Genomic DNA, 126,066 nt, shown 5'->3' with positions numbered 1-126,066 from the left:
GGGGACACCCCGAGTGCCCCCGTCACCCATCTGTATGTGAGAGGCTGCCCCCCCTTTGCTGAGCCCTTGCCTAGACATCCCTCACCCCAGAGGGCAGCGCCCCATGGCCTGTAACTCTGGGGCCTGGCTTCTGCTGGGGGCGGAGGCCTGTTCTGCTCCTTCCCATTCTTCCTGGACAGGGGAGATGTCTCCGGGCAGCGGCTCCCAGCACCCTGTCTGGCCCCAGAAGCCAAGGTGTGGCTCTGGGGCCCTTTGCTGTCCTACCTGTGTCCAGCCCTCCTCCTGCACCCTCTGGGCAGGTGTAAGCGCCTCCGGCCTGGGAGGGCACTGTCCCATGAAGGGGGCATGGAAAAGGCTGGAGAGCTTGGGGACGCCCCCGCCCCCATTGTGCTGGCCCCGGGGGCTGAGGATCTGCTTGAAACCACAACAGGGCACCCCAAGTGTGGAGAGGAGCTGACCCGGAGCTGACCCCAGGCTGGCACCCTGGGCAGGCGGGTCCCTGGGGCGGCCCCAGTGCAGACACAGCTGCTCTGGCTGCCGGCCCGTCTCTTGCACCCTTGTCTGACCCGAGTGCTCGGTGAAGTGGGCTCAGGCCCGAGGCAGGAACGAACTTGGGAAACATCTGATGGAGCTTCAGCACCAGAGGATGGGACCCACAGGCAGACAGCACCCAAGACCATGGGCCCCACCCTCCTGCTCACCACCCCCCACCCCCGCCCAGGCGCCAGAGCCCACGACCCAGCCTCCCTCCCTCCGGGCCGGCACCTCACCGCTGCTCCCACCAGGCCCAGAGCACGCGTGGGCACCGCGGGGCTCTGGACACCACGCCTCACTCTGCCCTGTCAGTGCGACAGAGCTGATGGGGATGGCGCCCACCCGGCAGCGTTCACCTGTGGGCCTGGCCTGGGGAGCGCTCAGCAGCAGGCTGGCGTGTTTCGGGGTGGCCAGGAAGTCCAGGACTAGTCCTCCTGCTGCCCCTGCTCTGGCCCCCCCTACTGAGTAGAGCTGCAGGAGGTCCCTGGGCCCCTAGGTCAGCCAGATGGCGTGAGTCAGGAGAGGACATGCCGCGGGAGGTCAGGTTGCACGGCCAGGCACTGCCCCCCCAGGCCAGGCCGGGGAGTGAGCACCACAACCTGCTTTATTATCACCCACGGGACAGGTGCGGACGGCCGTACTCAGTGACTCTCCCCAGAGCGGCAAAGAGGCCCCATGTGGCCCAGTAGGCACCGCAGTGGCCCTCTCTCCAGGGCCGCCCCAGGACAGGCCCACCCACCAGGTGACACAACTGGTGTGCTGAACGTGCCATCCCAGTGCCAAGGGGATGCAGGTGATCGGAAGTGGATGGCAAATCCAACCACATGACTTCATGGGGAAGAAGCATGGTGCTGACGGGCCCCTGTCCCTTGGGGCTCCTGTCTTGTCTCTGAGGGCTGGGGGCTACAGACTCCCCCAATGTCCACAAAGAACCGGCCCTCGAGACCCCTCGCAGGCCCCCTGTCCCCTGTAGGCTTGGGTGGTTGGGACACTCCAGCCTGAGCCCAGAGAGGCTGCAGGGGCTCCCCCACCTCTGGTCTCCACAGCCTGCATGGCCCACTGAGAGCCAGAGGCCCGAAAGTCCACCTGCGGTACAATCTGAGGGGATCTGACCCAGTGCAGGCACCTCCTTCACCCCCTCGCTCAGCCCAGGTTGGAAGGAGGCACTTGGGTGCAAAGAACCTGGACCAGCACAGCCAGACTTTTGTTGAATCAATGAGTGAACAAGGGGCTACTGGGGAGCCGGCCGCGGCCCTCCAGCAAGGAGGGAGGGGCTCCAGAGGAGGGGTGTCTTGCTGGGGAGCCCGCACACCAGGAGGCTCTCATTCTCACCTGCCCAGGGCAGGGGTGCGGGTTGAGGGGTGCCGGTTGCGGGGTGAGGAGAGACGTGTGGGTCTGGGGACACGGGTGTGTGGGTGTGGCACGTGGGATGCAGGGCAAGGGGCCCGGGATGTGGGTGGGCATGGGATGCAGGCACCGGGAGAGGGTGGGGACTGAGGCTCCACAAGAAATACCATGGTGAAGATTGCACAACTTTGCTAAAATAGCTCTGTGTACAAGGTCCCTCATCTATGTCTAGGTTTCCAAAGAAACCCGCCACACACTGGAGGCCGCGGGGCCTGGGCGCGTCTCTCTGGTCCTGGACCTTGGTGTCACGGGGTGCACAGGCTGCCGCCCGGCCCATTGCCGAGGGGCACGACGGAGGCACCCTGCAGGACAGCGGCGCTTGCAGGGACCAGTGGGCGGCAGCGAGCCACGGCACACTAGGCACGGTGCTGGGAGGGCCCTTGGCAGCCCTGGGGGACAGGGAGAGAGAGAAGGGCCCTGAGACGGTGCCCACCCGCCCGGAAACCGCGTCCATGGCCCCAGACCATGCCCACCTGCCCCAGACCACGCCCACTGCCCAGACCGTGCCCACCTGCCCCAGACCATGCCCACTGAGGCCACCCACCAGCCCACAGACTGCATCCATCAGGGCATGACATCATGTCCACCACCCCAGACCAGGCCCACTGGCACCAAAAGCCGTGCCTGCTGCCCCAAGACCTCGTTCTGGCCACGTTCACTGGTCCCTGAGACTGTGCTCCCTCCAGCACGCCCACCTCGGGCTCGCCCACCCCGCGGTGGCCCTCCCCCGCTGCAAGGCGTGCATCTGGCTGGCAGTCCCGTCCCAGCTGGCTTCCAAGCCCACCTGCTCCCACACAGAACCCACCCGGCTTTCCCCAGCTCTCAGAAAAGCCCAGACCTCCACTCAAAGCCGAGCGTTGAGGTCCCCTTGGTCCTGCTTATCTTTCTCCACCCCCAAGGGGGCGCAATCCCAGTCAGGGGGAATGAGCAAGCCCTGGGCAGTGCCCCTGGGCCCAGGGCAGTGCCCAGCCAGCAACAATGGCCCAGCCCAGGAATGCCACGGGCTGAGACACCATGCCTGCCAGAGCCATCCGCTGCCAATGCCCTGGGCTGAGTCACTCCTGCCCGGGGGTCCAGGTGGGTCTGGGTGGGGTGGGCAGGAGTGGGGGCCACCCGGCACCTATGCAAAGCAGCCCACAGCTTCCTGGACCCTTGAGCGGAGGCTGAGCCAGAGCCCAGGAGTAGGGCCTTCCCCAGGGCCTGGGGCCAGCCTGACCCGCAGGACATGCCAGGGCCTGCGTGGCATATGAGGGTGTGGGAGACCGGAGGCCTGGGCACAGGATGGGGAGGCCAAATCTTCCGGGGTGAGCAGGCACAGCGGCCAAGGGGGCAGCTCTGCCGGCAGTGCTTTGCCCACCAATGCACCCCAGGCCTAAACAGGCCTAGTGTAGGGCGGGACGGGACAGAGCCCTGGGCCCGCTCCAAGCTGAGGAAGGGCCAGGCCCCTGCGGCAGAGGGGCGGCATGAGGCAGGCAGGAGGGGCTGAGCCATCCATTTAGGGGTTGGAATGAGGAGCTGAGAAGCAGGAGAGCCATGCATCGTGCATCCTGGGGGTGAAGGAGGAGGGGGTGAGGCCTAAGGTGCACCGGGGACGAGGGACATCACCAGAGCGGACAGGGTGTCCGCTCAGGAATTGGTGCTCTGGGATCCAGACCAGCCCTTCTGGGGAAAAACACCAACCTGAGCATAAAACATGAAAAACATCTTAGAAGCAACACAAAGCTGGCAAAAAGCAAGGAATGATGAGGTTGAGGCTGCGGGGAAGCCCTTCCTTCAGAGGCTTTGCAGACCAGTATCCCTCGAGGCTCGAGTTGCCAAGGCTTTAGGGGTGCGGGGGCAGAAGACCTTCCCCAAGAGGGGTGAGAGACACCCCACCACTCAAAGAAGCAGCAAGCCCAAAAGGTTACACCCCGGGTGCACGGGTGAGCCCAAAACACACCTTCCCTGCCCCAGGGAGTGCGAGGCGTGTTCCTGGTGCTAAGCAATGTGGGTGGAAACCCAGAGAAACTGGAGTCCCGAGCTAGTGCCAAACAGGTCTGAGTGATGACTTCTTATCTCTGGGCTGCATGCAGGGCAGGGAGGGCACAAAGCATCAACCTATGAATTTAGAGCGATGAGGGCAGCTTTCCTCAGGAGGCAGGAGATGAGGGGCCTGGGGCAAACACCACCCTCTGAGGGGCTCACCCGCGTCCTGGAAGGAGTGCAAAGAATCCCCACAACTAAGGTTTTCTTTTTTTTTTTTTTAATTATTATTTATTTATTTGGTTGCACCGGGTGTTAGTTGCGGCAGGCGGGCTCCCTAGTTGTGGCATGCGAACTCTTAGTTGCCACATGCATATGGGATCCAGTTCCCCGACCAGGGATCGAACCCGGGCCCCCCGCGCATTGGGAGCGTGGAGTCCTATCCACTGTGCCACCAGGGAAGTCCCCCGCAACTAATGTTTTAAAGAAAATGATCCGTCTCTAATAAAATGTGAGAGTGCCGGCCGAAACAGCAGCACAGACACGACCAAAGACTTCAGCTGTTAGAATTATCAGACATTATCAGACACAGAATATAAGCTAACTGTGTAATTTCATACAATTTAGAGGTTTTAGGCAAAGGAGAGGAACTATAAAGAATAACCAACTTTATTTAAAAGTAGAGTTTCTAAAAAATGAAACTATAATAACTAAAGTTAAAATTTCAATGGATGGGATTCATAGGGTTCTAGACAAATGGGAAGACCGTGCAGATGGCAGCACAGGAAACCAAACACTGAACGGGAGTGACACGGGCTGAGGGGCAGCGAAGGTGTGAGCAACGTCACACCTGAGCTCCAGAGGCGAAAGGAGAGAGAGGATGGGGTGGAGGCAATATATAAAGTGATAGAGGCTGAAAGTTTCTCATAAACGATTAGTGACACGAGTGTGAGAGTGAAGATGTCCAAAGATTCCCAGTGGTGACCACAGTTGATAACCATGCATTGTATCACTGAAATTTGCTAAGAGTGGATATTAAATGTCCTCACCAGAAAAAGAGAAAAAGATTAAACCCCACCATTTACTAAAGTATCAAAGTTTATTGATAAAAATATATGTATAGGGCTTCCCTGGTGGCGCAGTGGTTGAGAGTCCACCTGCCGATGAAGGGAACACGGGTTCGTGCCCCGGTCTGGGAAGATCCCATATGCCGCGGAGCGGCTGGACCCGTGAGCCATGGTCGCTGAGCCTGTGCGTCCGGAGCCTGTGCTCCGCAATGGGAGAGGCCACAACAGTGAGAGGCCCGCGTAGCACAAAAAAAAAAAAAAAAAAAAGGAAAAAAAAATATGTATAAAAGTACCAAAAATACATCAAATACATAGGAATACATTTGATGAAAAAACCCATGCTAAAAGTATTGCTTAGAAAAACTAAAGGATACCTAAATAAATGTCAAGATACATCATGCACGTAGATTGGGAGTCTCAGTGTGGTAAGGGCATCAATTCTCCCTGAAATGATCGATAGCTTTGACCTAATCCCCATCAAAATCCCACCAGGCTACCTCTAGAAATCCACAGGCTGATTCTAAAATTTAAATAGAGGACTTCCCTGGCGGTCCAGTAGTTAAGACTCCATGCTTCCAGGGCAGGGGGCATGGGTTCGATCCCTGGTCAGGGAACTAAGATGCCACGTGGCGCGGCCAGAACAATAAAATAAAATTAAATAAATAAAATTTAAATGGAAATTCAAAAGACAGAACAGTCCAGGAGATCCTGGGCAGGAAACAGTGTTGGAGAACTTACCTATCGCTTTTCAAAACTTATTTCAAAACTGCACTAATCAAGACTTAATTGTGGTATTGGTATAAGGATAAGCAAACAATCGATGGAACAGAACAGAGAACCAGAATTCATTCTGGAGAGTCTATTTTGACAAAGATGCCAAAGCAACTCAACGGGAGAAGGCAAGTGTTTTCGCTAATGGTGGGGGGCGGTCAGCTGGACGTCCAGATGAAAGCAAACAGACTTGACACCACGTGCAAAACCTAACTCAGGGTGGATCAGAGACCACATGTGAACGTCAAAACCGTAAAGCTTCTAGGAGGAAATATACGGGAACATCTTCATGACCGTTGGGGAAGCAAAGTTATTTTAGGCCGGATGCCCAAAGCGCTAGCCACAAAAGGAAAACTGATCAATTGCCCTTTATAAAATATTTCTACTCTTCAAAAGGCATCGCTAAGAAAGTGAAAAGGTAAACCACAGACGGGGAGAAAATATTACCTGTACACATATCTGAGAAACAAATATACAGATTATCTAAAAACCACTACAAATAAATAACAAAAGGACAAACGACCTAATTTTAAAATGGGTAAAAGATTTCAACAGGCACTTCACAGCGAAAGGCATCTGAACGGCCAGTAAACATGAAGCAGGACTAGTCACCAGGGAAACACAAAGTAGAACACACCTACCAGAACGGCTAAAAATACGAAGTTTAGGTTGCCGAGGGGTGGGGGGGATGTGGCTCAGTCAGGACTCCCATGATCTGCTGGGGTGGAGACACCGCAAACACTGTAGAAGGCTGCTGGCAGTTTCTTCTAAAGCAAAATCTAAGCATCCCCCGCGACCTGCAATCCACTCCCCAGTACAAACCCGGGAGAAACGATGCACAGGTCTGCGTGGAGGCTTGCTCTGGAGTGATCGAGCACCTCCATTTGTGACAGTCCCCAGTGGGAAGCAACCCCCCCTCCCATCAGCACACTCAAGCCTGGATGCTGCTCGGCAAGGAAAACGTGCACGCAGGTGCCCTCAGCATGGCTGCCCAAGGCCAAAGAGGCCAGACACAGGCGAGCATGTGCCGTGTGGGTCCACGTGTGGCCCGGCAGCCTGGGCTGATTGAAGACAGAGAGTGGTCATCGCATGGCCGGAGGACAGGGTGGGAAGGGGCACGGGAAACTTTCTGTAGAGAAATGTCCCCTCTCTCCATCTGGGTGGTGGTCATGAAGGCAAACACATCGCACCGTGTCTGCTGGAGACCTGTCCTTACCATTTGTAAGTTGCGTCTTAAGAACATTGTGTCAAAAGAGATATTATTTACTGTGGCATTAAAAACCACCAAATAGCCAGAAAAAAATCTAATGAAAGATGTGCCAGACCTCTACCCAGAAAAGCCACAAGACACAACCCAGAGAAAATCAAAGACGCCCTAATCAAGTAGAGTAGATCACGATTTTGATTTGAAAGACAATATAAAGAGATGTCAATTCTCCCCTCTGCAGATTCAAGGTGATCCCAATCAAAATCCTGGCAGTTTTTCCTCCCCTCCCTTCTCCCCTCCCTCCCTTCTGTCTGTCTGTCTGTCTGTCTCTTTTTTTCTTTCTCTTGAGGTGAACAGGCTGATCCTGACATATGTATGGAAATGCAAAGGGCTGAGAACAGCCTCTGGTGCAGAGTGTACTTCCTGTGCTGCTGGCTGGGCCGGGCCAGGCAACCTGCTCTCACCTGCACATGGTGTGGTGAAGGCTGCAAGCCCTGGCATGCTGCCCAGCTGTCAAGAGACAAACTCGCCCTGGGCAGCTGCTGGCTCGCGGCTGAGGATCCTGTGGTTCTGGCCTGAACACAGCCGGTAGCCTGGAAGCAAGCGCAGCTAATCCCGCGGGACCCTCAGGGCCACAGCCGCGTGAGCATCACGCATTGCTTCACTCCGAGATGAGCGCCACGTGGTCATCTGTGCGTGGTCACCGCAGCACAGACCCACTCAGGCACGCATCGGGATCCCTGAAACTGAGAGAGACCCTAATAGGCAGCGTTGGCTTGGGAAGCAGTTGGTGGGGGACGAAGAGCGGCCACAGGAGGTTGACCCTCTCGCCCTCTCCCACGGGCACCAAGACCGAGGCAAACATCAACCACAGCGACACCGCACACGGCAGGGAGACTGGCCGGAGGGTCACACATGCCCAGTGTGGCACAGCCAGGTGCCTTCCTGGAGGGACCCTCGAAAGCCGGCGTGTGCCCTGAGCGGACCCGGACGTCATCTGGAGTGGCTTTGGGAGTAACCTTGGCTCCTATGAGCAGGAAGCACCTAAGCCCGGCCTAGTCACCTCCCTGGACCCGCGTGGGCCCCAGGAGAGGACAGCCCCGGACCAGCGGTGTTCCTGTCCCTCCCTGTGACTGGCCGGGTGTGGGGACATTAGGATCTGAGTGTGGGAAGGTGGCCCTCCAGGAGGAGATGGAGAAACACTGAGCCCGCAGAGCCTCAGCGTGGACCAGGTTCTCATCTCAATCCAGCAACAGACAAAATCGAGACGCTTACAGGAAGAAAGGCCTCCAGGGGCTCAGCCTCTGACCAGGCGGCCGGCGGCTGCCTTGCCCTCTGCCAGGCGCTCGGAAGGGGCTGACAGTTGCCCTCGGCTGGACAGGAGGCTTCTGGGGAGGCTGTGGGTCTGGTCCCAGAGTCCCAGCACTGGTTGAGAGGAGGACATAACTTGAAGACAAACGTGGGAGTGGATTTTGATGCACAGAGTTGGCGGGACGGAAACACAGTTTTGGGCAGAAGGGTTATGTTAGCAGAAGGACCGCCAGCCTGGGCCAAGAGAGGCAGCGCCCGTGTGTGCTGTGAGGACCTGAGAGCCCCGCTTCCTAAGGCCACAAGCCGCGGAGGAAATGGCCAGCCTCCAAGGGGAACGTTCGCCTTCGTATACGGCCGAGGAGGACGACGAGAAAAGGGCCTCTCGGGGCAGAGCCAAGACTCGCTGAAAATGGATTAAGGAGCATAGTCATGGCACAGAGCTTCCCCCCTGGGAAGGGGGCACAGTGTTTGCTGGGGGGATCCAGGGTGCTGTGGACCAGCTACCCTGTGCTGTGTCCATGTGGTGTGCATGCATGTGTGCGTGTGTGTGTGTGTTCATGCATGCGTGCGCATGTGTGTGTGTCTGTGCGTGCGTGCTCAAGAACACGCGTGCACACAGGTACTTCGTGTTGGGAGAGACAGCCCTTGGTCTCTTGTGCCCTCCTACGTGTCCTTCGAGGTGCGCTCTGTCCATGCAAGGCCCTGACCACCCTTCACTTGGGCCACGTCTCAGGGTGAGGTAATGTCTCCCTCCAGGACAAAGAGCTTCCTCAAAAAGCAGCAAGTGCCCCAAGCTCACTGTTCCCCCACCGTGACATGGGCCCACTGTGTGTGCGTCATCCATCTAGGCCACAGTGCGTACCAGATCAGCTGGTGCTCACGGTCACCATGAGTGATGAAGTCCTTCATCTCTGACCCAGGAGTCGCGTGTCTTCTGGCAGCATCCATGCAACAGCCTCAGCTAAGCTCACAGCCAACAGCTTGTAAGAAGGGCAAAGCAAACCCAGTCCTGGCAGTTTGGCAGTAAGGATGCCTCTGGGACTTACAGTGCTGAGTCCAGGGCCCCAGAGAACGTGGCTGAGGTCTGTGCCGCTGGTGGACCTGATGACGGTTGTCTTAAACAAACGCATGTGAGACAAATCAAATGGGTTTGGTGCCTATCTCTACTGGACAGGTCAGAGTGGCATGTGAAAACCGGCCAGAGGCTCAGATGATGCAGGACGGATATGCATCACTGGGAGAGAAGGTCTTCCTTGGGTCTCCCGAGCACCCTACATATTTTGTGGGGTGTGCCAAGAATGCAAGACCCTGATCACCCATTTACCTTTCTCAGCATCGTGCTTGCAGTGAGCAGTTCTGGGGGATGAGGTGCTATTTCCCTCCAGGACAAGAGCAGGCTTGCTTACTGCTTGCTACAAAAGTGGTAGACGCCTGAGGTTCAGCGTTCCTTATCTGTGATGCAAACTCAGCATGTGTAGCAGGCATCTGGGCCACAGTGCGTCACCCCACGTGGCTTCACAGATGTTCAGAGGCTCTCGCTGCTTCCTGAGATGAGAACGATAAAGTCTTTCGTCTCCAACCCAGGAGTCGCGTGTCTTCTGCCAGCCTCCACGCAACAGCCACAGCTAAGCTCACAGCTCGTAAGGAAGGGAAAGCAAATCCCAGACTTGGCAACTGGTTTTTCTGGTTCACAGTTATCCAGGTGAAGAAGAATGATGGAGAATCTCAAGATCCCAGACTCAGAGTCTGGTTCTATGACTGAGGAGACTTTTGGCGGGGTGGGGGTGGGGGAGGGCGGCGGTGAGCGTAGTTTGTTTGCAGAAGGTAGGTGAATGCCAGTGACCCGGAGATTAGACTGTTGTATATTTGATTATCGTTCAGAACATACTCACTCCGCTCCTCCTACCCCACTGAGGAGTATCTGTCATCGCCCACCAACTTGAATTTGGGCAGATGTGATGGGAGTAGAAGCTTTCAGATGCCTGCACCGTTTACTTGCCCTCTCATGCTGATACCACCTGCCTCGTGAAGATGATGCCTGGGGAACCACTGGCCCCAGAAGGGGAGACACGTGAGGTGGATCTCAGCCCAACCTGCAGCCTGGAGCCTGGCTCAGCCTTCCTGGTAGAACCCAACATTGCTACAGCCGACCTGAAGATGTGTGAGAAACAGAGGCTTGATGAATAAGTACCTCTGAGGTTGGGGAGGGGTTGTCTTGGTTATGCAGCATTACTGCTGCAAAAACCTGACTTAATAAAGACAGGAACATAGAAAATTGGGAGTGTAGAGTCCAAAACCAGAAAAACATACCTAGTCACCTGTCTTGCAACAATGGTACAACGCAGCGAAGAGGATGTAGTGTCTTCAATGCATTACGCTGCATCAGCTGAATGTCTGTACAAAAATTGTGCATCTTAACTCCTACATCACACCACACCCAGAAACAGTTCCAGATGGAACATAGCTCTAAATGTGAAAGGTGAAACCATAAAACTTTAAGAAGAAAAGAGAAGTCACTATTTTTATGACTCTGGGGTAGGCAAAGATTTCACAAACAGAAAACATAAATGCTAATCATAAGAGAGAAATTGATATTGGCATATACTGAAATAAATAATGTATGTGCACCAAAAGATACTATTCAGAGAGTAAAAAGCAAATCATAGAATGAGAGAAGTTATCTTTAATATATATACCCACCAAAGGACTTGTATCCAGAATATATAAGGAATTCCTACAAGTTGACAGGAATAGGAAACAGAAAAACGTGCCCAAATACAAAAAAAAAAGGTACCTTGCAAGAGTATGTTGAAATGGACTGTTGATATGAAAAGGTGCTGAATTTCTTCAGTCATCAGATAAATGCAAATTGAAACTGTCATATGAACCCACTGCACATCTACTAGAATGGCTAAAATAAAAGGACAGAGAATATCTAGTGTTGGTAAGAGTGTGCAGTAACTGGAAGACTCATACACTGTGGTGAAATTTACACTGGCACAGTCACTCTGGGAAATTCCCTGGGAGTGTCTACCAAAGCTGAATGCATGACCCAGCAACTCTATTCCTACAGAAAGATGTATACATGTTCACCAAATTCAGGAGTGCTCACAACAGCACTATTTGTAATAGTCTGAACTAGAAACAATGTAAATGTCTATCCAGAGTAGTATGTAAATAAACTGTGCTTGAGAACCAATTTTAACTACATGCAAGAAACCACATCCAGACATATATCAAACTCAACATCAAACCAACTTAGGTTCATTCCTGGAATGCAAGGTTGGTTTAACATTCAAAAATTGATTGATGTTAAGTGCTACAGGCAACTTCTTAGAAAAAGAAAAACCTATTGATGTTAGTTATCACTTTAATAGTATAAAGAAGAAAAAACTTAAGATAGTCTCATAGATGCAAAAAAATTGTTGAGAAAATTCACTACACGTTTGTAATAAAAATTCTTGGTAAGGATTAGAAAGAAACTACTTTAACATGCTAGAGTATCTATACATTTATATGTATATATCATATTTATAGCTTTATTAAGACCTACAGAAAATGTCATTATAAATGAGAAAATGTTAGAAACATTCTCTTTAAAATCAGGAATTCAACAGTGGTGCCCAAAATTGTGTAGGAGGTTCTAGCCAGTACAATAAGACAAGACAATAGGGGCAAGAAGGTTGGAGTGGAACATATAAAGCAATTTACACAGGATATAATTATTTACATAGAAACTCAAAAGAAGATACATACACATTTTTAGGAATAATGGGAGAGTTTAGAAATGTGGCAGATAGAAAATTAATATATAGAAGTCAGTTTCATTCTATATGCCAGCAGCAAACAATGAGAAAATTTATATAGAGAGGTGACAACATGTGCAGTAGTATCTGAATATCAAGTAAGAAAAATAAATATAATAAAAGATGTCTATGATCTCTGATGGGAAAATTCTAAAATTTAAAGTAGATCTAAGTAAATGGAGAGATGTCATGTTCATGGGTAGAAAGATATGATTTCATTAATTTATCCATTTCCCCCAAATTGATCCATGGAGTCAATGCAAATCCAAACAAAATATCAATAGGATTTTTTTTGTTGAACTTGATAAAACAATTATGACATTTATATAGAAAAGAATGAGGTCAGGAAGGACCAAGACCCTTATGAAGATGAGCAGAGAGAGGCAACTTGCCCTACCAGATACAATAGGCAGTGTGGCACTGGTGCAGGGGGGCAAACTCACCAGTGGAACAGAATAGAGACTCCAGAAATAGACCCACACATACACACAGGTGGGATACCAGTTCACAGGGGGATAGAAATAAATTTTTCAAAAAATAACTGAAAAAATTTTCTACATGAACAAAAATAAAATTCAATTCTTAACTCACACCATATACAAAAGTCAACTCCAAATGGATTAGGACTTTTATGTCAAAAACAAAATTTTAAACTCTTTTTAAAAAAAATAAATTTATTTATTTTATTTATTTATTTTTGGCTGCGTTGGGTCTTCGTTGCTGTGTGCGGGCTTTCTCTAGTTGCGGCGAGCAGGGGCTACTCTTTGTTGCGGTGCGTGGGCTTCTCATTGTGGTGGCTTCTCTTGTTGCAGAGCACAGGCTCTAGGCATGTGGGCTTCAGGAGTTGTGGCACGTGGGCTCAGTAGTTGTAGCTCGCAGGCTCTAGAGCACAGGCTCAGTCGCTGTGGCGCACGGGGCCATGTGGGATCTTCCTGGACCAGGGCTCGAACCCATGTCCCATGCATTGCCAGGCGGATTCTTAACCACTGTGCCACCAAGGAAGCCCCAAAATGTAAAACTCTTAGTAGTAAATGTAGGTAGACAATCTTTTAAACCTCATGGTAAAGAAAAATTTCTTAAGACAAAATAGCACTGACTAAAAGAAAAAGATTGATAACTTTAGCCACATTAAAAATCAAATTAAAACCTGTGTGCAAGTTCTAATTACACTAATAAAATGATCCAAATAAAAGTAGGCCATGCAAGGACAAACAATGAAACTATGTCATGAACCAAGAATTATGATTAATCAGAATGTATGCACCTGAGATCCAATGGGATGAGAAAAATGAATGAGTAAACAAGGTCCTAGACAGTCAAAAAAGTAAGAAAAAGATATGAAAGTTATAATGATTGCAAGGAAAGGAAAACAAATTAGTTGATATAACTGTATGTGAAAAACTAAAAGAATCTTCAAATACATTAATGAATTGATAGAAATGATAGCCAGATGGATTTTTTAAAGAATCCATTCATAGGGCTTCCCTGGTGGCACAGTGGTTAAGAATCCACCTGCCAATGCAGGGGACAGAGGTTCGAGCCTTGGCCCGGGAAGATCCCACATGCCACGAAGCAACTAAGCCCTTGCGCCACAACTATTGAGCCTGCGCTCTGGAGCCCGTGAGCCACAACTACTGAGTCCATGTGCCACAACTACTGAAGCCCGTGTGCCTAGAGCCCGTGCTCTGCAACAAGAGAAGCCACGACAATGAGAAGTCTGCACACCACAACAAAGAGTAGCCCCTGCTCGCCACAACTAGAGAAAGCCCGTGCACAGCAACGAAGACCCAACGCAGCCAAAAATAAAATAATTAATTAATTAATTAAAAAAAAATATCCATTCATAAGCATCAATTCCGTTTCTATGAACCAGCCACAATTTGTAGGAAAAAAATGTTTAATTCGATACTATTTACAATAGAATAAAAAATAAAAAATATATGTCTAAATCCAACAAAAAAAGTGCAAGACCATTACAAAGAAAATTCTAGGAGTTTATTGAAAGATCTTAAAGGATTTATTTATGGAGAGATATACCATGTTCACATATTCTAAGGCTCAATAATGTAAAGAAGTCAGTTCTCCCCAAACTGATGAATTTAATAGCAATAAAAAATTTTAATTTTAATAAAAAATTATGTTGGTGAATCTTGACAACCTAATTCTGTAACCTGTATGGAGGTGTAGGGGGGTCAAGAACAGCTGAGTCATTTTCAAGGAAGAAAAACAAGCTTATAGGACTTGTCTGACTAGCATAAAGACATACTACAAAGCTGTAGTAATGAAGACCTTGTGGCACTGGCCCAGGGCAGACAAACAAAACGGTGGAGCTCACCAGAAGGTCCAGAGGTGCCAACATGCAACAGTGCCAGCCTGCAGGTGAGCAGGGGAGGGGCTGTTGGGCTCCCATGTCTCACACCACGTGCCAAGTCAGCTCCAGGAACATTCAAGGCTGGAATGTATGAGCCACAGCAATGCTCCTAGAAGAAGAGGGCTTCACGACCTCAGGGTAAGGCCACAAGCCATAAAAATCACCAACTGTCAAGGGAAAGCTTGACCTGTTGGAGTTTATTAAAATTAAGGTGGCTTTACATCCAAAGACACCATATAGGTGTGAAAAGACAGATCACAAAGTGGGAGACAGTGTTTGCCACACAAATCAACTGATAAAGGAGGAGAATCCAGAAGAGATGGCTGTCACCCCTACAAATCAGCAAAAAAGATGTGCAATTCTAAGGACGATCAGACAAAAGATGCACTTTTCAGGACAGGAGACCTAATTGGCCAACGCATGTCTGAAAATAGGACATTTTATTAGTAAATAGGAAAATGCAAACGAGTCCCATCACTCCCTCCAGAGGCAAACAAGATGCCCTGTCAACACCAAGTACTGGCACAATGGGAGCAATGGCCAGTGTGGCCACGGTGTGACCATGGTCAAAGTGCAGTCCCTCTGGCCACGTCTGCAGTGCCCCGTGCACCAGGTTTAATACCCGCCCCCCGCCCCCGTCACCGCCAAGTTCATGTCCACTTGGAATCTGTGAATGTGACCTTATTTGCAGATGTAATCAAGGTAAGGTGAGGTCATACTAGAGGAGGGTGGGACCCAATCCAACAACGGGTGTCCTTTTAAGAGGGAAATTTGGACACAGTGACACACTGAAGGAACACCGTGTGAAGCAGGGCAGAGGTTGGAGTAACTCATCTGTAAGCCAAGGAACACCGAGGACTGCCAGAGGCTGCCAGAAGCTGGAAGAGACAGGACGTTTCTTGCCTACAGGCTCTGAGAGCTCGGCCCTGCCAACACCTTGGTTTTGGACTTCTGGCCTTCAGAAAAAATGTCTGTGGTTTAAGCCACCAAGTTTGCAGCACTTTGTTACAGTAGCTAATACACCTACTTAGGTAGAAGCTGTGTGTGCCCTGTTGACACTCACTCCTAGGAAGATGCCTGGGGAAAGCTGCACAGTGCATTACAGAAAAAACCTGGAAATTGCCCCCATGGAGAGGCAAGTTGCTAAGCAGTAGGGCTGACAGACCTTGGTGCCAGATTGGACATGGGGTGAGGATGGAGGGCCGGACTGGAGGTGGTCTCCAAGGGCCCTGCCAGCTCTGAAAGCACACGTTCATCGTGCCCAGAGCTGGCAACTCTGGGGGGCGGTCCACACATGTGCTGATGCAACAGACATGTACTGAGCAACTGCTATGTGCCAGGCATGGCCCCAGGTGCAGGGGTGCACCAAGAGCCCTGCCCCTGAGAGCTTACAGTCCATGGGGACACAGACAGACAGGCAAAGAGGCTGTTAGTGCCAGGGAGAAAGAGAGACAGACAGACACACACACTGAGAACGGGGGTGGGGGGTGCGGTGGGCACAGCAGGTGCAGGTGTTCTGGTGAGTTCAGGGAGACAGGTGGGGGCGTGGCCCTGGCTGGTGTCACTCTCTTGCCCACTGCTGGGTGCCAGACTGTTGGAAACGGCACTGGGGTGCAGACACAGCCGGGCTACCCCTAGAGACGCGGGGCTGCTCCATACCTGTCTACCTGTGCTCGGAGGCCAAGCCCAGGCCAGGCTCCCGGGCCACGTGTGGCGCACTCCATCAGAAGCTTCAGAAAACAGCACGAGGGCCCAGTGACTGTGGGCCCCCTCCTGTCTGCGGCACTTGGCGCCTATGCAAATCTCAAACTCAATGCCCCATTGGCGCCACACCCCACAGGGGAGAGAGACGAAGGCTGTTACCCACCTGGTCCTGTGCAGGGGACCCGGTGCTCAGCAGGTCCCGGAACCGCTGCTGCAGGACCCCCATTATCCCGACAACTGGCCGGGACCAGGATGGGGCCAGGGCGCCCTGAACCCTGCTCTGAGCTCAGGCAGGTGCCTGGACCAGAGGCCCCGCCCTGCCCTAGAGGATGCAGAGCAGGTAGCCCCAGGCAGACCCAGGGCTCAGATGGACACAAGCACGGCGCTGTTACCTGATGGTCTGGGCGGCTGAAACTGAGCACTCGACACTGTCTTCACACTCGGAAGAAGGGACGCAGTGGGTGCACATTTAATAAGTTTGGATCCAAGTGTTTGTCTGATTCGGCCTTGGCGAGAGCAGAGCTCAGGGCCTTATTGTCTAGGTGCTGAAAGGTACGGGTGGGGGGCTCTATCTTCCCACCAGACTCCCTGTGGCCACACTTTACTTTAGCACTTCTCTCCTCCAGCCTCTTCAAGGGCACAGGCAAGGTGCAAGGAAGTATCTTTTCGCCTTTCAGTTTCAAGTCTTGCTGGAGAGCCATTCGTGGTGGTCCCGGAGCCAGGTCTGGCATGGCCCAGGGGCGCCTCTCTCTTCGTGGTTGAATGTCCAAGAGTGGAGATGCAAAGTCAAAGTTGGAGATGGGCGGCATCTGCTTCTTGGCTTTCCCCACCCCCACCCCTTCCACGAAGAGGTCGGACCCCGGGAAGCGGGGCAGCTCCACTGCAGGCTGGGGAGGGAAGGATGAGGTGAGGGGTGCTGGCTGGCCCTTTCCTGGCCTGCCGGTCAGGTGTAAGGCCTCAGGGAGAAGCCCCAGCCACACTTCCCGATGGCTGGGCTGCCCACTGGGTCCCCCCTCCAGGGGGGCCAGGCTGCAGGGTTTTGCAGCCTGGCCTGCAGGAGGGCTCCTTGGGGGAGCAGGCCCCTGGAAAGACCCCTGAAGGAAGGCTGGATCTTCACCCCAGGAGGACGGAGGACACTGCAGGTCAGAAAAGGAACAGCCTAGAGGGGCCTGGAGGCCACGGACATCCCGCCAGCCCAGCCAGAGGGCCCCCTGCCAGGTGGCCACAGAGTTGGGGTTGGCTGGAGAGGAGAGATTGGAAAGCTGGATGGCAAAGGCCAGCTGGGTGAGACCCCCGGGGCGTGGGGAGGGGCCACCCCGAGGTGGCTGGCAGGAGAGGGACACCCCGCCCCCCTCACCTGTCTCCACAGCAGCTCGAAGTTGCCGACGTCGCAGTTTCGGTCGACCTTGCGGTCCACCACCACCTTGATGGTGTCCTCCTGCACCTGCGCGCAGAGCTGAGCCGTGACCGGCGTGGACGCGTGCGTGGTGGGGCTAGAGTTGATCTCGATCAGCCAGGGCTTGAAGTCGCACCCGAGGATGAAGTCGGCACCGTACAGCTCAAAGCTGTTCTTCCGCGGGTCTACGTGGTCCTGGGCCACCTTCATGGTGTTGGTGATGGCCCTCTTCATGGACGGGTAGATGACGCTGCCCCACACGGCCCCGCGGCCCCTCTTCTGCAGGTACTCCTGGAACTGGGTGCTGGTCCACATGTTGTGACCCGGCAGCAGGGGGCTCCGGTCCTTGTCGTTCTTCAGGTGCTTCTGGATGGAGTTGTTGCACAGGTGGATGGCGCTGCGAGGCAAGGCCGCCGTCAGGGTCAGGGGCGGGTGCGCAGGCTTCTCTCCTCCCAGTGGGCGCCCCAGGACCCCACACTGAGGCCCCGCCCAAACCCCGCCCCAAGGCTCCGCCCCCAAGCCCCTGCCCCCATGGGCCCTGACCCAGGCGCACCGCCGCTGCAGGAGGGGTTCTGACGGGTTCCCTATCCTCCTAGGCAACCTCAGGACAGCCCTCCCATCGGGCCTGGGACCACCACGGGGTGTGGAGGGGCGGGCAGGGCAGAAGCCAGCCAGCCCGGGGCCACCAACTAGGGGCCTCCAGCAAGTACCACCCTCTGAGCCTGTTTCCCCACTTGTCCCTGGAGGAGAGCAAGAGCCCCCCAAGGCTGGAAGGATTTGCTAACTGAAATTTTCAATTAATTCGTTTATACTCCGGCATTGTTCTAAACAGGATTTAAATTGAATAGCATCTACTAGGAGATTATAAAATACATGGGTCCTGTTCAAAGTCATTTTCATTTAAACGTGTCCTTGGGCCTGGGGATTTGCCATCTTGTTCTGGGTGGTGAGACCGCCCCTGTGACCAAGAGGGAGTTGTACTCCCGTAAGACAGTTACAAGAAACAAGACACAGGCGTACAGAAGGGTTTTGGGAGCTGAAAACAGTGCTGTTTGGCAGCTGACACAGTTCAGAAACAATTTCAGAGAATCTCCTGTCAGCCTGGGGAGAGGGTTATGGTCCCGGATGGAGAAATGGCTCAGAGAGGGTAAGAGACCTGCCAGGCACACAGCTCACAGCTTGGCAGGGCCGGGCAGGCTGAAAGGGGCTCCAGGGGCTTCTCACTGCCCAGTCAGCCCAGGACCCCTCCTCCAGGCCCTCCCGGCCTGGTGGGAACAAAGCTCCTTGAGCTGCCGGCCAGGACCACTTGTCCCAGCTGCCTGCTCCTGCCAGGTGTGACCCCAGGTGTGGTCACAGCCCCCAGCTTGAGCACAGTGAACCCCCTCAAGGTCTCTGTTAAGCAAACTTCAGTCCTCGTGATACAGACGGGCTCCCCTGTAGCCCCCGCCAAGATGCCTAGGCACCCAGCTGGGCACCCCGCGTGTGGTCACAAAGCAGAGCCACGGAGGCCCTCCATTTGGAAAGAGAGGTGACAGCTATTCTCTCAGGAGAATGGCACGTTCCCAAGACTTCGCTAGTGGGCTCCTGTCCTGACACCCACCCGGCCTGCCCGCTCTGGGACCCTAGTGGGGCTGGGTTCACCCACCCCAGGGCACCCACTCCTGCAGGTCTGAGCTGCTGCCCGGCACCCCCTGCACCCTGTATCGGGTACTGCTCGCATCGTCTTCACCCCTCCTAACCTCGGATGGCTGGGGTCATCCTCAGAGGACCCCTCAGGCCACCCTCACGTCCCACACGCTGCCTCGTCGGGGAGCCGCCCCCCACCTCCCCAGACACTCCAGCAGCTTCCCCACCTGCAGGATCCCCACCCAGGGCTCTGGGGGCTCACAAAGCAAAGGCCCTGCAGGGTCTACTGCAGGATTTGAGGGGCTGGTCCCCAGGAGCCACCCAAAGGAGCCCTACCTGTCCCCTCCCTCCACAGGCTGAGGGGACCGAGAGAGCAAGCAGAGCTGCACCCCAAGCCCGGCCCATGTGGTCAGCAGAGGGACACGGCTGGCCACTCAGCCTTCCCAGCGGAGGGGCAGCGGCACCCACTGCAGAGGGTGCCTGCTGCCCACGAGCACATGGAAGACGGTGCTTTTAGGATTTTCTGGAGAAGGTGCACACCTCATGGGGGCGCAAGGCACTGGCTCTGATGGGCAGGGGGCCTGGGCCCGCCCCTTGCAGAGGGAGGTTGAGTAGCCTCCCCAGGCCCGAGCACGGCACAGTACCCCACCGGGCACACGAGACCTGCCTCACACTCCAGGTGCTGGTGGGAGCCCACCCTCGGTGGCACCTCGCTGACCCCCACTGACCTGTCCAGATTGTCCAGGGAGAAACGCTGCGTCGAAAAGCGCAGGTAGCTCTCCTTGTAGAACCAGATGGTCAGCGGGTTCCAGTCGGTGACCAGGAACCACTGCCGGATGTCAAACTTGGTGTCGTAGATGAGCAGGGGCGTCTCGATGTACTTCTGCACCACCCACATGTTGCCCTTGGCAGGGGGCGGGTCTGTGGCCGCCAGCTCCAGGATCTCCTCCACATGGTTCAGGCACACTATGTCTGCAAGAGGCCACCGCTCAGCCCCCAGCCCCAGAACAACGCCTGCGGTCCTGCGCTGGGGGCTGCGCGGGAAAAGCTCTGCCCTCGGGGTAGAGGCCACAGCCAGGGCAGCCCTCCAGGCTCGCCCACCACAAGGCCAACCCCGGGGCTTCAGAGAGGACTGAGAACAGGGAAGGTCAGGGATGGGGACAGAGGCCCCGTGAAGAGGCAGCCAGCGAGCTGAGCCCTGGCCCGGGTGTGGGGGGAGCAGGGAAGCAGGGCGGGTTCTGCAGCTTCAGAAAACCAGCAGGCGGGGTGATGCGCTGCTCCATGGGCTCCAAGGGCCGGCGAGGCCTCACACCCAGGGCGACTGGACAAGTGGGGGTGAACAGGGCGGGGTTGGGGTGCACGACTCTTCCCCCACGTCTGCACCCCTCCACTTTGCAGGAGGGTTTGTATGACCCAAAGTTAAGCCGTGTGACTGGTGGTGACCAGTGACATCTGAGCCAAAGTGATGTGCATTTCCCTGGGCTGCAGCATTTAATGTCACCGACAGACCCCCTCCCCAGCCCTCTCTTTCTCTGCCATGACACCCCGGAAGCCTGAACTATGTCACAAGATGGTGGGGGGACTCGCCATCCTCCCTGCCAACCTCCTATGGACAAGCGTGAGGAGAGGCCGAGACGCGGGGCGGTCTGGCTCTCCTGGCCGGCACGGGGGGGCGGGGTGCCACTTGCGAGGCCCAGGGCCAGTGACAGCACGGGGCACGAGGGAGCTTTCCTCACAAAACACAGGACTCTGCTCTTCAGTTACAGCAAGTGGAGACCTTGCCGTCTTGAGACCAAAGCCCAGAACGAAGCTGCACACCCCTGGGCCAAGAGTAGACGGGGGCACTGGGTTGGGGGTCAGGCGGTGGGAGCATAGCCAGTGACCAGGCACAATGGCGTGCACTCGGTTTTGAACAGGTGGGTTTGAGGTGTCTGTGGAGCGTCCCCGGGGATGCAGTGTCGGCAGTGGGTGGAAGGTCTGGGCTCACAAAAGAGCCCAGAGGGGGAAACTGGCCCGGCCCAGGAGTGTGCTTGCTGAGAGCAGGCAGAAGCTCAGGAAAGAGAATGTTTCAGGACATCCTGAATGCAGGATATTCAGGAATGCAGGAATGTCACAAATTAATAAAGCTTTTTTAAAAATCACATAAAAAGTAACCACTTATGAATTTACCGCAACAATAAAACCCCTCAAATAACTCAAGGGGCAAATAGAATATGCAAAGGGTAAGGTCTATTTAGATACTCAGGAAAAAGAGAACATCATATAACATAAACAAGAGGATGCAGGGAAGGCTGTATTCGGAGGACATTTCCATAGCCTGAAAGCTTCTACTGCTGCACAAGGATGTTTGGGAAGAAATAAGCTTAGCATTTAAGTCAGCACCAAGAGGGAACGATCCCTCACATGAAAAGTGAAAAAATGCAACCAAAAGTTGGTTCTTCGGAAACACTCATAAGATTGGAAGATCACCTTGAAATCCTGTTTTTAAATGAAGAACCCACAGTATTCACCATTAGAAATAAATGAGAGGGCACGGTCATAGCCGTGACGCAAGGAGAAGTAGAAAACCTGAGCGGGGGTCACCAGGGACAGAGCTCACAGGGCACTCAGGATGTGCCTGCAAGAGGCCAGTGCCTCCGGGGGTTTTATAACCACCCTGGGCCCAGGCCCCCACTGCTGCTGGATGCGGAGTCCTCACTCCATTGCAGCAGCTGGTGAGCGAGCAAATACGAAAAAGAAAACTACAGACAGTCTAACTGAGGACCAGAGATGGAACTTCCTAATTAATCCTAATTACTTAGCAAAACTTGGAACAGCAGCCATGAAGACCAGTGTCACTGGGACGCCCGCTCCCTGGGACCCGCGAGTCCTGAGCCCCGCAGGGAGCCTGGCGCCCAGGCCCCCCGCCGCCACGGCTGGCTGTCCCCGCAGGGCGCCCAGCTCGGGACTCACCTCGGCCCCGGGACTTGGCCGCGGGCTTTACGATCCAGATGTTCCGAAGCCCGTCAATCTCCGTCTGAGGGTTCACAGAGGTGATTTTTTTCAGCAGAGCTTGGCACTGCGAAAAGTAATTTCTTGGATTGGAGATGAACGCCTCGCCGCTACAAAGCAAGATCCAGAAAGCCCGTGAGACTCTGAGGACGGTGCCCAGGTGCCAGCAAGTGGCCGCCCGAGGAAAGGGCGAGGGGCAGGCTCAGAACATCCTCCTGCCGCCCGACGGGCTCCCCGGGAACGTGGCCTGTAGGGTCGTGGGGACCCCCAATTTGAGGACACCCCGGGGCGCTGTGCCTGGGCCCAGAAAAGGTGCCGGGAGATGAAGGCCAGGGTCCTTGTGCCGGACCCACGTCAAGGTGGCCCTTGCAGGCCCGTGTGGGAAAGCCGAGCTGCCCACGCCGGCAGCACCCAGGGTCCTGCAGCTGACGCAGGCTGGATGCCAGCTTAGTGTCCCGTGGGCTTGACTGCCAGATTGGCTGGTGGCCACATGTTCGCGGCAGCCATGGGGCTGCCCCAGGAACCCACCATAACTTAAGGGAATAAGGCAGGCAGACGGCATAGCTGTCTGCGTGGGTTCAAAGCTCGGTTGCTGGTGCGTCCCTGAAGCCTGGGACCAGGAGACCCACCCCGGCCCGGGCCGCATCGCAACCCCACGCGAGGGTGGACTGCAGCAGAGGACACTGCGCTGGGCTCCGAGGCCACCTGCCGCCACCTGCAGGGATGGCCCTGGCATGGGGAAAAAGCTTTCTGGGACACGGACGTCTGTGCACAATGTTGTGCCCACCCTGCTGGGAAGGGGGGGCAACAGGGAGGGAGAAGCGATGAGTGGGGTCCCCGATGGTGGGGGAGAGGCCCCCACACCGAGGAACAGAGTTTGGGCCGTGAGAAAGCAGGAGCCCCCTTTGGTGCAGGGAACGTGGGCAACGGGTCAGACGGGGCCTCGCCCCCTCGTTCTTACAGGACACACAGAAGGGGAGCCCCAGGAGCCCCCTGGCCCACCTTGGTGGTGCACACGCTCTACCTGACCCCAGGGAGAAGACAGGACCTGGCGGAAGCAGGTGTGAGTCCCGAGCTGTCTGTAACCCTCCCGTCCAGCAGCAGAGACCGGTCCAGATGCCGTGAGAAATGAGGCAGGTCCCCGAGAGCCCAGCCTGATGGCCAGGGGCAGAGCTGCCCAGGAGACCAGCAAACGCAATGTCCACTTGGGCTCAGGAAGAAGACAGGGGTTGATCTTCCCTCAGGGAAGGGTCCCCACTCTCTCCCCAGGGCATCCAAGCCCTGGGGCTAGGAACGAGGCCTCAGCCCCTTGCAGCGGCATCCAGGCAGGATGGAGTCCCCTGTGAGTTTGTGCATCACAATAGGAAAACTGTCACTTCCCCCTGGGGGCAGAGGACTGACGGGAGGAGGCGGGACCCCAGCCTAAGGTGAAGGCCTGGCCAAGCTCCCCATCCCAGACACCCCCATAATCGCCAGAGAACAAGCACTGTCCCCCCAGATGCTGGTGATAAGAAAGAAAGGGACACAGCACCTGCCCTTCTGGTCCTGACGACACGCACACCACACGTGGGGACCCCGGGAGCCTCAACAAGGAAGGAATGGGGACAGACAGAGCTAACCGCCCTCTGGTTCCCTAACGAGCTCCCTAGCTCGGAAGGTGCCACCGCGGCCCTTGCGGGGTCTGCTGCTGCCACCCACTGGTTACACCTGGGACTTCGAGCCAAGGGCACAGCCCTGCTGGGAGAGCTGACCATTCTCGCATGGGGCTCTCGTGCAGGTGCCACCTGGGTCCAGATGCAAACACTTCCAACCCCTCAAAATGTTGCCCTGGAGACCACGTGGGCCAGACCCCTCTGCCTCTGACCTGTTCTCCCCACCCCTGTGTGGACGACTCCTGTGGCACTGAACTTCGCACCAGGGGCTCGTTCAGTCAACAGAACGACGTTGAGAGCCACGTGTGGTGTTGCAGGCATCAGCAGCAAGTTCTTCACACCGTTGGTGGTTTCCAGATTATGAATGAAGACCCTCTGCAGATGTGTTTTCATTTCTCTTGGACAAACGCCCCAAGCACGGCAGAGCTGGGTTGTAGGTTATGTAGATGCCTCAATTTATACGAAACGCCTGAGGCTTTTCTAGACAGGCTACACCGATTTCCAGACACCCCCCTCACCCCCTTCCCCCGCGCCCCCCGCAGCAGATTTAGGCTCCGGTGCTCCACATCTCGGCTGACCTTTCCGCCGTTCTTGTGGGTGTGCAGTGGCATCTCTGTGGTTTTAATTCACCTTTGAATTATGAATTCAGTGATGCTAAGTGTCTCTTCATGTGCTGATTGGCCATTTGCTGTCTTCTTATGTGACATTTCCAATGGGATTGTTTCTCTTACTGATTTATGGGCGTTCTTTAAAGATCCTAGATCCGAGACCTCTGTTGGATATACGTGTTGTAAATATGTTCCTCCAGTTTGTGGCTTGTCTTTTCATTCTCTTTGTTGTGTTTTTTGATAAACAGAGTGCTTAATGTCAATAAAGTACAATTTATCAACTTTTAAATTATGATTAGTGGTCTTAGAGAACTACTTAAGAATTTTTTTTTTTTTCGGTACGCGGGCCTCTCACTGTTGTGGCCTCTCCCGTTGCGGAGCACAGGCTCCAGACGCGCAGACTCAGCGGCCATGGCTCACGGGTCCAGCCGCTCCGCAGCATGTGGGATCCTCCCCGACCGGGGCACGAACCCCCCTTGCATGGATTTTGATGAATCTATAGATTAGTTTGGGAAAAACAAACATCTCTATACCACTGAGTCTTCTAATTCATGAATGTGGTTTTATACACACACACATACACACAACACACACACATACTTATTGGGTCTTTAATTTCTCTGTATAATTTTATAATTTTCAGTTTAGGGTTTTCCTTGTATTTTGTTATATTTTTTCTGGATATTTGTAGGTTTTTGATGTTATTGTAAATTTCATTTTTAAAATTTCATTTTGTGATTGTTATAGTACACAGAAATACAGTGGGCTTTTGTATATTGACCTGGTACCTAGTGACCTTGCTAAACTGACTTAATTATGATACTTTCTTTATGATTGTTAAAATTTTTTATGTGCACAATTAGGTCATCAGTAAGTAAAGAGTTTTATGTCTTCCTTTCTGATTTTATGCCTTTTCTTTCTTTTTCTTGTACTATGAAACTCAACAGATTGTTCAGGCAATACTGACTAGACGTCATGATAGTGGGAATTTTTGTTTCATTCTGATTTCTAGGAGAACACTTTCAGTTCATAACCATTAAGAAATCTATTAGCTTTAGGATTTTTATAGATAAACTTTATCAAATTAAGGAGGTTTCTGGGGCTTCCCTGGTGGCGCAGTGGTTGAGAGTCCGCCTGCCGATTCAGGGGACGCGGGTTCGTGCCCCGGTCCTGGAGGATCCCACGTGCTGCGGAGCGGCTGGGCCCGTGAGCCATGGCCGCTGAGCCTGCGTGTCCGGACCCTGTGTTCCACAGCAGGAGAGCCCACAACAGTGGGAGGCCCGTGTACCGCAAAAAAAAAAAAAAAAAAATTAAGGAGGTTTCTTTCTTTTCCTAGTTTGCTAAAAACAACAACAAAACTTAACATGGACACATTGAATTCCATCAGTGTTTTGCATCTACTGAGATGCTCATACAGTTTTTCTTCTTTATTCTGTAAACATGATGAAATTTACCGATTTATTTTTTCTTCCAAAAATTTTACTGTGGTAAAATACATATAACATTAAATTTACTACCTTAAATATTTTTAAGTGTACAGTTTAGTGGCATTAAGTACACTCACTTTGTGCAAACATCACCACCATCATCTTGTAAACTGAAACTGTGTACCCATTAACTCCTAGCCCCTGGGAACCACCATTCTACTTTCTGTCTCTGTAATTTTGATGGCTCTGAGTACCTCATATGAGTGGAATCATACATTATTTATCTTTTTGTGTCTTGCTTATTTCACGCATTATAACGTTCTCAAGGTCCATCCACGTTGTAGCATTTGACAGAACTTCCTTCCTTTTAAGGTTGAAGAATATGCAACTGATCAACTTTTGAATGTTAGACCAATCTTGAGTTCCTGGAACTCAAGACTGGAAATGAAGAAATAAAATTGTTTTCTACAATGACATATACTGCATGTAGAAAATTCTAAGGAACACACACACACACACACACACTGCAAACTATTAGAACTAATAAATGAGTTCAGCAAAAGTCACAGTTACAAGATCAATATACAAAAATCAATTGCATTCCTATATGCTACCAACAAAAATTCTGAAATTAAAATTAAGAAATTAATTCCATTCATAATAGTATTAAAAATAATAAAACATACAGGAATAAATTTAGCAAGAGAAGTATAAATTTTGAACTCTGAAAACTATAAAACATTGTTGATACACACTTTAAAAGTCCTAAACAAGTGGAGAAACATTCTATATCTATGGATTGGAAGACTCAGTATTATTAAAAACCAGAAAATACAACCCATAGAGACAGAAAAAGATTAGTGGCTGGAAAGGACTGGGGTTGTGAACAAAGAGTGACTGCTTTGGAACTCTGGAGTCTACTAAAGGTGTGCAACCTCTGAGGGAAGCCTTAGACAGTAAATTGAAGTTAATTTTGGTCAATACCAGTTCTTAGCACTGTAGCAGCTCCCCATGTCCCACCCCTGTGGCAGGCAGCTGTGCATGGGTCCTGGAGCAGCTTGCACACAGCTTGCAGGAGCCAGGGCGGGGAAAAAAGAACCCTGTCCTCCAGATATTGGGGGTCTGTGCTCTCTCTGATCACTGGTTGCTCCTCCTGATGATAGAGGTACAGACAAATAAGACAGGCAGCCATTATTGCTGGACCTCACCCCCAGTGTTATAAGCCCCACCCCCTCCAGCTGAAGTGCCTTCCAGGGGATTTAAAGGGCCAGCACCCTTCCCTCCCCTTCATTTTATTATTCTTCCCTTTTGGAGAGCCAGACATTAAAAGACTAGGACATTTAAAAACAACTGCATATAAAGGGAAAATTAGAAAGTGACTGTGCATGCCCAGAGAAAGGCATAGAAAAGATCTAAGAAGACCTTAAATTTACACCTCAGGCACAGAGACAGACTGCAGAAATCAAAAAACCAAAAACAATAAATAGAAACAATAACATGAAACAGCAAACCCTGGAGAAGGAGGAGAATCTGATTTCCAGAGTTTCCAGCTTGCCACAACTAGAGAAAACCCACGCAGCAACGAAGACCCAACACAGCCAAAATAAAATAAATTTATTTAAAAAAAATTTAGCTGTAAAAAAAAAGAAGTCCCTTCTTATCAGTTATTATTTTTAATGTAAGTGGATTAAAATCTACAATCGAAAGACATAGATCTGCAGAATGAATTAAAAACACATGATCCAACCATATGCTGTCTAGAAGAGACTCACTTTAGATCTAAAGACACAAATAGACTGAAAGTAAAAGGATGGAAAAGATATTCCATGCAAACAGTAACTAAAGAGAGGAGATGTGGCTATACTAATATCAGACAAAATAGACTTGCAGTCAAACAGGTTACCAGAGATAAAGAATGACATAATATATTAATAAGGTTATATCTTCCTCAGCAAGAAGACATAACAATTATAAAAATTTATGTATCTAATGACAGACCATCAAAATACATGAAGTAGAAACTGACAGAATTGAAGGGAGAAATAGACAGTTCTACAATAACTGGAGACTTCAATACCCCACACTCTCAATAATGAATAAAAGAGCAAGACGGAAGATAAGGAAATAGATGACTTAACACAGTAAATCACCTAGATCTAACAGAAACATACAGAACACTCCACCCAACAACAACATACACATCGTTCTTAAGTGCACATGAGACATTCTCCAAGATAGACCATAAGTTAGGCCACAAATTAACTCTTAATCAGTTCTAAAAGATAGATATCATAGAAAGTATCCTCTCTGATCACGAGATGAAGTTAGAAATCAATGACAGAAGTACAACTGGAAAATTCACAAATCTGTGGAAATTCAACAACACTTTCTTAAACAACCAATGGATAAAAGTAGACACCACAAGGGAAATTAGAAAATACTTAGAGATAGGAACTTCCCTGGTGGCGCAGTTGTTAAGAATCCACCTGCCATTGCAGGGGACAGGGGTTCAAGCCCTGGTCTGGGAAGATCCTGCATGCTGCGAAGCAACTAAGCCCGTGCGCCACAACTACTGAGCCTGTGTTCTGGAGCCTGAGAGCCACAACTACTGAGCCCATGTCCACAACTACTGAAGCCCATGCACCAAGAGCCCCGGCTACATGACAAGACAGGCCACTGCAATGAGAAGCCTGTGCACCGCAATGAAGACCCAGTGCAGCCAAAACTAACTAAATAAATAAATAAATTTTAAAGAAAAAAGAAAATACTTAGAGTTAAATGAAAATTAAAATGCAACATGTCAAAACTTATGGGATGTAGTGAAAACAGTACCAAGGGGAAAATATAGAGCTATAAAGGCTTACATTAAAAAATGAGAAAAATCTCAAACAAATAACCTAACTTTACAGCTTAAGAAACTAGAAAAAGAAGAAGAACAAACTAAACCCAAAGCTAGCAGGAGGAAGGAAATAATAAAGATTAGAGCAGAATTAATCAAAATAGAAAAACAATAGAGAAAATGAATAAAACCAAAAGTTGGTTCATTGGAAAGATCAACAAAGTAGATGAACTTTTAGCTAGATGGACTAAGGAAAAAACAGAGAAAACTCAAATTACTAAAATAAAAAATGATATTAGGGACATTACTACTGATTTTACAAAAATAAAAAAGATTATAAGAGAGTACTATGGACAGCTGTACACCAACAAACTGGAAAACTTAGAGGAAATACACAAATTTCCAGAAACACAAAACCTACTGAGACTAAATCATGAGGACACAGAAAATATGAATAGACCTATAACAACTAAGGGGCTTGAATCAGTAATCAAAACTCTCCCAACAAAGAAATGCCCTAGACGTGATGGCTTTACTGGTGAAATCTACCAAACATTTAAAGAAGAACTAATACAAGTCCTTCTCAAACTTTTCCCAAAAATTGAACAGCTAGGGGGCTTCCCTGGTGGCGCAGTGGTTGAGAGTCCGCCTGCCGATGCAGGGGACACAGGTTCGTGCCCCATTCCGAGAGGATCCCACATGCCGCAGAGCAGTTGGGCCCGTGAGCTATGGCCGCTGAGCCTGCACGTCCGGAGCCTGTGCTCCGCAGCAGGAGAGGCCACAACAGTGAGAGGCCCGCGTACCGCCAAAAAAAAAAAAAAAAAAAAATTGAACAGCTAATAAATGAATTCAGCAAAGTAGCAGAATACAAAGTCACAACACAAAAATCTGTTGCATTTCTATTTCTTTTTTTAATTCTGTGATTGTTTTATATATTCTGATGTGGTATTCACGACATCCAAGTCCAGATTGTTTTGATTCCTTTGATTGGATTCTTTTATTATGAAATACCCTCTTTATGTCTATTAATACCTCAAATACAGTTGGAGATTTTAACTGGGCTCTCTCAGTATCTCAGAGAACAAGCAGGCAAAATAATCAGTAAGAATATAGATTTGAATAACTAACTTGACTTAATTGACACTTTTAATAACACACCACCTAGCAATGCAGATACACATTGTATTCAAGTGTACATGAAACAGTTACCAAAATAGATCAGTGCTGATCAGGGCTGAAAGCAAGTTCCGCCAAAATTCATGTTTATTTTTTATTCACAGTGAATATCTCTATACAAAAAAGGAACCTTGACTCTTATCTCTTATCTTACATAAAAGTTAAGATTAATTAATCATGAAAAGCTAAAAGTGAACAGAAAAACAGTAAAACATGTAAAATAAATCATAGGGGAACATCTTCATGACCTTGAATAATCAAAGATTTCTTAACCAGCACTTGACCTACCATAATAGGGAAAAAATGAAAACAGTGGACCTCATCAAGAAATTTCATTGAAAGGTAAAAAGGCAAGTCATGCACTGGGAGGAGGTATGCTTAATGTACATCTCTAACAAAGGACTTGGTGACGACTATGTAGAGAACTCTTAGAAATCAACTTTATAAACAGAGAACCAACCTCTTTCTCTTTCATGATCAAAAGATTTGAATAAGCACTTCACAAGAGAACATAGCTAAATGGCCAGTAAGCATATGAAACTATGTTCATCACCATCAGTCATCAGAGAAACGCAAACTAAGACCATGATGAGACGACGAAGAAGGGAAAATGAAAAAGTGTGACAGTGCCAAGGGCCGTCCACGGCGCGGGGAGTGGGGTGCGTGGACACGTATCACGGCTGGCTTATGAAGCTGCATAGCCACTTTGGGAAATGTTTAAAACTGGTGGTATCCCACCTGCCCATCCACAGCAGAAGGAGTAAGGGTTCTGTGGTCCATTGAAAGGATGGGATTCCACACAGCAACAGAAAAGAATGAGCTTCTGCACCAACTTGGATAAATCTCACAGGTCTTGTGTTGAGCAGAAGTCACAAATAAGACAACCCCTGTATGATTCCATGAATATGAAATTCCACAAATTGGTGGAGGTGGTGGGAATCAGAGGAGGTGTGACCTCGGTGGGGTCCTGCCTGGGAAGGGTTACTAGGGGGGCTGGGGGGCTAGGAATGTCCTTTATCTTGATCTGGGTGGTGGCTACACAGTGAGCACATATGCAGACTTTCATCCACCTGGACAAATACCATCAGCACATGGCGTGCCCTTTACTGTATTTACATCCAATAAAAAAGAAAATACTTAATCCAAAGAAGGAAAGGAGTAAAACAACAGAAACGACCCTGGGATGGTGCGTGTGGGCTGCAGGCAGACCCTCCAAAGCAAGGGCTCCTTTGCTGCCTTGTTCCCTCGGCGGACAGCGTCTCCCGCCGCGGGTGCTGGCCCGCCTCTGCCCCAGCTTCTCGCTGTCGGCCACTGTGAGAGGTCGCAGCCCTCCGCAGAGGGCCCCCGGGTAGTGAGAGGCAATTGACGGTCGTGGAGTCAGGAGGCCTGGGCCGAGCAACGGCCCTGCCAGTCCCGACCACCCAGAGCCAGCCAGGCAGCCTGGCCATGAAGGGGATGCCCACGGCAGCTGTGGCCCCAAATGACGCAAAGGACACGCAGGGTGCGCAAGGTGCCACAGCCTCGCCTGGCCGTGTCATCCTCTTATCAGCCAACAGGGGCCTGGGCAGGCACCCAAAAAGGCACCCCAACTCCCAGACAGGCACCCCAGACGTCCCAGGGGCCAACGTCCCCAGACAACCCCTAAAGTCCACCCAGCGTCCTCTGGATAACGCGAGCATCGGGCAGGCCCCAGAGGGTGCCGACCAGGCGTCTTACTGAATGAGCGTGTAGTACTGCTGGGTCACGTCCTTCCACTCGTCCTCCGTGAGGTCCTTGGCGGCGTCTTCAGAGAGGTCGATGTCCTCGTGCTCCAGCCGCCCCAGGTAGGCCTCGCACACCCTGCACGCGACGTCCACCAGCTGCCCTGAGAGGCCTGTAAGCATCAATCCCGTGCTCTCAGGAACTGAAACCCAAGGACAAGCACGTGGAGCCTGGGCCACCACCCGTCCCCAAGCAGTGGCACCACTGGGGGCGCAGGCAAAGGCCACCCCACCTGTCTGTGCCTCAGGGCCTCACGGTGAAGGCTCTCGCTTCTCTGGGCAGCCACCCTGGATGCCACACCTGGGCCTGGGCAGGTAACCTTTCCCCTCCCGAAGCTGCCCCCCACTGCACCGAGCCCCCTCTCCCTGCCCCCTCACACCCTCCGACTAGACTCTCAGCCCCTCGGGTGGGAATGAAACCATTTCTGATGAGCTCTCCACAAAACCTCTGCTTCTGAGCACATACTTGGTCCTCAGTGAGAAAAGAACAGGTATTCGTGGACAGCCCTGCAGTGATGCCTGCCAGCCCTGCGGGAAGCTGGGAGGAGCACCTCCCTGTACGTCTGGCACTTCTCAGAGCTCCAGCACGTGTGGGCTTTGTGACTCTGCGCATCCAGCCTCTCACACAGCACCCTCTCCCTCTGGAGCCCATGAGCCAAGATCACTGTTGGTCTGGGGAGCACTGAACACAGGGAGGCCCCCGCCCAGGTGAAGCCAGACCTCACGCACCTGGCTCCCACCTCACGTGGCGGCCTGCCCCCCACACAAAGCCAGCGGTCCCCAGGCTGGATGCGGAGACGGGGTGAGAGCTGAACCCTGTCGTGGGGCTATGGGGCAGGAGCCTGCAGAACAAGGCTGCTTGGAAGGTGTATGGAGACATCTGCACAAGCCCCAGGCACAGCCACTGAGATGGCAGCCCTGATGGACCCAGCGGCCGCCAGCGAGCACGGACCCGGGAGAAAGCGCTCGAGCTTTGCAGTTGCTGCGGAGATTACAACATGCATTTCTTAAATGTGCTGAGGTGAAATTCACAAAATATAAAAATAACCATTTTAAAGTGAAAGTTCATTTCTGGTGCCCAGCACGTAAGAGGCCTGGAAGTTGCCACTCCACCCTAACAGCAGGTGAAAACCTGAACAGACTGGGAAATTGCCGGCTGTTCTTAGATCTGTCAGAGAACTGAGGTCACAGGGCAAAAGCCTGCCCAAAACTGGTGAGACAGATGGGCAGGTACAGAGAGCCACCAGAGCAGAAACCTCTGTGGGAGCCAGCACCAGGGAAGGAAACCCACCTGCTGCAATGGACGAACTGCTGGAGGTTCAGCGTGGACAATCCTGAGAGTTAGAAACCCCAGGGGTCATTTTTAGGGGGCCCCATACTTCTGTCAGTTTTACCTCCAAGAGCTTGACCTGGGGGTGACAGTGAGTATTGGAGGAAAATCCCCTTGTGTTTCTGGCAGGGAGAGGAGGAGAGGAACACTCTGTTCTTAACGAGGCTGCCCTCAGGAGAAATAGTCACCAGAGTGTGACCTGCTGGGGTTTTATCAGGGCCTAATCAACGCTGGGGCAGGAAAATACCCAGCTCCACCGCCTCTAGTCATCCAGTCCCACCAAAGGGGGGAAGAAAGGAGAAGCAGTGGTGAAGTTCACAGTCCAAGGGCACAGGCTCACCAAAGACTGAGACATGATGACAGGACTACAGAGCACTGTATCAAACAAAAAAAAAGGGGGGATTTTTTTGCCAGTAGACTTGGCTTGCAAGAAATGTTAAAAGAAAGAAGTCCTTAGGAGAGAAAAAAAATGGCATAAATCAGAAACTCAGATCCACATAAAGAAAGGAAGAGCATTAGAGAAGGAATAAATAAAGGGAAAATTAAAACTTTACGTTTTTAATCCTTAATTGATCTGACAGAACATAATAATTTAATGATTATTATTAAAAATAAAAATAGCAAAAATGTATTCAGATTATAGCTTATGGATAAGTGAAATAAATGACAGCAAAGATACAGGGCACAGGAGGAAGGAATTAGGAACATTTTGTTATAAAATATTCCCATTACTGTAAAGTGGTCAATGTTACTTGAAAATGCAGTTCCATTCATTGTAGATGCATATTGCAAATTATAGGACAACCACTAAAAAAATTTATATGTATCTATATATATCTGCTATGCTAGGAAAAGAAAGAAAATGAAATCATACAAAATGCTCAATTAAAACCACAAGAGGCAGAAAAAGAGCAGAAAAAAAAATAGGAACAAAGGACAAGGGCAACGAATAGAAAACAGTAACAAATATGGTAGCTGTTACTCCAACCATATCAATAATCACTTTACGTGTCAATGATTAAATGTATCAATTAAAAGAGATTATACAGTGATCAAACAATAAGACCCAACTGTATGTTTTCAACAAGAATTCCACTGTAAATAAAGACATATAGATTAAAAGCAAAGGGATGGAGAGAAGTATACCATGCTAACACTAATAAAGGAAAGCAGGAGTATCTATATTAATTTCAGACAGAACAGACTTCAGAGCAAGGAAAACTATCAGGGATAAAAAGAATGTTACATAATGATGAAGGGGTCAATACACCAAGAAGACATAGCAATACTTAACATGTATGTGCCTAACAACAGAGCATCAAAATACATGAGGCACGGGCTTCCCTGGTGGTGCAGTGGTTGAGAGTCCGCCTGCCGATGCAGGGGACACGGGTTCGTGCCCCGGGCTGGGAAGATCCCACATGACGCGGAGCGGCTGGGCCCATGAGCCATGGCCACTGAGCCTGCGCGTACAGAGCCTGTGCTCCACAACGGGAGAGGCCACAACAGTGAGAGGACCGTGTACCTCAAAAAAAAAAAAAAATACATGAGGCACAAACTGATAGAACTTCAGGGAGAAATAGATGAGCTCTATTAGAGTTGGAGACTTCAACACCCCTCTCTCAGAAATGGACAGATCCAGCAGGCAGAAAATCCATAAGGACATAGGTGAACTCAATAGCACCGTCAATCAACTGGATATAATGGACATCTATACACTACTTCATCCAACAACAGAAGAATACACATTCTTCTCAAGCTCATTTGGAATAGCTCCCAAAATAGGACACTTTGGGGCCATAAAACACACCTTAACAAGTGTAAAAGAATAGAAATCATAAAATACATGCTCTCAGACCACAATGGATTAAACTAGAAATCAAAAGATACAGATAGCTGGAAAACTCCTCAAGTATGTGGAGATTAAACAACGTACATCTAATAACACATGAGTCAATGAAAAGAATCCCAAGAAAAATTTTAAATATTTAGAACTCAATGAAAATAAAAGTACAATTCATCAAAATTTGTGAGATGCAATGAAAGCAGTGCTTAGAGGGGAATTTATAACACTGAATGCATATATTAGAAATGAAGAAAGATCTGAAACTAATTATCTAAGCTTTTATCTTAGGAAGCCAGAAAAAGAAGAACAAATCGAACTCAAAATAAGAAAATAAATAATAAAACTTAGACCAGGGACTTCCCCGGTGGCACAGTGGTTGAGAATCCACCTGCCAATGCAGGGGACATGGGTTCAATCCCTGGTCCGGGAAGATCCCACATGCCGCGGAGCAACTAAGTCCGTGTGCCGCAACTACTGAACCTGTGCTCTAGAGCCCGCGAGCCACAACTACTGAGCCCACGTGCCACAACTACTGAAGCTTGAATGCTTAGAGCCCCTGCTCCACAACAAGAGAAGCCACTGCAGTGAGAAGCCTGTGCACCGCAACGAAGAGTAGCCCCCACTCGCCGCAACTAGAGAAAGCCCATGCGCAGCAACGAAGACCCAACACAGCCAAAAATAAATAAATTAGGAAAAAAAACAAAATTAGACCAGAAATCAATGAAATTGAAAATGGGAGATCAATAGAGAAAATAAGTGAAACCAAAAGCTGGTTCTTTGAACACATCAATAAAATTAATAAGCCTTTAGTCAGGTTAACTAAAAACAAAAAAGGATAGATGACATAAATTACTAATATCATAAAACTAAGAGGAGACATCACTACAGATCTCATGGACATTAAAAGGATAATAAAGGAATACTATGAACAACTTTATGCCGACGAATTTTATAATCTAGGTGAAATGGACTGATTCTTTGAAATATACAATCTGCCAAAGCTCAAAGAAAAAGAAATAGACAATCTGAATAGTCCTATATCTATTAAAGAAATTGAATCAATAGTTAATAACTTTCCAGAACAGAAGGCACCAGTCTTAGATGGATTCACAGGTGAATTCTACCAAACATTTAAGGAAAAATGTATACCAATTCTCTACAATATCTTTCAGATGATAGAAGCAGAGGGAATACTTTGTAACTCATTCTCTGTGGCCAGCATTACCCTAATACCAAAACCAGACAATGGTATCACAAGAAAAGAAAACTATTGACCAAAATCTCTCATGAACATATTTGCAAAAATCCTCAGCAAAATATTTGCAAATTAAATCTAACAATTTATAAAAAGAATTATACACCATGACCAAGTCACATTTATCCCAGGTATGCAAAACTCGTTCAGCATTCAAGAATCAATTAATGTAATCCATCATACCAACAAGCTAAAGAAGAAATATTACATGATCATATCAATAGATGCAGAAAAAGCATTTGACAAAATTCAACACCCACTTATGATAAAAACTCTCAACAAACTAGGAATAGAGAGGCATTTCCTCAACTTGATAAAGAATATCTACAAAAAACCTACAGCTAACATTATACTTAATGGTGAGAAACTAGAATCTTTCCTACTAAAATCAGGAGCAAAACAAGGATGTCCTTTCTCACCACTCCTTTTCAGCATCATACTGGAAATCCTAGCTAATGCAACAAGACAAGAAAATTAAAAGTATACAAATTGGGAAAGAAGAAATAAAACTGTTTTTATTCAGAGATGACATGATTGTCTAGGTAGAAAATCTAAAAGAATTAACAACAAAACAACTTCTGGAACTAGTAAGTGGTTATGGTCAATCACTTTCCTATACACCAGCAATTAATAATTGGAATTTGAAATTAAAAACAAAACACCATTACATTTGCATTCCAAATATGAAATAAATGCATAATTAAATAAATCTAACAAAATATATACAAGATCTATATGAGGCAAAGTACAAAACTCTGATTAATTAAATCAAAGAAGAACAAATTAATGGAGAGATATTCTATGGTCATGAATAGAAAAAGTTCATTGTCAAGATGTCAGTTCTTCCCAACTTGATCTATAGATCCAAAGCAATCCCAATCAAAATCCCAGCAAGTTATTTTGTGGATATTGACCAACTGATTCTAGAGTTTATATGGAGAGGCAAAAAATCCAGAATAGCCAATGCAATGTTGAAGGAGAAGAACAAAGTTGGAAGATTGACACCATCTAAATTTGAGCTTTACAATAAATCTACAATAATCAAGATAGTGTGGTATTGGTGAAAAAGAGACAAATAGATCAGTGGAGTAGAGAGCCCAGAAATAGACCCACACAAATATCATCAACTGATCTTTGACAAAGGCACAAAGGCAATACAATGGAGCAAAGATAGTCTTTTCAAACAAATGGTACTGGAAAAAATGGATATCTGCATGCAAAAAAAAAACAAAAACAAAAAAGAATCTAGATACAGACCTTACACCCTTCATAGAAATTAAATGAAAATGGATCATAGACCTAAGTTGAAACACAAAGCTATAAAACCCCTAGAAGATAACACAGGAGAAAACCAAGATGAACTTGGGTATGATGACGACTTTTTAGATACAACACCAAAGGCACAATCCATGAAAAAAATAATTGATAAGTTGGACTTCACTGAAATTTAAAACTTCTGCTCTGTGGAAGACATCATCAACATAATTAGAAAACAAGCTGTAAAGTTGGAGAAAATATTTGCAAAAGACACATACAATAAAGTACTGGTATCCAAAATATGCAAAGAACCCTTAAAACTCAACAATAAAACAAACACCCCGATTTAAAACTGGAGGGAAGCTGAACAGACTTCTCACCAAAGAATATATACAGATGGCAAATAAGTATATTAAAAGATGTTTAACATCATACATTGTCAGGGGAATGCAAATTAAGACTACAATGAGATACCACTACACACCTATTAGAACAGCCAAGATCCGGAGCACTGACATCACCAAATGCTCACCAGGATGTGGAGCAACAGGAACTCTCATCATTGCTGGTGGGAACACAAAATGGTGTAGCAACCACTTTGGAACACAGTTTGGCAGTTTCTTACCAAACTAAACATACTCTTGCCATATTATCTAGCAGTCGTGATCCTCAGTATTTACCAAGTGAGTTGAAAACTTACAGCTGCACAAAAGCCTGTATGCAACTCTAATAATAACTGCCAAGACTTGAAAACACCCAAGATGTCCTTCAACAGGTGACAGGATGAACAAACTCTGTTCCATCCAGACAGTGGAATGTTAGTCAGTGCTAAAGAGAAACGAGCTATCAAGTCATGAAAAGACATGGAGGGACCTTAAATGCACATTAGTAAGTGAAAGAAGCCTGTCTGAGTCATATATACTGTATGATTCCAACAGTATGACACTTTGGAAAAGGCAAAGCTGTGGAAACAATAAAAAATAAGATGTTGGGGGGAAGGAGGAATGAACAGGCTGAGCACAGAGGATTTTTAGGGCAGTGAAACTACTCTGAAAGATACTATATCAGTGGATACATGTCATTATACATTTGTCCAAACCAAGAGGGAACCCTGATGTAAACTGTGGGGTCTGGGTGATGATGATGTGTCAGTGTAGGTTCATCACTTATAACAAATGTACCATCTGGAGGAGGATGTTGATACAGGGGAGGAACGGGCAGAGGGTACGTGGGACAACTCTGTTCCTCCTGCTCAACTTCGCTGTGAACCTAAAACTGTTCTGTGAAAGTGAATAACAACAAAAAGGACTTATTTGGGTCTTGTAGGCCTAAACCCACTGTGGCCCACGACTCCCTACATGACCCAGGAGCGCCATTCCCATGGCATTCTGCTGGAAGAGACTGGGGGTCGGGGCAGAGCTGCAGCCCACCCTGGATGCACAGCTCCATGGCCCCTCCTGCCACTGTCCTCCCGGGGTGGCACGGCCTTGGCCATGCCAAGGTGGCACACACCTTGCTTGTTGCTGGGGTCACTGTCACCGGTCTCCTCCCTCCAGCCCTTGGGTGTGATCCTGCTGCAGTTCTGGTGGCTGACCACCCACTTGAGGATGCTGGAGGCCACCGTGCACCGGAAGTCATCTGAAAGGATACCAAGGCCTCGTCACCCTGCCTGCGCTGGGGACGGGAACTCAGCCAGCACCAGCTATTCCCAGCCCGGGCATCCCACTGTGTGCGGGGGGCTCACTCCTGCCTCAGAGCCCTCCGGGGGCCGGGCGCTCCCCCACTGCCCCGCCGTGCCCACACCCTCCACCTCTACACTCATCCTCCCTCTTCTGCGGAGGGGAGTCTCATCCATCCCAGGACCTCCACCCCAGCTGTGCATCCACTCTGCCTACAGACCCAGAGGCAGAATCCACGCACCCCGTTTCCTGCCCATCTCCTGCACCCCCAGGGCCACGGTCTGTGGGCACCGTCACCACCTCTCCCTGCCCCCATGTCCTCAGCCCTGCACAGAGGGATCCTTCTAGAAGAGCCCCCTGCTGATAGCACCGGGACCCTCCCCACGAGCCCCTCCAGACCTTCCTGGACATGTTGGCTCCCACCGCTCTAACTGTGGGTGGCTAGGGGCCCTGCTGTATCCACCAGCGCAGAGGCAGCTCAGGGTCTCCCAGACCCAGGCATGGGGCCAGGCTGCCTCTGAGCGCCTGTCACATGCCAGGGGCAGCGGCCAGAGGAGCCTCACCTCCGTGAGGGGCCTGGGAAGGAAGGCTGCTCCCCACCCCAAGTAGCTGGATATTCCAGCAACTTCTTTCACAAACCTGCTCCTTCCCCACCTCATCTGAGGCCACCCTACCCGGCATCCACCTGCCTGGCAGCTACTGCTGCCCTGGAAACATCCAGAACCTGAGCCCCCCACGCAGCCCCTCACCCACCCTCCTCCGTCCATCAGAACAAATGCTCCTGAGATCACCAGCCCCTATGCCCGAGGACGTGCGGGCACACTGCCTGCTCCAGGGCTGGCCTGGAGCTCCCCAGCCAGCTGCCCTCAGCCTCCTTCTCCTCTGGGTCTCCACCCAGTCCCCCATCTTGTGAGGCCCCTGCTCACGGTCCTGCCCGCACTGCACTTGTCACCTCTGACCCTGCCCCGACCCTGCCTTGTCCTGCATCCGGCCATTGGCTCCTGGGAGCCCCGGCCTGCGGTCAGGGCATAAGCAGGAGTGCTGGGCAGATGTCGCTCTCTACAGCCCCCCAGATGGGTGCTTAGGAAACACGGGTCCCCCCTGAACAACCCCCTCCCTGCCTGCCCTGACCTTCTCCTCTCTCCTGTGCCTCCAGGCAGATCGAACCAGGGACCAGCCTTTGTCCCCAGCCCAGAGCCCGTCGTCCCCGTGTGCCCCAGGCACCCAGACCCGGGCCCAGCACCATCCCCATGCCAGCCTCTCCCAGAAGCCCCATCAGAACCAAGCTGCTGACACTTGGCCTCCTGTCTTGCAGACGCTGCCCATGGAAGTTACTAGACTGGCTCTTACCACGTGAAACAGAGCTGAGGTCCCAGGTGCTGGGATGGCACCGGGCCCTCCCCCATCACCCCACCCCCACCCCCCGCCCTGGGGCCCCTCCTGCAGGAAGGTGGGCCAGAAAGAGGCCCCGCAGGGTTTCCGGGCCCAACGCTCAACGCCAGGCACCTCGGCCGGGCCGCCAGCCACTCACCCAGGAACTCTTGCTTCCCGCTCTCGGTGCAGAGGTCATGGCAGCGTGGGAAGAAGGAGTCAGGGTTGGCCTGGACGTACCACGGCAGGCTCCGCAGGCTCACACACAGCCCGATCTCCAGAGACAGAGGCTCGTCAGGCCCACCGGCCACACGTCGGGCCAGCTCGGACCGGTCTTAGTGCCCGCAGGCTGGCTGGGCAGCACCGGCTCCAGTGGGCTCCTGGGAGGGCACCTCCTGGAGCGGCCCCTCCCCAGCCGCCCGGCCCCACTGGGCCGTCCGCAGGCATCGCCCACCCCCGGAAGGACACCAGCGGCCCAAAGCCTGGCAAGGATGCGTTGCAGGGGGCCAGAGCCCTACCGGGAGCCCCGGGGGCAGCCGTGCACTTGGTCCCTGCCCCTCTGTCACCCTTGAGGGTTTAGGGGATGGTGCCCTTGTTGCCAGGGAAGCCCTTTTACCCAATCTCTCCCAGGGGTACACACAGGCCTGTCCGTCCCAGGAGGGCCCCGCCCCTAACCTCAGCCTTCAGGGTAAATGGGGAACAGCTGCCTGGAGGGGCTGGCGGCTGAAAGGAGGTGAGGGCAGGAAGTGCCCGAGTGGCAGTGGCCCTCTGCAGTTGGAAGTCACAGCACAGGTAAGGGTGGCCCGGCCCCCCTGGGATCCAGAGCCCCTCCAGGGCCCAGAGCCTGGCTCGGGCTGCGGTGGCAGCCGTCACCTGCCCTGTCTTGGGCTTGGCCTGTGTGCCCAGAGGACAGTGCTTCTGTGGCCTTGGGGCCACCCAGGGACACAGGGCGAGGGGCACAGGGGCTCTGGGGGGGCAGTTTGAGAGCAGCAGCACTGAGGGCCTCTGGACAATGATGCCGGGCTGCGCCAGCAGGAGGCTCCAGTCCTGGAGAGGATCCCCCAGGGAACCAGTCCACGGATGGCTCTCCCAGCTCCGGAGGTGCTGGCATTTCAGGAGGCAGGGTGCTGCCCCGCCTGTGCCCCCAGCCCTCCCACTCACCTTGGTGGTGAAGGACGCTGTCTTCCCGTAGTGATTCAGCAACTGTTCGCAGCTCAGACTGTGATAATCAATGATGTCCCTTTTGACTGTCCAGAGGAAGTATGGTGTTTCATTTATTACCAACCTGGACTGGCAAGAAAAAACCTTTATCCACACCCAGCACCCAAGGCTCACGTCTCTGACAATGGGACACGCCAAGACTAAAGGAACCGGGGTTTAGGTGAGAAGCGGTGTGTGATTTCTGTGACTCTCCCATCCTGACTGCGGCCACGCACGTTCCTCGAGGGTCTCCTGCGGGCTCACGTGGGAGCAGCTACACACAGGGCTTCTGATGGCACGGGGGTGGGGGGCTTCAGGCTCTGGGCTGCAGGGGCCCCGAGTGGGGTCTGAGCTGCGCCTCCCGTGGGTGCCCACACCGGCCGCAGGGACACACCACGTGTGGACCTGGGAGAGTCCCCCTCCCTGGCACCTGGGACACAGGCTCCTCCGCTGCCCCCACACCTTCAGAATGCAGGAGCCCAGGAGAGTAGCTGTCATTTGTCACAGTGTGTGATGAACCGTCGTACACGGAAGTTTAGACAGCGGCGTGGTGGCCACCCGGGCGCCCGGGGCGAGAAACGGGTGGGTGACAGGGGTGTCCTTGGTGTCTGCGCTTTTGTGTTTACAAAAATGGCATGTTTTTGGTAAAAATTTCTAACCATACAAAGAGATACCAGGAAAGGGAAAGATTCTCCAAAATCCTACCCATAGAGATGACCCGGACACCCTTTGTGGTCACTGTCCGCAGACAGCATATAAGGACCACCTAAGCCCCCCGTGACTCAGGGCAATCCACCTTGACCCCTGTGTTCCGGCAGGACTGGCTCCCCCCACTCGACAGCAGCACTGCTGCTGGGGGGTGCAGGGAGGGGGCTCCTGGGGCCCAGGCCGCCAATGCCACTTCCAAAACGCACCCACCCAGCTCCCTGAACGCTGGGCTCGAGCCCTTGGTCCTCGTTCCCGCTCTCAGAATGACATGTACAGCTCCTGCTGCCACCTTCGCGTGTAAGTGTCATTTGTCACACTGTGTGATGAACCGTCGTACACGGAAGCATAGACAGCAGCTTGGTGGCCTCCCGGTCGCCCGGGGTGAGAAACGGCCTTCGGTCCAGAGCTGACGCTCCTGCGCAGGCCCGGCCCCCTGGACCCAGCCCCACCGACTCCCCACGCCCTGTACCCGCGGACGGCCCCCCAGCCTCATGGTCGACTTTCACAAAAAGGAATCTGCTCTGGGAACTTGCAGTGATGGGCTCCCCAGCCTGTCGGGTCTTTGCCCGTTTCTATTGGATCGTCATCTGCCCCTGACGTGTGAGCGCGTCACATGTTCTGAGTATCAGATCTTTTAACTCATAAGCCCTGCAAGTACCTCCCTGAGTGGCTCGTCTTTTCGTTCTGTTCACGGGGTCACAGGAGGGACAGGAGCTCTTCAGGGTGGTCAACGCGTCACACTTGCTCGCGGTGGATGCTGTTTGGTCTTGTTTTAACTTTCTTCCCTCCCCTTGAGCCCCAGTGACCCTCTGTTACCGGCTGGCAGAGCCCTCCCGGGGCAGCACAGCTCTACAAAGCCCATCCCTGATGGCTGATCTGCTACCAGGGAGCATCGAGGCCTGGGAGCTGGGCCCTGTGGCAGCTGCCCTGCCCCGCAGGCAGGCGCTGCGTCCAGCAGACTCCACCGCCACTGTCGCCGCCTGGGGGCTGTGCTGATCCTGTCCCACAGGGTTTCCACAGATGACAGGCCCAGCTTGCCTGCTCACACGTAGAGGCACACACAGGGACACTCAGAAACACGGGGCACACGGATGCACACACGTGCACACGCATGAACACGCACGCATGTCCTCGAGGCCGGGCGTGACCGTGGCTCTGCCACATCCCCTCCCCCAGGACACGGCACAAAGGCAGGTAAATGTCACCCGAGGCCCCTCCGGAGCCCATGGGGACCTACCATCACATCGTGGATGTCATCTGTTTTCTCCAAAGCCACTTCTTGATTTTCTTTGCCTTCAGCATGTTTGTTTTCTGCAAACACAACACACAGGAGATGTCAGTGCATCATGGCCGGAAGGCGTGACCACAGCCAGGCCCACGACAGGGCCCAGTGTGGAGCAGGTGCCCCCGTGGGTCCCGAAAGGAGCAGGGTCGAGTCAGGCTCGGGTGTCCACTGCATGGCACCCCCGCCAGGGGCCATGCCAGGGTCGGGGACCCGGGACGTGGGCGGGGCCGTGAGGTGGGTCTCAAGCACCGTGTGGGACGGGGCCCAGCACAGACCCTGGAGCCAAGAGGATGAAGACTCTGGGCAGAGCAGGGGGTAGGCGCAGGTGGGGTCAGGGAGGACCAGTGACCAGGGGCTGGGTGCAGTGGGCACTGCAGGGGGCCAAGCACGGGGCCAGAGGAGGGACAGCTAGGGCCAGGCCGCTAAAGGACGATGAACACCATCCAGACACAGGAGGAGGTCTGGGCATGGATGGTGGGACACCAAGAAGTGATCAGTACCAGGGTGTGAAAGGGTTCATCAGTGCCTGGACGCGTGAGGCTGGGGCCAGGAGGTGACTCCTTCCCCAAGGGTGAGGCCACAGCACAGGACCTGCAGAATCGAGTCACGTCTGGGTCCTCGTGACACACACACAAACATCTCACACGAAACACAAGACGCCTCCGATACTCTACCCGGCGCTCCTTCCCCTTCGTCTTCGACACTTGGAATGACCTTGGACAGAAAGTGAACCCTCTTCTCCACCCAGCCCTTCCTCTGCAGGGCGGCCCGGATCACCGGGTAGTGTCCGTAGATGGAGAAGATCTTCTTTTCCTTGAATTGCAAGAGCGTATTTGAAATTAAAGAATTGAAAACGAGCTAATTTTGTCTCAGCAAGAGGAGTCTACTATCAGGATGACACAGGCTGCACGAGCGGGAAGACACCTGTGTTCTGCTCTGAGAAAATCACCCAGGGGCGCTGGGACGGCTGACGGGCTGGGGCCGGGCAGCCCCCAGGCAGGCCCACTCCACCGTGTGTGTGCCTGCTGCCCCAAACGTGGAGGCCAGGAGGCACAGCATAGCCAGGACCTCAGTGCTTCCTGAGGCTCAGACCCCAGCTCAGGGCAGCTCCAGGTCTGAAAGGTGGGATGCAGGACAGGGCCTGAGGGCCTGTGCTCTGAGGCTTTCTTTTCTCTGCAAAGGTGACCATTCCTCATGCCTGGGGTGGGGGAGCTGCCCGAGGTTTGAGAGGAGAGGGGGGAACAAGTGCCCACCAATGGCTGGAGGGGCAGTGCAAACTGCCCAGGGCCAGCACCAGGGGAGCTGGGGACTCTGCCCATCACTGTGGGAATGAGCCCAGCTGCCAGGGGCCAGGCAGGGAGTTGGTAGCTGGCGTCCTCTGCCTTCCCAGATGAGGGACAGGGGGCAGGAGAGTGATGGTCATGCTGGAGCCCCAGGGCCCATGCTGCTGAGGACACAGCCTGGACACATCCGTTGGACAGAGTCAGAGGGCAGCAGCTGCAGGGCAGGGTCAGGGAACAGGGGTATGGTCAGCAGTGAGCTTAGGGCCTCATTAGCTTGTGAGAGCAGGAGAGGAGGCCAGAGCAGCAGGGGGAGGTGGCTCAAACGCACTAGGGTCCTAATTAGACTCTGAATTTGAAAGACTGATTATCCTGGGTGGGCCTGACCTAATCAGGTATGCCGCTTAAAAGAGGGTCCAGGATTCTCTCAAGTCAGAGATTGAAAACAGCAGAGACTGTCTCTCTCCACTGCTGGCTTTGAAGAAGGTGCCACAAGGAAATTAATTCTGCCAATAAGCTGAGGAAGCTTGGAAGCACCTCCTTCCCCTGTTGAGCCTTCAGATGAGACCCCATCTGGCTGATGCTTCATTTCACCCTTGACAGACACTGAGCAGAGGACCCAGCCTGGACCCCTGACCCACAGGAGATAATACGTGGTGTGTTTAAGCAGCTAAATTCATGGTGATTTGTCAAGCAGCATTGGTAGCTAACACGGGTCTCAGTGGGAGGACTGAGAACACATGCCAAGAACGTGTGGGCTTGTGGCCAGACAGTGAGAGCTCAAGTCCCAGTGCCCACATGAAAGACCTCCAAGCCCCCTTCTAATAAGAACCTCAGTCCAAAGCCTGGCCTCACCCTTGACAAGGCTGTGCACCACGACAGGGGCCACTGTGAGGAGAGGTGGGCAGGGAGTATGACAACAGCAGGAATGTCAGTGCCCTGCAGCTCCAGCAAGACCACCCAGCCGCCTCCAATCCTCTCCTTAACTGGAGTCGATTTGAATGACTTCAGAAAATCCGATTAACTTTAGTAAGTCAACACAGTACAATACATAAGGGAACTACAAAAGGACAAAAAAGAGTACAAGATTTCTAACATAAGAGAGGGAAAACAGGGCTTTCCTGGTGGCGCAGTGGTTGAGAGTCCGCCTGCCGATGCAGGGGACACAGGTTCGTGCCCCGGTCCGGGAAGATCCCACATGCCACAGAGAGGCTGGGCCCGTGAGCCATGGCCGCTGAGCCTGCGCGTCCGGAGCCTGTGCTCCGCAACGGGAGAGGCCACAACAGTGAGAGGCCCACGTACCGCAAAAAAAAAAAAAAAAAAGAGAGAGGGAAAATGGAATAATAAAAAGTAATCAGTCCACAAGGAATCATGAAAGGAGAGAAAAACTGAGCAGAGAGTGCAAACCAAATGAATGAAACACGATGGGAATATACCAGTGTTTAATTATAGATAAATACACAAAATGCTCCAGTTAAAAGGTAAAGAGTGCCAGACTATATATTTTTTTAATCTAAATCTATGTTGTTTACAGGAGAAAATCAAAAGCACAACCCTACAGATAGATAAAAAATAAAAGGATCTATATATGAGACAGAATAGCCTTTGAGACAAATAAACATCATTAAAGAAAATCATCCCATAATTTAAAGAAAACATTCAATTCACCAGAAAGATACATTTGCACCCATTGAGATGGCTATAAATTATATAGAGCAAAAACTGGCAGAAACACAAAGTAGACAAATCCACAATTACAATAGGATATTTAACATGCTTCTCTCAGTAAATTAGAGAACACAGAGACAAAAAATTTCAATAAGGCTAGAAGACTTCAACAACGCAAATAACAAGCTCTACCCTTATGGCTGTGAATATAGCACTCTACATCAACTTTTATATAAATTAACAAAATGCTAGGTATAAAGCAGGTCTGAACACATTTCAATGGAATAACATTGTACCCATTACATTCTCAACCACAGGCAATCAAACTAGAAATCAATAACAAAATAACTAGAAAAATAGCCACCAGTTTAGAAATTAAGAAGTATAGTTTTAAGTAACACACAATCAATGAAAAACAATAATATGAATTATAAAATACTTTGAACTGAATCTCATCAAAAACACTACAAAATGAAATCTTTTGAAATGCAGCTAAAGCAGTACTTAGTGGGATGTTTGTAGCCCTGAATATTTATATGTTTTAAGGTCTCAGAAGAAAATCTGAAAATTAAATTCTACTTATATGAAGTCCCAGAAAGGACAGTGGTAGGAAGCACGAAAAAAGCACATCAGTGGCTGCCAGGATTTGGGAATAACTAGGGCGGGAGGCAGCTTCCAACGGGGCAGAGGTGCTCTGTCATGTCTGTAGGAGTTGATGCTGATTACATATGTCACCTGGGCTGTGCTTCTCTCTCCAGGTACATCCAGCCCATCACAGCCTGAGCTGTGCATTTACGATCTGTACACTCGCATGTGTGTGCTGTGCTTCAGAAGAAAATTAAGGGAATGAGCACATTTCCACGTGTTACTGTGTGTTGGATTTGTCAGTGCTTCCCCACTGTCCCAGCCTGAGCAATGCGAATGCGTGATAAGGACAGAGGATCATGTTCTCAAAGTGGTAGTGTGGAGCCATCTGCCCCCATCTGAAGAACGCTTGTCCTTCTTTATTTCCCCCAAATTCTCCCATTCTGGTGAAAGGTAGGCCTCCCCCTTGGGGAAGTGGGTGGGTATGCCAGCTGCCCCACCCGAGCCCCAGAGTTCCTCTCCTGGGCACAAACCCCTCTCACATGCAACTGTCCTCACCGTGTCACCCTGGGGTCTGGGGCAGGGAGAGCAGATGGGAGGGGGTCTGTGAGTCACTAGGAGTCTGTCCCTTGTCTGGGATGTGTGTCCACAGCTGTAGTCACACGACTGCATGGCTGCAGGAGAGATTTTTACCATGTATGTGTCTGCGTTTTTTGAATTTTGAAAGCATTACCTATTTCAAAAGTACAGCTGAAACATAAAGTAACTGGCAGAAGCCTCCACGCGGGGGCCAGGACTGCGGGGGGTGCCTCACCTCGGCAGGGGGGCATCAGAGGCAACGAACTCACTCTCCACATTCCAAAACGAATTTCTGTTCTTAAAAGTACCCCTCCCACTGAGCCCCAAAGAGCATTTACCTTGATTGCCTTGTCCGTTAATTGTCTTGCTATTTTGTATTTGTCTAATGTGGGGGAAGAAATCAAGTCTTGGGAAATTCCTCGTTTTAATTCTACAAGAGAGAAACAGACATCAAGGCAAAGGAAAGAGCAAACAAGTGACGCTCGGACTCAGGAGACACCAGCCTAATCCCCATGTCCAGCCCCCCATGGCACTCCGTCAGCCCTCGCCTCTGCCTGGGCCAGCCTTCCGGCCACCAGCCCCTCTGGGCTCCTCTCTGGACCCTGGCCACCAGACTCCCATCAGTGTAGCAGCGTCCATATAAACATTACAATGAAAACCCTCATCCCTGCACCCAGCCCACTCCCTCCTCCACCTCTCATCTCTCCTCTCTCCACAGCCCGTCTGCTGGCTCCACCACAGACAAGCTCAGGCCAAGGTCACACATGCACAGGCCAATCCCGTGGTCACTCTCTGCATCCTGGCCTCTGCCAGCACTGGACACTCAGCCGGCAGTCCCTGCTCCCCTGAACCCCGCTCTCCCTCCCTCACTGCCGCCCCTTCTCTCTCCCCATGCCCTAACTGTGGCCAAGCCCAGGCCTGGACCTCAGACATCTGTGCTTCACCTCCCTGTCCACCCTGGGCCATCTCATCCCAGATGGTGGCTTGAATTCCACGGGGCAGATGATCCTGCAACATACACACCCCGGCAGACCATCCGACCTCCCGACGCCTCCTTGACCCATGGTCCCTGGACGTCCAAAGAGCATCCCAGGTGGGCAGGCAGGGAGTGGACACCCCGGCCACCCACCCACCTGCTCCACCTGCAGCTCCCTCCAACCCGTGGACCCCAGAGACCCACAGCCTCGGAGCCAACTGATGCAGGCAAGGGAGAGCACCGAGGCCCTGAGCGGGGGTGGGGTTGCAGCAGCGGCCTGTCCACACGGAGAGGGGAGCCCTAGCCCCAACTGGGGACACACGGTAAGTGGACGTGGGTCACAGGCGCAAGTGTGAAAGTGTGCACAGGAGCCGGGGGGGCTCTCAGAGCCTCGGGCAAGGCAGCAAGTCCGAGATGCTCCACAAAAGCACTGACCATCGGGCTTCCCTGATGGTGCAGTGGTTGAGAGTCCGCCTGCCGATGCAGGGGATGTGGGTTCATGCCCCGGTCCGGGAAGATCCCACGTGCCGCAGAGCGGCTGGGCCCGTGAGCCATGGCCGCTGAGCCTGCACGTCAGGCTCTGCAACGGGAGAGGCCACAACAGTGAGAGGCCCATGTACCGCAAAAAAAAAAAAAAAAAAAAAAAGCACTGACCATCGAAGCTAAAATGGGCAAATCAGACTTTATCAAAATTGAAATGTTCTCCTTGGCTAAGAAAACGAGAAGACAAACCCTAGACTGGGGGAAAAAAATACAATACATTCAACTGACAAAGCAGACACCAAGGTGCATCTGAGAGCTTCTACACGTGGGGAGTTCTGGACAAAGTCAGTTACAAACCAGAGCAGGGCTGGCAGGACCACCAGGAGGACAAAGTAGCCTCAGCTGCAGATAGTGACAGGCACTGCCCTCAGTCACTGACACAACCACAAAGGTCAGTGAGGATGAGGATTGAATGTGACTGTCCAACCCTCACCTCACGAGCACACAGAACACCTCGCTCAGTGGCCGCCATCCTGCTCATTCCAGGACACAGGGAACATTTATTAAAATTGACCACAAAGAAGTTCTTAACCAATTTCAAGGGGACAGTAGCCACATAGATCATGTCCCCTGATCACAGAGCCGTGAAGTCAGGGAGTTTAATCAGAAGACAAAGTAACAACAGGAGACTAACACACATTTCACAAATGTGCTTCTGAATAACCCACGTCAAAGAGGAGATCAGGATAAAAAGTAATGTATGTTTCTTAACTAAATGAGAGTTAAAATACCAAGTATCGAATCTTGTAGCTAGGTTCTGTTTATAAAGCGATTTTTAGCTGTAGATGCAAATAGTGGAAAATAATAAAGGCTAAGGACAGTCATGAAGCATCCATCTCAGATATTAGAAAGATCACCTCAAAGTCAAACCCAAAGAAATCACCAGAAAACTACCAGCAAATTCAAACCCAAACAAATTATCAATACCAGATATTACCAGAGGAGACATTAACAAAATGTTTTTTGGGGGGACTTCCCTGGTGGCACAGTGGTTAAGAATCTGCCTGCCAATGCAGGGGACACGGGTTCGATCCCTGGTCTGGGAAGATCCCACATGCTGTGGAGCAACTAAGCCTGTGCGCCACAACTACTGAGCCCGTGTGCCACAACTACTGAGCCTGCGCCTAGAGCTTGTGCTCCACAACAAGAGAAGCCACTGCAATGAGAAGCCCGTGCACCACAACGAAGAGTAGCCCCTGCTCTCCGCAACTAGAGAAAGCCTGCGTGCAGCAATGAAGACCCAACACAGCCAAAATTAAAAATAAATAATTTTTTTAAAAAAAACCCCACAAATGTACTATAGAGAAAATTAGCAAAACCAAAAGTTGGATCTTTGAAACTTTTTTTTTTCAAATTGATAAACCTCTAAATAGACTGACCACAACACAATGAGACTAGAAATCAACTACAAGGAAAAAAACTGCAAAAAACACAAACACGTGGAGGGTAAACAATATGCTACTAAACAACCAATGAGTGACTGAAGAAATCAAAGAGGAAATTAAAAAATATCTGGAGACAAATAAAAATGGAAACACAACAATCCAAACTCTGTCAGACATAGCAAAAGCAGTTCTAAGAGGGAAGTTGTAGCGATACAAGCCTACCTCAGGACACGAGAAAAATCTCAAATAAACAACCTAATCTTACACCTAAAGCAACTACAAAAAGAAGAACAAAGGAAACCCAAAGTTAGTGGAAGGAAAGAAATCATAAAGATCAGAGCAGAAATAAATGAAATAGAGACTAAAAAAAACAATGGAAAAGATCAATGAAACTAAAAGCTGGTTCTTTGAAAAGGTAAACAAAATTGATAAATCTTTAGCTACACTCATCAAGAAGAAAAGGAAGAGGGCCCAAATCAATAAAATCAGAAATGAAAAAGGAGAAGTTACAACCCACACCACAGAAATATAAAGGATCATAAGAGACTACTGCAAGCAATTCTATGCCAATACAGTGGACAACCTAGAAGAAATGGACAAATTCTTAGAAAGGTACACTCTCCCAAGACTGAACCAGGAAGAAACAGAAAATATGAACAGACCAATTACCAGTATTGAAATTGAATTAGTAATTTTAAAACTCCCAACCAGCAAAAGTCCAGGATCAGATGGCTGCACAGGTAAATTCTACCAAACATTTAGAGAAGAGTTAACACCTATCCTTCTGAAACTATTCCAAAAAACTGCAAAGGAAGAAACACTTGCAAACTCATTCTATGAGGCCACTATCATCCTGATACCAAAAGCAGACAAAGATATCACAAAAAAAAGAAAATTACAGGCCAATATCTCTGATGAACACAGATGCAATATCCTCAACAAAATACCAGAAAACTGAATCCAACAATACATTAAAAGGATCATACACCATGATCAAGTGGGATTTATCCAAGGGATGCAAGGATTTTTCAATATCCACAAATCAGTCAACATGATGCACCACATTAACAAACTGAAGAATAAAAACCACGTGAGCATCTCAATAGATGAAGGAAAGGCTTTTGACAAAATTCAACATCATTTATGATGAAAACTCCCCAGAAAGCAGGCTTAGAGGGAACATACCTCAACATAATAAAGTCCATATATGACAAACCCACAGCTAACATCATACTCAGTGGTGAAAAGCATTACCTCTAAGATCAGGAACAAGATAAGGATGCCCACTCTCATCACTTTTATTCAACATAATTTTGGAAGCCCTAGCCACAGCAATCAGAGAAGAGAAAGAAATAAAAGGAACCGAATTGGAAAGGAAGAAGTAAAACTGTCACTGTTTGCAGACGACATGATACTATACATAGAAAATCCTAAAGATGCCACCAGAAGACTACTAGAGCTCATCAGTGAATTCAGTATAAAGTTGTAGGATACAAAATTATTATACAGAAATCTGTTGCATTTCTATATACTAACAACAAAAGATCAGAAAGAGAAATTAAGAAAACAATACCATTTATCATTGCATTGAAAAGAATAAAATACCTAGGGATAAACCTATCTAAGCAGGCAAAAAACCTGTAGTCCAAAAACTATAAGATGCTGATGAAAGAAATTGAAGATGACACAAACAGATGAAAAGATATACCATGTTCTTGGATTGGAAGAATCAATATATTAAAATGACCACACTAGCCAAAGCAATCTATAGATTCAATTCAATCCCTATCAAATTACCAATGGCATTTTTCACAAAACTAGAACAAATAATTTTAAAATTTGTATGGAAACACAAAAGACCCTGAATAGCCAAAACAATCTTGAGAAAGAAGAATGGAGCTGGCGGTATCACACTCCCTGACTTCAGACTATGCTACAAAGCTACAGTAATCAGAACAGTATGGTACTGGCACAAAAACAGAAATATAGATCAATGGATACAGAGCCCAGAAATAAACCCATGTACTTATGGTCAATTAATCTATGAGGCAAGGACATACAATAGAGAAAAGACAGCCTCTTCAATAAGTGGTGCTTGGAAAACTGGACAGCTACAGGTAAAAGAATGAAATTAGAACATTCTCTGACACCGTATACAAAAATAAACTCAAAATGGATTAAAGACCTAAATGTAGGACTGGATAAAACTCCTAGAGGAAAACATAGGGAGAAAACTCTTTGACATAAATTGCAGCAATATTTTTTGATCCATCTCCTAAAGTAATGAAAATAAAAGCAAAAATAAACAAATGGGACGTAATTAAACTTAAAAGCTTTTGCACAGCAAAGGAAACCATAAACAAAATGAAAAGACAACCTATGGACTGGAAGAACAAATTTGCAAATGATGCAACTGACAAGGGATTAATTTCCAAAATATATAAACAGCTCAGTATCAAACAAACAAACAAACAACCCAATCAAAAAATGGGATTTAGAAGATCTAAACAGACATTTCTCCAAAGAAGGCATACAAATGGCAATAGGCACATGAAAAGATGCTCAATATCACTAATTACTAGAAAAGCGCAAATCAAAACTACAATGAGGTATCACCTCACACCAGTCAGAATGGCCACCATCAAAAAGTCTACAAATAATAAATGCTGGAATGGGTGTGGGGAAAGGGAACCCTCCTACACTGTTGGTGGGAATGTAAATTGGTGTAGCCACTATGGAGAACAGAATGAAGGTTACTTAAAAAACTAAAAATAGGGTTACATATGATCTAGCAATCCCACTCCTGGGTGTATAGCTGGAAAAGATGAAAACTCTAATTTGAAAAGGTACGTGCACCCCCATGTTCACAGCAGCACTATTTACAGTAGCCAAGACATGGAAGTGACCTAAATGTCCATCAACAGATGAATGAATAAAGAAGATGTGGTATACATATATATACATATACAATGAAATATTACTCAGCCACAAAAAAGAATGAAATAATGCCATTTGCAGCAACATGGATGGACCTAGAGATTATCATATTAAGTGAAGTAAGTCAGATAGAGAAAGACAAATATCATTTGATATCACTTATATTTGGAATCTAAAAAAATGATACAAATGAACTTACTTACAAAATAGAAATAGATTCACAGATATAGAAAACAAACTTACGGTTACCAAAGGAGAAAGGTGGGGGGGGGAATAAATTAGGAGTTTGGGATTAACAGATACACATTACTATCTGCAAAATAAGTACACAACAAGGACCTGCTGTATAGCATAGGGAACAATATCTTGTAATAACCTATAATGGAAAAGAATCTGAAAAAGCATATATATATATATATATATATATATATATATAGCTGAATCACTTTGCTGTATACCTGAAATGAACACAACATTGTAAATCAACTATACTTCAATAAAAAAAGATATTATGAACATCCACATGTCAATAATTTGGCAATTCATATGAAATGGACATTTTCCTTAAATGACACTGCTTATCAAAAGTGACATAAAAGAAATAGAAAATCCAGATGGGCCTATTTCTGTTAAACAAATTAACTCCATATTTAAAATGTTTCCCACAATGAAGCCAGGCCTAGATGGCATTACAGGTCAATCTGTCCAAATATTTCAGAAAAAAAAAACACCCAAAACCCCCCCATATAAACCCTTTCACTAAAGATGAAACTAGAAAAGCCTTTTCAACCCTTTATTTTTTTTTCTTTTTCAAGTTTTTTTTATGAGGTCATACATTTAACACCAAAATCTGACAAGGACCTTTTTGAAAGAAAGAAATATTACAAGCCAATCTTGCTCATAAAAATAGACACAAAAATCTTAAAATATTTGTAAATCAAATCCAGTGACATATAAAACAGTACACTTGACCATGTGGTATTTGTTCTAGGGACACAAAGTTTGTTTAATATTTGAAAATCCATTACGTAATCATTTGATAGACTAAAGGAAAAATATGCAGAAGAAAACATATGATAAAATGTAATAACTACTTGTTTTAAAACTCTCAGTAAACCAGGAATAAAGAGAACTTCCTTTAAAACTTATAGCAACAAGAATTTATAGGTGTTTAATTTATAATTTTTGTGAATGACAACTTAATTAAAAGATACTTGTACATTTTATAGGGAAAATATTAACCATTAGGGCTTAGAGAAAGGTATCCTGGTGAACCTGGATCAGTTTAGGGCCTCTGTTATATAACTATAAACTAGGTTCTAAAATGAAAACTTAATATTTTAGATAAATTTGCCGAAGAAAACTTGACAAAGAAATGTGAAAAAAAATCATGTTTAAAAAATAAAAAAAACCTTATACATCATATTTCATGGTGAAACACTGAGCACTTTCATCCTGAGTGTGGAAACAAAAAAAGATGTCCACTATATCATATCTATTCAACATTATACTCAAAAGTGCTAGCCGATGCAACAATGCAAGCAAGAAAAGGAAATAAGAGGTATAAAGACTGAAAAGATCTGTAGGTGATGATTGTGTATGTAACAAATCTAATTATATGAGTTAGTAGTGGATTTACCAAGGTCACCAACCACCAAGCCAGGAAAATGAATTCAACTGTATTTCTATACACTAGAGACAATTAGAAAATGAAACTCAAAAATGCCACCTACAGCAGTGTTAAGCATGGATTATCTGGGAGTGATTCTAACAAAAGGTCTTACACACCTGTAACTAAAAGTGGGAACCTTACTGACAAGAATGAAAGAGCTAATGTTCATGGTCAGAAGTCTGGATATTAATATGTTAATTCTCACCCCAATTGATCTACACGTTCAATGGAATCACAAAATCCCAGCAGGACTCGTGTGTGTGTGTGTGTGTGTGTGTGTGTGTGTGTGTGTGTGTGTGTTGGGGAGGGCTTATATTAACAATTGATTTTAAAAATGCAAAAGTCCAAGAAAACCTGAGCACATCTTGAAGAACAAAGTCAGAGAAATATTAAGACTTATTACGAGGCTCCTAGAATTAAAGCAGGTACTTCGGAATAAGGATAGGCAGACAGGTCAACAGAACAGACGGATGCCCCCTCCCCGAGCCTGAGCTCGGCGGTCCCTTTCAGGAAACCCAGGGCGGCGGGCGCAGGACAATACTGACTAGATTCTCCTCTCTGCTCCCCTTCCGAAGACGCAGACGGTTCCATTCCGGCCTCGGCCTCAGGGACCTCGCCCTTCCTCCCTTCCACTGCCTGGACCCCTGCAAGGGGGTATCAGTGCTGACAGAAGTAGGGAACTCATAGGGGCGAGAGCAGGGCTGGGGTGGAGGGGGAAGTCTGGGGTTGGGGGGGCGCAGGCTAGGGTCGGGGGGGGGGCCGAAGGCGGGGTCCAGAGGTGGAGGGCTGGGCAGGCCTGGAGTAGAGGGGCGGTCAGGAGCTCCGAAGGAAGGGTAGGTCCGGGACTCCGCGGGGGTGGTCTAGAATCCCAGGGGCGGAGGGGCGGAGGGCGGTTGGTCCCGTGCTCACCCGGGCGGGGGCCCGTGCCCTCGCCCCCCGTCGCGCTGTCCCGCGTCCTCCGGTTGCCCGGGGTGACGGGCCCGGGCTGCGCGGCGCATTGTGCAGCACCGGGGCGCCGACAGGGGGACCCGGGGAGCGCGGCTCGGCGGCGGCCGGCGCGGGGCGTGGGGCTGCGCGGGCGCGCGGGCGGCAGGGGGTGGCGGGAGCGGCTTCGGGGACGACGGCGCGCGGGGGGCGTGGGGTCCCACAGGCCGCGGTCGGAGGCTCCCAGGGGGGCCCCCGGCAGGGGCTGCAGTCCAAGGCGCGGCCACGGCCCGCGCGGGGGCCGGGGCGCCGGGGGCCGGGCATGGTGTCCGCGGGGAGGAGGGCCCGAGAGTGGCGCGCGCCCCGCCTGGGATCACGCGGTTCCGCCCCGCTCCGGGTGTCAGGGTCACACAGACCCGCCCTGGCAGTCAGAGCCCCCCAAGTCATAAAGACCCGAGGGCCACACCCGGGCCCCCACCCCTGCGGAACCAGCCGGGCTGTCCAGGGCAGGCTCTGTCCTGGGACCCTCGGGCCTTCCTCCACACCTAACATCCGATGTCCCCCAGCAGAAGGCCCCCAGCCCACCAGGGAGTGTGCTCTGGTGTCCCCAGGGTCACTCGTGGGGCCTGACCCGCCGCCCTGGGGGTTCCCATCATCGGCCAGTGTCCCACCCCACCCAGATATCCTGCCTCTCTGGTCCAGCATCTTTGTGGAGGGAGGGGTGAGAAGGAAAGATCCACCCACCCCATCAGTGCCTTCCTCCTGGTAACTTTCCTAAATCTAGATGTCATCTTTATTTGGTTTAAAAATCTTTATTTTGCATTTAACTTCCCAAGATAACCTGAAAGTGAGGTTCCGCGCCCACTCAGTGAGGGGTGGTGGCATTCCCCTGGGTGGGCCCCAGTGCCTTTCCCGTCTCCATCAGATCCCACTGCAGACTGGCTCAGGGCAACATAAATCATGAATAAATTAAAAGGTGGCCCTCGCCCCCATCCCCCTCCTATGCTTTACCTCTCAGTTGTTTCAGACCTGGGCACGGAAATACCCAGAGACCCAGAGTTAAATAGGCACCTGGGCCACATTGACATGTTAGTATTTATTGCTCAGGCAGTATTAAACTATATCACACAAAAATGTAAATCGACAGAGACAGGACTATACACTTTTAAAACCCCATTTGTGTGGATTTTTCAAGCTCTCTCTGAAATAAGAAAGTGCAGGCCTGTGTTAAGCCCCCAGGCACTGCATTCCAGCTCTAAGACTCAGACTTTCTGGACCCCCAGGAGACATCAGCATCACCTGCACTGTCCCCGTGGCTCCCGTCCAGGCTGGGGAGCTGCAGGAAGGGGAGGTGGCCCTGTGGGCTGCGGCTGGGTGAGGTCTGCTTGTGTGCAGGTGAGAGCCACCTTGCTGCCCCCGTGCTTGTTTGGGGGCCTGACCAAGGCATTCGTCTTCCTGGCCCGCCCGGGACACGGAGGCCACCGAGACGTGGAGATGTGAGCTGTCAGTTTTCAGAGCCTTGGACAACGGCCCCACCCCAGAAAACACTGAGCTGCCACAGTGGACGGGGTCGACCCCAGTTGTTGACAGAGGGCTCAGGACGGTGCGGGCTGACCTCTGCTGAGCTGGGTCTCCACTGGCCGTGTAGGACACCCGTACGTGGACCAGGGCCACTGAACAGGGGCCCTTCCAGAAAGACTGGGTTTAAGTATAGAGACAGCAGAAATGCAGGCAGGTGGGTTTCACATGGGGAAAGCTGCGCATTGGGGGTCGGGGCTGTCCTGCACCCCCGGCTCTGGGGGAAGTAGCTCCACGGGCTCTCGATACAGGGCGGAAGCAGCTCTGCCCTCGTCAAGGAATCCATGCTCACTCAGTGGGCTGGGCCCCCAAGAAGAGAAGAGCCAAAATGGGTGAGATCCACGCACGGCTTAGCACGGTGTGTGTGCTGGCTGCGGACAGTAGGTGCTCAACAAAGGCAGGGCAGGGAGGCCGGGCGAGGTTTGGAGGAGCAGACGCCGGCAGCCGGTCACTGGTTGGACCGGGAACCCAGAGACCCGTGGTTGCCCAAATATCAGCCCCTGGAGAATTCAGCTTTAGCGTGGGCCCCTCCCTCACCTGGGGGCCCCGTGCCACTGCTCCTGTGGTTAGGACACCTCGGGAGCACTGAACTGATTCCAACCCCCCCCAGTTTGCCTATTTCAAAATTAAACTACCGTAAGAAATGAAAACTCCACCTTGCAGCCCAGCCTGCCCTACGAAAGGGGAGGGGCGAGTTGGAAGGTCGTGGCTCAGGGACAACTAGCGTCTGTGCGTTAAGTTAACAAGCTGGGTCCACAGTCACTGGGCCATTTGCACCATGACGGCTCTCCACGCTTTCTCCTTGTCAAACTCCTTCAGGGGGCTTCTGGCCACCTGTGACTGAGACAGGCAAAGAGTTATTTGTCCCGGGCCACCCACGCGGCAGGAAGCAGGAAGGAGGCTCAGTTCCCTCTCACTACTCTGCTGTCCCAGAGCCCCGGCAGCTCCGGCCACGACCCAGAGTACATGTCCTCCGCAGGGGCAGGGCCTGGTCTGCGGGGTGGGCTCTGGATAGGGGGTGGGAGGCTGCCGTGAGTGGGCATCCTCCCAACAGCCGGGGAGCCGGGGGCTCAGGTGGAACCTGCCCCTGCCTCGTGAGGCCTCTTCCTATGGGTCTGCATCCCAGCACCTGGCAGAGCAGCGTCTGCATTCAGTAGGTGCTGAGTAAGTACTGCTGACTGTGGAATGATACACACCAGGGTGCAGGGGTAAATCCCTCCAAGCTCTTCCTGGGGGCAGAGGCTGGACACTCCACAGAGAAGCGGTCTTGACCTGGCCCCGGAGGCTGTGAAGGCATCTCCAGGGGCATGACAGCAGGGGAGGGAGGACGCTTGAGGCAGCAGTCACCAAACAGGGAGGACAGCTGCCCGGCTCAGCCCCCCCGAGCCCCCAGAACTGGCAGCTCTGGAACATGGGGGGAGGATTCATCGGCCTGACGCTGCACCTTGGCGTCCTGACACAGAACCCGGGGGGCCTCACGTGGGACCCAGGGACAAGGCCAACCCCGCCGGGGACTGACTACAACCGGGTAAAAACAACAACCAAACGACGCCATGTGAGAAGTGCAACGAAGGGAGAGGTGGAGCATGTAGGGTAGCTGAGGAAGGGCCAAGGGCCGGAGTGCGTCCCCCAGGAAGGGCAGGAGCAGCCTCGTGGGGCGACAGGGTGATGAAGGCAGGAGGCTGGCCGCGCTGGACGTGTTTCAGGACAGCAGGAGAGCAGGATGTGAGACGGGGTGGGCCCGGGTGGTAGCTGGGCGGGAGGAGTGCCCGGTCCACCCAGGGTGGCCCTGGAGGGCCCTGCAGCAGCCCCCCAGGTACACGGAGCATCGTGCACCTGGAGGACAGTGGGCAGGTTTGCCCAGTAAAAGCACCACAGTGGGCAGCTCACGGGGAGGAGCCTTTCAGCTGTGGGGGACAAGAGTCAGGGACTGGGGAAAGTGCAGTGGCCTTGAGCCTGGCCGAGGGGCTGGCGTGACCCTCAGAGCCCGCTGGCCAGGGGTCGCCGACACCACGTCTGTAGTGGGCACCCGCAGGAGGGAAAGCTCTGTGATCCATGCATACATTTGCCACGTTCTCTTCTACATGTGTAAGAGTAGAACTGGAAGCATTCAGTCCATAATACCTTTCCAGAAATGGATTTGTGTTTGCCTGGCTGGCTTAAAAAGCGTATAACATATTGTACCTTTCCAAGATTTTTCTGGGGTGTTTTAAAAAATACGAAGTGACCCAACGGGTCTTGAAAGAAGTCAGCGCAGGTGGGCGTCGCTTTGCCCAGGGCCCTGGGAAGATAGCCCCACTGGGACGGGAAGGGACGGGACAGGACGGGGAGCCACGCTCGCTCGGAGGCCACTCACCTCTCCCGCCGGGCGTCCCTGCGGGCCGGTCTGTGCGCCGTCCCAGGATGCGCCCGCCTTGAAGCGCACGCACTGGATGACCGTGGCCGTGTTCAGGCCCGCCTGCAGCAGCAGCTCCAGCATCAGCAGCAGCAGGAGCGCGTCGTAGGACTGCCGGGGGTGGAGACAGGCGGTGAGCAGCCCAGGGCCTCTTCTTCTGGCTCTCAGCCGCACCCAGGCCCCATGGCTTCCCAGGCCGTGGCCCCGAAGCACAGACCGTGAGCCCTGCAGCAGTCTGTGTGGAGCGGTTTCAGGCTCTCACTCCACTGTGCCCTATTATGTCACCAGCCTGAGCAGTAACATTCTGTCTCAGTGAGAGAGAGTTGAGGAAATCACTTCTGCTCTGGGTTTAACAGAGGGACACAAAGATGACCCGTAGGCAGCCAAGCCCCGTGATGGTGCCGCTGCCCGGGTCAAGTCGTCCAGGCCTCCCAACAACTACTCAGGTCCACAGTGGAGCCACTGAAACCACCCGTGGCCTCGCCGAGGGTGCCCAGATGGGGCGGAGGTCTGCTGTGCAGGCCCCGAGCCGGACGAGAGAGAGGGGCGGGGTCCGGGGCGGCGGGACACAGGCGCCGTCGACAGATCAGTCTCGAAGCTAGAGGGTCCGGCACTGGCTGCTGGTGAGGAGAGGGGTCTGCCCAGCACTAGAGGAAGCCCCAGTGGCTGCAAGGACATCCACAGAGCACAGGCCCCTCCCACACTGCAGGGGTGTCCTTCTAGCCTCAGAAATACAAAACAACGTGACGTTAAGACAAAGAAGAGCCCAGAAAATGTCACTGTTAAAAAAAACCAAAAAGACTCAACAGCTCTGAAGTTTATGTGCACATTTAACCATGAGTCCAGTTTTTTAAAAAATGCAACATTGGGCTGGCTATCTAGAGCCAGGCAGGGTGATTCTAAAATTCATATAGGGACTTCCCTGGTGGCACAGTGGTTAAGAATCCACCTGCCAACACGGGGGACACGGGTTCGAGCCCTGGTCTGGGAAGATCCCACATGCCGTGGAGCAACTAAGCCCGTGCACCACAACTACTGAGCCCGTGCTCTAGAGCCTGCGAGCCACAACTACTGAGCGCACATGCCGCAACTATTGAAGCTCTGTGTGCCTAGAGCCCATGCTCCACAGCAAGAGAAGCCGCCGCAATGAGGCAATGAGAAGCCCGCGCACCGCAACGAAGAGTAGCCCCCGCTCACTGCAGCTAGAGAAAGCTCGCGCGCAACAGCAGAGACCCAACGCAGCCACAAATAAATAAATAAATAAATAAATAAATAAATAAATAAATAAATGGGTGAATAAATAAATAAATAAATAGCATTCATAAAGAAGAACTAGCAAGCGACAGAAGTGAGTCAGCCTCAAAACGCAGGACAGCCGGCCGCGAGGCATCGAGCAGGCCCGGTGGCGATGCCCGGTGCAAACCTCCGGGGTGCACCTGGCGGCACAGACCGGCCGAGGGGGGACCGTCAGGGCAGAAACAGACGCAAACAGACCGGAGCTCAGTGCATGATAAAGGCAGAGCCTCAGACGACTGAGGAAAAGGTGGGCTTTTTAATAAACAGTGCTTGAACCACGAGCCATTTGAGGAAAGTCCAATGGGGCCCACTCCAGGCTAAACTGCTGCACTCCACGCTAAACTCCCGTGGAAACACAAGTACGAGCCTTTCTAATTGTGACTTAAAATCTAGAAGCAATAAAGGAAAATATTGACAAATTTAACTACGTAAAAACAACAGGGCTTCCCTGGTGGCGCAGTGGTTGAGAGTCCACCTGCCGATGCAGGGTACGCGGGTGCGTGCCCTGGTCCGGGATGATCCCACATGCCACGGAGCGGCTGGGCCCGTGAGTCATAGCCGCTGAGCCTGCGCGTCCGGAGCCTGTGCTCCGCAAGGGGAGAGGCCACAACAGTGAGAGGCCCACGTACCGCAAAAAAAAAAAAAAAAAAAAAAAAAAGCAAGTGGATGGGAACAGGGCCAAAAAATGTAAGGCACCTGTGAAGAGGGGTGTCTGGGGGGGTGCTCAGGGCAGAGCAGCCCAGAGGAGAAGAACAGAAGCAGCTGAGCAGTGCCGGGCGGAACGGGTATCAGAGGACGGTGCACAGATGCCTCACTGTCCACGGAGAAAAGCAAATTAGCAGAACCAGCTCCATGCACATCAGGCCGTGTGCAAAGCCAGCTCCGGCCATCTGCCCCGACGTGGGCAGCGTCTCCGTGCTGCTCAGCGGCATTGTGTTTCTATAGAGTTTAAAATAAAATAAAAGAACACCCACCTTGAAGGCTGGCGGGTAATCTTTAAAGACATCCATGATTCTCATTACGCTGAAGGACAGGTACCCCGAGGCTGTGAACAGCAGCGGGGCCGCGAGGCTGCAGATGGCTATCAGCACCTCCACCTGGTGGGAAGCAGACAAGAGTGGGAGGTCGGAGTCTGGGAGATGCTGCCCGGACAGAGGGTGCGGCCCGGCAATCACACAGCGGGAGTTACGAGCTGACGTGTGTCTGTGTCCAGCGTGGGGCACCTGCTGAGTCTCTGTGCTCGGTTTGCCCGTTAATTCAAAGCTCACCATGTGTCTCGCAAGTTTTCTCAACTTAGGTGCAATTCGCTCTGCTGATAAAATAGCACTTAGGAATTGATGGCCTCTTCCCAGTGCCCTCCGACCTGCTCCTGCGACCTCCCAAGGCCCTCCCGCCTCGGAGTCGGAGAGCCATGCCTGGCCCAGAGGCCACGCAGGCCCAGGTGTCGGCTGAGCTCAGCACCAGCTCAGACGCTCACGCTGCAGGGCATTTGGGCTGGTTTAGCGACTGTCACTGTCCGACAACCACAGCCAGTCAGGACGCCGCCGACATCCACAGCCAGTCAGGACGCCGCCTCTGCTGAGTCCCAGGAATCTCTCCCGACTCTTATGCCAAATGGGCCATTTCTGCTTACTGCCACAGACAGCCCAGCCCTTGGACAGTCGCAAGGCCCCCTCAAGCCCGCAGCCTGAAGACACCCCTCAGATGCTCGCCCCTGACCCCGCCGAGCCCAGCAGGTCGCTCCGAGGGTGCCTGGAACCCGGCTGGGCTTCACCTACCAGAGATCTGCTGGGACACTCTGCTGTCACGTGACTGGCAACGGCACTTGGAAAACACTAAGAGAAAAGGAAAAAGAAAGGCTTCAGAGGTGAGAACCCAGCAAGTCAGATCCCAAACATGTACCCTCCCGTGCTGATTCGGGCCATCCTGGTCGCCAGGAGAGCCGGGGATCCGTGCAAGAGAGGCAGAGCACCCTGGAACCCGCGCACCTGCTCCCTCAGGTGTGGTACCCGCCCCCAAATACTCGTGTGTGTGTCTACCGCTCCGTCTCGATTCAGCACCGCACCAGGGAAATGTAACACAGACTCAGCAGCTTTGTCCAAGGCAGCGTCTGTGTTCCAACTTGCAATTGTCCTGATGATGTCCTGGTCCAGCTGGCTCTGTTCCCAGCTCAGGACCCAGTCGATGATCACGCTTCATGTTTCTTGTCAGTTCGCTGGCATCCTTGATGGGGAGGCCTCAGCGGACCCTCAGCGGTGCCGCCTTCACGATGCTGCATTTCTGGAGGGAGCACCAGCTGGCCGCTGGCGGGCTCGGTTGGACTATCAGACTCAGGGCCCCTGGAGACACCGTGCCCCTGCCCACCATGTTTGACCACTGGGGGCTCCTCCATTGGACCAGCATTCCGGTCCCTTTGTAATCAATAAATGCCTTTTCCCACTTATTTTAAGGAGCTTGATTTACTTCTACACGATTCAGGCAGAGGGAAGCTCAGGGGAGCACAAGGCTTCCTCGAGGTTGCTGAGTGCTGGGCCCAGCCCCCTGCCATCCACCTGCCCCCCAGCTGGGGGTCCAGGCACCCAGGGGTCCGCTGCCCCAGCCCAGCACAGCCTGCTGGGCCCAAGTGTGTCCGGGTCCCAGTTACCCATCCACACGCCCACAAAGGAAAAGGAAATGCCCAGGCCCTTGGTGTGGGAGCACAAAGCACAGGAGCCTGTGGTTTGGGGGCATCACGTGACACGTGGAAACTCGGGTGTGCAGGGGCCCATCGCAGCTGCTCCAAATGGATGTGCAGCCCACATCCAGCTGGCAGCACAACCAAGGGAGGCCGAAGCCTGGGGGCCGTGTGTTCCCCGGGCTGCATTTCAGCTAAACGCTAAACAACATTAAATTACGTAAGTCAACTCGGACTTACTTATAAGAGGATGAAAGGCCCATGTTTAGAACAGTGACCGTGTAGTCAGTAAGCACTTACCAAGCACCAGGTGCGGTGCTAGGCATTTACAGTAGTTGTATTCAATGTAAAATAATATAAATGTATTATATTTTAAAACGTATTATAAAACAATATGAATGTTATATGTTATAAAATAATAAAACAAGTATTTTTCAGGGAAACTAATACAAAAAATATACAATACTAATAGCAGCTACCGCGTCCCCGGTGCTGCAGTGGTTAAGAATCCACCTGCCAATGCAGGGGACACGGGTTCGAGTGCTGGTCCGGGAAGATCCCACATGCCGCGGAGTAACTAAGCCCGTGCACCACAGCTACTGAGCCTGCGCTCTAGAGCCTGCAAGCCACAACTACTGAAGCCTGCACTTAGAGCCCATGCTCTGCAGCAAGAGAAGCCACCACAATGAGAAGCATGTGCACCGCAATGAAAGAGTAGCCCCCACTCGCCGCAACTAGAGAAAGCCCGCGTGCAGCAACACAGCCAAAAATAAATAAATAAATTTATATTTAAAAAAATAGCTAATCTGAGGGAGTAAATAGTATCATGATGACAAAAATACATCTGTATGAGGTACTGGTATCCTCAAGCCAGTTTTAAAATAATAATAATAATACCAGCTAACATCCCGACTCATTTAATCCTCGGTTCCAAAATCGCCCTGGTCTGGGGCCCACAAGGACCTGGGAAGCATCTTGCTCGGCCCAGCAGCACCCACTCCCCACCCCCGCCCCTCCTCCTGCTGCTTTCCTGCCTGACTGCCCCAAAACCGAGCTCAAAGGTCGGCCACACTGACGAGGGCCGCCCAGGGTGTACTCACGGCCACTAAGATCCAAAAGAATGTCACCGAAAGGTGCGGGCCTGAGATGGCGTCATCCACATTCAGAGCGATGACCCCTCCAAGGATGGCGGAGACACCGGCGATCACCTCAATGACCTGGGGGCAGAGAGTGTCACCCACGGGAACGGGCAGGCTCCCCGGGGTCCCTGGAAGGGGGCGGGGGTGCAGAGGGTCCTGTGAGTTCAGGGCAGAGCATCAGGGCGCCCCGTGCTGAGACGCTGAGGATAACCTCCAAGGGGATATCGAAAACGCATATTTCCAACCCAAATTCATGGGAAAGGGAAGGAAGAAGCTCCTGCCAATTCAAAGGAAGGTGGGAAAAGGCATAGAAAACAGGAAACAAAAAGATGGAGAAATAAATATGAAAGTGTCAGGAATTGCACTCTGAGTGAACCAGCTCCATTCAAACGGCACCAACACTCTGTACAGAAACTGCCCAAATGTAAGGACAGGAAGAGCTGGAAGAAGAGGGAAAGATACACTGGGAAAATATTAACCAGGAGATAACTGATGTAGTTAACAATATATGTTCTATGGCAAAAGCCATTACTAAAGAGAGTTGCTCATAATGATTAAAAAAAAATTTTTTTTTTAAAAAGGAAGGAAGGAAGGAATTCTAAACTTTCGTGTACCTAAAAACCCAGGCTCCAAAACTCTGTGGTGAAAAACTACAGAATTACAAAGACAAATCGATAATGCCCACAGATTGGGAGGCTTTTAACAGATCTTTCAGTAATAGAATGAGTAGACTAAAAAATTTTGGAGAGGACATAAGCGAGTGAAAACACAATTAACATATAATTTATGGACACATTGAGAGTAAAAGGGAGTGTACTGTCAACCAACACAGTTCATGTACCAGGGACATGCCTACACCATATTTATCTAGTACTCCCCCAACAATGAAATAAAATAAGGAGAAAGAAAAGCTTTTCTTACGGAATAGGATTTCAGGACCCGAGCAGGAAATGTCACTTCATACAGAATGTTGGTGTTCTCGGAGATGGAGCCCTGAAAAGAAACAAAACCTCATCACAGGGGTGGCCGTCCGTCCAGGCCGTCGCTCGGGTGATTGTCTGAAACGTGAGCATCTGGAAGACGCTCCTGGATCTTCAGGCTTCAGCACAAAAGCTCAAACACAGACCTTCTCGTTGCATGTGAAAATGTGTTTGATTGCTGAAGTCCTAGTTTACAAGGTGATACTTTAGGCGGACTTGGTCTCTGCGTGTAACACTACTGGGGGATGGGGGTGGTGTTACTTGATCAGGATCAGGCTACGGAGGAGGTGGTACTGCATCCCCAGGTTTGCCTCCCCGGGGCCGTTGGCCCCTCGCTCCGCAGCCAGGTCTGCAGTGCAGCCGTGCCTCAGGCTTGACCGACCTTCTGCTTGCAGTGCGCCTCGCTGGACCGCGCAGAGATGATCACTGTGGCCGCCATGAAAAGCTCCAGCAGAAGCAGCAGAATCAGATTGAAATTGATCTGCCAAAGGAGAACACATACGTCTGTAAAACCGGCTTCTTCACTTTCATCCCGTAAACGTGGACAATCCCACGAAGGGGCTTAGATGCCTCTTCAAAGTCTCGGCAACTTTTCTGTCCAAAGCCAGATGCAGGCACGCACCTCTGACTCACGTATATCTTTTTGTTTGTTGGTTGGTGGGTTTTTTATTTTAAATTATTGTTGGCTCAAGGGCTGGATTTGGCCCTCGGGTTGTAGTCTGCCCTGATCTCAACCTTCCTTGGTGGTTGGTCTCTCCTGGGTATTTACTCTAAAGGGATGAAAACTTACGTTCACACCAAAACCTGCCCACGTTTATAGCAGCTCTGTGCATAATTGTCCCAAAGAGAAAACACCAGGGGGGTGGGGGTTACGGAGCTGATGCATGTCCTGACTGTTGGCAGTTACAGAAATCCATGCCTGTGTTTAAATCCACAGGACAGTACACCAACAAAGTTGATTTAACTGTGTGATATAAAACCAACCATTCGGGAATTCCTTGGCAGTCCAGTGGTTAGGACTCGGCACTTTCACTGCCGTGGCCAGGTTCAATCCTTGGTCAGGAAACTAAGATCCCATGCAGTGCGGCCAAAAAAATAATAAAATAAAATAAAACCAACCAATCAAGAGCCTCTATGGGCCTCTCCCGCCACCTGCCCCAATCACCTGGGCAGGCCCTCCGCCCTGAGCCCACCGAGATTATTCACGCTGGCAGGTCTGAGCCTGCTCACCCTGCCTCTCATCTCTCCCAGCAGAAACCCCAGTGAAGGCTCCTGCCCACGTGTCCCCGCTCCCTGCCTCCTGAACGGCCCTGGGGCCCCCTCCCCTTGGGACCTGTGATAAACTGTCTTTGCAGTGGCAGTCGTCTCCTGATCTCTTGGCCTCACTATACCCTCAATGATGATTTTTTAAAATTCTACATTTAAAAATGAATGCAACTAATAAGTTGGATCTACAGAACTGTACATGCAAAATAAAACATAGAATTCTCATTCTTTTGTAGCATTTGTGTAACACTAACAAAAATTGACCATCTATTAGGCCACAAAACAAACCCTGGTGAATTCTGAACAATCAATACATTATAGGTTGTACATTCTGACCCTAATGTAGTGATATTAGAAATCAATAATAAATGGGTGACTTTTTAAGATAATCCCACATGTCTGTTTCATCAGGGTTCTAGGCAGAGACTGACAACCAGAAATACAAAGTGAGGTTAACAGAGCGAAGCCAGTTCTTCGAAAAGACTAATAAGAGATACAGTAGAGATATAAATTACATTTCAGAGTGAAAAGGAGAAATAACTAAAATATTTGGCTTTAATTAAAAATAGTGAGCAAGATTATGAACGACTATAATAATTTTGAAAACCTGCATGATATGGATAAACTTTTGATAAAAATATAAAACCCAAAATTTGACACAAGAAGAGAAAGAAAACTTTAACAGTAATAATGAAAGACTACTCCTCACCAACAGCCCCGGATGGAGATGATTTTACAAGTGAGTTCTACCAAACTTTCTAGAAGCAGTGACTTCTTATCATATCAAGGTTTTGCAAAAAACAAAAAAGAGCTAAGAGCTGCCTCGTTCATTTTATGAGACCAGTATAACCCTGGTTCTAAAACCGGACAAAGGGGACTTCCCTGGTGGCACAGTGGTTAAGAATCCACCTGCCAACGCAGGGGACACAGGTTCAATCCCTGGTCCAGGAAGATCCCACATGCCACAGAGCAACTAAGCCCATGCACCACAGCTACTTAGCCTGTGCTCTAAAGCCCACAAGCCACAACTACTGAAGCCTGCGCACCTAGAGGCCGTGCTCCACAACAAGAGAAGCCACTGCAATGGGAAGACCGCGAGTAGCAACAAAGACCCAAAGCAGCCAAAAATAACTTTAAAAAAAAATTATTGGAAACCCTTTAGATACAACCTATTTAAAATCAGGAATAAGACAGAGAGTCCCACGGTAGCAGAAGTCCTGGCCAAAGCGATAGAGAAAAAGGAACAAGAATGTTAGACTGAACAGGAGCGTTTAAACTGTCGTTATTTGCAGATGATAGGGTGACCTACATAGAGAAACCAACATAACCTACAGAAAACTCGGAGGATACGAGTCCAGCAAAGCTTCCAGGCACAAAGTCCACTTATAAAAATCCATTTTTAAAAACCGGTACAATATGAATAAGGTCTAAGTTAACATGTGCCAATGTCAGTTTCCTGATTTGACCACGTAAGATGCTCTCATTGGGGAAAACTGGATGAAGGATACACAGGAATGCTCTGTACTATTTGTGCAAATTCTTTCCAGTCTCAAATATTTCAAAATAAAGAAAAAATGAAAATCAGTAGCCTTTCTCTGCACTAGCAATAAGCCATCTAAAAATATAATTTAATAAATAAGACACCATTCATACTAGCAACACATCTGTGAATCATCTAGGGATTATGTAACCAAGAATACACAGAACTTTCCAACCCTAATAAAGGACAGAGATGATGTGAGTAAGTAGAGAGACAGTCTATGCTCTCAGTGGGACGACTCCACACAATAAAGGTGTCAATTCTCACAAAATTACTCTGTAAACATCAAGTAATCGTAATAGAATCCCAGCTGTATTTTTTGAGGAACTCAATAAACTTATCCTGAAATACATTTGAAATAAGAGCTGTCAGCTTTGGAGAAGGAAGACAACTGGAGTCACGAAGCCGCAATAAGAAGCATGACACACAGTGTGACAGCAAGTGCTGGGGCTCACAGGAAGAGACCCCTGATTTAGGACAAGCCAAGGACAGGAAGGAAGCCCAAGAGGGCAAACACCCAGGAAGAGGGGCTCAAGAGTACTAGTGATCAGAGTGTGACCTGAGGTAACAGCAAGCCACAGCACCGTCATCAGACGGGAAAACAGGGGCTGTTGGGGACGCCAAGTGCGGGAAAGGCTATGGGACCTGGCAGCCTCCCACTGGCAGTGAGGGTGTGTCCTGGACTTAGCTGAATCCAGGTGGACTTACGCCCCTCCCTGGCCTACGAGGACCCCGAAGACATGTGCCCACGTCGGCCCAGTTGTGGAAGGGGAGCGTCAGAGGCTGTGGAGCTGGATCCTTCCCTAAAGAAAACGGTGCCCACGGCGGACATGCAGCAGCCAAGGCAGGGATGGCAGGTGGGAAAGAGGGAGCAGAGACTCTACAGTGAAGCCCCGCGTGGCTGTCCCCAGGGCGGAGGTGCAAGTCCAGCGCCTGGCTCAACAGGGAGACAGGGGAGGGGAGCAGCCCCTTTCCTGAGCGACCTCACGCTGCAGAGTTTCCTGATCACCATTTGTGACCTTGTGTTTGGACACCGGTGGTCCTGACATCGTGGTCCTGGGGTCCTTCCACGTGTTTAGGTGTCCAAGCTTCGTGTCCTCCACGCGGCCTGGCTGGACCTTCGAGGTGGCAGGAGCCTGAGGGTCTGGTTAATGGCGGGCTCTGGCGCTGGGGCCTGGGTTGGGGGCGATGCAGGTTCAGCTCCAGGGGAGGCCATCCAGTAGGAGGAGGCTGTGAGCAGGAAGCTTCATGCATCTTTCACAATTTCTTCATCCATTTTGTGCACTTGGGGGGCACCATCCTAGGTAATGGACGTTGGATTATCTGTTTTGGTTTGGGGTTTTTGCCATGATCCTCAGGGCTGCTAGGAACACACCGCCTGGTCACATGTGTGCATGTCTCTCCAGGGTTTGTGCAATGGGGCTCCCCAGTGTATGTACTTCTTCAGAAAGGACCTGCAAATTCCAGACTTTTCCACAGAGCCTGCAGCAGCGCATAGGAGTTGCCGGACGTGAGGGAACCACCCTGGGCTCCTGCCTGTCCCGATGCTGGAAAGGTCATCTCCTGTGGCTTTCATTGACCTCCTCTGATTACTAGTGTGGCTCCTCTGAGCTGTGCGTTGGCGCTGTGGTTTCCTGCTGGTGAGCGCCCGGCGCAGTCCCCTGCTGCCCTTGACTTTCTCCCAAGGCTCCTCACGTACCCTGGGACCGGCCAGCCACTCCAAGAGAACATGTCCCCTTCCGTACAGAGTGTGCTCCTTGTGTCTGCGGGACGACTGGCCGCGGCTTCATGGCGGGCGGGCTGGGGGGCAGAGACCCCCAACTTGGTCACGGCTGTGCTCTGGGCCGGAGCTGCGGCCGCGCACGTGGGGCTGCCTGGGCCAACTGGTCAGGGGCGGCTCTCCTGTCCTGCTGGGACAGCTGTGGGGTGCGGGTGAGTCCCCAAACATGTTCTTCAAGGGGGCTCCACCCCGGCCCTTGGTCACCGCCTAAACCTGCTGGGTCCTGCCTGCAGGCACACTTGCTCTGGACCCATGGGACAGGCGCCCACTTCCGCGTCGGGTTTCTTTGGTAAAGAAGCATCGTAGTTCTCAGCGAGGCTTTATGATTTTCTACAAAAGAGTCTCCAGACTTTTTGTTAGGTTTATTCCCAGGAACTTTATAAAATGATATCTGTAATTAAATAACATTTTCCAAAATCTCTGTTTCTGGCACAAACAACTGTTTTACTTGATTTTCACATCCAGCAACCATGCTACGTGGGCTTAATAATCCAAGTGTCAAGAAAGCAGAAAATCGTCTCTTCTGCAGAAGATGGCAGCGCAGGTGCTCCTTTCAGATCCGCGTGTCTGTCCATTTTTCATGCCCTAACACTCTTGGCTGAGACATCCTCGGGCCACCACATCCTCTTCCTGATCTTAAAGAAAACGTGTTGAACACAGAGCAGAGGTATCTCTGATCAGGTCCTGTTTCCTAGAGATTTTTTTCTGCTGCATTGTAATTTAAATGACAAGACTCTTCCATTTTTCTTAACGGAACATAAAGTAACAGGGCAACTTATGTCAGCTGTATCGCAGATCTGATGAAAGGTGTTATTACATTACTGTTAATGTTTAAGAACTGTTGTGAAAGAGATACAAAAATCAGTGAATTCGTCCACCGAAAACAGTGAAAGCGTTAAAGACAACTCTTTTCTTCAGAAGCCTAAATGAAATTCTCAAACTCAAGAGCTACGATACACATCTCTGGTGTAACTACCCGGCAGATAGCTCACTAACACCAACTCCGAGCCCACAGGGCTCAGCAGACCCAGTGGGACCAGAGCCCTCGGCTCCTGTGACCCTGGGAGGACCCATGTGGCTTTCCAGGGACTCACATCTACTGCTGACGGGTTCAGGACAAGTTTGCATCCAAACCAGATCAAACACGTCGTGGTGACAGCAAACGTGGACACAAACAGTATCTGGAAGTTGGGAATCTGGAAAACAAGACAGGAGAGGTTTCGTTCTCCTTTGTGTGAAGAAAGAAACCAAGTGACATTCAACCACATAACGGGGCATTAATCACCCATCCCAAGGATGGGGCACCTAGAGTCAGCTGGGGGGATGCCTGCAAGCTCGGGCCCCTCCGCCCTCCTGGGGGCAGAGGGAGGGGGGATGAACGAAGCCCCATGGTGTGGGTTCAAGGCTGCAGAGGGTGCAGACAGAAGGCTGGACTCACCGCGCTGATGTTTCTCCTCCAGACAGCGAAGCTCACTATGGCTGAGGGGATGCACTGAAAAGAGAGAGTAGGTGAGCGCCCCTGCTGGTCACTCTGTGTCCTGAAAACCCACACGGCCTGAGACATGTCCCCCTCCATCAGACGCAGTGGTCCCTCTCGACGCTGAAGGGTCTTGGGTCTTTCAAAATAATAATTCTGGAAAGAGTTTTAATTGTTCTGATGATGAAAAAGACACCGAAATGAAGACTGTCCTAGCTGGACGTGCTTAGAAGCGGATGTAGCTTCCTGTGGCCCGAGATCAGGCACACCGTGGTAAGAATCACGCAGAAAGGGAAAACCATCTGCGTGTGAAGGAGAAGAAATGCTCAGGGGCCCCAGGGCCCCCGGGGTCCTTGCCAGAGGTCCCCACTGCGTCCCCGGAGCCAAGGACAAGGGAGAGGGCCAGTCTGGGGTCAGGGCGGGGGGGAGTTGGGGGGCCAGCCTGGGTCCTGTGGGCCATGCCGGTGCCACTCTTGCAGCAACGGGACCTCCCCGCCCAGACCCTGCAGTGGGAGATGGGGTGGGGTGGGTGAGCCCAGCAGGGGTCGGATGGGGGCTGGCCACCGACGGAAGAGCCAGTGGGACCACGTGACTGGTCTCCCCAGCCCATCACCTCTGGGGGTGAAGGACGCAACCGAAGATTTTGCTGGGACATCGGCCTAGGTCAGCGTGGCCCTGGAGCCATCTGAGTCAGAGGTCAGAGGTCCCTGTGACCCCCAACCAGGGCTGCTCCAGTGGTGAGCACAAAGGGCCACCTAGGAGGTTCCAGAGAGAGGGGCAGGAAACGGGTCAAATTCTTTCAAGGGGTTTTCTTCTAAGGGAGTGGAGGCTGGGCAACCTGTTGTGGGGGGTGGGGGGTACAGGGTAAGGACAGCTGCATCTGTCTTGTGTTTTCAGACATTTGGGGATGCTGACAGGGCAGGAACAGGAGAGCAGATGGGCGAGAGGGTCCCCCAAGCCCTAGGGGATGTGCCCTGTGCTTGAGCTGGCGGGAGTCACTGGTCGTTTCCCCATGAGGACTGGTGGCTCCCCAGGCCTCGACTCTGAGTCCAGAAGCAGGTACAAGCTTCGGGGAGGGGTGGGGGCGTGGCTCCCAAACCACAGAGGGGCTTCCCTGCCAGCTCATGGGGCAGCCCAGAGCAGCATGCACCTGCGTGTTGGAAATCAAAGTGCTGTTTCTTGCTCTGGAGTCTGTGGGGTAAGATAGACTTCCCTCATAGAGCATTTTCAAAAGCAACAGATGCTATTCGAAGGCAAAGTATAGGAAGAGAGTTTGAATGAGGAGCGAGTGACAGCAGCGGGTAAATCTCAGAGCAAAAAACCCAGGTGCATAACCTCAAACATCAGTGCCAACACAGGACTGCTACTCACTGAACCTGCAGCACAGCGTAGGTAATCCATCTCTAAAGGAAACACATTTCCCAGGTAGAGGGAAAACCCCGAGGTCACAAGCAGGCAGCTCTGCAAAACAGCAGCATGAATTCGGGTGACAACACAGTCAGGCCTGAAGATCAGGAGGCTGAACAACTAGCCTCTGACTACAACTTAACTCTGTACAACACCGACATCCACGCCTGGATCCCGCCGGACCCCACTCCTCCCTGCAGGACAGCAGCCGCCCACCCTCCCCCAGGGGCAGGTTATGGGCATCTACACTTATCTGGGGGACAGGAGACTCTGTCAAAATTCAAAGCAAGAAATGGCGGCTCTACTCCCCAGAAAATGCCTTCACCCCACATGTGTAATTTCAGGGGCCTCAGGGCCCCCCAGGTCCAGGCACAGAGCCGAGCACACGACCCCATCCCGCTCAAGACACCGAAGATAGAAACTCACTGCACAGGGTGAGGCCATGGGGTCGAGGTCACTGGTATAAGGTCACTCAGACCCAGGTGTGGGCAGAGGGCCGTGCACACCCCATGGAATGGGGGAACTGGGGCCCACGGGCCCGGGGGGCGGGGGAGGCCAAGGCACACCCCTCAGGGAGAAGAGGGCAGCGGGATCAAGGGCTGTGGCCGCAGGCTGCTGCGGGCAACAGAGTCCAGGACCTGGGAATGAGAGGAGGCTGACCGGCCGCCCACCGCCCACCCGGGGGCTGGAGGGAGGAGTGTCCTCTTCGACCCACATGGTGGGAGTTCCCGTCTCAGTGGCACAGGGTAGCGGCTGGGGGGAGGGCGGGCAGGACCACCAGGGTGCCGCGGGACTGCTCCGCAGAGCCCGGGGCCCAGGGAGGGGCAAGTCCCCAGCCCGGATCCTGGATCTCGGCCCCCGGCACGCTGACCCCCGAGCTCCCGCCCACAGAGAGGCGCGTCCAGTGGCCAGCCCAGGTGACCACGCCAGCTCGGGCCAAAAGGACTTCTTCTGTTGTCCAAGTGCTTATCCAAGCATATCGGAAGGGAGACATCCCGGGACCCCAGGCAAGGTCCCCTCAGGCCTGCCCCCTCCTCCCTGCTGGCCCTGTCCCCTGTCCCCTCAGCCTGCCCTGGTCCCATGGCCCTGGTGGACGCCGTCCTGCTGTCCACCCCACCAGAGGCCCCTCCTGCGAGCGTGGCCCCTCCTCCCCACCTCTGCAGACCCCCAGGAGGTGAGGGTCGTGGAGGCTGCCCTGGAACAACACATGAGCCAGCAGGCTCAGCGTGGGCCCTGGGCTGTGCGACCCCTGCCGGGACACAGAGCAGCCACGGCCCAGAGGCCAGCAGGGCCAGCAGAACAGAGCCTCACCAACTGAGGAAAATAACTCAAAGAGCACAGCAAATAAGCACATCGCCACCCGTGAGTCTCTCAGAGGCAGAAGTAACCCCGGGCTACTCTTCCCCAGGCCATCTGGGAACAGCACCCAGGCAGTGGACCCCGGAGGGGACGGTGTCTCCGTGGGCTTGGCGCGGAGCTGCTCACCCCCATCAACACGGAGAAGACCCACGTCTTGTGGCTGAAGCACGGGGGCAGCCTGGAAGACAGCTGAAGGTCACTGGGCTTGGTGTCCGGGGCGTAGCTCCCTGCATCCGGCCGCCCGCGCTCCAGTGGGGGCATCCGGTCGTAGCCCAGCTCCTCCCGGGCCATGGCGCTGCCGGGGGGCAAAGGCTGGACATTAGCGGCCGCAGTGCTGCACTCACCACGCCGCCACTTATTTATTTGTGATAAGATTACAAATTTCACTTCTGATCACTCTGAAAAAACTCCCAAAGAAGTGATTTTCAATAAATACTTGTTTTTAAGTTGTTTTCAGTAAAAGAGATATCATTTGTATAGAAGTACTGTAAGAAGAAAATAAGCAGTTAATTCCACAAGTGAATAAAATCACTTTCCCAGGAAAACAAACCTGAACAGTCTAGATTCACAGCAGGACTTTAGGCTTTAAGTGCTTCGCCCTCCCACCGCCCCCCTCAATTTCACTTCCACTGGCAGCTTCATTTATGAGTCCCATGATGTGCTGGCTTCTCCAAACTTCAAACCGGACAGGAGATCACAGATGTGCTCCACACGAGGGTTTCCCGTCTGCATACTTACCTCTGCGGCGGGTCTGGTGTGGGAGCGCCGGTCTCTGGGTGAGGGGCTCCTGTTACAGAGTCACCCTGCCTTGGGTGTCCAGCAAGAACTATTCACAGACGGAACAAAAGCCTGGCAGAACTGCACTTAAGCCAGGCAAGGAGGACCGCTTCCTGAATTTCAATGAGGGCATGAAGCAAGGGATCCTGGAAAGTTCTTGGTGGTTGTATAACTGCTGGCCCAGAGTTCCGCTCCGTCCTGCACCAACCCCGCCAGGAGCAGAGGGGCCTCGTCAGGTCCCCTGGAGGCAGACAGGTTGCAGGCGCTGGGGTGGGCATCTCGGAAGAAAAGGTGTACCTGAGTTCAGAACTGCACCAAGCACAGGATCCTGGCGGTCCGGAGGGCCGGGTACCTGTTTTGGAAACAAACACATTTTTATCCAAAGCCTTATTCTCCATCCTTTCTGGCAGCCCTTTTCCATCCCCTGTGATCACACAAGGAACACCTCCTTCATAAGGTCTCACACACATTTGCACTCAACGTGGCTGACCTGGCCCTTGAACTGCTTGGGATTCTGACCTGCGGGTTCCTGTGGGCAGCGCCGGGTCCTGCTGTGCCCTTTCTTTCTGCTCACCAAGCAGAGGGAAAGGACGGGAGGGCACTTTGCCCAGAGACGCTGGCGCCCCACAATTACAGCACCAGTCTTTGTGCTCACAGGAGCGCTTAAATGGCTCTAAACCAGAGCATTCTGCAAAGCCGGCTCCTCAGACCACAAGCCCACATCAGGCTTGAGCAAAGGCTTCAGTTTCCAATCATGGGATGCTCTGTTGTCTTCGTTTTTCTACCAATCAAGAAGGATTCGAATTAATTTTCACAAACTGTGAAGTCAAGAAGGGATTTTAAATAGATTGAAAACCCCCCCAAACCTCCTTCTTAACTGTCTTTTAAAGCAGTAAGTGGAACTAGCAGGAAATGTCCGACCAATGGAGCTCTTCACTTCTCTCTTTGTTTGAAGAAAAGCATTCAGCAGGTTTCACCATTTCTGTGCCTTTCCAAAGTTGTTCTCTAAGAAATCAAAGAAGCTGCCTTGAATTAGAGATCGTAGGACAAACACCGCCCAAAGCGTCCTGGGAAGAACTTCCTCGTGTCTGGCGGCAACACCAGTTTCTAGAACAAGCCCCAATCCCTCACACAAGCTCTGGCTCCTCAAGAGCCCTTCCTCTGCCTTCCACTGCCGACGTCCCGCTCATGCTTCAACATTCGCCTCGCCGTTCAGCGAACATCTGCAAAGTGAACAGGGCAGGCCATGGTCCTTCTCACATGGAGTCCACAATCTAATGGGGGGAAGGGCGCACACAAGAAGAATAAATGGGTGTGTTCTATGGTGACGTACTTGACTCTCTCTGGGACAGCAAATAAGTACAGGGAGGGGATGAAGGTGCTACCTGGGGAGACAAGGAAGGCCTCACTGGGAAGGAAGCTAGGCGGGCAGGGAGCAGAGTTGCTTCAGGTGCAAAGGCCCTGAGGTGGCAAGGCTGGAGGATGGTGGGCACGAGGATCACATGAGGTAAGGTGCAGGTGAGGCCTCCAGGGACGAGGCACCTGTGGACACGGAGACAGGCTTGGCTTTGACTCTGAGATGGACTTGCTCGGAAGCTCTGGGCAGAAGAGTCCAGCTGGGAGGAGCACAGGCTGCGGGGCAGCAGGTGAGAGCAGGTCCTGGCGGGGATGGAGGTAGAGCGGTGGGGGTGGTGAGAAGTGACAGGATTCTCAATAGACTTTCACAAGCCAACCTGATCTGCCGTCCCAGCGACGTGGGGTGAGGAGGGCAGGAGTTCAGGAGACGGGAAGGTTCTTGGCCTGAGCGGTGCAGCTGGCGCTGCCTCACCTGGGATGGAGAAGACAGAGGTTAGGAGTTTCGTTTTGATGATGAGGCTGAGGTGTCTGTTGGATGTCAAGTGGATCTGCTGATGAGGTGGAGTGGAAGAGTCCAGAATCCAGAGGAGGTTTGGGCTGTTGGATGGGAGGGGCAGCCCTGTGACGTGGAAGGTCCCACGCACGTCACCCTGGCTCTGGCGCCCTGCAGGAAGCCCGGCCCAGCTCCCAGCCCCCGTGTTGCACGCTCTGGTCCTGGGACGTCTCTCCCCACTTATCCAATAAATCCCCAGGGCCTTTCCCACTTCCTTGTGTATTCCCAGCAATGAGCCCAAGACAGGGACTTAGCAGTGCTTCATATCATTTAAGGAACGAGTATCTCCCCACCTCTCAGGAAGGGGTTGTAATTACACTGTGCATCTATGGAGAGGTGAGACCCAGGCTGTCGATCAGACTGAGGGATCTGACCCAGTAAAACAAAAACATGCCCGTCAAAGCTAAATTGGACCCCAGCCAACAATACCAGGATACCCAGGGTTTCCAACAGTACATGGAACATTTGTGAAAGGAGACAAGGAGGAAAGCCTCGATACATTATTTAAATTAATTCATCCAGGTTTTATTGTCTGACCATGACAAAATTAAATTAGAAATTATTAACAGAAAAATATCTGGAAAATCCTCAAATATTTAGAAACTAAACAATATGCTGCTAAAATAACTCCATGGGTCAAAGAAGAAATCACAAAGGAAATTAGAAACTGAAGGAAAATGAAAATACAACACGTCAAATTTTGTACAATGCAGCTGAGTCAGAGCTTACAGAAATTTGTACTTTTAAACACATATCAAAAATGAAGAAAGTTCCAAAATTCATTATCTAAGTTTTCACCTTAAAAAGTTAGAAAAGCACAAATCAAAGTAGAAGAAGAAGGAGGAGGTGGAGGAGGAGAGAGGCAGTAGAGGCGGGCAGGGGTGGGAGAGGAGGAAGAAGACAAAAACAGGAAATAACGAATAGAGAAAAACCAATGAAACCAAGAGGTGTTTTCTGAAAAAACAAATAAAACTGATAAACCTGTAGCTAGACTGATGAAGACAAACAAGAGGGTAGACATAAATTACCAATATCAGGCATGAAAGATGGTTCCTCACAATGGATCACACAGACATAAAAAGGATGGTAAGGAAATACTGTGAACAATTTATGCTAATAATTTGACACCTTGGATGAAATGGACAAATCCCGTAAAAGATGAAATTACCAAAGTTTATGCAATATTGCTCAATACTGGTGACTTAAATAGCCCTTTAACTATTGAATTTATTGAATTTGTTAAAGCAGATGTACAATGTATGTCTGATAAGCCACAAGGCAGGCTGTTCTAGTTAGCGTAGAGTTCAAGCCAAATCAGGTATAAGCCAGAAGGACTTCCCCACACCTCAATATGTGAAAATTTCTTCATCACTCAGGAGCAAAGATGCCACCCTTGACCACACATTACCAAGTTGAATCGATACACAAAAGTATAATAAACAATGACCAAGTTGAGTTTTCCCAGAAAAGCAGGGGTGGCTTAACATTTGAAAAATCAATCAGTGTGGTTCACTCTCATTAACACCCTAAAACAGAAAAACGACATGATCACTTCAATAGATACAGAAAAAAGCATTTGAGAAAATTCCACACCCAAGCGCGATAAGAACTCGCAGAAAAATAGGAACAGAGGGAACTTCCTCAACTTGATAAAGGGTATCTGCCAAAGCTACACCTAACAGCTCAGAATGGTGAAACGCTCAGCCTTCCACCCTCCCCAGATGGAGGGAAGAAGGCCCACCTGCGCGAAGCCCTGCCCACCAGCGCACGCCTTGAGCGCCAGGCATGACGTCACTCCCACGCTGCGCACTAACGGTCAGCAACCGGCAACCACTCGCAGTTAACAGGCTTGGCGTGCGCAACACCCCCATTGGCCAAGCTCGACCAGGCGTGGGCGCAGGCGCGGGCGCCACAACCCTATTGGCCAAGCTCGAGGGCACGCAGGCGCAGGCTCGGTCACGGCGACCCCATTGGCTGAGGGCGGCGGGAGCGGCGTGCCGCGTGCGGGCGCCTAGGGCGGCGGAGGGCGTGGCGGCGGAGACGAGCGGCCGAGCCATGCTGCGCCTCGCGGGCAAGCTGGTGGCTTTCTTCTGGAGGAGGGCGGAAGAACCCGAGGAGGAGGCCGGGCCGCGGGGGCCCGAGCTCGCAGAAGGTGCCTCGCGGGAAGGGCCGGTACGCGCGGCCTCCTGAGGCCGCCCAGCCGGACAGTGGACCGTGGACTGTGGACGGGCGCGGGGGTGGGGGGGCGGCTGGTGACCTAGTGAGAGCCGCTGAGGCTCTCAAAGCCTGGTTCCTGCGCCTGGTGGGGCGGGGGTGGGGGAGGAGCGTGGTCCGAGACGGGTCCCAGGGCGTTAGTGTGATGAGATTGGGATTTGAGAGCTTTTGCATGTTTTCTAACTCGAAGCTGAGGCATGTCTGTCCCGTGATGATCTCTTCTTTGCAGTGTAACTTAAACAGGCCTTCTCATTACGTAATAGCATTTTACGGCTTTTGGGTCTGTGCCTCCTTGTTTCCGCTTTGTGTTTTCATGCGCCGGGAGCGCCTTGACACGTCGTCCCTGCACGGCTTCCCGTTCTCTCTGTGTCAGCGTCCCTTGCGGTTGCGTGCTTCAACAGCTCTGGAAAGTGTAATCTGGCTGTCTTAAACTGTCGTTTTAGAGTCTCGTGGCCTCCTCCTCCTGTTTTCTTGAAATTGTTTTCGAACCCGTCTTCCTGAAGTACAAGCTGTACTTCTGTTTCTGCCACATCGTCCCTCCCTGCACCCAGAATTACACAGTTGCTTTTCCCCAAGGCTCTTCGCATTTCCTCCCAATTCCTCTTTCTATCTGAGACTTGAACGCCCGGTAGTGATTCTCTAGTTGCCTTCTCTAACCTCTAAAAGACGAAATTCTCCGCAAGAGAAGCCAGAACATCAGCCGTGGAGTTACTTGTTAAGGCAGCACGCTAAAAGCCATCTCTACCCAGAGTTGTTCACGCCTCTTTAGCTAACTTTGCCACCTGGAGTAAGTCGCTTCATCCGTCCGCACGGATCTTGTCTGTAAAATGTGGCCCTTCAACAACAGTCGGAGTTCCGGCCAGGCTTCTGCGGGCTTCCGTGGCTGGGCCGTGCCCTGGGCACTTGGGTGTCTTCTGTGTCTGAGAAGGAGCAGATGAGGTGCTGTGCAGACTCGGAGCACGGGTTCTGGCCAGGGTCTCTGAGCGGATGAGGGCAGGCCCTGCTCTACGCCAGACTTGCACCCCAGGCCCAGAACGTCCTCCAGCGCCGGGTTTGGTGAAATCACACAGAATCGCCTGACCGTGCTGCTGGTGGTATTGATAACAGCGGTAATGAGGGTGCACAGTAGCCACTCCCCTGATGCTGCTGTAATGCTAACAGCAGTTTACGATGCCCCCAAGCTGTGCCAGCCGCTCAGACGTCTACGCATTGCATGTTTCTGTCACGTAATAACCCTCACACAGCTCTCTCGGACAGAGACTATAACTGTCCCCGTTTTACAAGTGAGGACAGGCACGGGGTGGTTAAAGACCTAGCCCAGGGTTCCACAAATGGCTGGGGAAGAACTGGCCGTCAGACGCAGATAGCCTCTCCCCACCGAGCCCACTGCCTGTGCCCCTGGGAGGAGCCTGGGTCGTCTGCCTCCAAGACCCTGCTTTCTGAGCCCCCCAGTCTCCAGGGAGGTTCTCAGCCCACAGGGCTCCTAGCCCCGCGGATGCTCTGGGGGACTTAACTGTAGTGTGCACTTGATTTTTGGTCAATATAACCTCTCTGTTTACCCGTCTTAGGTGACACCAAGTTGAAAACTGTCCAGGGTGTCGTGACAAGGTACTGCAGCGATTATGGCATGATTGATGATTTGATCTACTTCTCCAGTGAGGCTTTGACTAGCAAAGTGCTTCTAAATGTTGGACAGGAAGTTATTGCGGTTGTGGAAGAGAATAAGGTGTCGAATGGACTGAAAGCAATCCGGGTAAGGCCTGAGTTCACGAGGAAGCCTCTCTACACCGTGGGCTTCACGCCGCTCTCCTCCTGTTCAGTTACCTCTCAGAGACAACCTGTAGTTTTATGCCATGGAGAGAAACACTTAACCACTTCTGTATCCACTCTTCTAGTCTTTTTAAAAGGTATTGTTAAAAATAACTATTTGGATCCTTTGTTATCCAGTTAGCAAAGATAATTAATGAACTCTACTATTCAGCAACTGTTTTTTTAGAAAAATTGTTTTTGTACTCTGATTTCCTGGAAGTATAATTGTTAGTCAGAGAGTATGCACATTTAACATTTTAATGGTTATCATCAAATTATCCTTCAGTAACACTGCACTAATTATCCTCAGGGGCAGGATGACACACTTGTTACCCACGTTGGCAAAAGGATGTGGACATTACTGATCTTGGAAATCTGCACCAATCACTTTGAAAAGGGATCTTATAATTTTAATTTGCACTTAAGCCTTAAAGTAGATTACATTTTCACATTTTTTCTCTGAGTTATTTTAGTGTCCTTTTATCATTTTTTTGTTGGGTTCAACTTTTTAAAATTAAACTTCCTACATTATGGAAATTAGACGTTTTTAAGCAAAATTATTATATGAAAGTGTTGGAAGTGTTTCCTCCGAGATCATCTTGTGACTTTGTTTTATAAAGTCTCATTTTATGGGCTTCCCTGGTGGCGCAGTGGTTGAGAGTCCGCCTGCCGATGCAGGGGACACGGGTTCGTGCCCCGGTCCGGGAAGATCCCACATGCCACGGAGTGGCTGAGCCCGTGAGCCATGGCCGCTGAGCCTGCATGTCCGGAGCCTGTGCTCCACAACGGGAGAGGCCACAGCAGTGAGAGGCCTGCGTACCACCAAAAAAAAAAAAAAAAAAAAAGTCTCATTTTATGTAGTTAACATGTCTGTCTTTTCCATGTGACTCTTGGGCTCTGTACGAATCCTTAGAGAGGCTTTTCCCACTTTTCATTAGACATGCACTCAGGTTTTCCTGTGAAAATTGTTTATGGACATTTAAATGTTTAATTTACCTGGAACTTGCTGGATGTACAGACTGAAAGAAGGAGCCAGACGTTTCTTCCCTGGTAGCACACCAGTCATCCGCTGAGTGGTCCACTCTTTCCTACTGAGTGGGAAGGTCCCTTTCTCACACACCAGAATCCCATCTGCCTGGGACCCTGTCTGGACCCTGTCGGTTCCCTGTTGGTTCTGATGCCTGCACGTGGCCCACGTGGCATGGTTGTATCCTCAGGTGGCAGGCTGGTTTCTCCCTTTTCTTTGTGGATGGCCTTCTCTGGGCTCTCCCCTCGCTGTTGATAAACGTTAGAGCAATCCTGCTATTTCTCCTCCTTGGCTCAGACTCACCTGGACCAGCACTGAGTGTGTGGATCCATTTAGGTCAAGTGACATGTGGATCATAGCAGGTCTTCTCCAGCTACAAATTATGTCCGTCCACTTACTTAAGCCTTCCTTTGTGTTCTTTTTGTTCAGTTCTGCAGATTCCTTGTGAAGTTTATTATTTTTTTTATTTTTATTTTTTTGCGGTACACAGGCTTCTCACTGTTGTGGCCTCTCCCGTTGCGGAGCACAGGCTCCGGACGCGCAGGCTTAGCGGCCATGGCTGACGGGCCTAGCCGCTCCGCGGCATGTGGGATCTTCCCGGACCGGGGCACGAACCTGTGTCCCCTGCATCGGCAGGCGGACTCCCAACCACTGCACCACCAGGGAAGCCCTGAAGTTTATTTTTGAGAATTGTAATGTTTTTGTTCCATTATCAATATAATTTTTCTTTGTATTTTCAAATTAATCTTTTTCTTTCCCTCTAGGAAATCTGTTGATTTTTCTGTTATGTAATTTGGTATCTGGCAAACTTACTGAGCTCCACTACTTTTTAAAATGGTCAAGACATACTTTGTTACTATTACATTTTAGTAAGTGCCATCTACCAGCCATGTGTGGCTATTTAAATTTAAGTGTATTAAAATTAAATAAAATTTAGAATTAATTCCTCAGTTTCACGAGCCACATTTCAAGCACTGAATGTAGCTGGTGGCACCAAATTGAATGGCGCGAATGTAGAACGTCTGTGTGGTGGCTGAAGGGCCTGCAGGGTTGCTCTGGCCGGGAACGTGCCTCCAGTGCAGAGCAGGCGCTTCCTCCTTGCTCTGCACCTGCACTTGGACTCCTCAGGCCAAGTACTTCCCTTGTTTGTTTTTAGCTTTTCTGGAAGATGCTTGAATCACTTGATTTACCAACATTTAACAGTATTAACTGACTTCCATTGTGAAAGTTGTGGAATTGGCTCATTTGCTCTACCCTCTGGATTTGTTTGCTCTTTTTTTTTTTTTTTTTTGTGGTACGCGGGCCTCTCACTGTTGTGGCCTCTCCCGTTGCGGAGCACAGGCTCCGGATGCGCAGGCTCAGCGGCCATGGCTCACGGGCCCAGCCGCTCCACGGCATGTGGGATCTTCCCAGACTGGGGCACGAACCCGTGTCCCCTGCATCGGCAGGTGGACTCTCAACCACTGTGCCACCAGGGAAGCCCTGTTTGCTCATTTTTTTTTTTTTTTTTCTTTTTTGCGGTATGCGGGCCTCTCACTGTTGTGGCCTCTCCCGTTGCGGAGCACAGGCTCCGGATGCGCAGGCCCAGCGGCCATGGCTCACGGGCCCAGCCGCTCCGCGGCATATGGGATCCTCCCAGACCAGGGCACGAACCCGTATCCCCTGCATCGGCAGGCGGACTCTTAACCACTGCGCCACCAGGGAGGAGGCCCTTGCTCATTTTTTATTCAGGTTTTTTTATTGTGGTAAAATATGCATAACATAAAATTAATTTTAATTTTTAATGCCATTCAGCGGCACTAAGTACATTCATGTTGTGCGCTCATACCCACTGTCTATTTTCATAACTTTTCATCATCCCAAATATAAACTCTATACCCATTAAACAATAATCCACTATTCTACTTTCTGTCTCTATAAATTTGACTATCCTGGGTACCTCATGTAAGTGGAATCGTATAATATTAGTCCTTTTGTGTCTGCCTTATTAGACTTAGCATAATATTTTCAAGGCATATCCGTGTAGCATGTATCAGAACTTCATTCCTTATTATGGCTAAATAATATTCCATTGTATGTATAGATTACATTTTGTTTCTCCACTCACCTGTTTGTGGGCACTTGTGTTGTTTCTACTTTCTGGCTGTTGTGGATAATGCTGCTGTGAAAAGTACTTTCTGAGTCCCAGTTTTCAATTCTTTTGGGTCTATACCTTGGAGTAGAATTGCATGGTCATATGGTAATCCTATATTTAATTTTTTGAGGAACTGCCAAAATTTCCCCAGTGGCTGCACCATTTTACATTCCCACCAGCAGCACAGGGGTTCCAGTTTCTCCACATCTCCACCAACATGAATTATTTTCCATTTTTTTGATAGTAGCCACTCTAGTGGATGTGAAGGGGTGTTTTATTGTGGTTTTGATTTATATTTCCCTAATAATTAGTGATGTTGAGCATCTTTTCATGTGTTTATTGGTCATTTATATATCTTCTTTGGAGAAATGTCTTTTCAGTTCCTTTGCTTATGTTTTAATCAGGTTGTTTATTCTGTTGTTGAGTTGTAGAAGTTTTTTTTAATATATTCTGGATATTAATCCCTTATCAGATATGTGGTTTACAAATATTTCCTCCCATTCTGTGAATTTTTTAACTTTTTCTTAATGTCAGTAATATTCTTTGATGCACCAAAGTTTTAAATTTTGATGGAGGGCTTCCCTGGTGGCGCAGTGGTTGAGAGTCTGCCTGCCGATGCAGGGGACACGGGTTCGTGCCCCAGTCCGGGAGGATCCCACATGCCGCGGAGCGGCTGGGCCCGTGAGCCGTGGCCGCTGAGCCTGCGCGTCCGGGGCCTGTGCTCCACAACGGGAGAGGCCATAGCAGTGAGAGGCCCACGTACCACCAAAAAAAAAAAAAAAAAAACTTGATGGAGTACAATTTATCCTTTTTTAATAGCCTATGCCTTTGATGTCACACTTAAAAAAATCATTAACTAATCCAAGATCATGAAGATTTTCTCCTGTGCTTTCTTCTAAGGGTTTTATAGTTTTAGTTCTTAAATTTAAGTCTTTGACCCACTTCTGAATTAATTTTTGAATATGGTATTGGATGAGGGTTTGACTTCATTCTTTTGCACGCTGAGAGCCAATCCCACCACCATTTTCTGAGAAGACTGCACAACAGGGAAAACCTTTTCCCTGTTGAAGGGTCTTGGCACCTTTGTTGGCACCTTTGACCATATATGTGAGGGTTTATTTCTGGGCTCTTTATTCTATTTCATTGGTATTTTGTCTGTCTTTACACTCTTTTAATTACTGTAGCTTTGTAGTAAGGTTTTTTGGGGTTTTTTGTTTTGTTTTGTTTTTTACTTTTTTTTTTTTTTTTGCCTGCATTCAGTCTTTGTTGCTGCGCGCAGGCTTTTCTCTGGTTGCGGCGAGCGGGGGCTACTCTTCGTTGCGGTGCGTGCGCTTCTCATTGTGGTGGCTTCTCGTTGTGGAGCACGGGCTCTAGGCATGTGGGCTTCAGTAGTTGTGGCACGTGGGCTCAGTAGTTGTGGCTCGCAGGCTCTAGAGCGCAGGCTCAGTCACTGTGGGGCATGGGCTTAGTTGCTCTGAGGCATATGGGATCTTCCCGGACCAGGGCTTGAACCCATGTCTCCTGCATTGGCAGGTGGATTCTTAACCACTGCGCCACCAGGGAAGCCCTTGTAGTAAGTTTTGAAATCAAAAAGTGTGAGTCCTCCAACTTTGCTCTTCCTTTTCAAGATTGTTTTGGCTGTTCAACGTTACTCGAGATTCCATATGAATTCTGGGATGGGTTTTTCTATTTCTGCAAAAACCATCATTGGGATTTTGATAGAGATTGCATTGAATCCATAGATCGCTTTGGATAGTATTGATGTCTTAATGTTAATCCATGAACCTGAGGTGTGTTTCCATTTATTTGTGTCTTCTCTGACTTCTTGCAGCCACATTTTGTAGTTTTCAGTGTACAGGTCTTCCACCTCCTTGGTTAAATTTATTCCTAAGTGTTTTATTCTTTTTGATGCTATCATAAATGGAATTGTTTTCTCAGTTTCCTTTTTTGAATTGTTCATTGCAAGTGTATAGAAATACGACTGATTTTTGTATATTGATTTCATATGCTGGAACTTTGCTGTATTCGTTTATTAGCTCTAACAGGTGTTTTGTAGATTCTTTAGTGTTTTCTGTATGTAAGATCATGTCATCTATAAATACATAATTTTCTTCTTCCTTTCCAATTTGGATACTAAAATGTCTCCTTCTTGCCTAATTGCTCTGGCTGGGACTTCCAGTATTCTGTTGAACAGAAGTGGTGAAACAGGCATCATTGCCTTGTTCCTTATCCTCGGGGGAAAGCTTTCAGTCTCTCACCACTAAGTGTCATGTGAGCTGTGGGTTTTTCATACGTGGCCTTTATCCTATTGAGGAAGTTACAGTCTCTTCCTATTGGATTGAGTGTTTTTATCGTGTAAAGGTGTTGAGTTATGTCAGATGCTTTTTTTGTATCAGCTGAGATGATCATATATTTTTTCCTTTGTTCTACCAGTGTGCTGGATGGTACTGACTGATTTTTATTTGTTGAACCACGTTTGCATTCTCGGGTAAACCCCCCTCCATCATGGTGTGCAACGCATTTCTTACGCAGCTGCATTCAGTTTGCCAGTATTTCATTGAGGATTTTTGCCTCAGTGTTTATACGGGGGTCTCGGCCAGAAGTTTGCTTTCCTCGGTGTCCTCAGTATGTCTTAAGTAGCAGTTTGCCTGTCTTGCAGGTGGAAGCTGTCTCAGATAAATGGGAAGACGACAGCAAGAGCCACGGCAGAGGGCTCTCCGACTCCAGCCCCCGAGTGCTGGTCGGCTGCGTGACCTCGCTGATGGGCGGCGCCGGCTACATCAACCAGACCACATACTTCTCCCTGGAGAGTGTGTGTGAAGGTATGCGGGATGCGTTTCTGCTTCATGTTTAAAATTAGGTTTTGTGGAGTTTTTTTTAAATGTTCATAACGAGATTTGAGATGGACCAGGGCCCGGTTTTCATCTGCCAGGTCCTCGGAGTGTTGCCCTTAAAGCCTCTGCCCAGCATCTGGTTCCTCCTATCTGGATCTCATCCCAGGACTCTGACATCCCACCCCACCCCACACCCCACACCACCCTGTGTCTGGAGCTATTTACCCCAGATGCCCGCCTGCTCTGCCCCCAGGCCTGCCCTGTATGGACCAGCCAGCCTTGCCCTTTCCCTTCTGGTCTGTTTGTTTGAGCACTGGCTTTGCCGTGGGTGCTCTCTAGCTGGGTTGCCTTTGTGCATCTGTCAGTCTGCTTGAAACACCCGCCGACCCGGAAGCCGGTGCTTCAGGAGCTTTGCCTCCAGTGGTGTTGTGCCGCGGCCCGTGGTGCAGCGCGGCCCCGCTGTTGAGTAGCAATGTCCGCAGGTGGTTGGGCTGCTGTGTGCTCGTCACCAGCTTTCTTGAGAAACAGACTCCATATTTCATTAGGCACTGTTGTTTTTTGAGCTTAACTGCTGCAAAAATGTTTATTACAAAACAACCAAAAGGTTATCACCGGTTGTGGCTACACCGTGTGCCGCGCCCAACCTGTCCAGACCACTCTTTCCCGCTTCACGTCAGGACGGCTTGGCTGCCACCTCACGTCACTGCCCCTGCCATTTCCCCGCTTTCCCGGCCACCCTACCAGCTCCCTGGCACACCGAGGGGCTCCCCCTCCTGAGCTGGGATGCCTGTAGCCGCCCAGGCCTCAGGTCTGAGCATATCTCCCTGTGTCACCGTGCACCCTGGGTGTCCCTGATGGGGAGGGTACTCACAGTGTCTGCAACGAGCTGGCAGAGGAGTGTCACATGTACCCGCACCTCCTGGAGCCAGGGCTGCGGGTGGAGGGCTGCCATTCTGCCCACTTTGTTGCAGTTGTTGATGACACTTTGTTACGTTTTTCTTTGTAAGAACTTTGGGGAGTATCTGAAATCAGATGGGGTCCTGAGACTGTGCAGACCAGGTCCCCTGCCCTTGCCTTGTAGGCAGGAAGACAGGTTGGCCTGTAACAGCCTCTGCTCCGTTGGCGCGGGTAAATCTGGGGGAGAATCCAGGGGGGATACGCTGGTTCCTAACGGGAGCAGAGGGCACCTCTCCCAGCCGGTCGTGTGTCTCAGAACAGAGACATAACTGCAGAGTGAGTTGTACACTTTGATGTTGCCTCACCAAGTAACATGCCCGGTTTCCCTACCTTGGAGGTTTCAAGCCTTGCAAGGGGGACTGGGTGGAGGCCAAGTACTGGATCCGGCCGGGCACGTGGAGGAGTGAGGCCATCTCGGTGAAGCCACTGAGGTACAAGCGCGTGGACCGGGTAGGTGCTGAACCTCGAGCGGCCCGGGGTCCTGGGTGCGATGGGAGGTCAGGATAAGTGAGGGTCCGTCTCGGGCAGAGAAGACCCTGATGTCTTACTGAGATCACCGGCGGCCGGCCTGCACACTCACATAGTTAAATTCTAGGTCACGAAGGGACGAGGAGTGTTAAAGCGTCTGATGGTGGGGACGCGTGCAGTGGGGTGTGGGCTCTGCCCTCGCTCGTAGCAACGGCTGCGGTCTGGGGAGTGGGGACTGGACCAGAGGAGGGAATCGAGGTTGCGGGTGGAGGTGGAGGTGTGTGCTGGGCCTCGCTCCCTGCCCAGCCGGTCCCACTGGGGGCGTTGCTCCTCCTCCGAGACCAGACCTGAGCCTCACTGGCTGCGGCGGCCCCGTGCACACTGCCAGCCCCTGGTGCTGTGCTTGCAGGTCTGCGTGTCCAGCCTCTGTGGGAGGAACGGGGTGATCAACGACTACATCTTTTTCACCCTGGACTCCCTGACGCTCCCGGAAGGCTACGTGCCACAGAGGCACGACGTGGTCAGCGCGGTGGTGGTGGAGAGCAGCCAGTCGTGCTACATGTGGAGGGCCCTGTGCGTGGCCCCAGTGCAGAGGCGGTGAGGAGGCGGCGGCTCGGGGGACGGGGGCCTGGGGTGCATCTGAGAGCCCATTTAACAAGGCAGGTAGCAGACCGTCCAGGTCCTGAGCTGGCAGGGCTGGAAGGAGGGCTCTCCCGGGGATTGGGGGTCCTCACAGTCGCCTGAAGGCTGAGTGAAAAGTGAGGGAAAAGCTGCCTCTTGATCCTTATTCTCATGTTGACGATCTTCGTATTTTCATGGATTTTGTGTGTCGTGTCCTTTCACACGTCGGCATTTTGTAGAACACGTTGGACGTGGGCAGCTCTTTTTTTATTTTGGCGATGCCAGTTGCGTCATGCATGCAGGATCTAGTTCCCCAACCTGGGATCGAACCCGGGCCCCCTGCATTGGGAACGTGGAGTCTTACTCACTGGACCACCAGGGAAGTCCTGGTTGGTTCTTAAAATTACTGAATTTCCTGTATCTGGTTCTTCCTTCTGTGCGCCCGTGACTTCCTGCCTCCGACACGCGTGTTTCTGCAACAGGATAGGCCCTCCCGAGCTCCCGCCCGTCTCTGCTGCTCTTTCTCCGTAGTGCTCATCTCAGGGAGCTCGTTACATGGTTTCCGAAGTCATTCTGTTTATTGTCTGATCTCCTCAGCGGAGCAGGTTGCTTGCAGGGAGGAGTGTCTCATGAGCCACAGGGCAGGCAGGCAGGGGAGCCCCGTCTCAGGAGGGCTGAGCTGCCCGGCACAGCTGGAAGGGATGTGCTGGGGGTGGGGTGTGGGCAGAAGGGGAACATGGTGAGGTGGGCCCTGCCGTGTCCAGACTGTCTGGTGGACACGTCCTCTTGCCCCACGGGACCTGCCCTCCTTTTGGAGAATGACTGCCCGTCCTCGGAACAGTGAAGTGTGGGAGGTGCATACCCTCGCCTCCTCCACCGGGAAGGCCCAGGAGGCCCGGGAGTTCTGGCTTCAGTCTGTCTGATGGGCCCAGGGGTGTGTGGACGTGAGGCCAAGCAGGCGCTTGTTTGCCAGGCATCTGTGCCGGGGTCTTGGAGGCCGAACCGGGGCCTCGGCTCCCTGCCGGCTCTGTGATCCTGCTGGCCATCGGCCACCTGGAGCAGAAGCTGGCAGCCCTGCCCACATTAGGTATCGTCACTCGGAACCTTGTGCCACTTTAAGGAAGCACCATGTTGTTGAAACGCGGGCTTCCTGATTGTTGTCTTTGCAGCACAGTAACTGGGCTCCTGACGGCCGTGGGCAGGGGCGGATCGTGGGAGGGCAGCCAGGACTGGTGCAAACTGACCATCTGAGAGAAACAGCTGCCGTCTTGCCCGCAGGGCCAGTGTGTTGGTCGGAAGGGAGGCTGGGTCCCTCTTGTCGTGTCTGTCTGATTCTTCGCAGCACTTCCCTTAACCTGCTCTGTGACTCACCGTGTTTCCAGAGGACCCGCGTCTGCCGAATGGAGCGGGTGGGGGCAGGAGCGGAGGGCTCCCTGGCCGTGGGCGGTGAGCTTCCGGTGAGCCTCCCCGGGGGGCCTGGCTGCAGTGGCCTCTGGCCCCTCCAGTGAGGAGAGCTGGTCCCCGGAAGGGTGACCAATCGGGCACTTACCCCAAGCTCCATGCGTCTGCCTCGAGCGGCCGTCTTCACAGGACCAGGGAAGTCGTCACACCTTCATTTTCAGACACTGGCCGTGAGCCAACCCCAGCTCCTGTGCAGCCCCTCATCATCCCCCCGTCAGCGCGGGGCTGGGAGGAGCGGTGGAGGGGTCGCTGGCCCGGTAAGCAGTCAGGCCCCGCGTCCTGTCCGCCCAGCAGATGCCCCGCATGCTGTGGTCCCTGTGCTGCATCCTGACCGTGGTTTCCTCCCGGTTTAAAGGAGCCAGCTGTCCTGGCTCCACGGTGTTAGTCCCAAGTGAAGGATGCCGCCCTGTACTCAGACGCACCGTCCGGCTGCCCGCTCAAGGGTCTGAAGGACAGCGAAGTGTTGTGTGCGAAGCAGGGCCCTGCACTCCTCCGGGCCAGGCCTGTAGCAGAGTCCAGCATCCCCGCTCCAGGCTCCGGGTGGGTTCCGCCCAGAACCCGCAGGTGGCTCCTGACTCCCGTCTTGGTGCTCCTCTGCCTGTCCATAAGCTGCTACGGCTGGCCATCTGCAAGGACAGATGACCGCTCCCACGGCCACCCCAGGCTGGGGCTGAGGCATGGCTGCACGATCTCGGGGCGGCCCCGGCCATGTGGATGAGGAGAGGAAGGTGGGGAGCGGGTGGCGGGCCGGGGCGTGTGGCCAGCAGGGAGTTAAGGGGGGCTGGCTGAGAGGGCATGGCTGCTGTGGTAGAGGGTGTCTCTGGGTGGGTGTGTGGACAGGGACCAGGTGTGAAGGAGACTGTTTCCGGGTGGCACTGCAGGAGGGTCAGGGAGGGGAGGCAGGAGCTGAGGGTGAGTGGTGGGCACAGCACCCGGGCTTCATGGCAGCATCAGGAGGACAAAGGGGGACGAATGGTCCCTTCTCACGGGAGGGTGGAATCTGCTCATTTTCTAAAGATAAAAATTCTCATTTAATTAGTTTCAGATATTTTGAAGCCACACTCTTTTTCCAAACGAAAGCTTAGTAGTGGATCCCTGACGAGCAGAGCCCCTTGCAGCAGCCGGGGAGGGTCTGGGGAGGAGCCCTGAACACCCTTCCCTCTGTGACCAGGGCTGGGGGGTGCAGGGGGTGAGGGGTCCCGGGCCTCTGGGGGATGCGCGGCTGGTGAAGGCCACCCGTGTTCTTAGATCCCCAGAGCTCCCACCAGGGCCCTCCTCTCCTCTGGATTCAGCAGGGCTTGTAGTTTCTTTTTCAGGGTGATCTGCTGTCTTGCTCAGAAGTTCTAAGTGTCATCCTTACTTGGTCGCCTCTTTGGGGCTGGCCCCTTATCCCCTCGCCCTGTGGTTGGTGCAGCCTGGAGGGGCAGGGAAGGCAGGTGGGGCCTCAGGACGCCCCGCCCGCCCACGCTGACCCCGACACTGTCCTGTGGCTGCTTTATCCAGGGGCACCTCTGCGGTTGAGGAGGCTGCTGACGAGGCCTGTGGAGCCCTTTTACTGAAAAACAAAGGTGACATTGAAGTCACGAGGATGACAAATTTTGGAACGCTGAAAGAAGGAGAAAGCAAAAATGTGGTGATCTGGATAGAGTAAGTTTGCCACTCAAACAAAAGTACAAACTGTGATTTAAGAATTCTGTAGAACCAATTTTATTTTGCTTGTTTTTCCTTTATGTATATCTTTCTAGATTTTCCACCCTGAAATAGCCTTTTTACTTATACTTATAAAAGTATTTGCAATTGCCATTCACTAGTTAGACTGAATTCTGTTTTATGGTGACAGTATTTTAGCTTTAGAAATCCTGTCTCTGTTCATGGCTAATTTTCCTTTTCCAGGAATAAAGGAGACATTCCTCAAAACTTAGTCAGCTGCAAGTTGGGTGGCTGGGATAAAGCTAAACAGTTCAGATTTCAGATGCTGGATAAAGTCCAGACGTGCCCCGAAGTGTCTCTTGTTTCCGTTCCTGAGAAGGAGAAGAATTTTACGGATGAAAATATTAGCTCATTAGACAGCTGCAGGAAAACCAAAGCCTGTCAGACGTTGGAGAGCAGTCTGATGAACGACAGAGAAGCCTCTCCAGGTAGACGTGTCAGCTGTTGCCGTTGGATCAGCTGCGCGAGCGCAGTCGGGTCCGGGAGCTGGTGCAGCTGCTCCAGGGTCTGGGCAGGCGAGGGGCAGTGTTTACGCTGTGGGCTCTTTGGTCTGGACCCTTCTCTGATACTTGGGGCTAAAACAGCTGGAGAAATGCCCGGCGTGCTTTACACGAGCTGCTTCGTGCAATGATTCTAAATTGGGAAGAGGATGCCTGCCGCCCCCTTGCCTGTCGCTCACCTGTTGGGGGCTTTGGCCACTCGTCTGTGTGTGATAGATAGTCCCTTCCACCAGCACCACCACTGTCAGAACAGTTCACCTTTGGTCTAATTTTGGATTTAAATTTCATCTCCCAGATGACTATGCCTGTAAAGGAGAGAAGGAGAAGAATGTGTCACAGAAGCCCGAACCCGGTGGGCTCATCCCTCCAGGTGGAAGAACCCTGATCGTGGTTACCTGTGATGCAAAGTACGTGGCTGGAGGGTATGGAGGGAGTTGACTTTGCGGCATCTGCGCGTTTGTCTTGTTCGGTTTCACTTATGGTACTTCTAGGTTGGATGTTGTAAAAAGTATTGGTAACTATTTTCCTTTTTTTTTTTTTTTTTTTTTGCGGTATGCGGGCCTCTCACTGTTGTGGCCTCTCCCGTTGCGGAGCACAGGCTCCGGACGCGCAGGCCCAGCGGCCACGGCTCACGGGCCAGCCGCTCCGCGGCATGTGGGATCCTCCCAGACCGGGACACGAACCCGTGTCCCCTGCATCGGCAGGCGGACTCTGAACCACTGCGCCACCAGGGAAGCCCTTTTTTTTCCCTTTTTTTTTTTTTTTTGCATAGTAACTATTTTGATGGGACCAAATCACAAGGAAAAGCGCTAGTGGAGAAAGTGGCTTGAGTGAGGGTACCCACGCTGACACCTGACTACGGAGGACGGGCACGGCCAAGCCCCCACAGCCTTGGAAAGCCGGGGCCCTGAGGCCCCTGCTGCTCCTCCCCAGGCCTGCCTTTATCTCGGCCCTGAGACCTTCCTGCCCTTCTCCCTCCACCCGGGCAGCCCGGCCAGACACGGGCTCCCGAGCCCTCGTGGGCCCTTCCCTCTCCTGCCTCCTTCCCCATTTCCAGAACCCCCGGCTCTTCCTGCTGGTCCCCTGTCAGCTGGGCGCTTTGGTGCAGCCCTTCTTCCCTCCCTCATCTCATCTACACTTGCTGATTTTAAATTTGTCAGAGGGTGGCTCTGATTAAATCAGCGCCTTGCTTCAGGCCACGGGTGACGCTTTGAGCCAAGGGCAGCCCTCGAGTCAGCGGTTGGTGATGCAGCCCCCGTGGTGCCCTCCGTAACGTGACACTGGGGCCGGGACTCGAGCAGCAGCGGAAAGTGGGCAGAAGGCAAAGTGGGAGATGGTGTCCCTTTGGTCATGTTACACAACTCTGATTTAAACTTGTGAATACTAGAAATATTTTTTCCATTCTTAAGTGTGAGAATTACAGACAATACCATTTCAAGTGTGTGATTTTAGCTTGGGAAAACGTTAACATTGCTTATTTTAGAACGTCCATTTTTTCCTTCTAAAAGAATTATTAAAAGCTAAGGGTGGGCTTCCCTGGTGGCACAGTGGTTAAGAATCCACCTGCCAGTGCAGGGGACACGGGTTCGAGCCCTGGTCCAGGAAGATCCCACATGCCGCGGAGCAACTAAGCCCATGCACCACAACTACCGAGCCTGCGCTCTAGAGCCCGCGAGCCACAACTACTGAGCCCACGTGCCACAACTACTGAAGCCTGCGCGCCTAGAGCCCGTGCTCTGCAACAACAGAAGCCACTGCAATGAGAAACCCACGCACCACAATGAAGGGTAGCCCCCGCTCGCCGCAGCTAGAGAAAGCCCCCGCACAGCAACGAAGACCCAATGCAGCCAAAAATAAAGAAAAAATTAATTTTAAACAAATAATAAAAAAGCTAAGGGTGACTGGTTTGCTAGCTCTGTGACTTTCCCTGTGTGAACGAAGGGAGATTGTGTTGAACCTGCCTCTGTTACTTACGGCTCACACTAAATTGTGTCTTGTTTCTCCAGGAATTCTGGCCGCTGCAAGGAGCTCCTTCTGCTTTGCTTCTCCAGCTTCGTAATTGGGCGATTCCTTGAAGTGAACGTCGTAAGTGAGGAGGAATCACTGATAGCTGTCCAAGAGCCCTTTTCATGGAAGAAGTCTAAAAGTTCCCAAGTGTTAGCTCCCACCCAAACTACAGTTGTCGTGACCACGCAGAAAAGGTACCATGAGCAGACGACCGTGCAAGCCCAGATCTTGGGCTCACGGTGTGAGGGATGCACGTAGCTGCTGTTGTCGGAGGGAGGTGAACGTCCTGGGTAAAGGGGTGCAGCTGCGGCCCAGCGCCCTCCATTGTCTTGGGACACACTGTGAGGACGGCGGTGGGGGGGGGGGGGGCGCTGCAGCACCCCAGCTGGTCTCAAGGTGACTCGCAGGGCAGGTGTGATAAGACCCTTGCCCTCGGCTCCTGCCACCTTTCGTGTTCCCATCAGCCCAGCCCGCCCACCTCCCGAGACACCCCGTGTCCCGCGTGGGCACTCGGCACCGAGCAGCAAGGGGTCAGTGAGACGTGGTTGGCATGGCTTTCGAGGGCCATTCACAGCACCCGAGTGTCGCTTGTCGAGGGCAGCAGGGTTGCTTGGCTGTTTGAAGCCCATCTGAAGATGTGACACCTTTGAAAAATGAAATTAAGAAAAAAGCATGTAATCTGCTAGTGACGCGTGGCTGGGGGCTTGGGGACGACCTGACTGTATCTGGGGTGTCGTCTGGAGAAAGTGCTGCGCGTCCACGCTTTCTCGTCTGCAGTTATAAATCCCAAAAGCTCTGAAAAGCAGATTTTGCTTTTTTAAGTTTGGTGCCAAAAAATCATGACCTATAGGCTGGAGGACATTCCACGACTTAGTCGAGTGGACACACCCCCTCAGCTGCTGCCCAGAACTCACTGGGATGGCACGTGCTGCTTTTCTGTGGTGGGAAGTCCTGAATCTCAGATCACATCTGACCAGGGAACAATTGAAGATAAGGTACTGTGGGCTTCCACTAATTCGTGGGCTGAAGGGAAATCTGTTAAAGTATTGTGTGCCTATTGACCTTTGGGGTTAGACCATTGCTTGAATCCCAGCACTGCCACCAGGAAGCTGTGCCATCTCAGGTCAGTTTCTCAACCTCTCTGAGCCTTAGTTTCATTTGTAAAGTGCTAGTCCCCCCGCCGCCCAACACGTGCCATTTCTGGCACTGAGCAGTCAACAGCAATCAGTAAGTAATAGCAGTCATTGGGCATGTAAACAGTAGTTGAGTGGCTCTAGGGATGGAACCTGAACACAGGAGCAAGAAGTCACGTGACCTGCGGGCGGCAGGTCCACATGGCTGGACTCCAGTTACAGGAGCTTTTAAGAACCTCTGGCTGTCGTTTAGTGGTGCACCAAGCGGCTTTCCCGTTACAGTTTGGCTTAACTAGAGGAGTGAAATAGAGCAACAGCACAAATATTTAATCCTCTGGTAAGTTTTTCCCTGTTGAATATTAATACATTGTCACTGTACAGGAGCATCCCTAAAACACTCAAGACTTCCCTGGTGGCACAGTGGTTAAGAATCCGCCTGCCAATGCAGGGGACATCGGTTCGATCCCTGGTCCGGGAAGATCCCACACGCCACGGAGCAGCTAAGCCCATGCGCCACAACTACTGAGCCTGCACTCTGGAGCCCTCAAGCCACAGCTACTGAGCCTGTGTGCCACAGCTGCTGAAGCCTGTGTGCGTGGAGCCCGTGCTCCGCAACAAGAGAAGCTGCTGCAATGAGAAGCCCGCACACCGCAACGAAGACCCAACACAGCCAAAAATAAATTTATAAAAAAAAAAAAAGAAAATGCAAGTAATCTATATTTAGAAAAAAAAAGAGAGAGAGAGCGAGCACTGGGACACCATCAAATGGGTCCCAGAGGAGAAGAGAGAGGGAAAGGGGCAGAGAACATACATGAAGACATAACAACTGAAAACTTCCCTAACCTGGGAAAGGAAACAGACATCCAGGTCCAGGACGCACAGAGTCCCAAACAGGATCAACCGAAAGAAGACCGTGCCAAGACCCGTTGTAATTAAAAAGGCAAAAATTAAAGATAGAGAATATTAAAAGCAGCAAGGGAAAAGCATGTTAGGTACAAGGGAACTCCTATAAGACAATCCGCCGACTTTTCAGCAGAAACTCTGCAGGCCAGAAGGAAGTAGCATGATATATTTAAAGTGATGAAAGGGAAAAACCTACACCCAAGAATATTCTACCCAGCAAGGCTCTCATTCAGATTTGATGGAGAAATTAAAAGCTTTACAGACAAGCAAAAGCTAAAAGAATTCAGAATCACCACACCAGCTTTACCAGAAATGATAAAGGGACTTCTTTTAGCAAAAAAGAGAAGACCACAACTACATACATGAAAATTATGAAAGTAAAAGCTTATAGGAAAAGGGAAATGTACAGTAAAGGTAGTAAAGCCAGCCTCGTATAAGGCTAGTAATAAGGTTGAAAGACAAAAGTAGTAAAATCATATATATCCGCAGTAAGGAGTTAAGGAATACACAGAACAAAAAGATGTAAAATATGTCAAAAGCAATAATCATGGGACTTCCCTGGTGGCGCAGTGGTTAAGAATCTGCCTGCCGATGCAGGGGACATGGGTTTGAGCCCTGCTACAGGAAGATCCCACAGCCGTGGAGCAACTAAGCCCGTGCGCCACAACTACTGAGCCTGTGCCCTAGAGCCTGTGAGCCACATCTACTGAAGCCCACACGCCTAGAGCCCATGCTTCGCAACAAGAGAAGCCACCACCGTAATGAGAAGCTTGTGCACCACAACAAAGAGTAGCCCCTGCTTTCCGCAACTGGAGAAAGCCCACGTGTAGCAACAAAGACCCAACGCAGCCAAAAATAAAAAATAATTTAAAAAAAACAATAATCATGATGGGAGGAGAGTAAAAATGCAGGGTTGTTAAAAATGCATTTGAACTTAAGAGACCAGCTACTTAAATAACCATAGATGGATGAATGGATGGATGAATAGATGATGATGGATAGATGGAGGGATAGATAGCTATGCACATTGTGGGGAATGTAGTCAATAACAATGTAATATATTTGCGTGGTAACATGTTATAACTATACTTATTGTGATGATCATGTTGAAATGTACAGAAATATCAAATCACTGTATTGTGTAGCCGGAAATAACAGTGTTTTAGGTCGATTATACTTCAAAAACAAACTCATAGAAAAAGAGATGAGATTTATGGTCACCGGAGGTGGGGTTTGGCAGGGGGAACTGGATGAAGGGAGTCAGAAGGTACAGACCTCCAGCTATAAGATGAATAAGTACTTAGGGATGTAATGTACAGCGTGACACATGGAATGAACATGGCAGTATATTACATGTGAAAGGTGTCAAGAGAGTGATCCTGGGAGTTCCCGTCACAAGGAGATATTTTTTTCTATTTCTTTAGTTTTGTATCCATATGAGAAGGTGGGTGGTCACTACACTTACCGTGGTCATTATTTCATGATGCGTGTAAGTCAGATCATTATGCTGCACACCTTAAATGTCTACAGTGCTGTCGTCAATTACATGTCCGTGAAACTGGAAGGAAAAAAATAAAGCATAAGAGTTGAGCTTATTGGAAGCTTAGAAACAGTGTTTTCAAGCTCACTGGTCCCAGGGGCTTTTGGGAGTTTGGCATGTTCTTCTGCTGGAGGCAAAGCAGCTCCCGGGAGGGCGGCCCCAAAGCTAAATAGCCTTTACAAACCACTGCCTGAGGCCAGCAGTTCACGTACCAGTTGTTTTTGGTGATTGAACCTCTGTCTTTCTGAAATAGGAAAGGATGTTTAAGTGGAAACGTCTGGGGTGAAGTGCCTGGTGCTGAAGGGTTGTTTCTAACTTGCGAATCTCCTTTTAAGGAACCTGAATCGACAGCTTCCGAGTTTTCTCCCGCAGTACCCGATACCAGACAGGCTTAAAGAATGCGTGGGGCAGAAAATCGACATCCTGACCTTTCAGCCGCTACTCGCAGAGGTAGGAAAAGTGTCTCATGTGAAGTACTGATTCTTCACCACCCTCGAGTTGTTTTCTGAACAAACTCAGGGTGAACCTTTGTTGGGCTCAGCCCTCGTGGTGGCTGTGTTCACCCCGGGAGCGGCAGGGCCCATCACTGTGTGCCTCTGCAGATTGTCGGGGCTTTGGGGGCTGGGGGCAAAGCGGGGGTGGGGGGACCCTCTGCCCCTGGCCCGGCCTCTCTTCTACCCCGTGGCCGAGCCTCTCAGCAGCTTTCCATTTGTGACAGAGCTCTGAGCAGCTAAGCAGGGGAGCTGGGAAAAGGCCTGTAGCCACACAGACCAGTGGGGGGGTGGGGGAGGAGGAGGCCAGGCCTCCCGGGCTCCTCTGGCAGGACGTCTCCTTGTCACCCTCCCTGGCTGGGCTGTTCGTCTGCTTCTTTGGTCTCAGGCTTATTCAGATCCGCTGGGGGAGGCCTGGTCTGAGCTTGCCCGCTGTGGCAGGTGGTGGTCAGAGCTGTGAGAAGGGGTGGACCTGCCAGAGGAGGCCAAGGGCTGGGGCAGCACTAAGCAAGGCTGAGGTAGGGGTCCAGGGAGGGAGGGAGAGTGTCTGTTCCACTGGCAGCAATGGGGGAGCGCGGCCCTTTTCCAGGAGAGCACTTTCCCGAGGGTTTGGTTGTCTTCTGGCTGAGGAGTGGGTGAGTGGAATGAGGGCCGGGGCTTGTGCTGCATCAGGGCGAGGAGGGAGGAGACTGGATGGTAGCTGGAGGGAGACTTGGGGCTCGCCAGAGATTCGTGGAGGGTGAGGGAGCCCTGAGCCTGGAGAGCTGGGGTGGCAGGCGGAGAGGAAAGGAGGCTTGGGAGGAAGCTGGGTGGCACTGAGGAGCACGCCTGCCCTGGGACTGATGGACAGAGCCCTCTGTCTGCTGGGCCTTGGGCCCACGGCAGGGCTGGGCCAGAAGCTGCCCCCAGTGCTGGTGCTGCGATGCTGCCTGTGCCACCGGCCTGAGGTGTGCCACCCCAGGGCCACACTGGCATCCTGCAGCGGGGAGGGTGCTGCAGGGGCACTGGGCGCTGTCCAGGGACGGCGCGACCACACAGAAGGAGCAGCACCAAGGAGGGTATGTGGGCAGGACTGTGGGTTGGAAGCAGGGAGACCCGCCAGGCAGTTGTTGCAGTGATGGTTGTAGGGCCTGAACTGAGGCCGGAACAGCAAACCAGCCCTAAAACACCATAGAGAAGAACTTCGGGGCTGAGAAATTGATGCCGGTGTGAATGCAGCTTCTGGGACCATCGTGTGCCGGAAGTGCGCCTGCACCTCTCCTGTAACGCGGCCTGGGTGCCGGGAAGGGACCTCCTCTTGAGCATAGCAGTTACCAGAAGAAAGTGGGTGTCTTCAGCATTCATAATAGTATGATAGTAATGGTCATGAAAAAGTGCTGTATGGTCTAAGGTTCCAGAGTACTTGCCCCTTTGTGATTCTTTAATTCACGCATGTGTCACCCCAGTACTTCCTGACTTCCTGTGCCCTTGTAACCGCCCCCCAACGCAGGTCCCCTTCCTGGGGCTCCTCCCATCCTTCTGGGGGACCTGAGCATCCCCTTCAGTGGTTGGTCTGTCAGCCTTGCGGGGCGAGACCCGTCTTGACCTCTGGGCAGGCGCTGCAGAGACGCTGCCCCACACCTCCTCCCTCCTGGCGTTTCTCCAGGGGCTCTGCTTTCCTTCTCACCTTGGTTCTTCTGCACTGAGTCTGTGTTTTTTTCTAGCTCCTTTTAGGATTTTCTGTTTTTCACTAGTTTTAAGGGATTTAATTTACAGTGTGAGTTGCTGTAGTTTTCTTCACGTACCTTGGCTGGGGTTCTTTGAGCTTACTGGAGAAAGTGAATTTACGGTTTTTCTCAAATTTCAAAGTTCTTGGCCATTCTGTCTTCAAGTATTCTTTGTGCCCCGCTCTCCACGTTCCCATTACATGTGTATGAGACCACGTGAAGTTGCCCCACAGCTCACGGCTGCTCCATTCATTTCTCTTCGGTCTTTTTTCCTCTGTGTTTCATTCTGAGTAGTTTCTGTTGCTGTGTCTTCGGTTCGCTGATTTTTCTTTTGCACAGTGTGCAGTCCCGTCCCGTCCAGCGTATTGTCTTATGTCAGATGTTGTCGTTATTATCTCCACAAGTTCAATTAGGCTCTGTTTTTATATTTTTTCTCTCTACTTATTATGCTTAGTCTTTCCTCACCTTTGTTTTCTTCAGTTTTTTTCTCAACTTTTTGAATGTATATAGCACAGTTACAACAAGTGTTTTAATGTTCTTGTGATACTGATTCCATCACACGTGTCATTTTTGATTCTGTCTTTGTTGATAGGTTTTTCTTCTCTTTATGGGTTGTAGCTTGTGCTTAGTTCCGTGCCTGGTCATCTTTGTTTGGACGCTAAACATTCTGGATTTTACTTTGTTGGGTATTTCATATTTTTCCGTTCTTGAAAATACTTTTGACCTTTGTTCTGGGATGCACTTAAGTTACTTGGAAATGGCCAGATACTTTTAAGCCTGGCTTTAAAGGCTTGTTAGGGGCTTCCCTGGTGGTGCAGTGGTTGAGAGTCCGCCTGCCGATGCAGGGGACGCGGGTTTGTGCCCCGGTCCGGGAGGATCCCACATGCCGCGGAGCGGCTGGGCCCGGGAGCCGTGGCCGCTGAGCCTGCGCGTCCGGAGCCTGTGCTCCGCAGCGGGAGAGGCCACAGCAGTGAGAGGCCCGCGTACCCCAAAAAAACAAAAACAAACAAAAAGCCTTGTTAGGAGGGACCGGAGTCGTTTCTAATAAAGGGCTGGTTCCTTCTGAGTGCTCTGCCCGGTGCCCCTTTATCTGAGGCCTTTCCACTGGGACTGGTGGGACCCACAGCACGCTCAGCCCTGTGCGAGTTCTGGGATTCGTTACCTCTGACCCAGTGGTTCTCAGCAGGTGAACTTTCCCCCCAGGAGACATTTTTGGTTGTCATGACTGAGAGTGTGAACAGCATCTTGTGGGTGGAGGCCAGAGATGCTGCTAAACACTGTGCGGTGCCCGGGACAGCCCTGCCCCAGAGACCAGTCCACCCGTGTTGGAAGTGCTGAGGCTGAGGAGCCCCGTTCTGCTCCATCACAGGCATCTCCCCACCTGATGCGGTTTCTCATGCTCGTGTGCTGACCGCTGCGCAGCTGAGGGCGCACAGAGCTGCCCCGGGCTTTCTCTGAACTGAGCCTGGAGGCTCTGTCTGATGGGAGCTGGGCGGTTGGGGCTTCACTCAGATGGTTCCCCATCTCAGGGCCACTGCCCTGCGCTGCCCAGTCGTCAGTGTTTGAAGGCTGTTTCAGCTGTCCGTGGGACTTACCCACCCCAGAGCTGCTGGCTTCCTGATGTGGGTGTGTGTAGAGTGTTCCCTGGCTCTCGCTGACTTGCTGCCTTCTTTTTCAGCTTTTGAACATGTCAAATCACAAGGAGAAGTTTTCAACTTTGCTCTGGCTTGAGGAAATTTATGCAGAAACAGAACTGAAAGAGTATAATATGAGTGGGGTCACCTTGAAAAGAAATGGGGATTTGCTGGTTCTGGAGGTCCCAGGATTAGCTGAAAGTAGACCTTCTCTTTACACAGGTAGGTTTGTTACGTGTCATATTTTCCTAGATGGACTAGAAACATTGAACCACAGTCAGGAAAAAGAATGTTTTTAACTGGCAACACTGTAGTCACACTGATTTTCTTTGCTTTGGGTTATAATTTCACTCAAAACGTGGCCAGCCTCTCTCTCTTCACACTGACGTGATTTTAAGCTGTTGATCCCAGTAATGTTTTTGTCTTACTCCACTTCTTCAGAGTGTTTGATTTTACAGTACAGCAAAAAAAATTATTGATTTTGTAGTTTTACGTGTGGTAATGTGTTTTTTAACTAGGTGATAAACTGATTTTAAAAACTCAGGAGTACAACGGACACGTCATCGAGTACATTGGCTATGTGACTGAGGTGAGAGGCCGCTGTTAGTTCATGTTGGACTAGCCCAGCGGACGGTTGCAGAGGTAAACTTCCTGCCTCAGCTCGGGGTGGGGGTCCCCTGGTGTTGATGGTATTTTGGAAAATTTCAGGATCAAGTGAATATTTAAATAAATGTGATGTGTAAAGAAATCTTATCACTTTCAGCCGTGTAAAACACACTTACCTGTTAAGTACATCACATGTTAAGGCATGCATTTAGTCAGATTCGGCGTTCTGAATATGTTCTGGGAGAGAGAGCCTGCAAAGGAAAAACACACCTACACGTTGAGCACTCTGGTGTCTCCACGGGGAAGGCTGTGTTGGCCTAAGGCCCCGTGCCCGTGCGGCTCTGAGCGCGGCCAGGGCTTCTCCAGCTACTCTCCCTGCTCCCTGCCGGGCACGGCGCAGGGACGGAGCTCGGGGGCCGCGTGGAGGGACCCACGGAGCTCGCACGCTGCCTGATGTGGGAACTAGGGCACTGAAGCCCCGAGCCGGGGTTGGGGGGTATGAGAACCAGCAGAGTCTCCCCTGAGGGTGGGGCCGGGCCCTTGCTGGGGCAGCAGGCAATGTGCCCCCCCGGGGACGAGGGGAAGACGGGCGTGAGTAGTCCAGTGTGGAGACTCGTTCATCTCCTCGAGAAGATGAGGAAGTGGCATCTGATCACTGTAAAAGAAAGGATGTTGTTAGTGGAAAGGGCCCAGAAGGCATTTCCAAAGGCGAGAAGGCCGTGAGCACATCACAGGGGCTGCCATTCCAGGCTGGGGACTCGAACACCACAGACCTCGCCGTACGGGCTGCCGGGGCGCCAGCCAGGACTGCAGCATCAGATGAGCCCGCTGGGGCCGATAGAAGCAGAAGAGGTGGTGTTTTGAGTCAAGTGGGCCTCTCAGGTGGGCGAGCTGTGCCTGGAGAACAAGGTCGGGGTGCAGGCTGGTCCGTGGCAGAAATGTGCCCCCGCCTGGTCTCGTGACAGTGTTGCTCCCACCAAATCAGAGAAGCTTGGATGCAGATGCTCCCGCCACCCTCAAGACAGAGGATGCGCTGTCCCCATGCCCCAGGCGGCTGGACCAGGCCTGAAGGTCGGGCGAGCCTCTCAGGCCTCGCGTGTTGTGGCTTAGCCAGAGTAAGTCACCGCCCTGGAGGGCGCAGGTCCTGGGCACCGGAAGCCTCCCTGCCTGCACAGGCATCCACGTCACTCTCTCCCTGCGGAAGCGTCTTGCTCCTCCCTGACGTCCTGCACTGACCCAGCTCTGCAGACAAGGTCCTCACCCCCTGAGGGGGCGGTCCCAGATCCCTCACTCAGCACTCCCCGCACAGGGTCCAGGCCGCGTATCAGGACACGCCTGTCCCTGTGCTCCTCGGGGCGTGCTCTGGGCCCGTGACTGTGGCCACAGGGGCCTATGTCTGGGAAGGGAGGGAGAGCATGGGGGGTTGGGTAGGGGGTCTTCGGGGTGTTTGTAGAAAGGTGGCCACAGCCGCAGCCCTTGTCGCTGGTGAAACAAGGGCCGGGATTTCCTGGGGCAAGAGCTCGCTCTCCTCGGTGACAGGCGGCCTGGCTGGGTGCCTCCTCCACTGCAGGGCAGGAGCCGCTCAACCTCAGCTAGAGGGCCCATCACCCTCCCCAGCATGAGCCCCCCTAGCTGTTGGCAAGGGCGTGAGGAGCCCAGAATGGCCAAGTGACCATCTCAGCTTCCGGAGAGTAGACCAGTTGTGCCCCTAGGGGCTGCCCTGTGGACTAAAACCTCAGAAGAAGCAGGGCCAGGGATCTCAGGGGTGAGGCCCCCTTGGCCCCTGACTCCCAGGCTGGCGAGTCCAGAGCTGAAGCTGCCCTGCCGACCTTCCCGCGGGACCGTCCGTAAAGCTGGCCGGTCCTGAGTGATGGGTGCCCGCTAAAGCTGTCCTGTCTCAGGTCTTGGCCGTTGCTTTACGTGATTCTCCGGAACCCCATGGCCAGCGCAGTGGCCTGGGTGCCATGAAGGCACCGGGGCCCTCAGGAGCGCCCCCGGGTGGTGGGGCGGGCAGAGAGACGGAAGGCTCCTTGGGCTAAGCCAGCACTGCCCCTGGCCCACCCGCACCTCCGCAGAGGGCCTCCCTGTCTGCTGGGAGCAAACAGGTCACTTGTTCCCTTCTCTCTGAGTTTAGCTCTGTAAGCAGAGTTCTTGTTTCTAAACACTATTTGACTCATTAAAGCTGCCCTGTTGTGTTGTTTTATGTTATCTTATGCTTGCTTATCTTGGTTTTCCCAGTTTTTTTTTTCCCCCGGAGTTTTTCAAATTTCTGTAAATGACAGCATCAGTATATGATGTCCTTGGGGCCTCAATCTGTTGATGGCAATTCAAGTCAACCCTCACTGCTGGTGGTTGCCTTGTGTGCCTGATGGTCTGTGATTACAGATTCATTTTCATTTGTCTTAATCTCTGGGAAACCCAGGACCCTGTGCTGGGCTTGCTTTCCTTTTAAGGGGCTTGTGTTTGCTTCTGCCCAGAGCAGGGGGCACTGTGAGCATCACGCCGCAGCCTCCGCCCTCACTGGCCCCCAGCTCTTGGGAGGCCCCGCTGCCTAGCGCTCCCGTCCTGTTTCAGCTCCTCTCAGCGTGGGGTTTCCTTCCTGCTCCTCTGAGGATTCCTATGCAGGACCTAGCTTTGGCTGGAGGGTCCCTGAATGTCTGTTTGCCTGTCCTGATGGGGGAGGGGGTCTCGTGGCGGCACCGCCTGCTCTTTGCGGTCGTTCACGTGTCTCCTTCAGAGGTGGCGGCCTGTCTTGCACACCGTGTGTTCGCAAGCCCGCACGCCCGGCGGAAGCGTCGGCAGGTATGCTGCTGGGGGTGGGGGCGGAACAGCGCAGTGACTGAGTCCCTTCCCATCATCTTGCACTCATTTCAGATGCCAGATTTCAGCTCAGATCTGTAGGATGAATGCTTCATGATGAGTTGCTGAATATGGATAGAAGATTGTCCCAAGAAATCAAGTAAAAAGTATAAAAAGTAAATGATTTGTGTATTTTTAGATTCATGAAGAAGATGTAACCCTTAAACTTAATCCAGAGTTTGAACAAGCATATAACTCTGAACCTATGGATGTGGAATTTAGGTACAACAGGTAACGCTTCCAGGGACTCTCCCTTCTGGGTGGGCGGCTGTCTCCCCTTCCCTCGGTCCCTTGATACCTAGGTGGCGGCATGCGTGCTCCCGGGTTGTGAGCGGGCTCCCTGCACCCGTGTCACATGCCTCAGTGGTCACAGCTTTGTCACCAGCCGTTTGGTAAACATTTGCATGTCGGTTCCTTTTTGGATCTTAAGTGAGAATCCGTGGTCCCTCACACGCCGTCACCACCAGCTGCTCCTCCTCCACCTCACTTGTCACGTGTCACGAGGCGGGGACCCCACCACCAGCTGTCTCTCCCCCTCCTCCACCAAGCCCCCACCATTAGCTGGGATTTTGTGTTTCTCTCTCCTTTGCTTTTTAAAACAAAAGTTGGTGTGTTTGTGCACAGACACACACACGGGCAAGTGTTTGCGTTAGTTGCAGCTGTTTTCACTTGCTGCCTGTGGTCTGGAGGTGTGGGTTTGCTGACACGAGGTCCACGGGCCGTGTCCGCAGCGTACTTGTGCCCCACCGGGCGTGTGTCTGCCCTCCTGCCGGTGAGCACAGCGCTGCCCGCGCTCTGGCGGCTGCTGTGGACACCCACTATCTCCTCGTGCACACCCACCCCCAGGTTTTCTTGGCTGCGCAGTTAGGAGTGGGGTCAGGGTTTGGGGGATGCTAATGTTCCAGCTTTACACGTGGGGGCATAAGTGCCCCGCGGGCTCAGGGTCTGTAATGCCCTCCCGAAACCTGATTTTGTGAAATCCTGGGCGTGTGCCTGCCTGGTAGGTGTGAGCTGTGTCTCACTTTGGTCTTGATGTATGTTTCTCTGACTACTTCTAAGGTCGAGAGTCCCCCTGTTTTTTGGCCGTAAAATTCCTTCATCTGTGAAATGCTTTCTCGTGTCTTTTATTGACTATAATTTGATTTTTTAAATTATTTGTAGCTGTCCTTTCTGTATTCTTTATGCTAGACTATTCTTAGACACACCTGTTACAACTTCTCTGGGTTTGTTACTTGTCTTTTCACTTTCTTAAAATATCTTTTGAGTATCAGAAGGTGGTAGTTTTAAGATAGTGGAATTTATCAGGGTTTTTGTATACTAGTGCTTTTCGTGTCTTGTTTAAGAACTCTTTCAGTGTTTGGGCTGCAGCCAGGTTGGAAGGTGTTGGGGGTGAATGGATGGTGCAGGCGTGGAGTTGGCCCTTTTGAAGGGTGTTTGGCTGGGAAAGCAGAGAAGGCAGGACGGAGAGATGAGTGAGGAGGAGGCTCCCAGGGTCCGGGCAGCCTTGCCTGGTTTGCTGCTTACAGTGAGAGGAGCCAGCACCGCTCGTGTGAAGCTAGTGAGGTGGGTGTGGTGACCGGGCAGCAGGAGTGACGCGTGGAGACGCGGGCGCCGGACCCGGGCCGAGGCCGTGGTCTTTGGCGAGGGCACACATCCTCCATTGTGCTGGGCACACAGGAGATGGGAGCCACTGGTGAGTGGGAATTTGTAAGGGCTCGTTGTCGCTCTAGGACGTGAGGTGAGGATGTTCGCAGAGAAAGAAGAGGACGTGGACCTGGGGCGGGGGCGGGGGTAGAGGAAACACTGCTGCAGTCAGTGCAAGAGCCGCCCGACCGAAGGACATGGGCAGGCGGGGGGCGGATGCGCTGTGGGCTGTGAGCCTAGGAAGAAAGTGAGCAGGAAGAAGCCCGAGGGCCGTGGGGCTGAAGACTGCCGGGCAGCTTCCTGACCCAGAGTGTTGGAAAGACAGGAAGTTGAGGTCGGGGCAGGAAGTCGGAATCTGAGTTCAGAGGGGATGCTGTCTGCAGCCGTCCAGGTGGGGAGCGAGGCGGGAACGAGGGCCAGTGGCCACTTCTGCTGCACAGAGGATTTGCTCGCCCCACATCAGTTTTTGGTGGTTTTGCATTAAGTTACTCAAAATCAGGCGATTTCACACTTTAAAAAATCTGTATTTACCACTTGTTTTGACAAACGAGAGGACTGGGCGGCACCGCAGTGCTGCAGGAGGGACAGAGCCAAGAGGCCGGGCCCTCTGGATGCGCAGACGGCTGCACCTTTATGCGGTTCGCAGGTGTCTTTCCTTTTTAAGAAAGTAGGTTTACTGAGAGGTAATGAACGTAAAATGATCTATGCCTGTTTAAAGTATACGTCTTGATGGTGTTGACATTTGTATACCCCGTGAAACGAGCTTCACGGTGAAGACTGCAGGCAGACCTGGCACCGCAGATGTTTCCTGCTGCCCTTGTCCCTGCACCCCAGCTCCCAAGCACCACACGTTAGTTTGCATTTTGTAGAATTTACGTGAGGACCTACTCTTTTTTGCCTGGCATCTTTCACTCAGCTTAACTATTCTGAGATTCAGCCTTGCTTTTGCATGAATTCATTCCTTTTTATGACTGAGTAATACTCCATTATAAGAACATACCTGAGGTTACTAATCCAGGCACCTGTGGGTGGACGCTGGGTTGTTTGCAGATCTGGCTGTTAGAAATGAAGCTGCTGTAAACATCCGTGTGGACAGGCATTTTGATTTCTCTTGGGTAAGCGCCTGGCAGTACCGTGGCTGCACACGGCGACAGGTGTACACTGAGCTTCCTGAGACACTGCCAGACTCTCCTCAAGTGGCTACACTGCTTGTGTTCCCACCGTGCTCCCCACGTGCACAGTCCCTGGGTGCTCGGTGGTTCCTCCTCAGGCTCGTGTTAGGTGTGCAGTGGGGGCTCACCTTGCTGTGATGACCGACGCCGAGCGCCTCCTCCACTCGCTGGCCGGCACTCGGCCTTCGTGAAGGTGCCCGCTCAGGTCTGTGGTTCATGTTCTGTATCGTTTGCTTTATTGTTGAGTTTTCAGAGTTGTTCACATATTCTCAGTACAAGTCCTTTATCAGGTATGTTTTTTGCAAATATTTTCTCAGACTGTGTCTTGTATTTTCATTTTTAGTAGTGCCTTTTGAAGAGCAGGAATTCTTAATTTTGATGACGTTCAGTCTATCGGTTTTTCTTTCATGGATCATGCTTGCGGTGACGCATTTAAGAAGTCTGCCAAAGTCAAGGTCACAAAGATTTTCTCCTACGTTTTTCTCTAGAAATTTTGCAGCTTTAAGTTTTACATTTAGGGCTGTGATCTATTTCAAGTTAATTTTTACAAGTGATGCAAGGTATGGATTGATTTGGCAGGGGCTGTCCAGTTGTCATAGCACCATTTGTTGAAAAGACAGACTGTCCATTGTCCAGTGAGTGACCTTTTCACCTTTTTGAAAACCAGTTGAGGAGATATATGTATACATATAGCTGATTCACTTTGTTCTGCAGCAGAAACTAACACAACATTGTAAAGCAATTATACTCTAATTAAAATAAATTTAGTAAAATAACATTTAAAATAAAGGTTTATAAAAACCAAAAAAAAAGAAAGAAAAAAAAGCCAATTGGCCTACACATGTGGCTCTATCCCTTAGCTGTCCATTCTGCTCCACTGGTGCATCTGTCAGTCTTGCAGCCTACACCGCAGAGTCTCGGTCACTGTGCCTTTGTGATAAGTCTTGAAATCAGGGAAGGGACGGCCTCCACTGTGTCCCTCTCTTGCAGAGTTGTAGCTATTCCAGGTCTTTGGTATTCCCATGTGGATTTTAGAATCAGCCTGTCAGTTTCTACAAAAAGCCTGTTGAGATTTTGATCAGGATGACATTGACTCTTTAGGTCCACTTAAGGGAGAATTGACATCTTTTTTTTTTAAATTGAAGTATAGCTGATTTACAATATTGTTTTAGTTTCAGGTGTATGGCAAGGTGATTCTGTTATATACAGTTTATATTTTTTTCAGATTCTTTTCCTTTATAGGCTATTACAAGATATTCGACATAGTTCCCTGTGCTATAGAGTAGGTCCTTGTTGGCTGTCTGTTTTATGTATATAGTAGTGTGTATTTGTTAATCCCAAACTCCTAATTTATCCTTCTCCCCTCTCCCTTTTGGTAACCGTAAGTTTGTTTTCTATGTCTGTGAGTCTGTTTCTGTTGTTTGTAAATAGATTCATTTGTATTATTTTTTAGGTTCCACATATAAGTGATATCAAATAATATTTGTCTTTGTCTGTCTGACTTGACTTAGTATGATAATCTCTGGGTGCATCCGTGTTACTGTAAGTGGCATTACTTCACTCTTTATGGCTGAGTAGTAGTCTGAGAATTGACATCTTAATACTGAGTTTTCTAACCCTTGGAAATGGTATATCTCTCCATCTAGTTAGGCATTTTTTCATTTCTTTAGGCAGTGTTTTGTACTTTTCACTGTACAGGTTTTGTATATCTTTTGTCAAATTTGTCCCTGACTCTTTAAATGCAATTGGTGTTTGTATATTAATCTTGTATCCTGCCAGCTTGCTAAACTCACTTAATAGTTCTAGTAGCTTTTTACAGACTACATAGGATCTTCTGTGTATACAGTAAAATCACGTATTCAAATAAAGACAGTTTTGCTGCTTCCTTTCTCATCTGGATGCATCTTGTTTTTTCTTGTCTCGCACTGGCTAGAGCCTCCAGAATGGTGTTAAGCAGAAGTGGCGGGAAGTGGCGTCCTTGCCTTGTTCCTGATCTTAGGCCAGTAGCCTACGTTCAGTCTTGAACCATCTAGTGCTGTGTGAGTTGTAGGTTTTTGTATTTGGCCCTGTCAGGTTAAGGAGATAGTCTCCTAGTTTGCTGAGATTTATTTAATCAAAAATGGATATGGGATCTTGTCAAATGCTTTTTCTATATCTATCGAGATGATCATGTGGGTTTTCAGTTTTGGTCTATTAAGATAGTTAGTTACATTGATTGTAAAATCAACTTTGCATTCTTAGAATAAACCCCGCTTGGCCATGATGTAATTTCCTTTTATATATTGTTAGATCTGATTTGCTAAAATTGTATTAATTTCTTGGTCTGTGTTCATGAGGAATATCGGTCTTTAGTTTCTTGAAGTATCTTTTTCTGATTTTGGTACGAGGTAACACTGGCCGCACAGTAAGTTGGAAGGTGTCACCTCCTCTTCCATTTTCTGGGACGGTTTGTGTAGAATGGGTATTACTTAACGTTGACAATATTAATCAGTAGTCAGTCTAAGAAACAAATGAAGAATTTTATTTTAGCTAACCTGAGGATTATAACCTGGGGGACAGTCTTTTAGAAGCTCTGAGGACTGTTCCCAAGAGGTAGGGAGGAGATCAGTATAGGTGTGGTTTTGAAGGGGTGCGTGCAACCAAGCACACAGCTTGGTGGGAGGTCACTGCTGTTCACAAGAAACAGATGCCTTAGCTGATGGTTTTAGTGCTTTTCTAAGCATGGGAAGAAGCAGGATACTGGGTTTATAAAATTTTCTCCTGAAAATATCTAACTATCTGAGGACCAGTTCTGCCAGTTTTCCCAGAACACAAATGCTTCATCCTTATCTTCCCTGAATTCCTTTTGGGATGTACTGTGCAGTGGTTACCAACTTGATTCTTGTAGAACTGGAGGGTGGACAACATTTTTTTAGGTTACAGTCCCCTCCCTTTCAGTCTTAATTTCAACCAAGGTTTGGGAGGCATTTAGTGACCATTTTGTCCCACGGTGCTAGGAATGCTCATTCCCAGCTCAGACGGGGATTTCATTGCTGGGCCCCTCAGTGTGCTGGACTAGGCCCTGTTAACAGTATAGCCCAAAGCCTCTGGACCACCTGTCCCTCTAGTCATTTATGGTCCAGGAAATGGTTCCCTCTGGTTGCTTCTTCCCACATCTAGAGTTGCTCTGTTGCAGTCATTGAGCTTATGGAACTATGTATTTGGTCAGTTGTTTCAGGTCACCTAGTCACCTTATTTTTATCGGGGGCTCAGTCACACATTTGGTGATGCAGGAAACAATAATCTTGTTGTTAGGAAGAATAGGAAGAATACAGGTAATAGAGCTGGTAACACTAATAAGGTCATAAGTATTTCAGCTGAGAACTACCATTCACTGCAGCCCCGAGTCTCCCCAGGTCGTCTGACCTGTCTGCTCTGCACCAGTCACTCTCCTTAAGGGAAACGACACATTGGCCTTGTCCGTACAGTCCACCAAAGACGTCTGCGCGTGTGCAAGGTGAGTGGGGGGTCACCGTGACCCCTCACAGGACTGAGAAAGGAATGTTATCTTCTAAGGAGTTACATGGCTGGCTCCAGAAGGAGAAAAACCAATCTTTGGTTGAGCAGGTATTTCTGCCATGGGGGAGGTCAGGTTCACACATAACGCAGATGCAGATGCACACTAGTGGGGAGGGAGGAGGCCAAAAGGCAGAGAACAAGTTTATGTTTAAATTTTTCTTGTCTTGCCTTAAAATATGAATTTCATCACTTCTTCCTTAAATGCTTGGTAGAATTTACCAGTAAAGCCTTCTAGGTCTGAAGTTTTCTCTGTGGGAAGCTTCCTGACTACAAATTCAGTTTCTTTAAGAGATTAAGAACCCTTAGTTTCTTGCCACATGGACTCTGGTAGTGTGTGTGCTTTACGGATTTGTGCGTTTCATCTGAGTTATCTAATGTATTTGTGTGAAATTGCTCATGACATTTCTTTATTGTTCGCTTAGTGTTTGTAGAGTCTTTGCTGACGTTACCACTCTCGTTCCCAGGACTGGCAACACGTCTGCCCTTTCTTTTCCTGTCAGTTTGGCTAGAGCTTTGTTGGCTTTACTGATCTCATCGAAGGACGGACTTCCAGCCTCATCAGTATTCTCTTGTGTGTTTCTGTCTCTAGTCCATCAGGGTTTTGGGGTTTTTTTTTGGCTGCACTGCATGGCTGGTGGGGTCTTAGTTCCCCAACCAGGGATCGAACCCGGGTCCACGGCAGTGAAAGCCCATGTCCTAACCACTGGGCCACCAGGGTACTCCCAGTCCATTGGGTTTTGCTCTGGTCTTTATTATCCCCGCTGGACCTTTAGGTTCTAAGCTTCTTCCTGTCACAGACAGTGAAGCAGTAAACATTCTTACATCTTTGTACCATGATGTTAAAATACAGGGAGAATTGTCATCTTTACCATATGGGGTCTCCTCTTGGACAGCAGTTTGAACCTAGGAAAGTTTCCTTTAATTCCTCTTTTCTTTCCGTTCTTTGTCCTCCTTTGGAATCCTTGTCTGTTGTTGTGTTAGTTCCCACCCAGCTGCTTTACTTTTCTCTCATGGTTTCCATCTCCTGTGTCTTTGTCTTGTTTTTTATTTTAGTAAATACTGCTAGTATTTTACCATCTAGTGTCTTGCTGTCCTTCGGATTAATTGTGTTAAGGAATTTTTTTTTTTTTTTTTTTTTTTTTTTTTGCGGTATGCGGGCCTCTCACTGCTGTGGCCTCCCCCGTTGCGGAGCACAGGCTCCGGACGCGCAGGCTCAGCAGCCATGGCTCACGGGCCCAGCCGCTCCGCGGCATATGGGATCCTCCCAGACCGGGGCACGAACCCATATCCCCTGCATCGGCAGGCGGACTCTCAACCACTTGCGCCACCAGGGAGGCCCTGTGTTAAGGAATTTTAAGCATCAGTTTCTATTCTGAGCTATTACATTCATTTCCTTTTTGGCATTTCTTGAGATAATAATTTTTTTGTTCAGCCTATTCAGGAGATGGATATTTCGACTGGATAACTTTCTGTCGAACCTTTCTTATAAGCCCAAGATGAAAAACGTGGTGTTCTGTGTGGTGAATTCCTCCCGTAATGTGCTCCAAGGATTTAGTGGGAAACGTTTGACTCATGTTTTCATGCTGTTTTCATGCTGTTAAGGGTAAGATGCTGGGCTGCAAGTTGACAGCATGTCTGGTTTCCTTGGGCGTTTTAGAGTCTTTGTTATGGTGACTTCCCACTGGAAGGTTTCTTCCTCTTTAATTGATCTGCTTTAAGTTGTTTTTTCTTTCTTAGAGTCAGCCTTGCTAAGTCCTAGGAGGGTCTTTTCTGGTTGCTGCTCCTTTTGAGTGGAGTTTATTGTATCCCAGGGGTGATGGGACTGCCAGGAGCCTGGGGCCCTGCAGGTGAGGCTCCCATTCCTTCTGGCCCCATACCCGCCCGTAGAACGCTGCGCTGTGGGAACGGGTCCTGACGGTGACCTGCATTTTCTGGAAATCCGCCTGTGGCCGGAGTTCTGAGGTGGTGTGAACCAGCTCTCGTGCTTTTGCTTGTTTGAGGCCAGATGCTCCTTTCTGAGCATTCTCTTCTTTTGTGCTTTGGAGCTTTGGTCATCTTGTTCCTTTGAAGGTGGAATTTTATTTTCCATTTTTTCTTCTTTTTGTTGTGTTAAAATACAAGAGAACAGGGAATTCCCTGGCAGTCCAGTGGCTAAGACTCCACGCTTCCACTGCAGTGGGCACGGGGGTTCTATCCCTGATCAGGGAACTAAAATCCCGTTTGACGTGTGGCAAAGCCAAAAAAAAAAAAAAAAATGGAGAACAGGCCCACAGTGGAGTCGCTTATACTATGCCCCACGTCACCAAACAGGTTTTACTGAATTGCAGTCTCAGCTGTCCCAGAAATGGATTTGTGAACCAGTCAGCCAGGAACCCCCTGATTAGCACTGGGGGGTTATCTCCCTGAATGACCCCTGCCGTTCCCTCAAGGAGAGTGACCTTGCCCCAGCCAACCCGCCTTTTCACCTAAATCATTTCCTTGTCCCTGCTCCCTTCTGCCTGTATAAGTCTTTCATTTTAAACGTCTCCTCGGAGCTCTTCTGTCTGCTAATGGGATGCTGTACTGCCTGATTCGAATCAATTTTTGCTCTAATAAGCTTAACTTTTTTAAATTTTATTTTATTTTTGGCTGTGTTGGGTCTTTTCTGTAGAGATTCCCCATCTGCTCAACCATTATGTCCATCTTTAAATCTTAAATGTATTTATAACAACTGTTTTGAACTTCTTGTATGCTAATTGAGTATCTAGTTCATTTCTGGGTCTGTTTCTTTTAACTTTTCCCCTGAGGATGCTTATTTTCCTGCTGTTTTGCTTGTCTAATAATTTTTTTATTTTTTTATTTTTGGCTGCATTGGGTCTTTGTTGCTGCGCGCGGGCTTTCTCTAGTTGCGGCGAGCGGGGCCTACTCTTCATTGCAGTGCACGGGCTTCTCATTGCAGTGGCTTCTCTCGTTGCAGAGCATGGGCTCTAGGCGCGCGGGCTTCAGTAGTTGTGGCGAGCGGGCTGTAGAGCACAGGCTCAGTAGTTGTGGCGCACGGGCTTAGCTGCTCCACGGCATGTGGGATCTCCCCGGACCAGGCCTCAAACCTGTGTCCCCTGCATTGGCAGGCAGATTCTTAACCACTGCACCACAAGGGAAGCCCCAATACTTAGCATTTTTAACATGCTTCAGTTTATTTTTTAACTGTTGTTCTGAGTAAATTTCACAGGAGTGAATCTTTACCATCAAAGTTACTTTCCTGTTGATGCAGCCCTGACACTTCACAGGCTGTATTTTCTCTTTTTTCTACTTTGTCCATTTTATACATTAAAACAGGAGTATTCCCAGAAAGGAAGGTGTCCCTGCTGTCCTGACAGGTGTTGAGAGTTTTCTCATAAAACTCCTGCTGGTGCCTCCAGCCTGGTCTCGTGTGAGTGTTTCTTAAGGGTCCCAGGGTGCTGACCCACGTCACTCTCTCCCACAGGACCACCAGCAGACGGTGTCACTTTGCACTTGAACAAGTTGTCCACTTGGGCGTAAAAGGTATTAACTTTTGTGGGATGACGGTGTTACATCTTCCCAGAGTATTTTTAGAAGCATCACGTAAAATTTTATGTAAACCACAGTCTCTTCATTCATACATTAGAAGTAAAACTATGTGATACCCAGTGTTTTCCTTTCTGTTGGGGACGTTCAGTGTTTTCTCACAATTTCAGCTATATAGAAATAGCATGCTTAAGTTATTAAAAATAAAATGATTGCGCTCTGCTTTCCCCCCTAAACGTAACTCATTTTTGTACTTAAAAATAGACAAGTAAATGGCTTTGTTGCAAAGAATATGCGGTGCTGGCACTATGCTGTAGGTGAGAAGCAGTGTACAGGGCCAGAGAGGAGAGGAATTCACAGACATGAATTTCTTCAGGACTAGCTGCCTCTATTCATCTTTCTTAAGCTTTTCAGTGATGTCTACCTTCTCGCTTTTTCTTGTTCTAAAAGTGTTGTTTCCAGAAGAAATCATTTTACAGTCTCCCCAAGTGACATGGAATTGGAAACACGCACAAGACATCAAAAACCATGGACAGCCCACCTCCGAGGTATTGCTTTATTTATTTATTTATTTAAAAATTTTTTTTTGGCTGTGCTGGGTCTTCGTTGCTGCACACGGGCTTTCTCTAGTTGCAGCAAGCGGGGGCTACTCTTCCTTGCAGTGCGCAGGCTTCTCATTGCAGTGGCTTCTCTTGTTGCGGAGCACGGGCTCTAGGCACACGGGCTTCAGTAGTTATGGCACGCAGGCTCAGTAGTTGTGGCACGCGGGCTCCAGAGCGCAGGCTCAGTAGTTGTGGCGCACGGACTTCGCTGCTCCGCAGCATGTGAGATCTTCCCGGACCAGGGATTGAACCCATGTCCCCTGCATTGGCAGGCGGATTCTTACCCACTGCACCACCAGGGAAGTCCCAAAGCTTTCTTTTTAAGCCATTTTTCTGCATGATTTTTCTAGAATAGGAAAGCCTTGAAGGACCAAACTAAGCACACCCCAGAGGAGCAGCGGGCAGGCGCCCAGGACACACCAGGGCCGTGGGCCTTCGCCACAGAGACCAGCGGGCTGGGTGAGTCTGGGGACCAAGCCAGCTACTGCAGGACTTGGTGGGGGGGATCTCGGGCAGCCGAGGGGACATGTGTTCTGACCTTCCTGATGGTGGGCTGCTCTTGTCCATGTGTTAACAACCACTCTTAACACCTCGGTGACACTGCACAGGTGACGCGGGGAGCAGGCGGAGTGGCCTATGCTTTTGCTCTCAGCCGACTGTCCCGAATGCGAGTGACGCTGGGACGGGTCGTGAGGGGACCAGCCGTGACCTCCGCCGACCCTGTCTCTCCCCTTTGACGCAGTCAGCGGAGGCCCGAAAGCGAGAGAGAAGGAGTTTTTCAACCCCCTGCTTAACGAAAACCAGAAGTTGGCGGTGAGGAGGATCCTGAGTGGAGACTGCCGCCCGATCCCCTATGTGCTCTTCGGGCCTCCTGGGACTGGGAAGACGGTGACCATCATAGAGGCTGTTTTACAGGTAATGGTGGGTGGGGACGCGGTAAACACAGCTGTGTGTTCCTGTCATCGGGAAGCATCAGTTTAAACCATAGATCAGAACGTTGGAAAGAGTTTGAAAAATCCCAGTTGTTTCATATTTAGCAAAGTTTGTTATGTGGCTATAGGACTTTAAGAGCTCATTTCCTAGGTTTAGACAGGAATCGCTCCACTTCAGAATAGAAACTGCACAAGTGTCTGGCGCCTCCATCGAGATTTAAATTGAGTTGTGGACATTGTGTGTGTTCAGTGTCCTACATCGCTGGGGACTCAGGTCGCCCGTGGGTACCCAGACCCGGGCAGTTTAGGGTCTGGGAGACGGGGACTCCACCACATGCACCCAGTGGCAGGGCCAGGCTCAGACGTGTGAGGGGTGACGTGGGCCCATGCAGCGAGTCCACGTCAGGAGCCTTCGCGGGTGGGCTTGGCACTGGCCGCTGACCCGTCCCCTTTTGCCTCCCGTGTGTCCTGGGGAAGGTCTACCACGCTCTGCCGGACAGTCGGATCCTGGTGTGCGCACCCTCCAACAGCGCGGCCGACCTTGTGTGCCTGCGGCTGCACGAGAGCCAGGCGCTGCGGCTGGGCGCCATGGTCCGCGTGAACGCCACCTGCAGGTTCCAGGAGGTGAGCGTCCTCGCCGGACCTTGTCCCAACCCCACACCAGAACACGAGGACTGTTTCCTTCCTGAACATTTAGTGACGTTCTGGGCGTTCCCAGCTTTGTTAAATGCTGATGCTGCTCTTTTATTTTTCCCCAAAGGTACAGTTGCGTTTTGGTTCTGTTGGTTTGCTATAAAAGCTCCCAGTTTGGTTAACTAAAGAGATTGAATCTAGAAAATGTATGTGGTTGTTTTGGGGAAGGATCTGCAGGATTCTCTGTTATATTCATGGTTCTAGAGTCTGTAAAACGTAGACTAAATTGATAGGAAAACATAAGACGTTTTGATATAAAAAACAATCTTAAATCAATACTGAGTCACAACTAAGAAGTGGCAGCAGGCTGAGGTTATCATTCAGAATTCCATTCAGCTTTGTGATTGTGTCCAGTTTAAAGAAATGCTCAGTGACCTGGCCGATGGCCTGCCCCCCACAGAACATCACAGAGACCATCAGGCCGTACTGCAGAGACGGGGAAGACATCTGGAAGGCCTCTCGCTTCAGGGTGGTCATCACCACGTGCAGCAGCGCGGGGCTCTTCTACCAGATAGGGTTGCGGTGGGCGCTTGGGGCTTCCTGGGCAGAGGCGGGGAGGAGGCGGTGTGTTTGCGGAGGGTCGGGAGGTCCCTGGGGGCACAGGCAGGAGCGGGGTGAGGCAGGCGCCCCGGGCAGCGAGGCAAAGCCATGCTGGGCAGGACACGTGGACAAGAGTGACCCCGGGAATGTGCCTGCTCTAGAGTCGGACACTTCACGCACGTGTTTGTGGACGAAGCGGGCCAGGCGAGTGAGCCCGAGTGCCTCATCCCCCTGGGGCTGGTCTCAGACGTCAGCGGCCAGGTGAGGCCCATGCACTGCGGTCGCCCCAACATTGGCCCCTGCCCGCCACACACCAGGGGCCTCACTTATGAGACAGATGCTGAGAGCCGTCCTGTTCGTGCCACAGATCGTCCTGGCCGGAGACCCCATGCAGCTCGGACCGGTCATCAAGTCCAGACTTGCCATGGCCTATGGGCTGCACGTCTCTATGCTGGAGAGGCTGATGTCCCGACCAGCGTATCTGCGAGACGAAGACGCCTTTGGAGCCTGTGGTGCCTACAACCCCTTGTTGGTGAGCTTGGACCCCACGTGCTCCTTGGTGGGACTCAAGCAGAGGGGCCCACGGGGGAGCTCACCACCCTGTGTCCCCTGAGCCACACCAGGGGCAGGGCCCAAGCAGCCCACCCTCCTTCTGCCACCACCCCCAAAGTGCACCTGAGGCACTTGGACCAACTCCACGGTCTGAGGAACTCAGAAACTGCTTCCAGGGCTTGCTGAGGGGCTCCCTGGGGGGCCGGCCCTTGCAGGCAGCGCCAGCCCCTCAGTAAGAGAGCTTCAGTCTGTGTCACTGTGGGAAACAGGAGGGAGCTCTGGAAGTTTACCTGGAAGAGAAGGCAGCGTGTCTGCGGTCTCCCGAGGTACTGGTGAAAGTGCCAGTTCGTGGGTTCTCAGCTGACCTCTGATGACACAGAGGGATGGGCCTCAGGGTCTGCATTTCAGGAGCCTCCAGCACCCTGGAGCTCGGGAGCTTTGTGTCCATGGGGTCCCCTGTTGAGGTGAGCCAATAACATTATCCTCTGGGCTCCGCCAGTACAGAGACAAGGAGAGGTTCCCCTCTGGACTTTGAACAGCAAGCCAGGTGCGGTGATCGTGGGCAGATGGTCAGGGCAACTGCCTGGGGCCTATTCCACGTTCCAGGTCGTCATCCCCGGGCCCTTTCCCCCTGGAGAACAGGGAGGGCATGTGGGCACAGGGCGGATAGGGTGGCAGGCAGGTGTCCAGGCCAGCACCGCAGGGCCCAGCCCAGCCCAGGGAGAAGCCGTACTGCTGAGTCAGGTTTGAGGTTTCAATTAGTGTCTCAGAGGCTGGAGACTGGACCCATCTTGGTGACTGAGTTGAAGTTTGTCAGCAGGAGAGTCCCAGGCCTCTGGCCTTCTCACCCCAGGAAAAAGGAAAGACTAGGGTGAACTTCCTGGCCAGTTAGAGGCAGGAAACAAAGCTGTCCTTGCTCCCCGTCCTGGTGCTTCGTCCCCCGGTGCCTTGGGGGCTGGCTGTGGGTAGCCATCCTGCCTCGGGGCCCAGGGCCCGGCTCCCACTGCAGCCAAGCCAGGACCAGGCTCCCCGGGCTGCTCTAACGGCCGGGGTCGCGACACAGGGAATTAGGGTGCAGCTTGCAGACAGCCTGCAGCCCCACATAGGGACACTTTCTCTCCTGTTCTTTTCTGTCAGAGCCCAGTCGTCCGAGGTGCAGGTGCCAAGAGCGCTTCCAAGTCCAGTGGAGGTGACGGGGGCGGGCAGCACAGGCAGGGCCGCCCAAGTGTGATTCGAGGTGACCAGGCACCTTTCCCCTGGAGGCACGTCAGGTGCGCGTGCTGGCTTTGGCCCTGGACCTGCCCCTGTTTCCTTCCTGCAGGTGACAAAGCTCGTGAAGAACTACAGGTCCCACTCAGCTCTGCTGGCCCTACCATCCAGACTGTTCTACCACCGAGAGCTGGAAGTCTGCGCAGACCCCAGGGTGGTGACCTCCTTGCTGGGCTGGGAAAAGTTACCCAGGAAGGGCTTCCCCCTCATCTTCCACGGAGTGAGGGTGAGTGAGGGCCAGGCTCGGCAGGAGGGCGACCCCTCAGTGCTACCCACCGTTACACGTGTCCTGGTTACCATGTTGAATCTGGTCGTTAACCCAGCATCATTAACCCGGCATTTCCTGAGAGCTTGTGGTGGGCTTGCTCTCTGCTGGTCCCGGGGGAGAAAAGCCAGTGAGGAGGGGGCTCTGCCCCCGCAAGACCAGCTCCTCGGCACTCGGGTGACTGCACAGAACGCCCCTGAGGGGGCTGGCCCGAGGTGGGCATCCTGAGGGAGTTGACAGGGTCGATCAGGGTCTGGGAGGTGAGCAGACCTGAGGAAGCTCCTGCCACAGCCCCACCCCTTCCCCCTGTGATTCGGTGGTGTCGAGGGGGAGGACCAATCCTGGGGACAGAGTCTGCCCTCCCCCAGGGCCTCACTGGGTGGGGGGTCCCCAGAGGGAGGTGTTAGATGCCCGGTGGCGCTCACTAAAACCAGGGAGTTTGTACTGGGAGTTTGGTGGTTAGAACCAGAAGTCAGGTTTGGCGTGAGCCCCTCCCCCGCCAAACTCCTGCAGAATTGGGGCTGGAGTGGTGTCTGCCCATCCTCTCAGCAGCCTGCCTTCCCGGGGACAGCACTTGGCCCCTCGACGTTTAGCTTGACCCGCTCTGTCAGCAGTGGGCTCGTGCGTCCAGGTGTGGCTTGGGGTGCACATCCTCTGGATGGGCACGAGTTGGAGGAAGAGGGGGCCCTGTGGGGAGACCAGCATGGTTGCTTGGCACGAGGCCCCTCCGGGAATGCCTTTCCCCCAGCCTCTGCTCGAAGGCTTCCCCAGGTTTCAGGGGCAGCAAAGCAGACGCAGTGGGGGCAGCAGAGCAGTCAGCCAAGAAGGGGAGGTCTGCCCGAGAGCACCCACGCTCCCGGTGGAGGGCCTGGCCTTGAGGAGAGGTCAGCTCTGTCCACAGCAACCCATGTGTTTCCTGCAAACTACGTAAGGGTCACAGTAGGCTCATTCGCGACAAAAACTGGGTGTAGAAGGGAGTGACACGTGTGCAAAAACGTTGTGTAGAAGGAAATGGAAACTCCAGGTCCACTGGATAACCTACCATGGAGCTGTGGAGATGGAGGTGCTCGGTGTGAAAAGAACAGAGTCCAGAAAGGTTACCTTATTTAGTGGGTATTTCTCAGGGCCTGTGTACTGGCTCCATTCTGGCCCCCCCAGAAGAAAATGAGGGTGAGGCCTCTGGGGCTGGGTTGCAGGGAACAGCGGGGTCCACTCCCACCATTGGAGCAAAAGGGCACTGTCGTCCGTCGTTATGAGGCTGCAGCACTGCCAGGGCCCTCGCTCCCCCACAGGGCACTCCATCCCTGGAGTGAGACCTCCATGCGTCACCGGTGTGCTCCCCTTGTCAGCCCCTCCCCCAGAGCTCCAGAAAGACCCCCATCTGCCTCACTGCTCTGTCCCCAGCCCAGGGCATCTCACAGAGGGGCCCAGTCGAGGGGGCAGCTGAGCCCCAGGAGCGCCCAAGGGGGGCCGGGCCCAAGGCAACTGGGGTCTTGTCCTAAAGGAAGTGCGGCCGGGAGCTGGGAGCCTGCGCCCAGACGGCAGCGCTGGGTGGGTAGCGTGGCTGCACCCAAGCCTCAGATTCTGACCATCTGGCCCGTTACAGGAGAGGCACCAGCCTTTGGTCTAATTGGAAAACCAGCTTTGGACTTTATTTTCACCTGTTTTCTGCTTCATTCATCTCAGCTTTCTCTCTACTCCTCCCCTCGCTGACTTGCTCATCTTTCCTTTGCTTGTTGCAGTTCTCACGAGACGGCCGCGAGGCCCCTGTGCTTGTCCTCCTCACAGGGGCTCGGGTGGCCATGCCCTCCCAGCTCTGCCCTTCCACGTGCGTCTTCGTGTCTGTCGAGACGCGTGACTTTATTTTCCTTTTTGACCCAGGAGTTCTAAAGAAGTATATCTCCATGTGGTTAAGGATGTTTGGGTGGCCTATATCTTACTTCTGATTCTATTAGGTTCTGATCAAGAACGAGGGCCTGTAAATTCTGCTTTTAAAAATTTGTGGCCAAATAGGTATCAGCCGGCCGGCCGTCTCCCCCAGGCCACGAGGTCTGCTCTCGCCAGGACGCACGGGCATTTTGGCAGGGGGTGGGGTCCCAATTCACAGACACACCCAGCCAACCCTCCACCCCCGGCATCTGTGCATCCAAGACGAGTCCTTACTGCTGAGCATCCATCTGTCCTGCTGGAACACAAGTCTGCACGAGAGCAGGGCTCCTCTGTCTCTGCTGAGTCACCACCCTGACTTCTCCCCTGGTTCATAGACCCTTCACAAACTCCTGTCGAGAAAATGACGTTTTTGTGATGGACGTGCCATTCTCTTGTCTTCCTGCTAACTCAGGGCAACGAAGCTCGAGAGGGGCGAAGCCCATCATGGTTCAACCCTGCCGAGGCCGTCCAGGTCATGCGCTACTGCTGCCTGCTGGCCAGAAGCCTCTCCAGCCAGGTGTCTGCCGGCGACCTCGGCGTGATCACGCCTTACCGGAAGCAGGTGTGGGTCTGCTCCGGCCAGCTCCTCTGTGCCTTCCTGTCCCCGGGCTCTGAGGAGGGAAGGTGGACACGGCTCTCTCTGCATCTGCACAGCCGCTGTGCCTGTGCCCCAAACGGGGTGGGGGGCGGGGGCTGGGGACACGTGGTGACCTCACCTCAGCGCACATGCGGTCACTGCATGTGAGAAGGCCCATCTCCTGGGTGCTGAGGGAGCCGCCTCTGGTCCCCGCCCTCCAGCCTCTTGTGCTGGCAGGAGCTGAGCTTTTGTCCTTTTCACAATTTGAAGGTGCTTATTCTTTACTAGCACCCTCTGGAGATCTTCACACACCCCCAGTCTTGCTCAGCTCATCAGCTGCACCCCCTTCAGGACCATCCCCGCCCCCGCCCCGGGTCCTCTTCCTTCTGGCTTTCCTGTTGTGGCCACACAGCCTGGTTCCTGTCATAACCACTCAGGCCCCGGGGATGGGGTCCTCTGGATGGCGCTCTCTCCCCGCTAACCCCAGGAGGCGCTCTGGATCCACCCCCACTCTCAGCACAGGGAGTCCTCGCTTCTTGACGCAGAGCCCTGCTCCTGGGAGGCGCTGCCCCGGCCCCGCACACCCCGCCTGAGACCGGCATTTGTGCTGTGAGCAGCTTAGAGTTGATGAACCGAGATCAGGGGTTGAAAGGCCATGGGGCTCAGTGGTTAACGTTCAGCTTACGCTGTAATATGTAAAGAAATGGTCAGATTTGTGAAATTTTATCTTTGATCTCATCTCCTTCAAAGGTGGAGAAAATCAAAATTCTTTTGCAAAATGTTGATCTGATGGATATAAAGGTTGGATCCGTGGAGGAGTTTCAAGGGCAAGAGTATCTGGTTATCATCATCTCAACTGTAGGTACCCGCGTCCCAGGGGCCTGCTCCAGGCTGGCTGCTGTGCGGGGCTTCGCAGGGGCAGGAGGGGTCTTGGACCGTCACCTCGAGCAGTTAACCATAGGGTGTTCTTCTTAAAAATACAGAAACCGAGGAAGAAGTAGTTAAATGTTGGAGAAGGAGGGCTGGGATGTTGAAGGCACGGGATTGGCAAGGAGCCTGCGGGCGGGAAGGTGGCTCGGCTCTCGGAAGTCTGTTCTTTTTAAAATTCCCTGTGTGAACTGTGCGTGTTAACTGCGGCAGGTTGGGAAGCTCAGGTGGAGGAGGAGCAGCACTGCCGCGAGCACTGCCGCGAGCCCCGCCCCCGAGGTCCCCCCTGGGTGTTTGGAGCGCCCCCTCGGCTGTGGGCAGAATGCAGTGAGGCCACCTCCTCGCCCACTGTCTTTCTCTTCTTTGACCAGAGATGGAGTCATACTGATGTTGAATGTTTTTAAATGCTTTTATAGATTGAGTTTCTTTCCACATCGAAAAATTTTAAACACTATTTTTATCCATCTCTGTGTTTCTTAGGTGCGGTCAAATGAACACATATTTGAAGATGATAGATATTTTTTGGGATTCTTGTTCAACTCAAAAAGATTTAATGTTGCAATCACCAGACCCAAAGCCTTGCTGATTGTGGTGGGAAATCCTCATGTACTTGTCAGGGTGAGCTGTGGCCCAGGGCTCAGGGAGAGGGGCCCAGTGGGGCAGCGGGATGGCTGTCAGGTACAAGCCCTGCCCCTTTGTGTGTCACCAGGATCCGTGTTTCGGGGCTTTGCTGGAGTACAGCATCACGAATGGGGTTTACACAGGATGCGACCTGCCGCCCGAGCTGCAGCCCCTGCAGAAGTGAGCACTGCCGTCTCCTGCCCCTGCGGGCCCTGCCCCTGGGCTGCGGCCACCCTCCACCCGGTCCTGGGATGACATTTGGGGTCAGCGCCTCCTTCCTTTCACAGCTTAATGAGCAAACTTCAGTGCCCCTCGTAAGACCACCCTGTGAAGAGGGGGCCGCCAGCAGCCCCGCGGTGGTCCCTGAGCATGAGCCTGAGCTGTCATGGGGAGCCCCACTCACTGGACCCCGCATTTCCAAGTCTGCTGCCATGGCCGGGTGAGCGACCGCCCCTCTCTGCCTAGCAGAGCCCCTGCTGAGAAGCAGTGGCCGGAGGCCGCGTTCCACACCCCGAGGGACGCCGCCTGGGCTGCGGCCTGCCTGGTTTCCAGCCGCGGCCTGCACGGGCCTGGGGCCCCGGGTCTGACGTCTGCTCTCACTGCTGTCAGCTCCGCACGCAGCCTGTGCCCACCCCTGGGCAGTCCCTGCAGCTGTCACCGAAATAAATGCTTGAGTGGGACACTTGCGTGGCCTCCGCATCCAGTGTTGGGGGTGGTGGTCAGGCTTTCACATGGCCTCCAGGCCCTTGAGCCACGTTCACTTCACACACCAGCTGTGTGAAGCCTGGGGGCTCTGGGGCTCTTTGCCCAGGGCTGGGCCGACAGGGCAGGGGTGGGGGTCAGCATCCTCCCTGCCCCCTGCATCCTGGTGCAGCTGGGCGGGGCCTGTATCCGAGCCTTTGGAGGCCACAGGCAGGGCCACAGAGACCTTCCTGTGGGTGCTGCAGAGGTGGAGGGCGTGGCGGGAGGGACAG

The 126,066-nt window shown here is 51.4% G+C and overlaps 3 protein-coding genes across 3 annotated transcripts; 1 reads left to right on the top strand and 2 right to left on the bottom strand.

Moving 5' to 3' along the window:
• Positions 1 to 16,574: 16,574 nt before the first annotated feature.
• TTLL8 (tubulin tyrosine ligase like 8) lies at positions 16,575 to 56,419 on the bottom strand. Its single transcript, XM_060114202.1, is given in 14 exon segments — positions 16,575 to 17,027; positions 17,498 to 17,933; positions 19,891 to 20,134; positions 22,115 to 22,263; positions 31,572 to 31,758; positions 38,816 to 38,941; positions 40,514 to 40,628; positions 41,515 to 41,643; positions 43,499 to 43,572; positions 44,221 to 44,359; positions 47,997 to 48,088; positions 55,717 to 55,815; positions 56,081 to 56,344; positions 56,347 to 56,419. Coding segments are annotated over 14 exon segments (2,580 nt in total).
• A 2,013-nt stretch (positions 56,420 to 58,432) lies between these two features.
• MLC1 (modulator of VRAC current 1) lies at positions 58,433 to 75,265 on the bottom strand. The gene is made up of 13 exons (XM_060113170.1): positions 75,113 to 75,265; positions 73,592 to 73,681; positions 72,182 to 72,235; positions 71,838 to 71,939; positions 66,540 to 66,638; positions 66,304 to 66,306; positions 66,099 to 66,170; positions 65,139 to 65,255; positions 63,143 to 63,199; positions 62,339 to 62,461; positions 60,683 to 60,685; positions 60,030 to 60,179; positions 58,433 to 58,507 (listed from the first exon to the last, which is right to left on the bottom strand). The coding sequence occupies exons 1-13, from the start codon at positions 75,245 to 75,247 to the stop codon at positions 58,433 to 58,435; spliced, it is 1,080 nt and encodes a 359-aa protein (XP_059969153.1). The 5' UTR covers positions 75,248 to 75,265.
• Positions 75,266 to 79,727: 4,462 nt separating this feature from the next.
• Positions 79,728 to 125,588, top strand: MOV10L1 (Mov10 like RNA helicase 1). The gene is made up of 27 exons (XM_060112900.1): positions 79,728 to 79,824; positions 81,455 to 81,639; positions 87,516 to 87,678; positions 88,985 to 89,097; positions 89,525 to 89,712; positions 92,701 to 92,844; positions 93,091 to 93,335; positions 93,703 to 93,814; positions 95,414 to 95,608; positions 99,326 to 99,440; positions 102,866 to 103,043; positions 103,340 to 103,410; positions 106,426 to 106,517; positions 116,124 to 116,182; positions 116,636 to 116,733; positions 117,138 to 117,246; positions 117,530 to 117,702; positions 118,197 to 118,343; positions 118,813 to 118,934; positions 119,114 to 119,213; positions 119,320 to 119,484; positions 120,826 to 120,999; positions 123,380 to 123,529; positions 124,295 to 124,402; positions 124,952 to 125,089; positions 125,181 to 125,272; positions 125,380 to 125,588. Exons 1-27 carry the CDS (start codon positions 79,728 to 79,730, stop codon positions 125,408 to 125,410), a joined length of 3,564 nt encoding a protein of 1,187 aa, XP_059968883.1. The 3' UTR covers positions 125,411 to 125,588.
• Positions 125,589 to 126,066: the final 478 nt, after the last annotated feature.

This window comes from Mesoplodon densirostris, chromosome 11 (genome assembly GCF_025265405.1).
Source record: "Mesoplodon densirostris isolate mMesDen1 chromosome 11, mMesDen1 primary haplotype, whole genome shotgun sequence".
Classification (NCBI taxonomy): Eukaryota; Metazoa; Chordata; class Mammalia; order Artiodactyla; family Ziphiidae; genus Mesoplodon; species Mesoplodon densirostris.
The sequence above is the reverse complement of the archived record's forward strand: the minus strand, read 5'-3'. Positions and strand labels throughout refer to the sequence as shown.

Excerpts from the sequence above, each read along its gene's own strand:
- MLC1 (XM_060113170.1), bottom strand. The coding sequence starts at position 75,247 with ATGCCCCCACTGGAGCGCGGGCGGCCGGATGCAGGGAGCTACGCCCCG. Across the intron at positions 66,639-71,837 it reads TGAACCCGTCAGCAGTAGAT|ATCAATTTCAATCTGATTCT; the intron begins GTGAGTCCCTGG and ends CTCCTTTGGCAG. Across the intron at positions 65,256-66,098 it reads GGGTCCTGAAATCCTATTCC|GTCATTGAGGTGATCGCCGG; the intron begins GTAAGAAAAGCT and ends CTCTGCCCCCAG.
- MOV10L1 (XM_060112900.1), top strand. The coding sequence starts at position 79,728 with ATGCTGCGCCTCGCGGGCAAGCTGGTGGCTTTCTTCTGGAGGAGGGCG. Across the intron at positions 92,845-93,090 it reads AATGTGGTGATCTGGATAGA|GAATAAAGGAGACATTCCTC; the intron begins GTAAGTTTGCCA and ends TTCCTTTTCCAG. Across the intron at positions 103,044-103,339 it reads TAGACCTTCTCTTTACACAG|GTGATAAACTGATTTTAAAA; the intron begins GTAGGTTTGTTA and ends TTTTTTAACTAG.